Source organism: Procambarus clarkii, chromosome 55, assembly GCF_040958095.1.
Source record: "Procambarus clarkii isolate CNS0578487 chromosome 55, FALCON_Pclarkii_2.0, whole genome shotgun sequence".
NCBI lineage: Eukaryota > Metazoa > Arthropoda > Malacostraca > Decapoda > Cambaridae > Procambarus > Procambarus clarkii.
The window spans coordinates 27,571,163-27,715,341 of NC_091204.1; the positions used below are offsets into that span (position 1 = coordinate 27,571,163).

The 144,179-nt window shown below is 43.5% G+C and overlaps 1 protein-coding gene across 1 annotated transcript; it reads left to right on the forward strand.

The window, feature by feature from the left end:
* The first annotated feature begins 23,690 nt into the window (after positions 1–23,690).
* LOC123765805 (uncharacterized) lies at positions 23,691–100,447 on the forward strand. Its single transcript, XM_069305566.1, has 6 exons — positions 23,691–23,706; positions 54,131–54,201; positions 68,251–68,937; positions 69,808–69,954; positions 92,950–93,129; positions 93,246–100,447. The coding sequence occupies exons 2-6, from the start codon at positions 54,196–54,198 to the stop codon at positions 93,756–93,758; spliced, it is 1,533 nt and encodes a 510-aa protein (XP_069161667.1). The 5' UTR covers positions 23,691–23,706; positions 54,131–54,195; the 3' UTR covers positions 93,759–100,447.
* The last annotated feature ends 43,732 nt before the right edge of the window (positions 100,448–144,179 follow it).

Sequence of the window (144,179 nt, forward strand, 5' to 3'; positions counted from 1 at the left end):
GCCAAATATACTACATAAATATACATACTACACATGCACAATAATTGTCCTGGGACCTCTGATATTCATAATATAATATATATATATATATATATATATATATATATATATATATATATATATATATATATATATATATATATATATATATATATATATATATATATATATATGTATATATAGGGCCATCAACACACCTCCAGCTAGGGCCACCAACACACCTCCAGGGCCATCAACACGCCTCCAGGGCCATCAACACAACACCACCATCAACACACCTCCAGCCAGGGCCATCAACACACCTCCAGCCAGGGCCACCAACACACCTCCAGCCAGGGCCACCAACACACCTCCAGCCAGGGCCATCAACACACCTCCAGCCAGGGCCACCAACACACCTCCAGCCAGGGCCACCAACACACCTCCAGCCAGGGCCATCAACACGCCTCCAGGGCCATCAACACAACACCACCACCAACACACCTCCAGCCAGGGCCACCAACACACCTCCAGCCAGGGCCACCAACACACCTCCAGCCAGGGCCATCAACACACCTCCAGCCAGGGCCACCAACACACCTCCAGCCAGGGCCACCAACACACCTCCAGCCAGGGCCACCAACACACCTCCAGCCAGGGCCACCAACACACCTCCAGCCAGGGCCACCAACACACCTCCAGGGCCATCAACACGCCTCCAGGGCCATCAACACAACACCACCATCAACACACCTCCAGCCAGGGCCATCAACACACCTCCAGCCAGGGCCACCAACACACCTCCAGCCAGGGCCACCAACACACCTCCAGCCAGGGCCATCAACACACCTCCAGCCAGGGCCACCAACACACCTCCAGCCAGGGCCACCAACACACCTCCAGCCAGGGCCATCAACACGCCTCCAGGGCCATCAACACAACACCACCACCAACACACCTCCAGCCAGGGCCACCAACACACCTCCAGCCAGGGCCACCAACACACCTCCAGCCAGGGCCACCAACACACCTCCAGCCAGGGCCACCAACACACCTCCAGCCAGGGCCACCAACACACCTCCAGCCAGGGCCACCAACACACCTCCAGCCAGGGCCACCAACACACCTCCAGCCAGGGCCATCAACACACCTCCAGCCAGGGCCACCAACACACCTCCAGCCAGGGCCACCAACACACCTCCAGCCAGGGCCACCAACACACCTCCAGCCAGGGCCACCAACACACCTCCAGCCAGGGCCACCAACACACCTCCAGCCAGGGCCACCAACACACCTCCAGCCAGGGCCACCAACACACCTCCAGCCAGGGCCACCAACACACCTCCAGCCAGGGCCACCAACACACCTCCAGCCAGGGCCACCAACACACCTCCAGCCAGGGCCACCAACACACCTCCAGCCAGGGCCACCAACACACCTCCAGCCAGGGCCATCAACACACCTCCAGCCAGGGCCACCAACACACCTCCAGCCAGGGCCACCAACACACCTCCAGCCAGGGCCACCAACACACCTCCAGCCAGGGCCACCAACACACCTCCAGCCAGGGCCACCAACACACCTCCAGCCAGGGCCATCAACACACCTCCAGCCAGGGCCACCAACACACCTCCAGCCAGGGCCACCAACACACCTCCAGCCAGGGCCACCAACACACCTCCAGCCAGGGCCACCAACACACCTCCAGCCAGGGCCACCAACACACCTCCAGCCAGGGCCATCAACACACCTCCAGCCAGGGCCACCAACACACCTCCAGCCAGGGCCACCATCACACCTCCAGCCAGGGCCACCAACACACCTTCAGAGCCATCAACACAACACCACCATCAACACACCATCCAGCCTACCACCACAAGCTTATAAATATACTACACATGTCTAAGAGCAAATAAAAGAAAACAGTTACCTTAACTATTGAAGATGCAGCAGGATTTTGTGGATAAGCCAGCAGCCGTCCCTCTCGACACGGTTTTAAAATGGCGGCGACTACCACAACATGCAACGAGCCTAAAGAATGTCCAGCGCTAGCATTATCTAAACGCTATTATATATTATCAAGCAATACGGAAATCTAAAATAAAAAAAATGATACAAATAATTGTATTAAATATTTATTTGCAATTACAATACCTCGGGAATATATTTTTGCGTTAGCAAAACATATTAAGTTCGTATTTAGTTTAACTCATTTAAATTCTTTACAAATAATAACCTGATTTTACCTGATGGCCATTAACATTAATGTTTTATGTTGATACATTTCATACCCTTATTATTTCAATTTCTTTCTTTATTATGCACCCCATACCCATCCCGTGGGCGGTGGTGTAAAGGATTACAGAGGCACATAATGGGTTCAGGAACTGAACTCTCTAGTTTGTTTAGCTAAGCAAATAACAATTTTTGACGCTAGTTACAAAATTATTAATGTTATATATACATGTACACACTCTCATACTTACATGTACATATATATATATATATACGTATACATATATACATACACATGCATATTTATAATCACCCACACAAATACACACATCAATAATCTCTGTGTCACTTATTTTATACATGTTCTTGTAGAACATTCTATTGCGAACACATTGGGCGCTGCCCAATAAACTCGCCCCTCGGGGCAAAATTATTTTTTTTTTTTAATCTTGGTGGAACATAAAATGGCCGCCTGTGTTTATGCTGTCGTCAGATGGCGCTGTGACGTCACAGATGAGGGAAGCACGTACTGCGCATTAATGCCTCGATCCCTCGTTATTTATTAATTTTATTTATTTATATATATACAAGAACGTACATTGGGGGTTAAGAGACAACATAGAGCTTAAGTTAGAATTATAATCTTGTAAAACCACTAGCTTGCATATATAGCGTTTCGGGCAAGTCCTTAAACTAATCTTTGAGCAAATTCTTAAACAGAGTTTTAGAGAAATAATTAAATGTAAAATTGATAAAAAGTGTTTAACAGGTACATTACAGCTTTACTTTACAAGTACAGATGATTTTAAGTAGGATAATTACAGTAAAATTGTCAAAAAATTGTTTACAGGTACGATGCAAGAATTTTCGACACAAAAGCAGATCAGAACAATACACAATAATGAACAAGGAATCCTAAGTACAATTAGGAAAACATCTCAGGGTTATACATTGGATTACTGAAGCACAATATGAGGATCATTACAAATAGTAATGCAGTAGAATATGCACTCATATTCTATTATTAAGTTAATATTAAGTTCCTTCCTCATGTTAAGTATCTTTGTGGTACTAGGGACATCCAAGGATTATCTTCAAGGCTTCGTTCTGCAAGTTTTCAAGCCCTTTAAGCTTTCTTTCAGTCATCAAGGCAAGCAGAGATGCAACATAATCCACTACCTCCTTTATGAACTGGCGTTACTCTTGCGTTTTTAAGGATATCAGGGAAGGTATGACACTCAAGGGATTTGTTGAACAGCAGAGCTATAGGTGGTGCAAGGGCATATGGGAGGCGCTCTTGTATACAATGGATGGGATTTCACTGATGTTCCCAGCTTTGGTTTTTAGTGAATGTATGATGGACACAACATCTGACGGGCTGACTGGTGAGAGGAGAAGAGAGTTTGGATAGCTGCCTGAGAGATATGTGTTGATATGTGTCTGACTCTGTGGGATTTTACTTGCAAGGTTAGCACCAATCGATGAAAAGAAGCTATTAAATTCATTCGCCATTTCTAAGTCAGATGACAGTGTAAGGCCATCCTTAGAGCGTGTTATCTGGTTGTGGGAGTGTTGTTTAGTTCCCAGGATGTTAGAGATGGTATTCCATGTGCTTTTCATGTTGCCTTTTGCTTCTTTGAATCTAGTCTCATAGTATGAAAGTTTTGCTTTTCTTATGATACTGGTAAGCACTGACGAGTACCTTTTAACTACTTCCATTGGAATTAGGCCACTCCTAAATTTCTTTTCGTATTCATGTTTTTTGTTGATTGATTTAATTATGCCACTTGTGAGCCACGGGTTATTTTTTCTTTTATCAGTTACTTGTTTGGTAAGGAGGGGACAGTGAGTGTTGTAGAGGCTTAGAGTTTTGTAGAGAAAGAGGTTAGTTGATGAGTTTATATCCTGTGAATTATTAAATTCAGATTCCCAGTTAATATTGTGAAGTGCATTAGAGAGATTGCCTAAAGCTGATTCACTATGTAGCCTGAATGAAAGTTTTTTGGTTTCTGGTGGTGATGTGTCAATGTTTGCTATGAGGAAAGTAGGATAGTGGTCAGTTGTTCTGTCATAAATTACCCCAGATGTAAGGGGAGCTGTTATATTAGTCCAAAGGTGATCCAGGGTAGTGGCAGATGTTTGAGTGACTCGGGTGGGCTTGGTGATTGTGGGGATTAGCATACAGGAGTGCATGCTGTTACGGAAATAGTCAACTTGAGGGTTGTTTTCAACATTCAATAAAGAAATTCTGGAGGGCTTCTGTGCAAGGGTTAGGATGAGCTAGCCTAAGCATTTTTATACCAATTTGACAGTTATTTTCAGTAACACGATAAACAACGCTCGGAATATTAAGTTCCTTTCTCATATTAAGTATCTTTGTGGTACGAGGGCACCCAAGGATTATCCTCACGGCTTCGTTCTGCAATTTTTCAAGCCCTCCAAGCTTTCTTTCAGGATGCCTTAAAGTTAGTTTAGTTCATTTATTATGCACCCCATACCCATCTTGTGGGCGGTAGTGGAAAGGGTTACAGAGGCACATAATGGGCTCAGGGACTGAACCCCACAATTCATTTAGCTAAGCAAGTTACAATCTTGATGAACTAGTTACAAAATTCAGTATAAGTCGTCACATCAACAATGGGTTCGAGATCGATCACAAGTACAGTTTCTAAATTAAGCAACTGACATATGTGGAGAGCTAGTGTCACAATTGATATGTTTGTCCTGCACACCGCCCCTCATCCAGTGGGCAGCGGTGGATAGGTTACAATCACTTTGTTACTACTTACAGTTAGCAAACTGGGGATATTTGGCTAAAATTTCTGGTACCAGATAATTTTGAATGAAATATTGACACATCGTAGGTACATTGGTTATAAAATTGTCTCTGAATTCACTATCACATAGTGACGGAGGGTGTGCGAATAATTTTGTTGACAGTTAACATTTGGTCAGGTCTACATCGGCAGATAATGAGAATTCCCAGAAATACTTGTAACCGAGTCTAAGCCGAGCAGTAGTAACATCTAGAAGTCTGCTGATTTTATTGGATGAACCATAGATGTGTCGCTCCTCTTGCATAATAGTATTGAACGAAAGTTAATCTCCCCAAACAATTTCGCGTTTTGGGCAAGTTACCCCTCCACTCTCTCCATTTTTTTTGGACATTCCATGGTAGTGTGCGGAAATACTGAAAAGTGTATACTCTTTTCAACTTTGTCACCTTAATTCTCGTCCTATGTCTTTCATTTTGGTATCAATGCGTTCGCAATAGAATTCCCAACAGAACTATGTGAATATAATGTCAAAGACAGCAGCGCGCTCCACCCGCCGACAAGATGAATGTAGGCCAAGGGTACCAGAAAAAGAAAGCTGAGCGTGATAATACTGAAAAGTGTATACCCTTTTCAACTTTGTTACCTCAATTCTCATCCTAGGTTTTTCAATTTAGCATCAATGTGTTCGCAATAGAATTCTCTACAGGACTAAAGGCATATAAACTCCAAAAGCCCGGCTTACCATCCGCAACAAACAGAGAAAGCGAGAGCGTGTTACCAGGGAGCGCACAAGAGCGATAAAATGTATACACTCTTTTCATTCTGGTCACCTCAATTGTCATCTTTGGTCTTTCATTTTGGTATCAATGTGTTCGCAATAGAATTTCCAACCGGAATTTATGCATGAAATGTCAAAAACAGCAGCGTGCTCTACCCGCTGACGTGATGAAAGCACGGCGGACCATCCACACAAAACAGAGAAAGTGAGAGAAAGTAACCTGGGAGCACTCTAGTGCAATGTAATGTGAACACACTTTTCACTTTGGTTACCTCAATTCTCGTCATATGTCTTTCATTTTGGTATCAATGTGTTCGCAATTGTATCTGCTGGCATTTTACCCTTTGCTTGGATCTGAAGTGTTTTAGGCTCACCACGATGCAATCTGATAGTACCACACGTGTATATACCTATCTTCAAGCAGCAATTCACTCATTCAAACCGACTTATAATAGTTATCCATATATAAATGGTAATCTTTGTTCTACCTGTTAACCTGTCATATGAAGAAAGATTGTCAAAGCTTATATTACATTCTCTAGAAAAGCAAAGAATTTGGAGTGACATATGGTAGAGGTGCACAATGGGATGAATGGACATAACAAAGGGGACATTAATGGGGTATTAAAAGTAGCAACACAAGACAGAACTCGAAACAAAGTGTAAAAATTGGAAAAATTTAGATTTAGGAAAGAACTGCATGAGTAAATACACTGGGTTTGTACCTTAAGGTTCATGTATGCAATATTACAGAGTTCCAGTTAACTCCCATGCATGCAATTAATTTATGTTACGTTTATGTTTTTTATGTTAAAATGTTTTTGTTGATTTGTTTGTATATTTTCATAAGTAAAGCATGCTTACCGTCTTATTCCAAGTTTTATGATAACTTTACAATGTTTAAAACATAAAGTTCAATATATATTCTGGTTTTCATACAGGAATTATACGTTAATATAACATCATAATAACGTAATGATGTCGTGTAAATAACGTTATACTGACGTCATATAAATGTTATATTTATGTTATAAGAACGTAAATTGGATAGCTTTACAGAAAGTAAACAAAAAAAACTAAATGTTGACTGAAAATTATTTATTCTTAAATATAAAGCATGAAAACATTATAATACCATAGCATTTACTATTATTTTTAAATTTTTACATAAATCTTAAAAAACTGTGTCATAAGAATATATGTTTTTAGTTATATCCTTTGGTTTTAAGAATGTCAGATATACGTATTTATGTCAAAAGTTACAGTATTACCTTTGTGGAACCATTTAAAAACGTCCACAAACGTTCTGTGTTTGCTGGGTTGCGCCCATAGGGTCGGTAGGGGGTCCACTACCGCCCACTGGGTTGGTAGGGGGTCCATTGCGCCCACAGGGTCGGTAGGGGGTCCACTACCACCCACAGGGTCGGTAGGGGGTCCACTACCGCCCACAGGGTCGGTAGGGGGTCCACTACCGTCCACAGGGTCGGTAAGGGGTCCATTGCGCCCATAGGGTTGGTAGGGGGCCCACTACCGCCCATAGGGTCGGTAGGGGGTCCACTACCGCCCACAGGGTCGGTAGGGGGTCCACTGCTGCCCACAGGGTCGGTAAGGGGTATACTGCCACCCACAGGGTCGGTAAGGGGTCCACTGCCACCCACAGGGTCGGTAGGGAGTCCACTGCCGCCCACAGGGTCGGTAGGGGGTCCACTACCGCCCACAGGGTCGGTAGGGGTCTACTGCCGCCCACAGGGTCGGTAGGGGGTCCACTACCGCCCACAGGGTCGGTAGGGGGTCCATTGCGCCCATAGGGTCGGTAGGGGGTCCACTACCGCCCACAGGGTCAGTAGGGGTCCACTACCGCCCATAAGGTCGGTACGGGGTCCACTACCGCCCACAGGGTCGGTAGGGGGTCCATTGCGCCCATAGGGTCGGTAGGGGGTCCACTACCGCCCATAGGGTCAGTAGGGGGTCCACTACCGCCCATAGGGTCGGTACGGGGTCCACTACCGCCCACAGGGTCGGTAGGGGGTCCACTACCGCCCACAGGGTCGGTAGGGGGTCCACTACCGCCCACAGGGTCGGTAGGGGGTCCACTGCCGCCCACAGGGTCGGTAGGGGGTCCACTGCCGCCCACAGGGTCGGTAGGGGGTCCACTACCGCCCACAGGGTCAGTAGGGGGTCCACTGCGCCTACAGGAACCCAGGGACAAAGTGCTCGTGATACGCCAGCCATTTGCAAATATGAAGATATGGTTGATTATATTATATTCTATGTCATAGATGTTCATTATATGACAAATATTTTAGACCCCAAAATGTACCCCTGAGGTACTCCACTCACCACATTTCATCAGATTCATTCCCATTTAGTATGACCCTTTGTTCTCTATGTTTTAAGTATTGTTTTGTCCATTCTACAATGTATTCCATGAACCTGTAATTTCCTTGTTAGTCTTTCATGTGGTACCTTATTAAAGTCTTTAGCAAAATCCATTTATACTACATCCACCGGAAACCCTTTGTCTGAGTACCATGGTACCATATTTAAGAAGTGAGGAGGTGTATAAGGTAGCATTCACAAGGGGTACCACCTCTGGTGCAAGTGTAGAGACCCATAGCCTCGGAGAAGAAAATAAAGAGTACTCAGAGAAGACCTTGTGGATCCTCACTGAACACTTTGATATTTTCTTCTCCTACCACCCCCTATTCTTTTGGTATGTGTGTATATTTATCTAACTATAAACTCAGGTAGCATCTGTTTTTAAGAAGACCTTGGTGTGTTGATTGAATAACATTGTTCACTGATAGATGGTAACTGATTCCCTCCTTTAGGATTTTCACCATCAGCTTGCAAGCTGATCGGACATTAGTTTTGTGCTGAACTCTTTATGCATTTTTTTAATACTGTAAGGGTGAAATTTTCATATTTAAAATCTTGGGGGATTATCCCTTGGTTCAGATATTTTGTGGAAAGTAGTTTTAGCAGTATGCATAGTTCTTCTGTCAGTATAAGGTATGTTTTCTTTTGTACCATAGAATACACAGGAAGGTGGTATAATGTTGTGTTAGCTTTTCTGTACAATTTGTATTTATTTTTGTTAGTATATAAGGCTATGCAATGAATTCAAATATTTACACTACCAATCAATTTTTCAGATAGATCATCAGATTTTTGACAGTATGGTATACATACCAGATGTTCCAAAAATATCTACAGACAACATTAATGGTACTGTGTTTACCATTTTTATAATTTATATAGGAAGACAGGTTCAAGTCAATGATCATTTTATATATATCATCAAAATTTTCATATATTCCTTTCACTTTGTTACACTTGTAAAAACTTATTCTTAGCTAAATATATATAGCTGTTAATACCACTGTTAAATGAACCTATTGATTTGTGTCCTTATTAGTTATAGCTTATTCATGTTGACCCAGCACCTTACTAAAGGGATTACCTTAACTTGTGTCACTATCTCTCTAGGGGGGCTCCAGGGGCCGGATTCAGGAAGGTACTTACGAAGGTTTTTCCTCTTAGCTAAGAGCGTTTTCCGTCTTAGCGCCTTCGTGGCGGCTACGTCCGTATTCAATTAACTACCCTAAGTGGAAAAACCTTCGTAAGTTCATTCCGGGATTTAAGTGTGGTTTCGACCACTCGTAGCTTTACGTAAACTGGATATAAGTCATTTTTTCTCTACTACATAACACTGGGATCGATTTATGATATTGGAACATGACCAAAATATTATAGCTGGTGAATCTAGTGAAGAGGAATCCTTCGTGTTAGTTATATATGCATTCTCTGCTTGAAACTTGAAGTAAATATGTGTTTGATGATAGTAGAATTAGTTTTATAATAGCAAGATATTATACCAGTAGTTATTAAGTAAATAAACACTGGTGAACATGAAATATGAGAGAAGGTGATGAGCCCTGCCTGATGGGATCATTTACTATCACCAAATGCCCCTGTTCACCTAGTAGTAAGGGTGTACCTTAGCTATACATACCCATTTCTAATTTATTTAGTTTGGTTTTATTTTGAAATTAAATCTGGGTGAGACATAAAATAAAAATATGCTGCACAAATGATGTTAGGTAAGGAAAAGGGTAAAAATGTCAAAAACTTTATTCATTGAATACTTAAAGCTATAATTATGACTATATAGACTATTTAAAAAGAGAGAGGGAAGTAGGGGTCCAAGACCTCTTCCTGTTATACAATTTGGGTGTGGAACAAGTAATTATCAAAAGAAGGCACCATGCCGGGAAGGCTATGTAGCAGTAAGGCAGTGAGGTGAGGCAGCTACTTATTTGAGAAATGCTTATTTTATTTACCTTATAAGCTGAGGCAACTTATTTTATTTGAGGAATACTCAGCTGATTCCTCTACATTTAGCATGGAACAAATTTGTGTCCAAGACCTCTTCCTGTTACTCAATTTGGCTGTGTGTAACCAAACTAGAAGTGCTCTGCAAATCAAGGGACCCAGAATGTGGAATGACCTCCCGAATCATGTCAAAGGCTGTACCTCTCTCAACCAGTTTAAGAGTTAAACCAAGTACTGCCTAATTAACTCCATGTAACCTAACTTACCTCCTAAATGTCAACCCATGTCTTGCTATTTTTTAAACAACGCTGTTCACCAACATGTACGTGCAATTGCTGATTTATGCTATGTTAGCCCCCTATTTGTATTTTTTATTCCTTCTTTCAACACAATTTATACCTAATCCCGATTACTATTAGGTTTTAGTCTGTGTTTTTTCCCCCCACACCTTGCCCGAAATGCTATGAGTATTAGTGGCTTTAGGTATTGTATGTACTAGCTCTGCCTATAAATCCAACATTATGTTTGTAAATCAACTGTATGTACTTTTCCTGAATAAAATGTATTTATTATTTATTTTTTAATCAGTAAGTATTAAAAGAAGGCACCAAGCTGAGAAGGCTATGTAGCACCATTGTGTGTAACAATAAACCAAATTTTTTTTAACAAATAATGCACCTGTATGGGAAAACAAATCCTGTCAGCTGTAAAAATATTGATGCAGTTATTTAAATGAAAAATATAATGAAAGAAATATTACTGGTTTATTTTTATCCTATCTTTTTGTACTGTACAGTATATCCAAGGAAGTGAAAAATTGAGACATAATGCACAATTTAATGAATGATTAGCATGGATTAGCAGTTCAAAAGAAATATGACTTGTATTACATATCAACATGAGATCTTAATGATCCATGGTCAACATGATTTAATAAGGATAATACAGTACTGTATTTGTAATAATACAAACTATAATTTAAAATCTTTATTACTGATTTTTTTTTATTAAGAAGATTAGGTATACACAGCAATGTGCTGCTTCCCTATTCTGTCTAAAGGACCACACATTGTAGATCAACAACCAGCTACAAGCTCACCCAACATCCTCACCTCACAGGATGGCCAGTCATACATGGAATTAGGAGAGAACAAAATACTTAATGCTGATCTATTAGCCTCCACTGGCAAAATCTGGGTGCAGCACAAGAATATCTTCCAATATTCCTGAGTGTATGAAGTAATTACAGAGCTCAAAATACCTCATACCATTTGGTATGAAGTCACTGATAACAGGACAATCACAGATATAGTGTTGGAGAGTATGTTCTCAAGTAGGACTGAAAACAGATGCTATTTTTCCACCAAGAGGGCTATAAACCCATGGAACCACCTACCCGCTGAAGCCGTAAATGCCAAATTCCAGCTAAAAAATATCATTAAGACAATTGGCGGGCCCTTTAACAAGCCGCCGGCTTTCTGTCATCTTCGAGGTCACTAGATAGTTAGTGGCCCTTGGGTAAATTCAGTAAATATATACAATAATTGTCAGCGCATCTTCCGAGCAACAAGGACAGCTACACAGTATCTCTTAGAATTACGTAGATAAACAACAAATGTAACATATTTGTTTACTACAATGTCGGTGCTGGCTGTAGAAGTTGAAAAAACATTGTTTTACTTCGAAATATACTAATTTTATAAGAAAATTCGACGTAAATAGGAGGCAGTAGAGCTCCGATAAGCCAGCGCTAAATCTTCAATATGAAGAATGTTGCTGCTCTCTGATTGGCCAAACGAAACACAGTAGTGACCTCTATCGGCACGCAGGTGAACCAACAATTTTCTTCCTAAGTATACCTTATTGAATCGCACCTAAGCATCTTCTTAGGGCGCACTTAGGAACCTTCGTAGCAAACCCACTTACGAAGAAATACACAGAGCTTCCTGAATCTAAGTCCAGGTAGGCAGTATAGGTAATGCCACTAACATGCATATCATTATGGGGAAAGTCCATAATTTAACACATAATTATAAGTAGGTAATTTGTAGCCAAATTTGAAGATTATTAATAGGTACATTGTAGCATAATTTTGCATAAGCATAATTTTCTGGTTTTGTTCTTGAACTTTTGTTCTTCTAACACTATTATTTTCTCTTCAGAATTTCACCGGAGAATAAATAGCAGTGACGACTAGAGAACCTCTTGAGCGCCAGTACCAGAAAGTCCTTTTTGGCCCATTTTTAAGTGTATGCTAGACAATTATGGAGATTAAATGACTATAACACTGAACAATTTGGTAGCATAAGGTTAGTTATAGTAATATCTGGAGATTTGTCTGTAAATATGTTTAATATACAATTTGCAATTATGTACCCATGCTCAAGTCTTCCAATGTGGCACCCAGACATTCTGCCTGCTATACTTTCACAACCACACATTCACAATTGGTGAGTGTTAGGTGAGTACAATGCGGACTGTTCTACTAGTGGCAGAACTTACACTCAAAGTTATTTGGCAGTTGGTGAAGAAACTTTGGAATCATTTGATGTTGGTTATGTCCCAACATCATTGGTTGGTATTTAAATGAGGGTTTATTTAATGGACACACATCATAAATATTATGTACAGAACTTGTGCTTAATGCCTATAAAATTTTGTTTAACATATTATACTAATCTTTCTAAATAATCAATAATCAAAAAAGAAGAACAAATGCAGAGATTAATTAAGGAGAAAGCAGAGCAATGCTGTTTGATTGGACATTGTCATTTTCCATCCATCAATGTATTTATATGTGAAAGGTATTATAATGCATTTATAGGTTAGTTATGGGTTCAGATTATGTACTACATATATTTTCCATTATAAATTAGCTACCATTTCCTTGAATTAACTGATTGAACTTTTGCAATATAACAATAAGGTTAATTTGTGTAAAGTATATAGTATTTAATTTTATTAACCTAAATGCATGATTCAAAGTAATATCAAATGTGTACACCGAGGCATCACAGTATCGTGATATATCACAGGAACTGTGACGAGAGTTCGAACCCCATGCACTGAGTGTTCTCAGATGCATGCTCTAGTCCACTACGCTACGACATGGTCAAATGAATTGCAGCTTGGAGTACTACAGCACCCACAAGGATCCCAAGGCTTCCACTGAAGCCAAACCAGGTTTCACACAATTCCCCCATGAACTCGGTCTCTGTCATTCAGTAGTTCTGCCTTTCATGCCCCCATTTCAATGTCTTTCTCCATGTATTGATATATCACAATAATATGAATTCTATGTGAATTGAAAGGTCCATCAGAGGTAGAACTACTGGAGGACATAGACCAAGTGCATGGGGAACTGCATGCACAACCGCCCATGGAATGGGTAAGGGGCTGCATAATAAAGAAAAAATGAATTGTGGGTGCAGTAGTAGCCTAGGTTGCAATTCTTTTGACCATGTTGTGGCACATTCGACTAGAGCAAGCATCTGGGAATGCCAAGCCCAGAGGTTCGAACCACTCATCACGGTTAATGTGATTTGTTCATTAAATTTATTATATTTTCAAATAGGCCAGAGAGACGGAAATAACAGTTTCAAATGAGATCGACAAACTTGATGTTCAAAAGTCATTGATTCAAGAATGGTGATCTGACCTACAAATGATTTGTCAGGAGTTAGAGTTAAACACTGGAACAACCTCGAGGAACATCAAATATTCTATCGAGGCAGTTGCACACTCTATTAGGCATCGCAAAAATCTGATTGCCACTCATGTAGGTAGGCCTACTATTTGTCTTTGTTAACTCTGAAGCATTTTCTGTTTAGCTCTTGTCTATAATTTATATGTAGGTAAAGGATAAGGAAAATTTCGTAACAACTTTAAAACTTTCAACCAAAAGACTTTATTTGCAGCATCCAGTAAAATGCGCTGTTCACTCCAGCACAAAAATGGGTGTGACAGGAAAAAGCTTCAAGGCTTCATAAAAACCTACAATAGTGAAAAGATTGCTAGCTGGCCGCACACGGATTTATTCCCGGAAAAACTCACGATTCTGAGCACCCATCAGCTCCATTCGTCGCGGTTTTGTGAGGAAGAATACATCAGTACTCCAAGACCAAGACAATATCTTGTTTTGAAGGAAACAATTCCGATTTCGTCTACAATTGACGGAGAAACAACGTTGTTGATTACCTGCTGCCCAGCTTACTGGTATTCTGCGCAACCCAGTACGCAGGCGACCCAAACTCTCGTACCGCACGTTTTTTTTTTTTTGAGGACCGTATCACTGACCAGGTAACTTAGAGTCCTACCCTGAAGGGCGAGGCGATACCCTGCAGGGAGCAGCGCCACAAGGGGGTACCTTAGAAGGTGTACGTACTGAGCCTGACAGGGAAAGTTAGACCAAACAGCTCATTTAGGTGTTAGGTATCCCTGATTCCACCTGGGGGAATCATTCTACGACCTCCGTTGGAGGGGAATGAATTTCTCCAGGCCTAGGAGTGTCTCAGGCATTAGGTAGGGCAGTGATTCGGTTCTCACTACGTGGAGAGAGTCATGGGGAAGGCTAAGAGAAAGAGGAAATGGAGGCAGCTTTCAGATGAGGAGGGAAGGTGGACCGATGTGCAGCAGGCACCGAAGAAAACTGCTATCGAGGCTTCACCACTTACTTCTACCAGCAAGACAGCAGTCGTAATGGACCTAGAGAAGACAGCATCAGTCTCACACCAGCCAGTGTCAAACACTGTACTTCTCTCCACAGCCCAGCCACAGGACAACAGTACTCACCTAATTGTGCTTGCAGGGGTTGAGCTCTGGCTCTTTGGTCCCGCCTCTCAACTGTCAATCAACAGGTGTACAGATTCCTGAGCCTACTGGGCTCTATCATATCTATATTTGACACTGTGTATGGAGTCAGCCTCCACCACATCACTTCCTAGTGCATTCCATTTACTAACTACTCTGACACTGAAAAAGTTCTTTCTAATGTCTCTGTGGCTCATTTGGGTACTCAGCTTCCACCTGTGTCCCCTTGTTCGCGTCCCTCCAGTGTTGAATAGTTCATCCTTGTTTACCCGGTCGATTCAGTATGAGACAGGAGAGGACAGCACCAGTCACACACCAGCCAGTGTCAGACAGTGTACCTCTCTCCACAGCCCAGCCACAGAACAACAGTATGAGACAGGAGAGGACACCACCAGTCTCACACCAAACATCGCCAGACTCTGCACATCTTCCAAAATTCAAGATAATGCAGACAGACCACTTTCCTACAGCATATGGAGTAGTAACGGCAATGGAAAAAGAACAACCAGAGCTCAAACTTTCCATTACAGTCAACCTGAAGGGAGAAATAATAATAACACCACAAGACCAACAGACTGCAAATTACTTAGAAAAAGTAAGAGTCCCGCAAGGGAAACCTGTGTGCTTGGAAAAGCTAGGCCCTTCAGAAAGACGCACACGAGTCGTGCTTTTGGGATACCCAATCGACTTTCCCCTGGATCCAGTACTAGAACACAAGCAAATCCTGAATGCGGAACGTTGCCGCACAAGAGTAGACAAGGCAGCGACACGTCAGGTTCTGGTGACCGTCATGGGACATGTGCCAGAAACATTCAGTCTTGGAAATTGGGGAACATACCGACAGAGACCGTACGTCCAGGAACCTCTGCGCTGCTTCAGGTGTCAGAAATACGGCCACCATCAATCACGCTGCACCGGACAGGAGAGATGTGGAGTGTGCAGCCTGAGACATCCAACCAAAGACTGTATAGCCAAGCACAAGGCAAACCAGACCACAACAGCCAAATGTCCAAATTGTGGAGGCAAACATCATGCCTGGAGCACAACCTGCTCTGCACGGAAAGAAAAAGTGCAGACAGCTCAGGCCAGGATAAACACACAGACCAGCACTACATACACCAACACCAACGTCTGGAACACTCGTGCACAGCCACAACAGACACACACTCTCACAGAGCAAAATTTCCCGAATCTATTAATTCCAAATCAGAAAATACACAAAAGTGCTGCAGAAATACAGCAAATGCAAAAGAGCAAAACACAATTACTTTCGGAATCAACACAACAGATATACAGTTTTACCGCCGAGGTCCAGCTGAAAAACATGGTGAAGATCATGGCAGAGACCATTATCAATTGTCTACAGATGACGCAGAACGCCTCACAACAACAGACTCAATAAATCACTTGTGTGATAATGGACAAGATCGTGCAGCAGACCACAGTTACACAAGAAATAGACAGTCCGAGACAAGACGGAGCACAAGAGGACAAACAACGCAACATGGACATACAGACTACCAACAACAGTCGGGTAGTCAAGACACCAGAACATCAACATTTACAACAGCAACTGCAAGAAGCAGTGACCACCCAAGATCAACAGAATCTTACAACACAAGAGACAGACAACAACAGCCAATGCAGTCTGATATGCAACAACACCAACAAAGACGTATTGAACAGCAGAGATGCACAGGTTCCAACAACACAAGAAACAGCTAAGAGCATTCACTGCTTCATATCAGCTTCCTGCAATGGTCCGAAGGCAGCAAGAACAATTAAAACAAGAGAGGTTGACAGTCATTCATGAGAGCATAGCTATAAATGACGAATGTGACTGTCCCTTCACCAAACAAGAACTAGTCAGAGCCATAAAAGGTGGTAAGGACACTGCACCAGGTGCTGATAACATTACATACTCAATGATCGCACATGCAGGTCCTGCTGGAGAACAAGGAATATTGGACGTCATCAATGCATCTTGGCAGCAAGGCAAACTACCGACCTCTTGAAAGAAAGCAGACATCATACCGATTCCTAAGCCGAAAGAACCTGGCAATTACAGACCCATTTCATTAACATCATGCAATAGTAAAACTGCAGAACGGATGGTCTTAAATAGGCTACTGTGGAAGACTGGAGACCTTCATAAACACATATTTGGCTTCACTAGAGGAGTAGGTACTGCAAACTGCATAGCAACATTACTAGGAACAGTTAACTCGGGTCCAGCTATAGTAATCTTCCTTGATCTAGAAAAAGCATTCGAACTTGCAAGCCCGCAAGTAATTTTACACACCTTAGTTAAAAAGGTGTAAAGGGAAATATGCTAGCATGGATTCGAGATTACCTAAGTCACAGGTATGCCAGAGTAAAGTTGCAAGGACAAGTGTCGGACTGCCACTTGCATGAGAATGGGACTCCACAAGGAAGAGTCCTCAGTCCTAGTCTTTTTAACATCCTTATGGAAAACCTTGTTACCATGACATTTACAGAAGGGGCTAAATTGCTAAGCTATGCTGATGATATAGCATTAGTCATTACAGGTCCTTCACTTCTAAATAAAGCACAAGAGGCGTTAGATAAAGTAATATCTGAATGAAGCGTTTTAGGGCTAAAAATATCTGCACAGAAGTCTGCACAGAAGGCACAGAAGGCGATGAGACTAGGCGGCAACACTCCAGACAGGCACCTACGCATTCAGGACATTAACCTTCAATGGGTTACACAATATCAATATCTCGGAGTGTGGATAGATTTTAAAATGACATTCAACAAGCAAATTCAATATCTAAAGGAGAAAGGAAAATCGCTACTAAATATAATGAGAGCAATCACAGGGCCCCGTCTAGGAGCGGGACACAAAGTGTTAAGAATGTTTTGCATACACGCCGTTCGTTCCCTAGTTGATTATGCAGCGCCTGCCTTACTCACTCTTTCTCCTGGTCAGTGGGCAAACGTTGAGGTTATTTAAAACAATGCATTGCGAATCATAACAGGAGCTCCCAGATGGACTAAAATACTGAACCTAAGACTAGAAACCAAGCTAACGTCGATTGAAATAAGGGTAAAAGGGATTGCTGCGTGCATGCTGACCAAGATATTGACTAGACCTAGAATCAGTTCCCTTAAAGATATAATCACTGGAGCACTAACTCTGGACAGAAGAGCCTCCAATAGCAACAGGTGGACCCATTGTGCGATAAACACCATCAATACATTCGATATAACAAACACAGTCACTGAGAAGGGTGTCGACGAAATACATGCAGACTTTGTTATACAAGCGCCTTGGGAATCTCTGCCAGCAGACTTTAAGATTATGGCTCTTGAAGGAAAGAAGAACCAGACAAATCCTCATCTGCTACGTAACATTGCACAGATGCATATAGAAGCAAACATGGCATCCGACAGCTTCACTTACTTCACAGATGGATCAGTAGACCAGCAGGGACAAGAAACCGGAGTAGCAGTTAAAGCAGGAAACTCTGTAAATAGTTGGAGACTCTCAAATGGGTGTTCGACTTTACAAACAGAGATGCTAGCCATTCAAAAGGCTTTGGAACATGCTCTTGCTGAACACCGACAACACGTTATCATACATACAGATTCCAGAACCGCCATTGAAACCTTGCAACAAGAACACATATGTGATAACATACATCTGATCACAAATGTCATATCATTAATGCAAACACTCAAACGACAAGGCCGTCGGGTACTTATCAACTGGGTGCCAAGTCATGCGGGAATAATAGGAAATGACATTGCAGACGAAGCTGCAAAACTTGCAACTAAGAGGAGAAATGTAGACATTTACATACCACAGAGTCTATCACAGATTAAGAAAGTAATTAGAAACAGAGATGTACAGTGACCACAACACAGCAGTTGCAACATCAGGATCTGCGGGTTGGTACAAGAATTCAACCAACTACGAACCACTTAGTTTGATGAAAGGGAACAGTAGAACAACAGAAATACACTTACATCGCATCAGGCTTGGATACCCATGTGCTTGGGAAATAGCCTTACAGGTTCCGGAAGATGAGAGGAAATGTCAGCACTGTGGAGAAATGCCCGACAGACCACTGGAACATTATCTAACACAGTGCACAGTTACAACCACAACAGACCGCTGGAACTTTATCTAACACAGTGCACAGTTACAAACCCATTAAGATTTCAACTTAGATTCAACAGAGCAGAAGAAGTTGTTAAACACTTATGGCAAAATCTTACTGAAGCGACCATACGAGTAATAAATACTCATACTCCGCCCAAGTAAAACAGAAACAAGCAACACTTAGTGGGCCAGCCAGAGGCCCATACGTTCACCAAGAGTGAACTACTGCAAGCACTCTCCACTGCCACCAACGTCACACCCGTCGACATTCGCCAGGAGGGAATGGGAGTTGCTCTCTTCTGCTCCCAGGAGGATAACATCGATCACCTGGAATTAAATTCCCCTGTACCATTCTGCACGACCACATATCAGCCTTACATTCTCTCGACGCTTCCTTGCTGAAAGAACGGTCTTCACCAGAGGAGCCAGCACATGGACCATCGACCACAGACCCGAAGACGTTATCGCAAGCTTCAAACCCGAAAACTCCTTAATGAAACCGACCACTTTCACTACCATCCGCCCCGCTGGGAGCAGCCCGACCAGGGAGCAACTGACCTTCATCTCGGTAACTACAGCGGACCTCGCCGCCTTACAAGAGCTCACGTATTTTGGTGTCAAGATCCCACCTGCGTAGATGAAGAAAGAACGGCATTACGACCACAAGCAGTGCTTCAAGTGTTATCAGCACACACCATCACCAATATATGCCAGGAACGCGTCACCAAGTCCAGCATCTGCACAGAGGACCGCCACCACACACTTTGCAAGGTTGATTTCGAACGTTGTCTCGTCTGCGATGGTGACCCACATTGCTATTTCCCATCACAGCCTACTCAACATTGTTGCAAGTGGATAATTAAAACTGGAACTCAACTCAGAATGTATGGGGTTCATGATTTGTACCAAGAGAAACAACAACGGCACTTTCCTGCACCGTGGAAGGTTACACCCTTTCCAGTTTTAATCCCTCCCTTTCCACCCAAGAAGCAAATTAGAGATGAGCCCAAGCTTCGTCTTGAGGCAAAGCTCAACGCCTTAAGCCATATTGATGCTCTGTCCACAGAGCATTCTCTTTCTCTCTCAAATCATATACACCGATGGTTCCCTACACCGCCCCACGGGTGCAGCTGGAAGTGCAGTTGTCCTAACAATGGGCGATAGTTTATATTTTGAGTGGGGAGTCCGTATAAACAACTGGGCCTCTACCCTTCAGACCGAACTATTTGCCTTGCTCCTTGCACTGAAATGTGTACAAGTCTCCAAACTTGATACATTAATTGTAATTAAGTGACTCTTTAACATCCTTAATTGCTCCAAACTCTTTAAGACATAACTGTAACATGCTCGTGTCCGAAGCTAGGCACAAATACAACAAAATTATTAAGGATGGTAACAGAGTCCATTTCATGTGGTCTCCATCTCATGTTGGCCTCCGAATGCATGATAGAGCTGATAAGTTAGCCAAAGAATCTGCCTTTAAAGGAGCCGTTGAGTGTAACCTTGGATTGTCAATGAGCAATCTGAGAGCAGCAGTACACCGAGAACTTCAACAAGATCTTGTAGATCTGAGGGAAAGTGAAATTGACACCAGTAATTCCATCTATCATCATACTAACATGCAAGAGGAGCCACACATCTATGGTTCATCCAATAAAATCAGCAGACTTCTAGATGTTACCACTGCTCGGCTTAGACTCGGTTACAAATATCTCTGGGAATTCTCATTATCTGCTGATGTAGACCTGACCAAATGTAAACTGTGTCAACAAAATTATTCGCACACCCTCCGTCACTATGTGATGGAGTGCGAAAAGATACGTGAATTTAGAGACAATTCTATAACCAATGTTCCAGCGATGTGTAAATATTTAATTCAAAATTATCTGCTTCCAGAAATTTTAGCCAAATATCTCCAGTTTGCTAACTGTAGGTAGTAACTAAGTGATTGTAACCTATCCACCGCTGCCCACTGGATGGGGGGCGGTGTGCAGGACAAACATATCAATTGTGACACTAGCTCTCCACATATGTCAGTTGCTTAATTTAGAAACTGTACTTGTGGTCGATCTCGAACCCATTGATGATGTGACGACTTATACTGAATTTGGTAACTAGCTCATCAAGATTGTAACTTGCTTAGCTAAATGAGTTGTGGGGTTCAGTCCCTGAGCCCATTTTGTGCCTCTGTAACCCTTTCCACTACCGCCCACAAGATGGGTATGGGGTGCATAATAAATGAATTATCTGCTTTTGCGACTAGAGCTGAGGAATGTGGCCTCCTTATCTCTGTACAGAAAACTCGTGCCCTCATTCCATGTGGTATTCCACCAGCCAATTATCATATAGATGGGCGAGCACTCGAGAACTGCGAGTCTTACAGATACCTTGGTGTCCCCATTAACGACCCTGGGTACCTTTCTTCTCTCAAGAGGAGACTTTGGGAGAGATTAAAGCCCTTGCGGGTCCTTGTTGGTGTCAATCATGGACTTAACGTGAGACTTGCTAGAATGTTTTATGTATCATTTATACGCTCTGTGATTGACTACAATGTTCTACATCTCACACTGTATACTGACAAAGAGCTGAAATATCTTGAAACCTTGCAAAATGAAGCTATGCGTCTCATATTTGGGGCTCCAAAGTCCACGAGAATAGTTAATATGAGAGCAGAGTTAAAATTACCTACCATAAGTGAGAGAGTTTTGTCTATTAGCACAGTTTTCGGCGTGAAGGCATTGAGTAGATCTCGGCAACACATGAAATTTCAAAGCTGAACTTTCTAATATGCTGCACTCACCTGAGGTCTATAGAAGAAGAACGAAATCTGATTATGTATATTGGTTCTACAAGGTAACCAACTCCATCAAAATGTGAAATATATACCCAAATCAATTAATGATTACTCAACCAACTAATCCATGAGATAACTGGATCTATCAGTTCATAGATCTATCAGTGTACACCATACATCAGTAAAACAGTTAAAAGTATCACTAAGAATACACAGGTTATGGGTAACAATGTGTATCAGTGCTATAATGTCCCTAACATTCTTAAACCTATATTATTTGCTGACGATATTACCCTCATCTACTCAGACCCCAACCCCCACATACTAAATAATTTTGTAAATAATGAATTAAAAAAGTCCACTTATGGATTAACTTATGGATTATGGATTAATGTTTAACTCCCTAAACAAGCTAAACATAAACTCACTCCACACATTCTTTTGTGTCAACTACATTTACAAAACCCCGTTCCTAAATGCTAACCCTGGTCTGAAACTCTTACTGGACACATGTAATAGGACCCATTATCACCACACCAGAAATAAATATCTCTTTGAAATCCCGTCAAACTTATTCTGTGTAAACACTCTATGTAAATATAGAGACATTGTTAATAGCACTCACTCCTCAATGAATTGAAAAGCTGTCCAACTTTTGCCTTATTCAAAAACAAAACCAAAAAGCACCTAATTTCATCTTCATAGTTTCCTACCTGGTGGTTTAAACTCTCACTGTATCTTGTGCTACTCAGTCCCCCAATATATGTACCTAAGCCATACAACTTTACCATTGTAATCATTGTTATTATCTTATATCATGATTGTCATATTGAACGCATATTTTATTACATTATACCTTGAAATAATCCTCAAATTATGATACAAAGTACCTAGCACTGTTTATAATCCTCAAATGTTACTTTAAATTACCTATTTTGTCAAATTTTCTTACAATGAAGCTGTTAAATTTTATTAAATTTTGCTAGAAATTACCTACTTAAAATTATCCGTTAGATTAAAGACCTGCCCGTAATGCTATGCGTGTTAGTGGCTTTACAAGAACGTAAACACATCAATGCTATGTACTCTCATAACCCCAATATACCTTCTTGTATATATATAAATATATAAACTAATTAATCTAATTACCCAGGAAAGTGGATATATATCCTAACTCATTCAGTCCTAAACTAATTGAACCCCAGGGAGGAATTACTGACCCCGCCCAGGATACAACCCCATAACAAGCCGACTACCTCCTGAATGCCTACTCACTACTAGGTGAACAGGTGCATTAAGTGATAGGAAATGAACCCAACCACTTCTGTCCCGCCTGGGATTCGAACCCGAAATTCTCGATTGTGCATTGAGAACGAACCCGACTGTGCATCCTGGACCCGTATCTTATCTTCTTATCTGAAAACATCCGCTGTCTAGTTGTCTTATACTTACACTTCGTAATAATAATGGCAGGATAAATTAAATAAATTAAATCTAAATAATAATAATAATAATAATAATAATAATAATAATAATAATAATAATAGACTAAATATTAAACTTAACTGAAAAGAAAACGATTAAACTTGAGTCTCATAAGAGTTCCCCAGTGTCATAAATATGACGTCACGCAGACTTTATTTATTATTGTTGCGTTATACTTGGGTAAGGTAGCTTAAAGTGTGTTAGATTAGGTTAGGCTAGGCCACATTAGGATATAATAGGCTTATTTAAAGAGCCATGATAACGTTGTATGGAATATCTCTTTGAGGGTTAGTGAACACACTGGCTGAAGTTATCGTACATGCAGCGGGAGGCGACGCATGCGCAGTTGAGCCTCACACGACTGCTTCCCGTCCCACATGTAGAGGTGAGTACTGACGCTCCTCTCTAATACAATATTTGCCTTATAATAAGTTGTTCTAGGCTCTTAACAGTGCACGTAGGTGTTGCAGAGCAGTAATTATTGTGGCCGAGATAATAATTTGATCTCATAAGTCCGCTACGTCTTGAAATATTTATTAGGGCAGGCAAATTACCGCTGGCCGCCCCTGCCTCAGTGGCTTATCAAAGTGTATGTGTAGGCGTTAATATATATATATATATATATATATATATATATATATATATATATATATATATATATATATATATATATATATATATATATATATATATATATATATATATATATATATATATATTGATATATATATATATATATATATATATATATATATATATATATATATATATATATGTATATATATATATATACTTGGATCAGTGTTTTTGTGATCATTGTTGCATATATATATATATATATATATATATATATGACTGAAAACTCACACCCCAGAAGTGACTCGAACCCATACTCCCAGGAGCAACGCAACTGGTAACTACAGGGTGCCTTAATCCGCTTGACCATCACGGCCGGACAAAAGGAAGTGATAGCCAAGGCTATTTGAACCACTTCCCCGCCGGCAACTCGGATGGTAATCTTGGGCATAGCATTTCACCAAATCACCTCATTCTTTGGGGCACACGTGAGGAACACAAATGCGAACAAGCCTGAATGGTCCCCAGGACTATATGCGACTGAAAACTCACACCCCAGAAGTGACTCGAACCCATACTCCCAGGAGCAACGCAACTGGTAACTACAGGGCGCCTTAATCCGCTTGACCATCACGGCCGGACAAAAGGAAGTGATAGCCAAGGCTATTTGAACCACTTCCCTACCGGCAACTCGGATGGTAATCTTGGGCATAGCATTTCACCAAATCACCTCATTCTTTGGGGCACACGTGAGGAACACAAATGCGAACAAGCCTGAATGGTCCCCAGGACTATATGCGACTGAAAACTCACACCCCAGAAGTGACTCGAACCCATACTCCCAGGAGCAACGCAACTGGTAACTACAGGGCGCCTTAATCCGCTTGACCATCACGGCCGGACAAAAGGAAGTGATAGCCAAGGCTATTTGAACCACTTCCCCGCCGGCAACTCAGATGGTAATCTTGGGCATAGCATTTCACCAAATCACCTCATTCTTTGGGGAACACGTGAGGAACACAAATGCTAACAAGCCTGAATGGTCCCCAGGACTATATGCGACTGAAAACTCACACCCCAGAAGTGACTCGAACCCATACTCCCAGGAGCAACGCAACTGGTAACTACAGGGCGCCTTAATCCGCTTGACCATCACGGCCGGACAAAAGGAAGTGATAGCCAAGGCTATTTGTCCGGCCATGATGGTCAAGCGGATTAAGGCACCCTGTAGTTACCAGTTGCGTTGCTCCTGGGAGTATGGGTTCGGGTCACTTCTGGGGTGTGAGTTTTCAGTCGCATATAGTCCTGGGGACCATTCAGGCTTGTTCGCATTTGTGTTCCTCACGTGTGCCCCAAAGAATGAGGTGATTTGGTGAAATGCTATGCCCAAGATTACCATCCGAGTTGCCGGCGGGGAAGTGGTTCAAATAGCCTTGGCTATCACTTCCTTTTGTCCGGCCATGATGGTCAAGCGGATTAATGCGCCCTATAGTTACCAGTTGCGTTGCTCCTGGGAGTATGGGTTCGAGTCACTTCTGGGGTGTGAGTTTTCAGTCGCATATAGTCCTGGGGACCATTCAGGCTTGTTTGCATATATATATATATATATATATATATATATATATATATATATATATATATATATATATATATATATATATATATATATATATATATGCAACAATGATCACAAAAATACTGATCCAAGTATGCAAAATAACCACATGTGAAAAATAGAAAATGCTTAACGCGTTTTCGGCTAATTCGCCTTCATCAGAGCAAAGTAGAATGAAGATAAGATTGCTGATCAGACCTTTATATCCGCCTGGGCAGATCACCTGACCACCAAAAATAAGTGGAAGAAAGGAATTATAAGAAGGAAGGTAACTGCAGAAGGCCTATTGGCCCATACGAGGCAGCTCCTATTAATATCTCCAAGTGCCATACGTGTTAAATGATTGCTATATTGTTTTGACGTGCTATATTGAGGCTTAAATAGGGATCCAACTTATGCATACCGGGGCTCACATTAAGGCTGTTGTTACAATGTTTGATCAGAGCAGACTCGATCACGTTTCGTTCAACAAAATCCTTACTTTTAACAATACATTTTGCCCCTGTGAAGTCGATAGAATGATTACATAAACTGGAATGTAAATACAATGCACTGGATTGCTGGGCTGTACGAATAGCATATGAATGCTGTTTTAAACGCGAGGAAAGAGATTTACCTGTCTGGCCGATGTAAACACATGCACACTCATTACAAGGGATGGAATACACACAACCTGCTACAGACGAGGGCGAGTTCTTAATTAACATGGACTTAACTGTACTATCATTTTTGAACACTAGATTAATATTAAGGTTCTTCAGGGCTGGGGCAAGATTTACTAGACCCTCAGAATATGGTAATACCAACGAATTTTTCAGTTCTGGTTTAGACTTAGTAGTCTGTTTGAAAAAAGTTCTTTTTGCTTGACCAAACGCAAGATCCAAGATTGATTTTGGGTATTTTAACTTCTTCCCAATTTCAAATATATTTGTTATTTCTTCATCGAAAAATTCCGGACTGCAAACTCTTAGTGCTTTGAGAAACATACCAGAAAAAACTGCCCGCTTGACCTGAACATGATTTGAATAGAAATGTACATACGAGCACACATTGGTAGGTTTCCTATACACATTGAATTTGAAACTCCTACCAATTCTATGAATCATGACGTCTAAAAAAGGCAGAACACCATTCACTTCGTTCTCAATTGTGAATTTAATTGACAGAACCAGCGAATTAATTTGATTGAGAATTCTTTCTTTCTTATAATTCCTTTCCTCCACTTATTGTTGGTCAGGTGATCTGGCCAGGCGGATATAAAGGTCTGATCAGCAATCTTATCTTCATTCTACTTTGCTCTGATGAAGGCGAATTAGCCGAAAACGCGTTAAGCATTTTCTATTTTTCACATGTGGTTATTCTGCATACTTGGATCAGTGTTTTTGTGATCATTGTTGCATATATATATATATATATATATATATATATATATATATATATATATATATATATATATATATATATATATATATATATATATATATATATATATATATATATATTAGTATATTTTGGTAGCAGTCTTTCCTGTAGACATATATTATTAAATATGACCGAAAAAGTAAGATTAATAATTCTAACACGAATTTTCTCAATCTTTCGTACATTATGCTTCACTGTTGGAGGTAAATCAAAAATCACTTCTCCAAAATTCATTTTTATTTCTAGTCTGACGCGACACGGGCGCGTTTCGTAAAACTTATTACATTTTCAAAGACTTCACAAATACACAACTGATTAGAACATGCGTTTCCCTGATTTTATATCTACATTTGAGTGAGGTGGGAAGGGTGATGTGGCATTAACACAAGACAGAACACTAGGGGATATTAATAGGGTATTAAAAGTATCAACACAAGACAGAACAGAAACAATGGGTATTGAATAGAAGCGTTTGTAGAAAGCCTATTGCTCCATATTTCTTGATGCTTCTATATTGGAGCGGAGTCTTGAGGTGGGTAGAATATAGTTGTGCAATAATTGGCTGTTGATTGCTGGTGTTGACTTCTTGATGTGTAGTGCCTCGCAAACGTCAAGCCGCCTGCTATCGCTGTATCTATCGATGATTTCTGTGTTGTTTACTAGGATTTCTCTGGCGATGGTTTGGTTATGGGAAGAGATTATATGTTCCTTAATGGAGCCCTGTTGCTTATGCATCGTTAAACGCCTAGAAAGAGATGTTGTTGTCTTGCCTATATACTGGGTTTTTTGGAGCTTACAGTCCCCAAGTGGGCATTTGAAGGCATAGACGACGTTAGTCTCTTTTAAAGCGTTCTGTTTTGTGTCTGGAGAGTTTCTCATGAGTAGGCTGGCCGTTTTTCTGGTTTTATAGTAAATCGTCAGTTGTATCCTCTGATTTTTGTCTGTAGGGATAACGTTTCTATTAACAATATCTTTCAGGACCCTTTCCTCCGTTTTATGAGCTGTGGAAAAGAAGTTCCTGTAAAATAGTCTAATAGGGGGTATAGGTGTTGTGTTAGTTGTCTCTTCGGAGGTTGCATGGCTTTTCACTTTCCTTCTTATGATGTCTTCGATGAAACCATTGGAGAAGCCGTTATTGACTAGGACCTGCCTTACCCTACCCTGCCTTACCCTGTCTTTGAAAATGTAATAAGTTTTACGAAACGCGCCCGTGTCGCGTCAGACTAGAAATAAAAATGAATTTTGGAGAAGTGATTTTTGATTTACCTCCAACAGTGAAGCGTAATGTACGAAAGATTGAGAAAATTCGTGTTAGAATTATTAATCTTACTTTTTCGGTCATATTTAATAATATATATATATATATATATATATATATATATATATATATATATATATATATATATATATATATATATATATATATATATATATATATATATATATATATATATATATATATCGTTCGCATATACACAACTGTTGTGTATTTGTAAACTAAAGTCTTTGAAAATGTAATAAGTTTTACGAAACGCGCTCGTGTCGAGTCAGACTAGAAATAAAAATGAATTTTGGAGAATTGATTTTTTATTTACCTCCAACAGTGAAAAGAAATGTACGAAAGATTGAGAAAATTCGTGTTAGAATTATTAATCTTACTTTTTCGGTCATATTTAATAATATATGTCTACAGGAAAGACTGCTACCAAAATATACTAATATATATATATATATATATATATATATATATATATATATATATATATATATATATATATATATATATAAATATATATATATATATATATATATATATATATATATATATATATATATATATATATATATATATATATATATATATATATATATATATATATATATATTATTAAATATGACCGAAAAAGTAAGATTAATAATTCTAACACGAATTTTCTCAATCTTTCGTACATTTCTTTTCACTGTTGGAGGTAATTCAAAAATCAATTCTCCAAAATTCATTTTTATTTATAGTCTGACGCGACACTTGAGCGCGTTTCGTAAAACTTATTACATTTTCAAAGACTTTACACATACACAACTGAATAGAACTTACATATCTCCGATTTGTTTATATCTACTTTTGAGTGAGGTGGATGGGGTGAGGTGGTATTTAATAGGGTATTAATTTCATCAACACAAGACAGAACACGAAACACTGGGTATTGAAATGGAAGTGATTGTGGAAAGCCTATTGGTCCATATTTCTTGATGCTTCTATATTGGAGCGGAGTCTTGAGGTGGGTAGAATATAGTTGTGCATTAATTGGCTGTTGATTGCTGGTGTTGACTTCTTAATGTGCAGTGCCTCACAAACGTCTAGCCGTCTGCTATCGCTGTATCTATCGATGATTTCTGTGTTGTTTACTAGGATTTCTCTGGCGATGGTTTGGTTGTGGGAAGAGATTATATGTTCCTTAATGGAGCCCTGTTGCTTATGCATCGTTAAACGCCTAGAAAGAGATGTTGTTGTCTTGCCTATATACTGGGTTTTTTGGAGCTTACAGTCCCCAAGTGGGCATTTGAAGGCATAGACGACGTTGGTCTCTTTTAAAGCGTTCTGCTTTATGTCTGGAGAGTTTCTCATGAGTAGGCTGGCCGTTTTTCTGGTTTTATAGTAAATTGTCAGTTGTATCCTCTGATTTTTGTCTGTAGGGATAACGTTTCTATTAACAATATCTTTCAGGACCCTTTCCTCCGTTTTATGAGCTGTGGAAAAGAAGTTCCTGTAAAATAGTCTAATAGGGGGTATAGGTGTTGTGTTAGTTGTCTTTAACAGGCCAAAACGTTCACCTCTCTTTCCCATTTCTTTGTGGTTTTTCCGCATACAAATGATCAGTGTTTAGTGATCGTCAATTGCATATATATATATATATATATATATATATATATATATATATATATATATATATATATATATATATATATTTATATATATATATATATATATATATATATATATATATATATATATATATATATATATATATACATATATAGGTGGGTACCACCTCTGGTGCAATTATAGGGACCCACAGCCTCAGAGAAGGGAACACAGAGCATTCAGGGAAAAAATTGCCATATAACTCTGAATATGTAAGAGTGTTCGCTTCTCCTACCACCCCCCTATTTTATGGTGTACACTTTATTATGCAAGGTTATACAATTACATATCTGATTTTATACAAAAAATTAACATTAAGAGGATACAAAAAAAAGTTCGCTTCCTAGAGGCTGTAGATTTCCTCGAACTCCTCCGACGCCGGGCAGGAACCGAGGATGCAGCGAGCATTCCCCCTCTGGATTGCGACACTGCGGCGCTCAATATATATATATATATATATATATATATATATATATATATATATATATATATATATATATATATATATATATATATATATATATATAAATATATATATATATATATATATATATATATATATATATATATATATATATATATATATATATATATATATATATATATATATATTTCATTGAATATGACCGCATATTCTGTGTTTATTATTTTCTGGTTTAGGGCTTCTATCCCTCTAACTATTTTCTTAGCATCAGGGCTTAATTGAAATAGGAGTTCTCCAAAACTCATTTTCGTACTTTTGAGGTGAAGAAAAGAAGTGATTTACTATAGAGTGTATTACACTTATTTATATAATTTGCACAACGTTTCGAACCTCCATGGTTCATTCTCAAGTAAACAGATCTTACAATACTAGTTGATTTTATACCCGCACTGGGTAAGGTGATAATACAATAAAGGTGAAAACATGGGGGGATACATAAGGGATAAATGTGAGGTGAAACATAGAGGCTGCAGAAGGCTTATTGGCCCATACGAGGCAGCTCCTATCTAAACACGAAGATTAATCCAGTCACTGGATTATTGGCAAGAGCTAAGTATATTGTGTTTGGCTAGATAAGAGTAAAGCTTCTTATAGATTAGTTTTTCAAAATTTTTTGACAAGTTTGGCAGGATTGATATAGGTCTGTAGTTGTTAACATCTGTGAGATTACCACATTTGTGGACAGGGGTTACTCTTGCTTTTTTTTAGAATGTCTGGAAAGGTTTGGAGTTCAAGTGACTTGTTGAAGAGCAATGCAATAGCAGGGGCTAAAGATCTGGAGGCTTTTTTGTAAATTAAAGTTGGTATCTCCTCAAGGGCACTAGACTTGGTTTTAAGGGAAAGGATTATCTCATTTACGTCAGTGGAATTAATAGGCTTTAGGTACAGAGACTGTGGATAGTTACCTGTAAGATAGTCCTTAACATCAGTACTGGAAGATGGAATATCATTTGCAAGGGATGACCCAATGGAAGAGAAGAACCTATTGAACTCAATGGCAGAATCTGAGGCTAAAAGCTGACCATCGTTATTGGACAGGAGTGTTGGTTTGTTATTTAAAGTCTTCTTTGATCCCAATATTTGTGAAATTGTGCTCCAAGTTTTTTTAATGTTGCTCTTTATTTGGGAAAATTTATCTTCGTAGTATTTAGTTTTGGCTCGTCTAATTACCTTAGATAGCAATAATGAGTAATTATTTGAGAATTCTTTGGAGACAATTCCTAACCTATACTTCTTCTCAAAGTCATGTTTTTTATTAATGGATTTAAGTATTCTCTTTGTAAGACAGGGATTGTTAAGCCTTTTGGTTGTGACTTGTTTTGTAAGCATAGGACAGTGGGTGTTATAAAGTCTGAGAGTTTTTTGAAGAAAAGATTGCACTGCTAGGTTGATGTCCCCTATGTTAGCTAACTCGGACTCCCAGTTGACATTATCAGCAGCAGTTATAAAATTGTTTATAGCAGTTTCATTGTGCAGCCTAAAACTTAACTCTTTTGACTCTAGAGGTGGTTTGCTAATGTTAGTTAAGAGAAATGTGGGGTAATGGTTTGTAGTGCTATCGGTGATTATACCTGAAGTAAGCGGAGAGGTTATGTTGGTCCAGATGTGATCTAGAGTCTAGAGAGAAATGTGGGGTAATGGTTTGTAGTGCTATCGGTGATTATACCTGAAGTAAGCGGAGAGGTTATGTTGCTCCAGATGTGATCTAGAGTCGTGGCACTACTATCAGTGATTCTAGTAGGTCTAGTGATTAAAGGTATGAGGAAGCAGGAATTCATACAGTTGAGGACGCTAACAGCAGTAGGGTGTTCAGGCTCGCAGAGGTCAATATTAAAGTCCCCGTGATAATTAGATGGTTTTTGTTCAGTCTGTTATCGAGTATTAGATTTCTAAGGTTTGAGTTGAATTCGGACACATCAGTGTTAGGAATTCTATAGACTGCACCCACAGACAGGACAGACTCGGCACCCTTGACTCTGAAGCTGGCGAAGATATACTCCCCACAGCAGTCTCTAGTTCTAATTATTTTTAAGCATGTTAGTTCTTGGTGGTAGTAAAGAGCAGTACCACCACCTCTCTGAAGTTGACGACAGTTGTGAATTGCCGAGTAGTTAGGCATGTTAAAGAGTTGAGTAGTATCCTCTTTCAACCATGTTTCAGTAAGTATAATAAAAGAGAATTTGTTGTCAATAGTTTCAATCAAGGCACTAACATCATCGAAGTGTTTACCCAGGGATCTAACGTTCAAGTTGATTACAGAGATATTGTGATTATGAGTTAATACATTGTTTACATCATGTGCTGTATAATACCTGCAATTTTGATCATTAAAGTGATGATTGTCATAGATAGTGGATAAGAGGTTTAGTTCTGGGTCTATACTTGTCTGCATAAGAAAGCTGGTTGCAGGAAAACAAGGCAAGAAAATCAAATTACAAAGTAGAATTAAGCTATAAAAAGGGGAAAAATATATAAACAATACTATACAAAACAAACACAAAATGAACAACAAAAGAAAAAAATGAGGTAGCTTACAAGGGGCTTACAGGAGTACAATGGAGTAAAGGAGTATGGGAGGCTAGGCACCCTAGGTAATAAATGAAATCAAAGAAAAAACATATAAACATGGACTATACAAAACAAAAGATATAGATGTACAAAACAAAGATATAAACAAGACTATACAATACAAAAACAAATTGAGCAAAAAAAGAAAAAATTAGGTAGATTGCTTACAAGTACTCTCAGGTACACTGTCATCTGATATAGAAATGGCAAATGAATTTAATAGCTTCTTTTCATCGGTTGGTGTTAATCTTGCCAGAAAAATCCCACAGACTCAGACACATGTATGGCTGTGAAACTGTGTATGGCTGACTCCATACACAGTTTCATATGTAGATATGATAGACCCCAGTAGGCTCAGGAATCTGTACACCAGTTGATTGACAGTTGAGAGGCGGGACCAAAGAGCCAAAGCTCAACCCCCGCAAGCACAATTAGGTGAATACATATTAACACATATCTCTCAGGCAGCTATCCAAACCTCTCTTCTCCTTTCACCAGTCAGCCCGACAGATGTTATGTCCATCATACACTCACTAAAAACCGAGGCAGGGAACACCAGTGAAATTCCGTCCATTGTATACAAGAGCGCTTCCCATGCTCTTGCGCCACCCATAGCTCTTTTGCTCAACAAATCCATAGAGTGTCATACCTTCCCTGATATCCTTAAAAAAGCAGGAGTAACACCAGTTCATAAAGGAGGTAATTCGGCGGACATAAACAATTATAGACCAACATCAAACCTACCAATTCTATCAAAAATATTTGAAAAAATTATCTACAAACAGCTCTATTCCTACCTCGTAAAATTCGACATACTCAGCCCCTGCCAGTTTGGCTTCCGGTCCCACAAGAGCACCAATGATGCAATCATTAATCTCCTTGACGTAATCTACTCAGCCCTTGACAAAAATGAATTTCTGATTGGACTCTTCATTGACCTAAGAAAAATCTTTGATACCGTTAATCACAATTACCTCTTACGTAAACTCCATCATTATGGAATCAGAGGCCTTGCTCTGGACTATATCCGATCCTATCTTAGTGACAGACACCAATATGTAACCATCAATGATACAACCTCTTCCACTCTACCAATAACCGTTGGAGTGCCACAGGGCAGCATCTTAGGACCTCTTCTATTTCTTATATATATCAATGATCTGCCTAATGTCTCTAATATTCTTAAACCTATACTGTTTGCTGATGATACTACCCTCATCTATTCAGACTCCAACCCACATACACTAAACAGTGTTGTGAATAATAAATTTTAAAAAGTCTACTTATGGATGTCAACTAACAAACTAACACTAAACATAGAAAAGACTTACTACATCTTATTTGGAAGCAAATCATCGAATGCAATTCAGCTACAGATAGACAACATTAACATTAGTAATAAAAATGATGGAAAATTTCTTGGCCTATTCCTAGACAAGAGACTCAACTTCAGCACCCACATTCAACACATAACTAAGAAAGTCTCTAAAACAGTTGGTATACTCTCTAAAATCAGATATTATGTTCCTAACTCTGCTCTCCTCTCATTATATTATGCACTAATCTATCCCTATCTGAATTATGGTATCTGTGCATGGGGGTCAGCCACTGCAAACCACCTTAAGCCCATCATCAACCAGCAAAAATCTGCTATCAGAATTATAACAAACTCTGCTTTCAGACAACACTCAGCTCCCTTGTTTAAATCCCTTAACATGCTAAATATTAACTCCCTCCACACATTCACTTGTGTCAACTACATTTACAAAACCCTGTTCTTAAATGCAAATCCTGCTCTGAAACTCTCCCTGGACAGATGTAATAGGACCCATTATCACCACACCAGAAATAAATATGTCTTTGATATCCCCAGGGTCAAACTTAATCTGTGTAAACACTATGCAAATAAAGGGACCCAGTCTATGGAACTCACTCCCTAATGAATTGAAAATATCCCACTCTGGCCCCAGACATCACTCGGTACCCTTACTCAAATCTCTGAATATGTTAGATATTAAGTCACTGCACATTCTCTCTTGTGTATTATACATATATAAAACGCTGAACTGTAATGCCAATCCTGACCTCAAAAGCTTCATTGAAGGTTGTAACAGAACCCATGAGCACCACACCAGAAATAAATACAGTTTTGATATTCCTAGAGTACGACTTAATCAAACTAGAAATGCTCTACAAATCAAGGGACCCAGAATGTGGAATGACCTTCCCAACCATGTTAAAGACTGTACCTCTCTCAACCAGTTTAAGATAAAAACTAAACACTACCTAATAAATTCCCTGTAACCTACCTCACTCCTCTATTGTCAACCCATGTCTGTTATTTTTATTTTTTTTTTTTTATTCAACACTGTCAACCTATTGTATTTGTGCTGCTTTTTCAGTCATGTTCTCCCCCTTTTTTTTATCTTTATTTGTATTTGTTCTCAACACTTTTTGTTCTTTATGCTCAATTAGTATTAAGTTCTAGATATTAATGTTTTTCTTGCCCGAAACGCATTGCGTAATAGTGGCTTTAGGCATTGTATGTACTAGCTCTATCTATATATCAATCCATTAATGTAACATCACTTGTATGTATGTACCTTACCTGAATAAACATATTTATTATTATTATTATTTAAAAGCTGTCAAACTTTTGCCCCATTTAAAAACAAAAACAAAAAGTACCTAATTTCATCTTCGTAGTTTCATACACTGAGCTTTAAATTTGCTCTGTTTCTAGTGTTACCCAATCTCCCAATCTTTATGTACTTAATCCAAACAACTCTATCATTGTGTTCATTGCTGTCTTCTTTTTATGTGCTTTTGTGCAAGCTATATACTGTATTGTGCCTACTAATTTTTGTTAACTACCATTCAAGCTGTCATTGTAATCAATCTGAGCTACCTATGTGCCTTAATATACCTACAAATTTTTCTCATCTTATTTTTTTTTTCTTGCTATGAATCTGTTATCATTTTTACAAATGTTGCTAGTATTTACCTACTTAAAACTGTCTTAGATTAAGAACCTGCCCGAAACGCTGCGCGTACTAGTGGCTTTACAAGAATGTAATTACTATGCTATGTATCCTCACAATCCCAATGTACCTTTTTGTATATATAAATAAATAAATAAATAAATAAATAAATATATAACACTGCAAACCAGCATGACAGGGCGGAGCTCATCGAAACCTTTCAAATACTAAACAATTTGGACGATGTCGATCTGGACACTTTCTTCAAAAGGTCAGATTCTCGGGTTCGAGCTCAACAAGCCTCAATGTAGGACAGAAAACAGAAGATGCTCTTTCACCTGTATGTTGCAAACCCGTGGAACCGCCTATTCGCCGAAAAGTAGGTAAGGTAAACGCCCAAACTCTATTGGGTTTTAAAATACAGATAGAAAAGATTATCTGGGCAAATGGATGGAACCTTTGACAAGCTGCCAGCTTCCTGTCCTCGTCGAGGTCACTAGTACTAGTGGCTCTCGGGTAATATGATGTAAACTTAACGTCGGCAAAGATCAGTAACCAAAGAAACTGGGAAGAGCGACGTGGCGAGTAAGCGAGCGAGCGAGTGACGTCATCACAACAAAGGTTGCTATATAGACGTGTCCAAGACTCGTGAAGTTCGCCTGTCTTAAAGACCTGTGTCCACAATACCCGCCAAATTGTCCCTCCCACAGTACTCTCAGGACACTTATGGCAGTGTAAGTGTGTGGTGAGGCCACACCACTGAAGACATTGAGGATATACCACGAGGGAGAGACAAAACTGTTGAAGGAAGGAGTCACTGGCTCCACCTGACCACCTTGTTCCTCGCACTCTCATCATCCTCCGTAAGTACTGGAGTACTTTCTGCTCCACCATTGTCTTACACCTCAACATGCAATTGTTGGGGTGTGGAAATAGGCCTATGGAATTGTTTGGGGTGTGGACATTGGCCTATCGAATAATAATAATAATAATCAAATCAAATCAAATGTTTATTTAGGTAAGGTACATACATACAAGAGATTTTACAAAGAGTGATGGATTTATAGATAGGGCTAGTACATACAATGCCTAAAGCCACTATTACGCAAAGCGTTTCGGGCATAAAGATAATAAGAATAATAATGAGAAAATCCATTGGGACTGTGTGGTGTCGCAAACCCACGACCAAGGCATTGCCAGCTACCACTGTACCACCACTGACTTCCTAAAAGTCTTACAATCAGATTTCTACTGATGTCACAGGAAGTCTGTGATATCCTTATATCACAGGAAGACTTGAAGCCAGTCCAAGTTTAATGCAAGACCCCCCAAGCACTCAGGTGAAGGGGTAAAGTGTTGTAGTTGAACACTGTACAACCAACTTCAGATATGACACTGAAAATCGCACTAAGGTGATATACATCAATGAACAATCTACTGGGGCTGTGAGGTGACGCAAACATTGCAGGTTCGCATCTCCTCACAGCCTGAGTAAATTTTCTCATTGATGTATATCACGTTAGTGTGATTTTCTGTGTGTAAATAATAATAATAATAATATTATTATTATTTATTCAAAAGATTGTGTGTACAAAGAACATAAGAGTAATAAATGAATAAATCCACAAGGGCCGTGACGAGGGTTCGAACCTACATCCGAGAAGATCCCAGACGCTCCTTAACCACTTAACTGCGCCAACCGAGAATACTCGGTTTGATTTTTTCATACCCATTCTAAATTTGTGCGAGGTTGGTTGTGTAAGAAATGGACTCTTAGGACCTCCAGTGAGAGGTAGCCATCTTGAAAAAAATTCCCCTTATGCCCTAGGGCTGCTGGCTGGGTTAGTACTGAGTAAACAACTATGAGTGGCGCACATGCCTCTGGCTCCCAAACACCTGTCCGATGCGGAGTTGAAAGATCGCGCTTTGTCGGTGAAATTCAAACCTTAATGTTTGAAGAATATAAGGGTCATAATATTGGTGAAGCTAGGTGCAATAAGAACCTAACACAAAGGTCAGATGCAAGTGATCCAGCACCTATGAGGACAATACAGCGAGCGTATCCAGTTGTAGCTCTGAGCGCCACCCTTGCCCACCTATGCTCTCTCCAATTTATTTAGATGATACATAGATGAATCTTTTTCTGCGTTCAGTGATGATGCATCTGATACAAATAGCATAGATGAGCAGTGTTAGCGGCTTCCATGGTGGTGTTTTCCATAGATATTTTCAAGAATAGCTGAATCTCTTCTTTACTGACGGACATTCATTGAGGCTGGCTGAATTTCTTCCTGTGTGGGACCTTACAAGGCGATCTTTTCACGACTACCTTACAAATTGATCTTTCCCTGTAATCTTCGCAAGACTACCTTATGTTTTACAAGCTTGGCTACAAACCACCTACAGGTACTAATGCCAAGGGTGTACACACAGAACAAAGAAACAGGAAGCGAAATTCTATCTGTACCTGGTGCAATGAAAGCGAAGTCGCACTGTGTACCCTGGTCTACTTCGTTGATTATTACTCACTTCCGAAGTACTGAGTGTGTAATACAGTGTGTTACTGTGTAGTGTGTGAAACTGTACATATTGTAATTTTAGTGAATTTTTAACAAGTAATATTGCGACAATAAACATTTATTGTGGACACATTGCTGACACATGTATCACAGTTTCATGGAACATTATGAACGTTCTACTGTATACATATTGTAAAGGATACAAATATGCTTCATATACGATAAAAAACAAACAAATAAAACCGCATTGGAAATACATTAAACGGATAATTGAAAATATACTTTGTGCCCACATCTGGTGCTTGAATGGCCCGTGCGACCGTGTCTGGTCGTGTCATGCATGGGCGACCAGCCCCTGATGGCATCACAACGCACCTTGTCCACGTCTCCAGAGCCAAAGTAAGTGGAATTTGGTATTTATTTTTACATAGACATGTTCAGGGAAGGAAATTTATCATTTTACGAAGAAAAAAGTTTTTTTAGTGAACACTTTATTTCATGCGCACGGGGAATTTCACAGTAAACTCGGCGCAGCATGGTGGTTAATCGACATGGATAAGAATTGCAACCGAGAAGTCAACTTGACTTACCACGGATCCAGCAGTCTCTCCGAGACACAAACTAGGTTTTTACACAATTCCCCCATGCACCTGAGCTCTGTCAATAAGCTGTTCTACCTCTTCGCCCTTACTTCATTACACACTCTCGGACGTAGATTTGAACCCTCGTCATGGCTCTTGTGGATTTGTTCATTTCAAACTTAAAATGAAACAAACAAACAAATTCATTTCAAATTTGTTCATATCAAACCTACCTGTACTATCAAAAATATTTGAAAAAATTATCTACAAACAGCTGTACTCCTACCTCGTAAAATTCGACATATTCGGCCCCTGCCAGTTTGGCTTCTGCTCCCAAAAGAGTACTAACGACGCAATTATTAGTCTCCTTGATATAATTTACTCAGCCCTTGACAAAAATGAGTTTCCGATTGGACTTTTCATTGACCAGAGAAAGGCCTTTGATACTGTTAATCACAACTACCTCTAATGTAACCTGCATCATTATGGAATCCGAGGTCATGCCCTGCACTAGATCCAATCCTATCTTAGTGATAGACACCAATGTGTAGCCATCAATGATATAACCTCTTTTACTCTACCAATAACCATTGGAGTGCCACTGGGCAGCATCTTGGGATCTCTCCTATCTCTTATATACATTAATGATCTGCCTGATGTCACCAACATTCTGAAACCTACATTGTTTGCTGATTATACTACCCTCATCAACTCTAACCCCAAAACACACACACTAAATAATGCTGTTAATAATGAACTAAAAAAAAAGTCCACTTATGGATTTCAACCAACAAACTAACACTTAACATAGAAAAGACCTACTACATCTTATTTGGAAGCAAATCAACAAATGCAATTCAGCTTCAGATAGACAATGTTATCATTAGTAATAAAAATGATGGAAATTTTCTTGGCCTATTCCTAGATAAGAGACTCGTCTTCAGCACCTACATACAACACATAACTAAGAAAGTCTCTAAAACAGTTGGTATACTCTCCAAAATCAGATACTATGTATCTAACTCTGCTCTCATCTCACTACAGTATATTATTCACTAATCTATCCCTATCTTAATTATGGTATCTATGCATGGGGTTCAACCACTGCAAACCACCTCAAGTCCATCATCACCCAGCAAAAATCTGCTATCAGAATAATAAAAAATTCTGCTTTCAGACAACACTCGGCCCCCTTGTTTAACTCCCTAAACATGCTAAACATAATCTCACTCCACACATTCTCTTGTGTCAACTACATTTACAAAACCCTGTTCTTAAATGCAAATCATGTTCTGAAACTCTCCCTGGACAGATGTAATAGGACCCATTATCACCACAACAGAAATAAATATCTCTTTGATATCCCCAGAGTCAAACTTAATCTGTGCAAACAATCTTTGCAAATTAAGGGACCTAGTCTATCTAACTCACTCCCTAATGAATTGAAAAGCTGTCCAACTTTTGCGTCATTCAAAAAGAAAACTAAAATGTACCCAATTTCATCTTCATAGTTTTCTACCTTGTTGCTTTAAAATTGCACTGCGTCTAGTGCTACCCAATCTCCCAATCTTCATGTACCCAGTCCAAACAACTTTACCATTGTGATCATTGCTGTCTTCTTATATGTGCTTTCAATTTGCTGTATGGTGCCTATTAATCTTCGTTTAAATTACCAATCAAGCTGTCAATGCAATCAATCTGAACTTTAATATACCAATGTGCTTTAATATTTCCTACTAATCTCTCTCATCTCATTTTTTTTCTTTCTTGCAATGTATCTGTTATCATTTTATTAATTCCGCTAGAATTTGCCTACTTAAAATTATCTGTTAGATTAAGGACCTGCCCAAAACGCTGCGCGTACTAGTGGCTTTACAAGATTGTAAATACCATGCTATGTATTCTCACAAACCCAATGTACCTTCTTGTATATAAATAAATAAAAAAACTTACAAATAACCAAGATCATAAAGGACACGAGTAAACACTTTATCAAAGAAATGTATGAAATTAAATGACATTAAATGTAGACAGTAAATGTAGAAATTATATACTCACCTAATTGTGCTTGCGGGGGTTGAGCTTTGGCTCTTTGGTCCGGATGAATAATTGGTCCGGATTATGAGTAATATAGTGTGTCCTCGCTTGAACGAACTATATTGGGGCGTAGCAGATTCATTCCAGTGTGGAATTCATTCCATCAATCCGGCCCCAGCATCCCCCTTCCCCCCCAAAAAAAAAAAAATTAATAATACATATGCCAGTACACATTTGCCTTTTGAAAAATTAAATAACAAAGAATTTGTATTGTAATGAAATAAATTGATATTGCACGATACAGTACTGTACTTACCGTACCAGTTGAGTTTTGTAGTGCAAACTTTGTAAGCCTTAATATCCTGAGAGTGCCACACATATGAATATAAATTGTTTAAAGAACAGTAACTTTTCTAACAAATGTACATTATACACTACAGTCTGTACATAAAGTACAGACCACTAGAATCACACTACTGCAGTACATGCATATCACTTAAACTACACTTTGTACATTTAATGTCATTAGAACTGTACTGTACAGCTCAATTGGTACTCCCAGGTAAGTTATGGCTAGTGCTGGGTGCTGGTCCAGTTGCCTGGGCATCCTCAACAGGTGTGTCCTTGCTACCTGGTTGATACCTGGTTGATGGGGTTCTGGGAGTTCTTCTACTCCCCAAGCCCGGCCCGAGGCCAGGCTTGACTTGTGAGAGTTTGGTCCACCAGGCTGTTGCTTGGAGCGGCCCGCAGGCCCACATACCCACCACAGCCCGGTTGGCCCGGCACTCCTTGGAGGAATAAATCTAGTTTCCTCTTGAAAATGTCCACGGTTGTTCCGGCAATATTTCTTATGCTTGCTGGGAGGACGTTGAACAACCGCGGACCTCTGATATTTATACAGTGTTCTCTGATTGTGCCTATGGCACCTCTGCTCTTCACTGGTTCTATTCTACATTTTCTTCCATATCGTTCACTCCAGTACGTTGTTATTTTACTGTGTAGATTTGGTACTTGGCCCTCCAGTATCTTCCAGGTGTATATTATTTGATATCTCTCTCGTCTTCTTTCTAGTGAGTACATTTGGAGGGCTTTGAGATGATCCCAATAATTTAGGTGCTTTATTGCGTCTATGCGTGCCGTATATGTTCTCTGTATTCCCTCTATTTCAGCAATCTCTCCTGCTCTGAAGGGGGAAGTGAGTACTGAGCAGTACTCAAGACTAGTGCTAGTGCTGGGTGCTAGTCCAGTTGCCTGGGTATCCTCGGAAGGTGAGTCTTTGCTATTGCTGGGTGCTGGTCCTGTAGGCCTACTGTGAAATCGTACCAAAAACTTTGGAATCTTAGTTTGTTTCTTTGTCGTGAGCTTCATTATAATATCTTTCATGTCCTTTAGGTGCAGGTAATAATCTGTCAGCTCTTCATTATCAGTTACAATAACCAAATCAAGCAGATCATTAACCTTTTGCAATGATGCAGCATATGGAATAGATAACACACTATCATCTTCCTCTGTCACATCCTCATCATTATTACCAGTAACACACTGGATAATCTCATTATCAGTTAATTCACCATAACCTGGATCATCAGTATCATTATCTAACCACTCATTCACATCAGAAAGTTGCAAATCTTCCTCACCTGCATCTCTGAATGTCTCAAAAATCGCATTATCAAAGCCCTCAAAATCATAGTAAGCTTTGTCTTCATTCTAACCAGGTACCGGACTCAGAATTTTATTCCATGCATTCTTTAATGTGGTGACCTTCAACTCGCTCCATTCTATGGCCTAGTTGTAAATTGCATCTTTAATTGAATATTTCTTGAAGTTTTCTAATGTTCTACTAGCCTTTGTATGAACAAATCCACAAGGGCTGTGACGAGGATTCGAACTTGCGTCCGAGAGCATACTTTGTATCCTTATTAGTCACTGTGTTGCTCGGGCTCCAAATATGGATACCCCCTGTGTGCAGGAAATAAATTCTTGGCAAAATTTTTTTTCTCTTCTAATGTTAAAATAAAGTCTCTGATCACGGGAAACTAAAAAATAAATATTGTATGTAATTACCTAAGTGTAGTTACAGGATGAGAGCTACGCTCATGGTGTCCCGTCTTCCCAACACTCTTTGTCATATAACGCTTTGAAACTACTGACGGTCTTGGCCTCCACCACCTTCTCCCCTAACTTGTTCCAACCGTCTACCACTCTGTTTGCGAAAGTGAATTTTCTTATATTTCTTCGGCATCTGTGTTTAGCTAGTTTATATCTATGATCTCTTGTTCTTAAAGTTCCAAGTCTCAGGAAATCTTCCCTATCGATTTTATCAATTCCTGTTACTATTTTGTATGTAGTGATCATATCACCTCTTTTTCTTTTGTCTTCTAGTTTTGGCAAATTTAATGCCTCTAACCTCTCCTCGTAGCTCTTGCCCTTCAGTTCTGGGAGCCACTTAGTAGCATGTCTTTGCACCTTTTCCAGTTTGTTGATGTGCTCCTTAAGATATGGGCACCACACAACTGCTGCATATTCTAGCTTTGGCCTAACAAAAGTTGTGAACAATTTCTTTAGTATATCGCCATCCATGTATTTAAAAGCAATTCTGAAGTTAGAAAGCGTGGCATAGGCCCATCGCACAATATTTTTTATGTGATCCTCAGGTGATAGTTTTCTATCTACAACCACCCCTAGATCTCTTTCTTTATCAGAATTCTTTAAAGATTTCTCACATAATATATAGGTTGTGTGGGGTCTATGTTCTCCTATTCCACATTCCATAACATGGCATTTATTAACATTAAATTCCATTTACCAAGTAGCGCTCCATGTACTTATTTTGTCCAGGTCTTCTTGAAGGGCATGACAATCATCTAAGTTTCTTATCCTTCCTATTATCTTAGCATCATCAGCAAACATGTTCATATAATTCTGTATACCAACTGGTAGATCATTTATGTAGACAATAAACATCACTGGTGCAAGAACTGAACCCTGTGGTACTCCACTTGTGACATTTCTCCAGTCCGATACATTGCCTCTGATCATAGCCCTCATTTTTCTATCAGTCAGAAAATTTTTCATCCATGTTAGAAGCGTACCTGTCACTCCTCCAATATTTTCCAGTTTCCAGAACAACCTCTTATGTGGAACTCTGTCGAAAGCCTTTTTTAGGTCTAGATAGATGCAGTCAACCCAACCATCTCTTTCCTGTAATATCTCTGTTGCTCGATCATAGAAACTGAGTAAATTCGATACACAGGATCTTCCAGATCGAAAACCATACTGTCTATCTGTTATTATATCATTTCTCTCCAGGTGTTCTACCCATTTAGATTTAATTATTTTTTCCAATATTTTGACTATTACACTTGTCAATGATACCGGTCTATAATTAAGAGGGTCTTCCCTGCTTCCACATTTGTAGATTGGAACTATGTTAACCTTTTTCCACACATCAGCTACAACTCCTGTAAACAGGGATGCCTGAAAAATCAGTTGAAGAGGAATGCTGAGCTCAGGTGCACATTCTCTTAGAACCCATGGTGAAACTCCATCTGGACCAACTGCTTTGTACTTATTTAGCTCCTTGAGCATTTTTTCCACTTCGTCTCTAGACACCTCTATGTGCTCTATGTTGTTCTCTGGAATTCTTATTGTATCTGGTTCCCTGAAGATTTCATTTTGTACAAACACACTTTGGAACTTTTTGTTTAATGTTTCACACATTTCCTTTTCATTTTTCGTGAATCTATTTCCCATTTTCAACCTCTGAATATTATCCTTTACCTGCAATTTGTTGTTTATGAATTTATAGAATAGACCTGGTTCTGTTTTACATTTGTCTGCAATCCCTTTTTCAAAATTTCTTTCTGCCTCTCTCCTCACTGCCGTGTAGTTGTTTCTCGCATCTTTGTATCGCTGGTATGTTTGGGGGTTCGGCCTCTTCCTGTATTGATTCCATTTTTGTGTCTTTTGGTCTCTGGCCCTCTCGCACTTTCTGTTGAACCAATCCTGTTTCCTAGTTCTGCTTCTCTGTTTTGGTATAAATTTTTTTGTGCCTTTTTCATATATTTCACAAAACCTGACATACATCTCATTCACTTCCTTGTCTAGCATAAAGTCTGTCCAATTATACTCACTAAAAATTTTTCTAATGTTGCCATAATGTCCTCTCCTAAAGTCAGGTTTTTCATTTGCATCGATCGTCATATTTTCTTCCAGATTATAACGCATTGCATACTTTATTCCCAAAAAGACATGGTCACTTTTACCCAAGGGAGGAAGGTACTGAATGTCAAATATTTCTTCCTCCTTCCTGGTAAATATCAAATCTAGCATGGAGGGAATGTCCCCTTCCCTCATCCTCGTAGCTTGTTTAACTGACATACTTTAGCCGTGATGGAGCTGGGAAGTTGAGCAAATTTTGGGCACTGGGCGATGGAGCGCTCAGGGTTCATTGCTATGCTCAAAATTATGGGGCTTATATATGTGACATATATATATATATATATATATATATATATATATATATATGTCGTACCTAATAGCCAGAACGCACTTCTCAGCCTACTATTCAAGGCCCGATTTGCCTAATAAGCCAAGTTTTCATGAATTAATGTTTTTTCGTCTACCTAACCTACCTAACCTAACCTAACCTAGCTTTTTTTGGCTACCTAACCTAACCTTACCTATAAATATAGGTTAGGTTAGGTTAGGTAGGGTTGGTTAGGTTCGGTCATATATCTACGTTAATTTTAACTCCAATAAAAAAAAATTGACCTCATACATAGAGAAAAGGGTTGCTTTATCATTTCATAAGAAAAAAATTATAGTAAATATATTAATTCAGGAAAACTTGGCTTATTAGGCAAATCGGGCCTTGAATAGTAGGCTGAGAAGTGAGTTATGGCTACTAGGTATGTCATATATATATATATATATATATATTTATTTATTTATTTATTTATATACAAGAAGGTACATTGGGTTTGTGAGAATACATAGCATGGTATTTACAATCTTGTAAAGCCGCTAATACGCACAGCGTTTCGGGCAGATCCTTAATCTAACAGATAATTTTAAGTAGGTAAATTCTAGCAAAATTAATAAAATGATAACAGATACATTGCAAGAAAAAAATGAGATGAGAGAAATTAGTAGGTATATTAAAGCACATTGGTATATTAAAGCTCTGATTGATTGCATTGACAGCTTGATTGGTAATTTAAACAAAGATTAATAGGCACGATACAGCAAATTGATAGCGCATATAAGAAGACAGCAATGATCACAATGGTAAAGTTGTTTGGATTGGGTACATCAAGATTGGGAGATTGGGTAGCACTAGATACAGTGCAATTTTAAAGCAAAAAGCTAGAAAACTATGAAGATGAAATTAGGTACTTTTTAGTTTTGTTTTTGAATGACGCCAAAGTTGGACAGCTTTTCAATTCATTAGGGAGTGAGTTCCATAGACTAGGTCCCTTTATTTGTATAGAGTGTTAACTCTGATTAAGTTTGACTGGGGATATCACAGAGATATTTATTTCTGGTGTGGTGATAATGGGTCCTATTACATCTGTCCAGGGAGAGTTTCAGTGCAGGATTTGCATTTAAGAACAGGGTTTTGTAAATGTAGTTGACACAAGAGAATGTGTGGAGTGAGATTATATTTAGCATGTTTAGGGAGTTAAACAAGGGGGCTGTGTGTTGTCTGAAAGCAGAATTGGTTATTATTCTGATAGCAGATTTTTGCTGGGTGGTGATGGACTTGAGGTGGTTTGCAGTGGTAGAACCCCCATGCACAGATACCATAATTAAGATAGGGATAGATAAGTGCATAATATAGTGAGATGAGAGCAGAGTTAGGTACATAATATCTGATTTTGGAGAGTATACCAACTGTTTTAGAGATTTTCTTAGTTATGTGTTGTATGTGGGTGCTGAAGTTGAGTCTCTTGTCTAGGAATAGGCCATGAAACTTTCCATCATTTTTATTACTAATGTTAACATTGTCTATCTGAAGCTGAATTGCATTTGTTGATTTGCTACCAAATAAGATGTAGTAGGTCTTTTCTATGTTAAGTGATAGTTTGTTGATTGACGTCCATAAGTGAACTTTTTTAGTTCATTATTAACAACATTATTTAGTGTATGTAGGTTGGGGGTTAGAATAGATGAGGGTAGTATCATCAGCAAACAATATAGGTTTCAGAATGTTAGAGACATTAGGCAGATCATTGATTTATATAAGAAATAGGAGAGGTCCTAAGATGCTGCCCTGTGGCACTCCAACGGTTATTGGTAGAGTGGGAGAGGTTATATCATTGACTGCTACACATTGGTGTCTATCACTATGATAGGATTGGATATAGTCCAGGGCATGGCCTCGGATTCCATTGTAACACCGTAAAGGTGTTTTGTTTTGTTGTATTTAATATATATATATATATATATATATATATATATATATATATATATATATATATATATATATATATATATATATATATATATATATATATATATATATAGTTAGTTCATGAGTCACAGACAAGGATTTGAAAGGCGCCATTCAGTCGGCCTGAAACTCACACCTCTAAGCGTTAATGACCTCAAGTTGACCTGAGGTCAGCTCAAGCAAATTTCACCTTGCTTCTGCTAATCTGATAATTGTAGCCTGATAGCCTTCAAACAAGCCGCCAGTTCTAGGTGTGGCTTGTTAGAGTGCCTGGGGCTATCTACTTGTGGGCGGAGTTAGCTACTAGGTTTCCCAATATGTAGATTCGGAGAGCTGTAGATTCGGGATGATAAGCAATAGGAGAACAGCCAGCAGAGCAGAACAGTGGACAGCATAGCCAGGGAGGCTGTCAGCCGGACAGGGCTGGACTGTTCCTGTCAACTACAGTCCCCCTCTTACTCTCAATCCAGCTATTGGCAGACACTTGGTGAGTTGAACATGGAAGGTGACTTAGTCGTGTTTACTAGTGTTGTGTGACTAGCAGGGACAGACAGTGGTAATGGTCTCAAATTCTTGGGTAGTGGCTCACTTTGTAATTTAATAGTGAACCTTCAGTTTGTTTGCTTGAATTATGATATCTATCCTTTTAAATATACTTGATGAATTTATTGAGAAAGTCACTTACTTTTAATCTGATTTTAATTGTTCCTAGATTTGGGATTTTTGGATGCAATATGCAAACTAAAGTGTAGAGTACTCTTGAGACTATGGGATTAAAGAATCTTGCCTGGAACATGATTCCCGTTGACATATGCTAATAACATCTTTTGATACAGACAAGTTCCATTCCTTGTCATGTATGTACTGTCTAGAATGGATGGTGGCAGCACTACTACTTCTACTGTCTACTTTTGTACTTCTACCCACCTACCCTTCTAGCTCTACCTCCACTCATCTCCGTACTCTCTCTCTTCTCCCTCCGCCCCTCTCCAAACTCTCCCTTTCAACTGACAACCCTCCTCGCTCCTCCCACCTCCCTACCTCTCTCACCCCAAACCCTCACTCATTACTTCATTATCCATTTCTTCCCTTTTGGTTCTCGTATACGTTTGTGGCAGTGAAATGGCTCTGGAGTTTCTCTAGAGTTTGCGGGTAGCTGATCAAGTTACGGTGCCTTGTAGTTGTAGCACCTAGGTAATCAAATACCTGGGTTACAAGGTGTTGAACAAGAGAGGTTGCAGTAGGAACTCTGGGGGGAACTCTAGAATAGTTGACTAACTGGGGGGCGAACTAATGGACTAAAGAGAGCTATTTCCCCCAACCCCCGTTACACCATAATGATGGAGTTTACGTAAGAGGTAGTTGTGATTAACAGTATCAAAGGCCTTTCTCAGGTCAATGAAGAGTCCAATCGGAAACTCATTTTTGTCAAGGGCTGAGTAAATTATATCAAGGAGACTAATAATTGTATCGTTGGTACTCTTTTGGGAGCAGAAGCCAAACTGACAGGGGCTGAGTATGTCAAATTTTACGAGGTAGGAATAGAGCTGTTTGTAGACAATTTTTTCAAATATTTTTGATAGTATGGGTAGGTTTGATATTGGTTTATAATTGTTTATGTCTGCCGGATTGCTTCCTTTATGAACTGCTGTTACTCTTGCTTTTTTAAGGTTATCAGGGAAGGTATGACACTCTAGGGATTTGTTGAACAGCAGAGCTATAGGTGGCGCAAGGGCATGGGAGGCGCTCTTGTATACAGTGGATGGGATTTCACTGATGTTCCCAGCATTAGTTTTTAGTGAGTGTATGATGGACACAACATCTGTCGGGCTGATTGGTGAAAGGAGAAGAGAGTTTGGATAGCTGCCTGAGAGATATGTGTTGATATGTGTCTGAGTCTGTGGGATTTTTCTGGCAAGGTTAGCACCAACCGATGAAAGGAAGCTATTAAATTAATTTGCCATTTTTAAATCAGTTGACACTGTGTAGCTATCCTTAGAGAGTATTATCTGGTTGTGGGAGTGTCGTTTTGTTCCTAGGATATTAGAGATGGTTTTCCATGTGTTTTTTATGTTGCCTTTTGCTTCTTTGAATCTATTCTCATAATATGAAAGTTTAGCTTTTCTTATGATACTGGTATGATCTTAAGCACTGATGAGTACCTTTTAACTACTTCCTTTGTAACTAGGCCAATGAAAAGAAATCTATCTTTTCATATTCAAGTTTTTTGTTGATTGATTTGTGTATGCCACTTGTGAGCCACGGATTGTTTATTCTTTTGTCAGTTACTTGTTTGATAAGGAGGGGACAGTGAGTATTGAAGTAATTATCACCACAATCCTGCTATTATCGTCCTATCATGGCTAAATAATACCAGTTACATATATATTTTGACATTATTTGGCAATGCTGTGGTCACAAGCTGAACAGCAGTGCTGTGAGCTCATGCTGCATGCGCCAGCCTTGGTTGCTCACTTAGTACTGAGGCTCTTACACCCGGGTATATTGCCCAAGATTTTTTTTAAATGACATCTGTTTATAAGAGCCCTGAGGAGGCTGATGTGAACCCCATGTAGCTGCAGGAGTTTTGAATCATACGCTATACCTATAAGATCCCTGAGGTGTGTTACGCACCACCCGAGGAGCGCCTACAAGCTCGTTGCGCAGTGCAGTGGTTAAGTATCTCGTCTTCCTCAGAGAGCAGAACTTCCATAATGTCTAAATTCATAGCTCAGGCATTAGCCTCAGACATTAGCCAGACAAAGCCCTTTGAGAGTATAGATAACCCTTAATCCATGAGTTGTATTACAGATGTAGTGTTTGGTGGTAAAGCCATACATGTTATTTTGCCATCAGGCGATGTTAATTTAGCAATGGGGTGAGCTGGGGCATTGTCTGTCAACAGCATTGCCTTTACCTCAGCAGGATGAATTCTACACTCATTGATCTGCTGCTTTTTTACTAATTTATAAAAGTGATTCTGGAACCAATCCTCAAAAATAATCTGTGTGAACCAGGCATTTTTTGTGTTGTAGTAGATGACAGGTAGTCTGTTCATGCAGTTTTTCAATGCTTTTGGGTTGGCAGATTTCCCAACAATTGCGTACTTTGTTCGGTGACTGCCATCTGCGTTACAGTACAATAATGCTGAAATTCTTTCCTTCTTTACCTTGCAACCAGGAATACTCTTCTCAAGCCGGAAGGCCAAAGTGTTTCTTTGAAGGCATTTCCAGTTAAAGCCTGTTACATCTGCATTGTACACTTAAACCAGCTTAGATTATTAGATATAATGTGCTGAAAAAGTTTATGCTTATGTGCATTAGCACTTCCAACACCTGCACTTAATGCCTCACCACAAATTTTCTTGTTAATGATGCCATACCTCTCTTTAAATCGACATACCCATTCAGTGCTAGCCTTGAAGTTGTCTATGTTTAACTTTACAGCAAGTCTTTCAGCTGCATTTCTAATAGAATCAACTGAAACAGCAATTCCTTTCGCAACATGCTGTGTAAACCATTTAAATACAGACGAGTCCAAATCCGTATACTTAGCAGGCCTCAATTTTTCCTGTTGCCTATTGCATCAGTTTGAGCAAAGAATTTCTTAATATTATCCTTCCGCTTTTTTATATCACAAACTGTAGCTTTACCGATGTTGAATTCTTGGGCGAGTCGAGTGACAGAGTATCCATGCTCTGCTTTCTCTATCAAGTCAACTTTCTAATCAATTGACAAATATTTTTTTTTTTTGTTTCATACCTTCAATACCATGAATGCTGCTCTGAGGCATCTTGATAGATTAAATGAGTTCAAACAGTAAAAATTTTTCAAATTTATCACGAAAATCCTTCGCGTGCGAGCCCGACATTTTTACCCCAGGAAGAGAAGCACATGGTGCCAGCCATCTCATCCAGGCCCAATGCATTGACATGACCTGTGCTTATTTTATAGGCATACTCAAAATTTAATGTACAAGTTACAAGTTGTCAAATGATTGTTACAAGTTGTTTTATTTAAAATATTATTATTGTTATAATTAGAGAAATATTGTTAGTTTGAAGTTTTATGCATTTTATACAGTATAGTTCTGTATTAACCCTTAAGCTGTGCATGGCATACATATACGACAGGACCTGATGGCAAAGTTCAATTTCTCAAATTTGCTCTAATGCTTTCCAGTTTTTTCTGCATACTAGCAAATCCTGCAACTTTGTCTAAATGATCACAAACGTAACTTGAAAAATAAGAAAACAAAAAATAATTATAAAATTGAATATTGAATACTTCAGATTTTGAGATTAGCTGCAAAAATATAAACTACTGTATCACCAATTGTTCATTTGGTGTTGTTATGCTCTCAGAATAGTATATGATCTTCATTTTCATAGATTTAGAATATGTTTTCAGTTTAGTTTACTGTAAAAAAAATTGTCAGCGTGGCATCTGAATTATGCGCAAAATTTAGAAAAAAAAATTGATATCTCCAAACGTTTAGGGTTTGTGAAAAATCCATTCTAATAGGATTGTATAACAGACAGCTGTGCACATTATTTGTAAAAATGATGAGAATAGGTGAGAAACTGGATTTTTTGAAGCAGACTCAAAGTTGAAACTCTAGTTTAAAGATAATTGAAGTTGAAGTTATCGACAATGAATAAGGTAGTTCTAATTCATTAATTTACTTATATGTTTTAATAAACGTTGTTTGATATTTGTACTTGAATATGTGAAAGTTGTAGGTCAATATGTGTTGTAATGATGTCAACAAAAAATAACCCCCCAAAAAACAAAATATAGGGGTAACTATAATGATTTATGGGATAAAAAATGTATACTTTATAGAAGTGATAAAGCTCTAATCTGGTCCCTAATCATCAAAACAGCCTAAAGAGACAAAGAAAATAGAATTTGAAATCTGTGAAAAACTCTGTAAAAAAAAAATTCAAAGTCCTAAGTTCTGCCAGTTGTGACTGATTTATTTGGTGACCAATTTCATTCTATCTTGACATAGTTAGGGATGGGTATGCACTCTCCAGGATGTAGAGGTTACAACAAAATCTGATAATAAACAAAGGAGACAAAAAAAAAATGGACATTGGTGAAAGTAACAGATATTAACATTAGGCAATGCATTTTTATATTTAACAATATAGAGCACGATAACATACTCATTATTATTGGTATTATTATGTATTACTCAGCAATGCTATACAGACACCAGCTGCATATCCACTTTGTGGACACTTCTTGCTACTATTCTTCTTTGTACATTGGACAAGTGCTTGCATCTCTTTATTACTGCATTTTCCCTCAGTTCCAGTTAATAGGAGCTGTTCTCCTTATCAACAAAATGTTCTCCTTTAAAAAAAAATTGTCTTAAATACATTTCTGAAAATATTGGAATGAAACTTTCATGATGCTTATGCCAATAAGTTGTAGATTTGTTTAACATTTAATATTAATTTTCACATAATTCAAATATTTTTTGCCCAGCCCCAGCTTTTACAGCCCAGGCTGTAGCAGCTTTAGGGTTAATGCATGTGGTTTGTATTATGTAGGCTTTTTTTTTATTATTATTATTTTCTACCACAGATGTGGCCACATTTACAATGCTAAGCAGCATATATACATTTTCTTCTGTCCTCCATGGGCAGGGTTAGAGAAGTGTTAAACATATAGTTCAAGGGTTTATTGAACAATCAACCACAGAAGGTGATTTGGTGCTTTTAAAATGCTAAGCTAACCTACATACGTAAATACATAGATATATAGATTTACGTATGCCCTACATAAAGTGTTTGATGTGTCTTTTACATAGTGTCATTAATGTGCATTTACAAAGGTGAAATGTAATTCTGATCAGCTTGCATATATACTTTATACACATACATATACATACACACACACACACATATATGTACATATACATATATATATACACACACACATGCATTCACATACATTTGTCTCTTTTACTCTGACAGGGTGAGATAGCTGATAGAGAAACTAGTGTGCAATTAAGCACTTCATCACTGAAGGTGATAAAGGTGCTTTTACAAGCTCAGGTTATATAGTTACATCACATACATACATACATTGTATAATTGATACATTACATGGTTAATCTTGGGTACAGTAGGATGTTAGAGAGGGAGGGGAGGCAGCCGAGAACCCGCCCATACCGCCTTCCCCTTTCCTGCCCACCCGTCCTTACTCCTGCCCACCCGTCCTTACTCCTGCCCACCCCTCCTTACTCCTGCCCACCCCTCCTTACTCCTGCCCACCCGTCCTTACTCCTGCCCACCCCTCCTTACTCCTGTCCACCCCTCCTTACTCCTGCCCACCCCTCCTTACTCCTGCCCACCCCTCCTTACTCCTGCCCACCCCTTCTTACTCCTGCCCACCCTCCTTACTCCTGCCCACCCTCCTTACTCCTGCCCACCCTCCTTACTCCTACCCACCCTCCTTACTCCTGCCCACCCTCCTTACTCCTGCCCACCCTCCTTACTCCTGCCTACCCTCCTTACTTTTGCTCAAAGCACAATACCTAACAAAATTATTTAATTTTTCTAAACATTTACTATGTTTTGGTGGGAAAAATTTAGTCATAGAAACCTTAAATTTGCTTTATTTTGCCTTAATAGGTAATACTGCTTCCAGTCTCTGCTCGGCTACCCAGGACGATAGCAAACACAACTTCTGCCCATTAATGATGGTAAGGACAATTTTATTCTTACTGTACTACCAGTGTGTGTGTTTATCTTGTTGATGTCAATAACCAGTGATTGTGAGTGTATTAATCAAGATATTTTCATTAACTAGTTTATTAATGTTGGTGTTGTCATTTACCAGTGATGGCGAGTGTATTTATTATATTGTCATTACCCAGTGATGGTGAGTGTATTAACCCCTTAACTGCGTTGCCTCCAAATATGACACCCCCGCAGTGTGCAGGAAATAAACTCTCTGGATTTTTTTTTTAAAGTGTCAAAAACCCTTCCCTGAATATGGGTATGTAAAAAAAAAATCGAAATTGTACTTACTTTGGCTGCTATGGTGTCCATAAGTTGGGGCGTGACGTCATCATTTTCCATTCGCCCGTGACGTACGCTCCCGAGGCCAGTAAGGCGCCCGGCGCGCGATTTGCCGCAAATATATATTTTTTCATTTTTTGCACACAGTTCCAAATACATTTTATTTGTTTTTACGTGCTAATTCTATGTATAATGAACACGTACACTATATTATGGCAGTAAAACATCCATACTGTCCGAAGACACTGTGTTACGTGCAAGACACATGTGTACACGTATGTTGCACATATTTACCATGTATCATGCTAATTTATGTATATATACAATCTATTTACACACTATACACTGTCACACAGTATATACATTCACCATCAACATACACAGAACTCCTCGAGTGTGAGCAGCCACACCCAGCCAGCCATTCCTCCAACATCGTACCCACCATCACCCCTCCTCCCACCATACTGTTATTCACACCAATGTTTTGGGTTCATTTATGTATATTTACAACACATTTACACACTCTACACTGTCACACACCATAAACTTACTCAGAACTCCGCGAGTGTGAGCTGCCACACCCAGCCAGCCAGTCCTCCCTCTATCCTCCAACATCGTACTCGCCATCACCCCTCCTCCCACCATACTCTTACTGTTTATATTACACTATTTACATGTTATGTATATCTATCTACATGTTTTATTCACCAGAACTATGCAAGTAAGCCGGTATTGTGTCCTAACAGTACAGTTGCTACCATACACTGCATGAGAAATCACACAGCAGACGACGCTACGATTACGACGTCACCTCCCTCACAAAAATAGCTCCTCCCAACATACACTTGTTGCTGTTATTATACTATATACACACACTGTATATACCCATGTACATATGTGTTCCCCATAGTGAACCACTAAGCTAGTATGGTGAGCAAAACAAGATTGGCTGCCACACACAGTGGAGGCTACCTCAATTCTCTCCCTCCCTCCCTCACCAAAATTCCTCCTTCCACAATACTACGCACACTGCTAATTATAACCACAATCCTGGTCACTAATTCCTGTAAATGAATAATTGACCACACGTTTATTTTGAAAAGGAACCTAAGAAGATGAAATAATTCCTAGATGGACGAAATAATGCTGTGGTGCTGTGAACATCGTGAACAGCATTGAATCACTGATATTTGAACATTGTTCCCAGTCATTATCACACTCAGGCTCTTCTATAATATTATCATGGCTAAATAATACAGATTATATATATATTTTGACATTATTAGGCGATGCTGTGGTCACACGCTGAACAGCAGAGCTGTGCGCTCATACTGCGTGCGCCGGACTTGGTTGCTCACTCACTACTGAGGCTCCAACACCCGGGAATGTGGACCACGATTTGTTTTAAAGATGGCGTCTGTTTACAAGAGCCCTGAGGAAGCTGATGTGAACCCCACGTAGCCGCGGGAGTTTTGAATGGAACATGAAAAATAAAAATACCCGGAGGCGAGTTACGCAATCCAGATGTTGGCCTGCAGGCGTGTTGCGCAGTTTAAGGGTTAACCCTTGTGTTGCTAAGAGCTATTTGCATCTTGTCACCCACAGGTGCATAACAAAAAAGAAAAAAAATTGTTTCCTAACCTGTTAATTTGTGTTCCCTGACCACAAGAGAGAAAAAAATTAATCGTACATACAAATGGCATAAATGAGCCGACAATATGAGCGATGACGTCACACCCTGCATGCTTGTTCATGCAAGGTGCGTCCCAGAAGCATCGGGCGCAGTCTTCAAGCAGCCAGAATTGCAACGAATTTATTTTCGCGGCATTATTTATAGTGTCTAGGTGTATTTTATCACAAATATTATTCACTTATTGTGTTGTATATAATGTTACTTCATGTTCAATGGTAATAAATGTTGCATACATTGAGTATACACATGTGCATAAAAATGTTTTCCCATTATGCCAATATAATATGTATTCACATTGTTCATTATTATATTTACACACACATGCACACACTATTTACAGGTTTGTGTAATATTATTGCACATTTAAGAAGTTTTGGAGAGAGTGGTAGGCATTGAAGCAGTTGACAGCACACAATGGGACTGCACACGCTTCACACCATATTTGCACATGTTTACGTTTCTGATGTCTTTTTTTTTGTTCTACAAACTAAGCAATCACGCTTGCCTATTGCACGCTTTCCAGCTGGTGGCAAATGTTTTAGTCTGTGTGCTTGAATGCCCTCCGTGTGAGTGAGCCTGGGTGTAGCAGCATGCTGCAACACTGGGTTCATGATGGGTCTTTGTATGCCAGGAACATCTTTGCCAAACTTTACTAATAACTGTGTCCCAAGTGTAAAAGCAAACAAACGGAAACATGGTTTATGTCCAGTTTTCACCAGATACATATTATAGCTGTTCAGCATGCTTATGTCAACAAGATCGAAAAACACTTTTTCGTCCACTTCAATGTTTTCCGCACTCACTCGACAGTGCCCTCCATCATGTCAGATTTATCAACCAAATGCATGTTGACATTATAGTCAAGAACACAATCTGGCTTATTGGTTCTTGTGTTACTCGGGTTCACCTTGCCAATGTTCACCATTGTACTATCATGAACGGTTGTCAGCAAGTTCACTTCTCTCGTGTCTTTCCACCTAACTGAGCGTATTTGATCACTTTTTCTTAGTTGGCAGTCACCAACTACAAGTTTATTGTCAAACACTGGCATTTCCCTTCTTCTTGGCTTTACTGTGCCAAACAATCCAGTTCTATTTTAAATCAAGAACCTAGCTTGCAAGGGACTTGTATAGCAGTTATCCGTGTATAAAATGTGGTCCTTGTTCATCCATGGTGTCATCAGTGACTTTACCACACTACCTGAGAAACCATGTTGGTCGTTACCGAGAATGTCTACATCGCTAGCAGAATACAGAATCGTGTGTAACACGTATCCTGTTTCACAGTCACAAAAAACAAAGAATTTCAATCCAAATCTGTGGCGTTTGGAGGGAATATACTGCTTGAATGAAACACGTCCTCTGAAAAGCACAAGGGAATCGTCAATCACCAGCTTCTGTGCTGGTATGTAGAAATCTCTGAACTTACCAATTGCTTCATTCATATAGTGCCTGACTCTCCAAAGTCTATCATCCTCTGTCCAGTCCTCATTACTTGCAAAATGAAGACACCTGAGGAGTATCTGAAACCTGTCTCGGGACAAATATTTCCCGAAGAAAGGTGTTGGAATAGTCTGGTCTTTGCTCCAATAATTTGTGATACAGTAGCGTGTTTGACACAATGTTTCATCAACATACATATTGCCAAAAATACATACATTTCACCTACAGTAGTGTTTTTCTAACGCTGCAATCGTGAATATTCTGTTATCTCTTTTCTAATGAGATGAGTCACATGAAGGTTCATTTGGTGTACATTATATTCCATGAGTGGCTCATCATACACTCCTGTAAAGTAATCCATTTCACACATGTCCTCACCATTATCAGGGAAAAGGTCTGTAATCCCAACTTCTTTATTGTCAAAGGCCGGAATTAGAGGAATAAAATCGTCACCATCACTCCACACAAGGACACATGCTGTCCTGCGAGACGCAACAGCGGCTCGACAGCGAGGAAGCGTTGCACACCGTGGACCATGAGCTAAAGTCCGTCTACGCAAAGTACAGCCGCTATGTGAATGTGAGGTGAAATCTCGTGAACATGAGGGTCTTGGTTCCTCATGTGGTGCCATGCAGCGGCGCTTGGCTGGGCGAGACGCTGCTGACGCGACAAATTCTCACCCGGTATCACCACTGGTACTAGCAACAGGCATGATAACACTATGCTCTGAATCCACTTCACTAAAACTAGAAAATGAGTCACCTTTCTCTGACTAGTCGCCCAAAATATCCTCGTACTCTAAATAAGCACAAGAACTGTGTGGTCGTTGGTGAATTGGAGTAGACACTGAGCGAGGAGGCACGGGTGAGCATGTAGGCCTCGCCATGGGAGGAGACTGTACTGTATCTCATATTCACTGTCTGTGCTGCTATCATCGGTCAATTGTCTGTAGTCCTTATCAATGTCAGGGTCATCAAAAATCACTGTCCTCACCATCAGAAAATAATTCACTAGTTATTTGCTCTTGAGTAAGTGATTGCATGGTGCGTGCTCAGGAGGCGTTTAGCCATGCGTTCGCCATGGTGACCGCCGGGTAATTGGTGCCTCCCACGCATTGGTAGCATGAGCTGGATATTTTTTACAAAATTGCAGCTGGTTTACTATAGCCCCTGGGCAGCGTATAGGGGGCCTCCCTACCCCGCTGGCCATTCAAATCTTGTGTGGTATTCCATCATGTCATATGACATCATGCACAATTTATAGCAAGTTACTCAACACATCATATGACGTGTTGCGCAGTTTAAGGGTTAATCATGGTGTTATTACCCAGTTATGTTGAGTGTATTAACCCTCTGAAATGCAAATAGCGTATAATTTTGCTCAATCAGGGGTGCGCATAACACCTTAACCACTGCACTGTGCCAAATGACAAATGCCATTCGCCAATTACTGCACCAACTGACAAAAGTATGTTTTATTTCTTCGTACACAGTCGAAGTGCGCTCGCGGTAGGTTGGGTACAAAATGGACTCTTAGGACCTCCAGTGAGAGGCAGCCATCTTGGAAAAAATTCCCAGAATGTCCTAGGGCTGCTGGCTGGGTTAGTACTGAGTGAGCAACAATGAGTTGCTCTGGCTCTGCCTCTGGCTCCCAAACACCTGTCCAACGCGGTGTTGACTTGGGTACAAGATGGATTCCTGACGTGTTTGCCAGATTGAAAAAAATTCCCAGCATTCCCCACGGTCATGGCCAGGCTCATATTCAAGGTAGCAACCATGTCGTATTCATCCATATCGAGCTCCCAGCCCTAGTCGGCCATGTTTTTAAGAAAACATCATCTGATGTTGGAATACAAGGCATATTGCTTGAAGATGAACATGCCAATGATTTTGATAACCCAAATCTGGAAAAAGACCTAACACAGGTGTCTGCTACTTGTGATATGGATAGTGAAGTGAACGATGTGGAGAGTGTGTACAGTACACAGCTCTCACAGCCCTGCCATGCCGGACTAGGTCATCACCATCAGTGGAACAACACAAATGAAATTTTGTATGTTCCACTGAACATTTAGTGCCAAATGCAATTCACTTGGACCATCCGGGAATTCGTTAGAGCGGGGTCTGTTAGAGTGATGATGCACTGTATTTGAAAAGAAAAAATACAAGAATAGAGAAGTGATTGCAAATATTATTCAGCAGATATGTAAGTAATAAAATTTAGCAGATACTGTATATAAGTAATAAAATTTACCAGATATAAAAGTAAAAATAATAAAGAACAGAAGAGTGGGAAATTAGATAATTAATCAATTAAGATTTCTAGAGTAAACGAACTGAGATTCAAATAATTAATCAAATGGAATACAAATAATTAGCTAAGTTAAGAATTACAGTACATTATTATTGTAATACAGTGATACCTCGGTTTAAGAGTTTAATCCGTTCCTGGAGACAGCTCGTAACCCGAAAACTCGTAACCCAAAGCTTATTTCCCCATAAAAAATAATGGGAAATGAATTAATCCGTTCCAGACTACCCAAAAACATCACTTCAAACTAAATTTTATACTTAATTCAACTAAATCTACACTACAAAACTATATTCAAGTTATTACTTACCATTGGTGATGAATGCTGTAGGGGTATGGACGATGGTGAGGAGGGGAGAGGAGGAGAGGAATTGTTATAATGGAAGGGGACTCCCCTTCCAAACAATATCAGACAGTGAGGACCTCTCAGGGGTGCATTCTCTGGCACGTTTTGCCTGCATACTACTAGGTCCTGGTTGTGGGTCACTGCTCGATGTTCTCACAACATATCTGTCCATGGAAGCTTGTTTTTCCCATCTGCGCAAGATGTCTCTGTAGTGAGGCATCACATTGTCATTGAAAAGATTAAGGCAACGGCCTACTACAGCTTTCTCCCAGTGAGTCTTTTCAATAAAAGTTTGAATCTCTTCCCACATCTGACACACCTTAATTTCTGCAGAAGGGACATTCGCTACTGCCTCATCCTCCTCCACTGGAGAATCATCAGCTCGGTTGTCTTGCTGTTCCTTTTGAAGGGCTTGGAGTTCTTCGGTGGTCAGTTCTTCGTTGTGTTCTTCCACCAACTCCTCCACATCACCATCCAATTCCAAGCCCATTTGCCGGCCCAGAGTAACAATTTCCTCAACAATAGGTACATCATTTACAGGCTCAAACCCCACAAAATCTTGTTCTGTCACACATTCAGGCCACAATTTTTTCCAGCCAGAGATCAGGGTTCTTTGAGTCACTTCTTGCCAGGCTTTGTCAATGAGTTTTAAAGCACTACATATGTTAAAATGGTGTTTCCAGAACTCTTTGAGGGTGAGGTTTGTGGCTTTAGTCACTTCAAAACATTTCTGGAAAGAAAAGTACCTTTTCATAAAATTTCTTAAAATTCGCTATGATTTTCTGGTTCATAGGCTGAATTAGAGGAGTGGTGTTAGGCGGAAGGAACTTTACTGTGAGAAATTTATTGTATCTGGGCAACAAATCATCTTCCAAGCCTGGAGGATGAGCAGGAGCATTGTCGAGGAGAAGCAGGGCCTTGAGTGGCAAATGTTTCTCCTGCAGATATTTTTCTATGGCAGGGCACACCATTTCATTCACCCACTCCGTAAAAAAATCCTAGTCACCCATGCCTTATTATTAGCCCTCCACATCACACACATTTAGGTTTTCTGCACTTTATATTGTTTGAAAATCCTTGGATTTTCAGAATGATACACTAGCAAGGGTTTAATTTTCAAATTGCCACTCGCATTTGAACACAGCACAAGCGTAAACCTATCTTTCATAGGCTTGTGTCCGGGCAAGGATTTTTCCTCCTTGGTAATGTATGTCCTCTTTTGCAATCTTTTCCAGAACAGTCCTGTTTCATCACAATTAAACACCTGTTGTGGTAGGTATCCCTCAGCCTCTGCAAACTCTTTAATTCTTCAATAAATTTCTCGGCGGCTGGTTTGTCTGAGTTTGCAGTCGTCGCGCGCGGTCTTCAAGCAGCCACAGTTGCCACGAATTTATTTTCGCGTCATTATTTACAGTGTTTACACATGTAATCTTTGCAATATTAGTCACTAATTATGTTGCACATAATGTCACTTGATAGTTATTGTCAATATATGTTGCACACATCGAGTATACACATGCGCACACAAACGTTTTCCATTATGGCATTATATTATGTACAGTAATCACAATGTTCATTATTTTATATGTACACACATGCACGCACTATGTACAGGTTTTTGCACTATTATTGCACATTTAGAAATCTTGGAGAGAGTGGTAGTCGATGAAGCAGTCGACAGCACACAATGCAACTCCACACCATGTTTGCACCATTTTACGTTTTTGCTCTCTTCGTTTTGTTGTTTTACATACTAGGCATGCACGTTGGCCTATTGCACGCTTTCCACCTGCTGGCAAATTCTTTAGTCTGTGTTGCTGAAAGGCATCCATGTGAGCGAGCCTGGGTGTTGCATCATGCTGCAACACTGGGTTCATGATTGATCTTCGTATGCCAGGGACTTCTTTACCAAACTTTGCTAATAACTGTGTTGCAAGTGTAAAAGCAAATGTACGGAACACAGGTTTACGTCCAGTTTTCACCAGGTACAAATTATAGCAGTTCAACATGCTCATGTCAACAAGATGGAAAAACACTTTTTTCGTCCACTTCAATGTTTTCCGCACACACTCGATAGTGCCAATCATCATGTCAGCCTTATCAATCAAACGCATGTTGATATTGTAGTCAAGAACACAATCTGGCTTATATACTGGTTCTCTCGTTACACGGTGCACCTTGCCACTTTTCAACATTGTACCATCATGAACGGTTGACATCAGGTTCACTTCTCTCTTGTCTTTCCACCGTACTGAGAGAATGTCATCACATTTCCGTACCTGGCACTCACCAACTGCAAGTCCACCGACAAACACTGGCATTTCCCTTCTTTGTGGCTTTACTGTGCCAACCAACCCGGTTCTATTTTCAATCAAGAACTTAGCTAGCAATGGACTTGTATAGTAATTATCTGTGTATAGGATGTGGCCCTTGTTCATCCATGGTGCCATCAGTGACTTCACCACACTACCCGAGAATCCATGTTCGTCGTTACCGGGAATGTCTACATCGCTAGCTGAATACAGAATCATGTGTAACACGTATCCTGTTTCACAGCCACACAGTACAAAGAATTTCAAGCCAAATCAGTTTCGTTTTGAGGGAATATACTGTTTGAATGAAACACGTCCTTTGAATAGTATAAGGGATTCGTCAATCACCAGCTTCTGTGCTGGTACGTAAAAATCTCTGAATTTCCCAATCACCTCATTCATATAGTGCCTCAATCGCCAAAGTCTATCCTCCTCAGTCCGGTCCTCATTAGTTGCAAAATGCACACACCTGAGGAGTATCTGAAATTTGTCTCTGGACATATATTTCCCGAAGAAAGGTGTTGGAATAGTCAGATCTTTGCTCCAGTAATCTGTGATAGCGTGTTTGACACAGTGTTTCATCAACATACATATTGCAAGAAACACATACATTTCCCCTATATTGGTGTCTTTCCAATGTTGCAAGCGTGAAAATTCTGATATATCTTTTCTAATGAGATGAGCCGCATGAAGGTTTGTTTGGTGTACAATATATTCCATGAGCGGCTTATCATAGAATGCTGTAAAATAATCACATTCACTCATATCCTCTCCATTATCAGGGAAAAGATCTGTAATCCCAACGTCTTTATCGTCAAAGGCAGGAATTCGGGGAATAAAACCAGCACCATCACTCCACACTAGTACACCTGGTGTCCTGCGAGACGCAGGGGACGCAACAGGGGATGCAGCAGAGGCACTACGGCGAGGAAGCGATGCACCCCGTGGACCAGGAGCTGAAGCCCGTCTACGCAAAGTACGGCCGTTACCTGCACGTGAGGTAGAGGCACGTGCACGTGAGGTAGAGGCACGTGAACATGAGGCTCTTGGTGCCACATGTTGTTCCATGCGGTGGCGCTTGGCTGGGCGAGACACTGCTGACGCGACAAAATCTCGCCCAGTAACACCACTGGTACTGGCACCAGGCTCGGTAACACTATGTTCTGATTCCACTTCACTAAAACCAGAAAAAGAGTCACCTTCCTCTGACTCGTCACCGAAAGTATCCTCAGACTCTAAATAATCTCAGGAACTGTGTGGCCGAGGGAATATTGGGGTCGACGCTGGCCGAGGCGGCATGGGTGAGGGTAGAGGCCTCGCCATAGGAGGCGGCTGTATCTCATATTCACTGTCCGTGCTATCAACATCGGTCAATTGGGTGTAGTCTTTATCAATATCAGAGTCATCAAAGTCACTTTCCTCACCATCGGAAAATAATTTACTGGTTATTTGCTCTTGGGTGAGTGATTGCGTGGGGCGTGCCCGAAAAGCGTTCGGCCGTGCGCTCGACATGGTGGCTGCCGGGTAACTGAGGCCTCCCAAGCGATAGTAGCGTGAGCTGGATTTTTTTTCAAAATGGCGGCTGTTTACTATAGCCACTGGGCAGCGTATGGGGACCCCCTCTACCCCGCGGGCCTTTCAAATCGTGCTCGGTACGCCCGCGCATCATATGATGCGATGCGCAATTTACTGCAAGTCGGGCAAAGCATCATATGATGCAATGCGCAATTGAAAGGTTAACAATACTGGAATATTAGACAACAAACAAGACTAGTAGCTAATATTAATGGGCAGATATATAAGTGAGAAATTAAATTATTAATTTTTAATTCACAAAGTAATGAATTAAAGATTCAGATAATTTGACAAATTAAGAGTTCAAGGTTTATAACATTTTGGGAAATTGAAGTGTTAGTATCAACAGATAAATGGGTAAGTTGCAAATATTTTAAGCTAAGAATATGATAACTAGACAAATTAAGCATTCAAAAAATTATTACATTTTATAAAATTGAAGTCTTTGTAGTAATAGTTATAAGAGGGTAAATTATATGTATTTAAAGCCATTTATATAAAAAAGAAGCATTTAGTAATTAATATACAAATATAAAAAAGCCAAAATTTAAATATGGTTAGGCTAGGTAAGGCCTGATCACTCATGTGTTACTCTCAGCAATGACATTGGAAGTTCGCTGACTTCCAGTTATGTCACAATCAACAAAGAAAGCCAGTAATTGTTGGATACTTTTGATTTCATGTCTTTTGCTGTTCTTTCTTAGCAATGATCGTTCCATTCCTGGTGTAGCACTGCTTGATAAGATTTGGGTTTTGTTTGTGAATATGATGCTGTCTGTAGAGGAGGATCAACACTGCTTGGTAAGGCACTCATTAATATAATATGATGCTGTCTGTAGAGGAGGATCAACGCTGCTTGGTAAGGCACTCATTAATATAAAGATTGGTTTTATATTTGTAGCTGATTGAATGAGGTCTTACTTATCATTGGGATAAGCTAGTTTAGTGAGCATCTGCCTGGTGCTGTGGTGATTGTTTTTATCTATTCTGATAGATTTAATAGTATCATTAAAGTTTATCTCTGATGTAATCAGTTGATGGGCTACACTTGAACAGTTTTGACCTTCTTGTTCTTCAGGCAGTTCAGTAGAGCTGATGATGAGCAAATCATGAAGTTTTTGTTAATACTGTTGTCTGGAGAGCCTGAAACACTTATAAATTCAGTACTACCTACCTAACTACACATGCTGTATTGCATATTAATGGGTTATAAGCCAGTCCAAACATGGTATAAGTATGGAATACTATAACTCTCATACTGGGTGGGGTGGGTATTATGAGGGACTGGTGGCTCATAACAGTTGTCACTAACCTGTGTTGGTGAGTGTATTAATAATTATCACTTTCGCACTCCGATGTCGCTTTCCAGTGACATCAGTTTTTCTCCTGGGCCGTCTCGGATGATGTGTCTAAAATCATCCATTAAAATATTTGTTAAAAATTACAATTTTAACTGATCAATCTGGGTGTGGTTTCAAAATGAGCGCCTTTAGATTGCACACAATTTGATGCCAAAATGAAAGACGTCACATGAAAATTGTTGTCAGAACACTGGAAAGATATAAATAATTTTGTGGTGATAAGCGTCAAAAAGTGTCCAAAAGTTAAAATATTTGTTAAAGTTTATTTATTGTTTTATTATTATGGGACTAGTTTTAAAATATGCGTCTTTAGATTGCGCACAATTTGATACCAAAATGGAAGACGTAACACGAAAATTGTATGTCAGAACACTGGAAAAAATATTTAGTATTCTAGTATTTCTTTTGTTTTTGGCTATGATGAATTGTTCTAAAATTAATGGTAATTACTGTACCGTAGTGTATAGGCCACACCACATTCCCCTTATCCCCCCAGGTGGTCCCTCCCAACGCTCCCCTCTCTCCTGATACCAACCACCCACCCCACCCCGCCTACACCATGCGCCTCGAGCCACAGCCGTATGGGATTAATACGGTACGGCCCGCGGCCTGGTTTTCATTTCCTGACAGTTCACTCTTTGTCCGGCTGACTGTCCGGATATTGCAACATCGACAGCAAGTTAACCGGCCCAGATTTTTATCCGGACAAACACCTGATTTTCCGGCTCCTATGGACATTTTGGCCGGATATTGAGATAACTTTATTCGGTCACGATTTTGACCGTATAAGGGCGTTTTCCGGATATTCGAATCCCGGATGATCGAGTGTCTACAGTAATTATTTTGTGTGACATGGCATTGGAATTGAGCTGTGTTTTTATCATACCGTAAATTTTGTGAGTATAGATTGTTTTTTTTTTTTTTTTTTTTTTCATTTTTTTTAACTGTTATTCTTATATATCAGTGATGGGAACATCAGATCATTTGGAAATGCATCGGACGAGGGAGTGGAGAATGGTGGGGAGGACGAGGGGACGGGAGTGGGGGGGGGGATGGTGAAGGGGGACAAGGGAGGGGGTAATGATGGGAAGGATGAGGGGATGGGGGAGTTGGGGATGGTAACGAGGGGACCGGGGAATGGAGAATGGTGGGGAGGACAAGGGGACAGGGGAAGTGGGTGATGGTGAAGAGGATGAGGGAACGGGGAATTGTCGGGCGGATGAGTTGATAGGGGAGTGAGAGATAATTAGGAGGACGAGGGGACAGGGGAGTGAGGAATGGTTGGGAGGTTGAGGGGACTGGGGAATGGTGGGGAGGACTGGGAGACAGGGGAAGGTTGCTGTGGCTCAACAACGCACATGCGTTGCTGAGCCACAGCAACGTGTGGCCAAGTACAGCTAGTAAGGAATAATGTATATTGGATTAATCAGTTTCAAACCACAAAAATAAATACTGTATAGTTATACAATAATTAAATGGAATAAATGCTAACACACTACACTTTACCTGTACTTCGGAGAGTTGATGGCATATGTGGAAACTAGTGAGGCAGAGGAAGAGAGATGTTCTTTGGCAGGGGAGTTCCCTAACATTAAAACTTCTGGAAGTTGTGCTTCTGATGTTCTTTCTCTTTTCTGCTTCCCTCATTACACTCACTGAATGCTTTCCTTACAAGAAACTTGTCCAAGGATGATTGTTTTTGCCTGTTCATTAAATTGTTTTTAAAGTGAGACATAGCATTGTCATTCAACAGATTTGTAACACAGTTTGTCAAGGTGATAATTTCAAGAAAAGGTTTGCACTTTCCCTCATTTTGCACACATTTCTTTTAATAGAGAACTAGAGTTAGGCATAACAAACTCTGTAACAAGAGCTGACACTCAGGTACCACTCTCATATTTAGCTGTGAGTTCTTTCTTCATCTGTATCGTGATTCTAATCATTTTTCTCTTTGATTAGCTCATATCACAAACTTTCATAGATGACATGGTGACTTATTTACAATAAGAATATAAAAAATATCCAAGAGAAAAGTGTAGTGGGTTGTGCACTGAACAACAGCTATGGTGAAACCAACCCGTTCTCGCAAATTCGTAAAGTCAATATTGACTTATTAACTACGTGCATAGGTGATATACTAAACATAATAGATACCCTTAAAAAGATTCATAGAAAACACCGACCTTACCTAACCTTGTTAGTATCTTAAGATAAGCATCTTATTGCTTCGTAATTACAATTATTACTTAACCTATACCTATTATAGGTTAGGTAATAATTGTAATTACGAAACAATAATATGCTTATCTTAACATACTAAGTAGGTTAGGTAAGGTCGGTGTTTTCTATGAATCTTTTTAAGGGTATCTATTATGTTAAGTATGTCACCTATGCACATATTTAATAAGTCAATATTGACTTATTATATTTGCGAGAACGGGTTGGGTGAAACTGATGCATCAGGGACCCGTGTTTACATCTGAATGCCGAGCAAACAGACGAATACCGAACATGAACACAGCGTCTGAGTACCGAAAAGTGTGAATTATGAGCAGTGCAAATACCGAGGCTCCTCTGTACAAAGAAATTATGTAAATATTATGTAATTTGTATCGGTAAATACAGTACAATACTGTAATATTGCTTTTTGTTCTAAATTCTTCTAGCTTAACCAAATATTTTTTTCCACAGGATAACAACCCAGAGGAATGTTCACTGTGTTTTAACAATTATGAAGACAATCTGCTACGGCCTCGCACACTGCCTTGCGGACACACATTCTGCTCCCAGTGTATTGACAATGCTATCAAGAATGGGCAGCTGACCTGCCCCAGGTGCCATGCCCAGCATGCTGCCACAGCTGCTACTCAGTTCTCAATTAATTATGGTATGGAGGCCCTTATCAGAAAACTAAAAGGTATCGAGGTTTTACCAGGAAAACCCATTAAAGCTCCTGCAAGAGGCATCAGTAAGAAGTTACGTTCCCTGGTGCAGGAGCAGAAGAGCATCATCAGCAGCCTCATTACTAGCTGTGAAGAGGTACTGTCTCAGCTGGGGGAGTACCGGGGGCAGCTGGGGGACTGGAAGACTCACCACCTCCAGCTCCAGGACAGACTCTATGCTCTGGTAGAGCAGAACAAGTCAGCAATGAAGCTCTTGGAACTGGAGGATACGAGTGTGATGGATATGACAACACAAGGAGAGGAAGGGAAGACTCAGCTGCAGGTCATGGTGGGGAGCCTCAACACAGTCAACACCCCGCAGGAGGTTGACACAACCATAGACACAGCTGATGGGTACAAGATGAAGGTAGAAGATTGGCTCCAGAAGTGCCAGGAACTCTTCCCAGATGTCAAGACTGTCCACACCTCAGTGAAGGTACGCTGCTGAAGGTCACATTGTTCTCACCCAACTGAGTGTAGTATTGCCCCTATATAAACACTTTTGACATGGAGACACATCATGATGAGAGTAGACTTTATATATAGGAAACTTTTTGCTCTAACACCTGAAACATTTTTATTAATAAAGTCAATTGTAATCTTGGTGTTTCTCTACACTATGGTCAGTGTAGAGAAACATTACTTATATTGTCAAATTACTTTACTCAGTCTGATGCTTCATTATAGTCCAGTTACTTTACTCAGTGCCTGATACTTCATTATAGTCCAGTTACTTTACTCAGAGCCGGATGCTTCATTATAGTCCAGTTACTTTACTCAGAGCCTGATGCTTCATTATAGTCCAGTTACTTTACTCAGAGCCTGATGCTTCATTATAGTCCAGTTACTTTACTCAGAGCCTGATGCTTCATTATAGTCCAGTTACTTTACTCAGAGCCTGATGCTTCATTATAGTCCAGTTACTTTACTCAGAGCCTGATGCTTCATTATAGTCCAGTTACTTTACTCAGAGCCAGATGCTTCATTATAGTCCAGTTACTTTACTCAGAGCCTGATGCTTCATTATAGTCCAGGTTCCACCATGAATGTTTGTGTTGGTAATGACAGGTGCAGGAGACCATCAGGGAGGCCCTGGAGATGATGACCACAGAGACAGGTGCCACAGCTGACCCCGTACACCTGGAAGACTCAGCCTCCACCATTAATGTTTGTGTTGGTAATGACAGGTGCAGGAGACCATCAGGGAGGCCCTGGAGATGACGACCACAGAGACAGGTGCCACAACTGACCCCGTACACCTGGGAGACTCAGCCTCCACCATTAATGTTTGTGTTGGTAATGACAGGTGCAGGAGACCATCAGGGAGGCCCTGGAGATGATGACCACAGAGACAGGTGCCACAGCTGACACCGTACACCTGGGAGACTCAGCCTCCAGCATCATGAATAAAGTTCAGGAAATCACTGGACAGATCCCCCAGAAGCAATTAACAGTAAGTTTCTGATTTCCCCTCATAGGTCATATCACATGATATTGAGTTGCGTTTTTGAGGAGAGGAAGCCTGTTCTTAGGTTTATCGAGGTTCCCGAAGGTCAACTACTGACTTTCCTTAACATACAATCCACAATAGTTGCCTAACTCCTGGATAAATATTTACTAGTTGGTGAACAGAGGCAACAGGTGAAAGGAAACATGTGAATCATTTCTGTCCTGCATGGTGATTAAACCTGTGATCCTCTGTTGAACCCGGGATCCTGACTCCCTCACAAAGGCGCAGAGAGTCAGCCAGTAGAGGGGGGCCTGGAGCTACAGGTCCAGCACCAATCCCCTGCCAGTAGAGGGGGGCTGGAGCTACAGGTCCAGCACCAACCCCCTGCCAGTAGAGGGGGGCTGGAGCTACTGGTCCAGCACCAACCCCTTGCCAGTAGAGGGGGTCTGGAACTACAGGTCCAGCACCAACCCCCTGTCAGTAGAGGGGGCAGGAGCTACTGGTCCAGCACCAACCCCCTGCCAGTAGAGGGGGGCTAGAGCTACAGGTCCAGCACCAACCCCCTGCCAGTAGAGGGGGGCTAGAGCTACAGGTCCAGCACCAACCCCCTGTCAGTAGAGGGGGCAGGAGCTACTGGTCCAGCACCAACCCCCTGCCAGTAGAGGGGGGCTAGAACTACAGGTCCAGCACCAACCCCCTACCAGTAGAGGGGCGCTGGAGCTACTGGCCCAGCACCAACCCCCTGCCAGTAGAGGGGGGCTGGAACTACAGGTCCAGCACCAACCCCCTGTCAGTAGAGGGGGCAGGAGCTTCTGGTCCAGCACCAACCCCCTGCCAGTAGAGGGGGGCTGGAGCTACAGGTCCAGCACCAACCCTTGCCAGTAGAGGGAAGGTGGAGCTACAGGTCCAGCACCAACCCCCTGCCAACAGAGGGGGGCATGAGCTACAGGTCTAGCACCACCCCTCTGCCAGTAGAGGGTGGCTGGAGATACAGGTCCAGCACCAACCCCCTACCAGTAGAGGGGAGGTGGAGCTACAGGTACAGCACAACCCCCTGCCAGTAGAGGGGGGCAGGAGCTACAGGTCCAGCACCAACCCCCTGCCAGTAGAGGGGGGCAGGAGCTACAGGTCCAGCACCAACCCCCTGCCAGTAGAGGGGAGGTGGAGCTACAGGTCCAGCATCAACCCCCTGCCAGTAGAGGGGGGCAGGAGCTACAGGTCCAGCACCAACCCCCTGCCAGAAGAGGGGAGGTGGAGCTACAGGTCCAGCATCAACCCCCTGCCAGTAGAGGGGGGCAGGAGCTACAGGTCCAGCACCAACCCCCTGCCAGTAGAGGGGAGGTGGAGCTACAGGTCCAGCATCAACCCCCTGCCAGTAGAGGGGGGCAGGAGCTACAGGTCCAGCACCAACCCCCTGCCAGTAGAGGGGGGCAGGAGGTACAGGTCTAGCACCAACCCCCTGCCAGTAGAGGATGGCTGGAGCTACAGGTCTAGCACCAACCCCCTGCCAGTACAGGGGGGGGCACCTACCACCACCCAAGTGGGTCCTTGTCCCCGTATTTGTTAAAGAACATGAATGAGTAAAGCAAATTGGAGATACGTACAAACGAACCAAAGCACAAGGTGACTTGCATGCATTTCTAGTTGCAAGTAGAGAGGTGAGAGACATGAGCAACGTTTTACGTAATAAACATTGGGAAGAGTTCCTACAAAGTATAAATGAGCAAATAACACTTGTTGAAGTTTGGGAAAAGATACGATAAATCTCTAGAAGCAGCCCAACCAAACCGCTGCACCACAGCCCACTAGAACAAGCAAACATCCTCCTTGATCAATGGGCAATAACTTTGAGCTACGACTCACTCCCAATTAACATACAGCACAAACTTAATGACACACGCCCCAACAGACAACGAACCATCAATTTTGCCTGTACAGCTATCGACGTGTCGGACCTTAATGATGAAACTGAATGGGAATTAAATCATGCACTAAAGATGGGAAAATCAACTGCTCCGGGAGAGGATGGTATTACTTACAGTGTACTGAGATTAGTCTCACACGTACCAGGTAATCCACTATTAGTGTTGTACAGAATGAGTTTACGTGAAGGAGTATTACCTGATGCTTGGACAAAGAGTGTCATTGTTCCCATCCCCAAACCACACTCAGATAATTATAGACCCATATCTCTAACATCGTGTGTTTGTAAAGTGCTTGAACGTATTGTTCTTAACCGACTCATGTATCGTATACAGGGGCACCTGTCACCTCAACTGTTTGGATTTATGCCTGGGCTCAGTACACCACACTGTTTTGCTGAGTACTTCGCACATATTGAAGCTTCCCCTCAAACAGTCTTCATCGACCTAGCAGCAGCTTTTGATACAGCAAACAGAGAAATCATACTGGAACAGCTTGCCGAGCTGGGAATACAAGGAAAATTACTGAAATGGATAAAGGGTATTTGTCTAATCGAACAGCATATGTTTGGTTTAATGGTGTTAAAAGCACAGAGAGCAAACACTTTGAACTGGGAACTCCACAAGGAGGGGTCCTCAGTCCCTTGTTGTTCAACGTTCTGATGCATAAACTTATTAAAGATCTTCCAACTAATAATGAAGACATTGTCATTTGTTATGCTGATGATATATGTTTACAGGCTGCCACCGAGCCTAGCATGCAAGTTCTGCTCGACGCTTTTGCTACTAGAGCTGAGGAATGTGGCCTCCTTATCTCTGTACAGAAAACTCGTGCCCTCATTCCATGTGGTATTCCACCAGCTAATTATCATATAGATGGGCGAGCACTTGAGAACTGCGAGTCTTACTTGGTGTCCCCAGAACTGCGAGTCTTACCTTGGTGTCCCCATTAACGACCCTGGGTACCTTTCTTCTCTCAAGAGGAGACTTTGGGAGAGATTAAAGCCCTTGCGGGTCCTTGTTGGTGTCAATCATGGACTTAACGTGAGACTTGCTAGAATGTTTTATGTATCATTTATACGCTCTGTGATTGACTACAATGCTCTACATCTCACACTGTATACTGACAAAGAGCTGAAATCTCTTGAAACCTTGCAAAATGAAGCTATGCGTCTCATCCTTGGGGCTCCAAAGTCCACGAGAATAGTTAACATGAGAGCAGAGTTAAAATTACCTACCATAAGTGAGAGAATTTTGTCTATTAGCACAGTTTTCGGCATGAAGGCATTGAGTAGATCTAGACAACACATGAAGTTTCAAGCTAAACTTTCTAATATGCTGCACTCACCTGAGGTCTATAGAAGAAGAACGAAATCTGATTATGTATATTGGTTCTACAAGGTAGCCAACTCCATCAAAATATTAAATATGTACCCAACTCGACTAATGATTAATCAGCCAATTACTCCATGGGATAACTGGGATCTATCAGTTGATTTTGTAAATGCGCCCAAGAAAGAAAGTGTGCACACTACATTATTAAAACAGTTAACACTGAAAAGCATCACTGAAAGTACTCAGAGTATGGGTAACGATGTTTATCAGTGCTATACCGACGGCTCTGTAGAAGAAGGTGGACGATGTACCGGATGTGCATGTAACATATTTGAACAATCTTCTCTCGTACATACAGCAATGAAGCGCGTCAATGACTGGGCAAGTACAACTCAAACCGAACTTGCAGGCATATACCTTGCCACTGAATTTTTAAAAGACAAAGGCAGTGGACTTATATACTGTGACTCGCAGAGTGCACTCCTGGCATTGAACGCACATAGTAGTGACACCCAGAAAATAGTCAGTGATATTCGAATGAATGTTTTAGCTGCCAAAGAAAACAGATTTGAGATTAAATTCCTATGGATACCATCACATGTTGGCATCTCAAGGCATGACACTGTTGATATGCTTGCTAAGTCAGCCTGCAGAAAACCAGTGGTAGAAATTGATATGGGTGTTTCATTAGCAGTGACAAAGAGAATACTTAAACAAATATCTAATGAAAATCTCACCGACCTAACAAATTCTCAAAGACCTGAAAGTTGTAGCATTAAATATTATGATAGATATCGTGAGGAGACATTCACATATGGGACTAATAGAACAAGAACCCGGCAATGTGATGTTATAGTGGCCAGAATACGCCTGGGATATAGACGTATCTGGCAGCTTTCTCAAAACCCAAATGTCGAGTACACAATGTGTCAACTTTGTGAAAGAGAAAACATGCACTCTCTTGAACATTTTATTGTAGAATGTCCCATACTGACTGACTTTCGCCCTCCTGGGCTAAGGTATGCTGAACTCTGTAGTTACTATACGAGTACTGGAACACTTGATGATATATTGGACTTGTATCCAAGATTGACCATGTAATATATCAATCATACAATGTATATATATGATGTAACTATATAACCTGAGCTTGTAAAAGCACCTTCATCACTTTCAGTGATTAAGTGCTTAATTGCACACTAGTTTCTTTATCAGCTACCTCACCCTGTCAGAATAAATGAGACAAATGTATGTGAATGCATGTGTGTGTGTATATATGTATGTATATGTGTGTGTGTGTATATGTATATGTATGGGTATAAAGTATATATGGAAGCTGATCAGAATTACATTTCACCTTTGTGAATGCACATTAATGACACTATGTAAAAGACACATCTAACACTTTATGTAGGACATACGTAAATCTGTGTATTTACGTATGTAGGTTAGCTTAGCATTTTAAAAGCACCGAATCACCTTCTGTGGTTGAGTGTTCAATAAACCCTTTAACTGTATGTTTAACACTTCTCTAACCCTGTCCATGGAGGACAGAAGAAAATGTATACATGCTGGTTAGCATTGTAAATGTGTGGCCACGTCTGTGGTAGAAAATAATAATAATAAAAAAAAGTACAGGGGGGGTGGGAGCTACAGGTCCAGCACCAACTCCCCCTGCCAGTAGAGGGGGCTGGAGCTACAGGTCCAGCACAACCCTCTGCCAGTAGAGGGAGGCTGTAGCTACAGGTCCAGCACCAACCCCCTGCCAGTAGAGAGGGGCTGGAGCTACAGGTCCAACACCAACCCCCTGCCAGTAGAGGGGGACTGGAGCTACAGGTCCAGCACCAACCCCTTGCCAGTAGAGGGGGGCTGGAGCTACAGGTCCAGCACCATCCCCCCTGCCAGTAGAGGGGGGCTGGAGCTACAGGTCCAGCACCAACCCCTTGCCAGTAGAGGGGGGCTGCAGCTACAGGTCCAGCACCAACCCCCTGCCAGTAAAGTGGGGCTGGAGCTACAGGTCCAGCACCAGCCCCCTGCCAATAGAGTGGGGCTGGAGCTACAGGTCCAGCACCAACCCCCTGCCAGTAGAGTGGGGGGAGGGCTGGAGCTACAGGTCCAGCACCAACCCCCCTGCCGGTAGAGGGGGGGGGCTTGAGCTACAGGTCCAGCACCAACCCCCCCTGCTAGTAGAGGGGGACTGGAGCTACAGGTCCAGCATCAAACCCCCTGCCAGTAGAGGTGGGCTAGAGCTACAGGTCCAGCACCAACCCCCTGCCGGTAGAGGGGGGGGGCTTGAGCTACAGGTCCAGCACCAACCCCCCCTGCCAGTAGAGGAGGACTGGAGCTACAGGTCCAGCATCAAACCCCTTTCCAGTAGAGGGGGGCTGGAGCTACTGGTCCAGAACCAACCCCCTGCCAGTAGAGGGGGACTGGAGCTACAGGTCCATAGCTACGACTATGGGAAGTCTGCAGTTGCTGGTCTCACTCCACAACCGCCTAACCGGAGAGTCATGTGCATCCTTCACATACATACAGTAAGCAAATATTTTGGTTACTTTGCTAAGATTCCTGGCAGCGCATCATCATGAATGAAGTACATGCGTATTTCTTGGACTCCATTGATGGTGTTATCTCTGAATTCTGCAAATTTCTTTTTCGTATTCCATTATATAATGACGCAAAGTATGCGAATAGTTAAACTTGCTCAGTGAATTTGTGTTAGCTTGCTAATGTAATTGTATGGGGTTTGCATAAGTTTGTTGAGAATACAATTGAATGCTAGTTTAGTTCATTTATTATGAATCCCATCTTGTGGGGCGGGTAGTGGGAAGGGTTACCACGGTGGGAAATGGACTCTGGTAATGAACCCAACAATTCATTTTTTTGGCTCAAGCAAGAAAAAGAAACAAATAACGGGTAAATGAAATTGCCAAAATTAATTTGTGCAAGTTTGCAAATGTGATTGTAAAGTTTTTTTTTTTTGCATAAGTTTGAGAATATATAATTGAATGTTAGTTTTAATTCATTTTATTAATGCAGCCCCCCTATTCTCATCTTGCCATGGGGGGGGGGGGGAGACATCTCCCGTCACGCAAGGTGCAGTCGCACCTCCACAGATCTCCAGTATCAGCTATTGATACTGGTAATGGCTCAAAAGGGCCACCACGTACGGGCTATTCATGCCCGTGCCACCTTTTGGGTGGCTTAATCTTCATCAATCAATCAATCCCATCTTGCAGGCAGTAGCAGAAAGGGCTGCAACAATGCATAATGGGCCTCAGAGTCAGAACCTACACAATTCATTTAGCTAAAGCAAGTTTTTGCAATCTTAATGAGCTAGTTTTTTTTTTTAAATCCAATGGTCATTGTCACACATCAACAATGGGGCACGAGAAAGACCGCAAGTGCAGTTTTCTAAATTAAAACCAAGACTGGGATATGTGGCGAGCTAGTGTCATAATTTATCTGTTTTTCCTGCGCACTGCCGCCCATCCAGTGGGGGGCTAAGCTGAGCAGTAGTAACATCTAGAAGTCTGCTGCTTTTATTGGTTGATCCATAGATGTGTACTGGCTCCTCTTGCATCATCATTGCATTAGTAGCAGCTAATAAATTAAACAACTAGCATATGTAAAGAGCTAGTCTAACAATTTATATGTTTTTTTATTTTTTATTTTTATCAGGCTCACTGCCCTTCTATCCATCAGACTGCGGCAGGATGGGTTACAATTGAGCCAAAAACAGTTGGTCAGGGCGAGATACAGCCTCATTTTAGAGACATTTACTATAGCAAAAGCTTGAACATCGGGAACTGAACGCAGGCCTGCATGAGAGTTGTTCTTGGCACTCAAATGTTTAGAGATTAAAATCTCTATAATTAGAGGGGACAACTAAAATACCACATCATTTTGTGAAATTTTTGCAATGTCCAATAGTATGGACGTTGGGGAACTAAGTCAGGACTTGCACGAACTAAGTCAGGACTTGCACGAAGGTTACTCTACATCCAGTCCAAATGAGGAAACATGTGAGAGAAAGAGAGGAAGCAAGATTTACTTCCATGGAAAACCTTTAAAAAAAAATTTGTGGCCAGAGTTTTTTGAAAATATTGACAACTTTTTTATACAGAATGAAACTCTTTAACAATAACATATATCCTGAAGAATAAATCTTCCACTTAGATATATATTTTCAGTTAGTTTAAAAGTTTGTATTTATTATTATAACTATGCCTTCCAAACATGGCTCATTAAAATAATTTTTTGTTTATGAAATTGCGTAAGTATTTATGCAATATTTATTATAAAACAATCATAATACGCAGTGGCATATCATTTTTATAGAGAGGCTTTATAAGGTAAATATAATAGCAATGCGAAACTATTTCTATCTGACGTATTATTTTAAATAAATACAGTTGGGCGAAAAACATGTCTATTGCCCGCGTGAGCGACTGGGGTGGGCTCTTGCTGATTCTATGTATGACTAACGACCCAGTGCAGGTTTGGAAGGCTTTGGCAATTAAAGCATTGTAAGATTGTGAGTGTTCAAGTCTAGGGGGGACTAAGCATTTTTTTTGTGTGAATGTGCAATGCCCGTGTTTATTTGTGTAAGTTAAAAATTGAGTTTTTGTTTGTGTATAAGAGTTTAGCAATGTGTTTAAGTGAGATTGTGCAACTGTTTTAAGTTTAGAGGGGACTAAGTATTTTGCGTGAATGTGAAATCCCTGGGTTTATTTGTGTAAGTTGAACCAAAAAAAAAAATGAGTGTTTTTGCGAGCGAGTTTGTTTAAACATGTGCTATCATTAAAAACTTCCAAAGTAATGACAGTAATGCCAAAATGAATTCATCTTTTCACTTTTTGAAAGGTGGAGGTGTAACATTTTCTGAAAACCTTTGTGCTTGATATACCACCACTGACATAAAAGGCAACTGATGGAGTCGACTTTTAAATTTTTACACATGATATCAAAAAGCATTTCATAGCAACAGATAGTGCCAGTCGAAGCGTTACATGAAGTTATTGGGGACCCCACCATGATAGCTAAGAACTACTATGATGTTAAAAAATGCAATTTAATACGGAATATGAACAGATTCCTAATATATATTAAATTGCTTAAACCACTCAACTACTTTCCTTCATAGTATATTTACAAGGGTCAAATTGATGTTTGGAGTGTCAAACCCAACACAATATGGCTGAGGCCCCACTATTTAGCCTTCTTTTCGCATTCTATGAAATATCACAGGTATTGTTAATACTTGTAACGTTTATTACAAAAGATAGACATACATTTGATGCTATTTTTCATATTAAAATCTAATTTCAGGCCCGACAAATATATCTATAAACAGGTTAGAACCATACAAATGCAAGCATGCCTTTTTCACCAGTAATCAACTGAATGACACAGAAAATGGAATCTTTACTTTGGCTACAGAAAACAGAGCAAAGCCAAGGGGGGATGACTGGAATAAACAGTTTCCAACCTGACTCTTCTCGCACATAAACATGTCTTTCTTGACCTCATTTCAAGTTATATAGAGTACTGAAAGCTCATTTTCCATAGCAAATATACTAAGGAACTCATTTTACGACTAGAACGCAAAATAGGACCCCTCATTCAGATTCAAAACACGAGAATTATTGACTGAACATTTACCCACTATCAAGCACACAGGACTCTTTAAAGCTATCTTAACTTCTTTAAAACCCTAATATGACCCATCTCACATGCAGATCCTGTTCTATGACTCGCCCTTCATGTCAATGTACCCCACAGTATCATGCAAATTCAAGATAAGGCTTACTACACCTATATATCCAACTTGGTCTTTGTAAGGAATCTTGACCTCCCTTCTATGCTTGACCCCACTAGGGTAATCATAGGTAGGGGGTCCCTATTGCAGACGTCATGTCACGTGACACCCCCGCGACAAATAAGGAAAATTTCACCTGATTGGCCCATGACCCCAGGACAGAAAGAGAATTTTTCTACTCGGCTCCTGATTGGTCAAAAAATCGCGCCCCGTTCTCACCGCTCACCTCTGACCATTACAGAAAATGGAGCGGTGCCAAGGGCTCCCTGTACTATTCAGTCATAGCCTCATTAAAGTACTCCAAAAACTTCTATATTCGCTTTCAACTGTGTTTCTTGGTTTGAATCTATTGAACATTCACCCTCTGATCTATTCATAAGTAGGAACCCCAAATTGATACTGTAACGGGGGGTGGGGGAATTAGCTCTATCTTGTCCATTATTCCACCCCCCAGTTAACTAACGAGGCCGGGGGAAACAGCTCTCTCTAGTCCGTTATCCCGTCCCCAGTTAGCTAACTATTCTAGAGCACCTCCAGAGTTCCTAAGACAACCTCTCTCGTTCAACACCTTGTAACCTAGGTATTTGACTACCTAGGTGCTACGACTACAAGGCGCCGTCACTTGATCAGTTACCCGAAACTCTAGAGAGAACTCTAGAATACATAATCACTGCCACAAACGTATAAGAGAAAATGAGAGGAAAGAAATGAATAGTGAAGTAATTAGTGAGGGTTTGGGGTGAGAGGTAGGGAGGTGGGAGGAGCGAGGAGGGTCATTAGTTGAAAGTGAGAGTTTAGAGAGGGGTGGAGGGAGAGGTGTAGATAGGTAGAAGTTGAAGAGTAGATAGGTAGAAGTAGAAGAGTAGATAGTAGAAGACGAAATGCTGCCACCATCCATTCATGATCATTACATACAAGACAAGGAATGGAACTTGTCTGTATCACAAAATTCTCAAAAGATGTTATCAAGAGATCATTATTAGTATGGTCCCATCTTTATCATGTACTCATTCTAAACCATGAAACCAGTAACTACAGAGGCTTTCTCACCTCAACTCAAAATCTCTAGGGAACAAAGTTAAACACAATTTAAATAATAAATTCATAATTATATTTCACATGAAGTATCATAATTTAGCAATTAAATTAAAATGTTCCAGTTTAATATGCAAAGTGAGTCATCATCCAAGAATTCGAGAACCCTACAACTTGACTGCCCCTGATCATCACACAACATATGTAAACACGACCAAGTCACCTTAATGTTCACTCACCGAGGACTGAGTCTAAGTTGAATAGAGAGGGGGGGGGGGGTCTGTAGCTGGACAGAGACTGTCTCGCCCCCTGCCGGCCGACAGCCTCCCTGCTAGGGACGTCTTCTCTGCTCTCGTCTGCTCTTCTCTTGATGCTGTTCTGTCTGTCAATTCTTTATGCTGGATAGCACTCCGAGTTTATATTGGGGAACCTAGTAGCTAACTCCGCCCACAAGTAGATAGCCTCCGGCACTACCAAGCCACTCCTTAAACGTCGGCTTGTTTGAAGGCTACCAGACTACAATTAAGAGCTTAGCGGAAGCAAGGTGAAATTCTCATGATCTGACCTCAGGTCACTTGAGGTCATTAACGCTTTGAGGTGTGAGATCTCAGGCAGACAACTGGCGCCTCTCAGATCCTTGTCTGTGACTCATGTACTCTATATATATTTTAAATAAACTAACTCAAACACTTTTACAGTGTTACATCTCCCCTTCTCCCCGAAATAAAGTTTTTGCAACACTGCTAAAGCAAGCTAGCTGTGTGCAACAACTTTATTAACGAAAAAAAAAATACATCCTAGCTAAACAAATATACATCATCCTACTCTAAAAAATGAAATATGTAGACAGACGTCCATTGTCTCTGGCTGGGCGACGTCACTGCTTGGTCTTGTAGATAATCCTGTACCACATTTCTTCAACACAACTGCCTCCGTCGCTTCTCCGTCGTTAACGCACAACAACCCTTGGTCAACCCGAAAGCCGTTACTACTTGAACTGTGCACAGGACCGTGGAATTCGGTTGTCCCAGCTGATCTGTAATTGGCCCTACGTCAGTCACCATGAGAGACGTATATTGGGGTTCTTCACAGCTATAGGGACTACAAGTTTCGAGACCTTCATATAGTTGCCAACAGTAGAAATCCCATCCTACTCTTCTTCCTCCCAGTTGCTCCAGCACGCCTCCTTCAGAGAGCTACTTCTGACAGCCACATCAAGTCCGCACGACACAGGATGAATCACTCAACAGAGCAACATGCTTGCAGGAGGGGCGGCCAGTTAAGGCAAACGATCCTGTCTTGCAATTACGCTCCATGCAATGATGCTGACACCAGCAAGGGACACGAGGCATCGTGTCTCACTCAGCTTGTCTTATGTTCTTCTTCTTCTTTCTTCTTTCTTCTTTCTTCTCTCTTCCTTCTTCTCTCTTCTTTCTTCTCTTCCTCCTCCCATGGGTCTTTGACAAGCGACCTGGGGTACATTGGGGTCCGTCCTGGGTAGACCGATGTTGGTGGGACAGACTGGAGTCGTTGTTGCTCCTCTTCCATCTTTACTGGGTCGTCTGGGGTCGTCTGCAGAACGACCTGGGGTCCACTGGGGGTCCGTTAGTCTTGGGGTCCACTGGGGTCCGTCCGTCCTGGGGTCCACTGGGTAGACCAATGTTGACCGACCGAGAGGGCTGCATCTTGGGGTCCCCTGGGGTGGTGATGGTGGTGGAGCCATGACCTCCAGGTAGTGGGCTAGTCGTGGTGGTGGTGATAAACGCCCCTGAGTGTGGTACACAGCAGCCGTCTCCCTCTTCTGTATATGCGTCGCGCCTCTCCTCTGGCTCCCACCTGTGAATTGAACATAAAGGCGACAATACCCGTGTTCCATGCTGTTGTGTGACCCTGTAGTTTGTATAGGGTTACACAGTTATATCATAACGCTCTCCTCCTGGCAACAACTACACTTCAATTTTTTTTTAATAATCCAATTAACTCTGAATGATATTGACTTGGTGGAACATAAAACAGTAACAGAGTAAAGTTAGAGAAGAGAGAATAAGGGCATCACTACTTTTAACTTGTCACAAAAAAAAATCAAAACTAATAGACAAAACACTAGCCTAAACTTAACTATACCTTTCCTAATCTTAAGTACATAATTAACCGTTACTCCCACCCTTAACCTACAGCCACCTACGTGACCCAGAGTGTTTCCCTAGCTTCTCCGCCGGTAAACAACTCAAAACTGTTGCCACCCCTGTGACCAGACTATCTAACATCGAGCGTCCCCAACGTGAAGTCTACTGACATACTAAGGCTCCCCCTAGCATGCTGTACAAGACCAGTACACCTCGGGTTATTGCGTTCAAATGGAGTAAAACAGTCGATCGCAATAATCTGAGCAGAACCACTAAAAACTACTTAAAATCTATTTAAGAACTACACCTGCCACTCCCCACTGACCTGGAGACCAGCGGTGGCTGGGTGTCCCCCTGGGACATGCGAGGTCACCTGTCACACTCAGCTGACCTGCACTACCCACCAACCGCTAGGTTCCCAAATCGCCAAATCTTATCACTAACATTAATCACTACACACGCAAGTTCTGGTGAACATTCCCTGAACACCACAAAACTCACAAAATCACTAAAACACATCGTCAGAAAATCACTATCTGCTAACCTGAAAACAGCTCGCTAAATCGCGAATATTAAATACCTGTCAAGATCTCCCTGATAGCGCCTGAGCGGCAAAAAGACACGTGGGACTGAACAATGTTAAAAGAACACCAACTACCTACAACATTGTTCAACACCGCTGCCAACATTGTAACGGGGGGTGGGGGAAATGGCTCTATCTTGTCCATTATTCCACCCCCCAGTTAACTAACGAGGCCGGGGGAAACAGCTCTCTCTAGTCCGTTATCCCGTCCCCAGTTAGCTAACTATTCTAGAGCACCTCCAGAGTTCCTAAGACAACCTCTCTCGTTCAACACCTTGTAACCTAGGTATTTGACTACCTAGGTGCTACGACTACAAGGCGCCGTCACTTGATCAGTTACCCGAAACTCTAGAGAGAACTCTAGAATACATAATCACTGCCACAAACGTATAAGAGAAAATGAGAGGAAAGAAATGAATAGTGAAGTAATTAGTGAGGGTTTGGGGTGAGAGGTAGGGAGGTGGGAGGAGCGAGGAGGGTCATTAGTTGAAAGTGAGAGTTTAGAGAGGGGTGGAGGGAGAGGTGTAGATAGGTAGAAGTTGAAGAGTAGATAGGTAGAAGTAGAAGAGTAGATAGTAGAAGACGAAATGCTGCCACCATCCATTCATGATCATTACATACAAGACAAGGAATGGAACTTGTCTGTATCACAAAATTCTCAAAAGATGTTATCAAGAGATCATTATTAGTATGGTCCCATCTTTATCATGTACTCATTCTAAACCATGAAACCAGTAACTACAGAGGCTTTCTCACCTCAACTCAAAATCTCTAGGGAACAAAGTTAAACACAATTTAAATAATAAATTCATAATTATATTTCACATGAAGTATCATAATTTAGCAATTAAATTAAAATGTTCCAGTTTAATATGCAAAGTGAGTCATCATCCAAGAATTCGAGAACCCTACAACTTGACTGCCCCTGATCATCACACAACATATGTAAACACGACCAAGTCACCTTAATGTTCACTCACCGAGGACTGAGTCTAAGTTGAATAGAGAGGGGGGGGGGGGTCTGTAGCTGGACAGAGACTGTCTCGCCCCCTGCCGGCCGACAGCCTCCCTGCTAGGGACGTCTTCTCTGCTCTCGTCTGCTCTTCTCTTGATGCTGTTCTGTCTGTCAATTCTTTATGCTGGATAGCACTCCGAGTTTATATTGGGGAACCTAGTAGCTAACTCCGCCCACAAGTAGATAGCCTCCGGCACTACCAAGCCACTCCTTAAACGTCGGCTTGTTTGAAGGCTACCAGACTACAATTAAGAGCTTAGCGGAAGCAAGGTGAAATTCTCATGATCTGACCTCAGGTCACTTGAGGTCATTAACGCTTTGAGGTGTGAGATCTCAGGCAGACAACTGGCGCCTCTCAGATCCTTGTCTGTGACTCATGTACTCTATATATATTTTAAATAAACTAACTCAAACACTTTTACAGTGTTACAATACCGTAGTACTCTGGTTACACCCCCGGCCCAAATCGCTTTGGGCCGGGTGGGCAGTTTTGCTCATGCTAATAAATTCTCCAAAAACGTTTATATGCCTTTCACCAGTGTATTTTTTGGTTTTCATCTATTGAACATTCATCCTCGGTACCTTTAAAAAGTAGGGAGCCCCTTCTTGATGCCTTAGACTCATCTTAAAAGCACGAGACAAAAAGTGAAAAAACAGGTTAGGATAGGGCACCAGTTCCTCAGGTACACCCTGGGTGGTGGGCCCTGGGGACCCCTGGGGGGAACGGACCACCCCACCCCGCCAGCCAGCCAGGTGCGCGCTGACTGTGCCCTAACATAACCAACTAAAATAAGTTTTTGGTCGAATCCGCCCGACGGGGTTGAGTCAGCATGGAAGTGCCGAACCGTTTCTGAAATTTTTTTCCCCATGTGTCTCCTTTTACACTACTCAGCTCCAACCCCCTGCCAGTAGAGAGAGGGGGGGCTGGAGCTACAGGTCCAGTACCAACCCCCTGCCAGTAGAGTGGGCTTGAGCTACAGGTCGAACTCCAACCAACTGCCACTAGAGAGAGGGGGGGGGGGCTGGACGTACAGGTCCAGCACCAACAGCCTGCCATTAGAGAGGGGGGTGGAGCTACAGGTCCAGCACCAACCCCCTCCCAGTAGAGAGGGGGCTGGAGCTACAGGTCCAGCACCAACTCCCTCCCAGTAGAAAGGGGGCTGGAGCTACAGGTCCAGCACCAACCCCCTGCCAGTAGAGGGGGGCTGGAGCTACAGGTCCAGCACCAACCCCCTTCCAGTAGAGGGTGGCTGAAGCTACAGGTCCAGAACGAACCCGTTGCCAGTAGAGGGTGGCTGGAGCTACAGGTCCAACACCAACCTCCTGCCAGTAGAGATGGGGGTGGGGGGGGGGCTGGAGCTACAGGTCCAGCCCCAACCCTCTGCCAGTAGAGGGCGCTCTGGAGCTACAGGTCCAGCACCACCCTCTGCCAGTAGAGGGGGGCTGGAGCTATAGGTCTAGCATCAACCCCCTTCCAGTAGAGGTGAGCTGGAGCTACAGGTCCAGCACCAACCCCCTGCCAGTAGAGGGGGGGTCTGCAGAAACAGATCCAGGACCAACCCCCTGCCAGTAGAGGAGGTCTGGAACTGCAGGTCCAGCCCCAACCCCCTGCCAGTAGAGAGGGGCTGGAGCTACAGGCCCAGCATCAACCCCCTTCCAGTAGTGGTGGGCTAGAGCTACAGGTTCAGCACCAACCCCCTGCCAGTATAGAGGGGGACTGGAGCTACAGGTCCAGCGCCAACCCCCTGCAAGTAGAGAGGGGGTGGAGCTACAGGTCCAGCACCAACCCCCTGCCATTAGAGGGGGGCTGGAGCTACAGGTCCAGCACCAACCCCCTCCCAGTAGGGGGGGGGGTCCTGGAGCTAGAGGTCCAGCGCCAACCCCCTGCAAGTAGAGAGGGGGTGAAGCAACAGGTCCAGCACCAACCCCCCCTGCCATTAGAGGGGGGGCTGGAGCTACAGGTCCAGCACCAACCCCCTTCCAGTAGAGTGTGGCTCGGGCTACAGGTCCAGAACGAACCCCTTGCCAGTAGAGGGGGGCTGGAGCAACAGGTCCAACACCAACCCCCTGTCAGTAGTCGGGGGCTGAAGCTACAGGTCCAGCACCAACCCCCTGTCAGTAGAGAGGGGCTGGAGCTACAGGTCCAGCACCAACCCTTTGCCAGAAGAGGGGGGCTGGAGCTACAGGTCCAGCTCCAACCCCCTGCCAGTAGAGGGTACTGGAGCTACAGGTCCAACACCAAACCCCCTGCCAGTATAGGGGGGCTGAAGCTACAGGTCCAGCACCAACCGCCCTGACATTAGAGGGAGGCTGGAGCTACAAGTCCAGCACCAACCCCCTGCCAGTAGATGGGGGCTAGAGCTACAGGTCCAGCACCAACCCCCTGAAAGTAGTCGGGGGCTGGAGCTACAAGTCCAGCACCAACCCCCAGTAGAAAGGGGGCTGGAGCTACAGGTCCAGCTCCAACCCCCTGCCAGTAGAGAGGGGCAGGAGCTACAGGCCAAGCACCATACCCCCTGCCAGTAGAGGGAGGCTCGAGCTACAGGTCCTGCACCAACCCTACTGCCAGTAGAGGGGGGCTGGAGCTACAAGTCCAGCACCAACCCCCCCCCCCCCTTCCAGTAGAGAGGGGCTGGAGCTACAGGTGTAGCAACAACCCCCTGTCAGTAGATGGGGGCTGGAGATACAGGTCCAGCAGCAACCCCCTGCCTGTTGGGGGGGGGGGGGCTAGAGCTACAGGTCCAGCACCAAACCCGTGCCAGTAGAGGGGGGCTGGAGCTACAGGTCCAGCACTAACCCCCTGCCAGTAGAGGGAGGGGGGCTGGAGCTACAGGTCCAGGACCAACCCCCTGCTAGTAGAGGGGGGCAGGAGCTACGGGTCCAGAAGCAACCCCCTGCCAGTAGAGAGGGGGTGTAGCTACAGATTCAGCACCAGCCCCCTGCCAGTAGAGTGCGGCTGGAGCTACAGGTCCAGCACCAACCCCCTGCCAGTAGAGGTGGGCTGGAGCTACAGGTCCAGCACCAACCCCCTGCCAATAGAGGGGGGCTGGAGCTACAGGTCCAGAACCAACCCTCTGCCAGCAGAGGTGGGCTGGAGCTACAGGTCCAGTACCAACACCCCTGCCGGTAGAGGGGGGCTGGAGCTACAGGTCCAGCACCAGTCCCCCTGCCAGTAGAGAGGAGGGGCTGGAGCTACAGGTCCAAAACCAACCCCCTGCCAGTAGAGGGGGGGCTGGAGCTACAGGTCCAGCACCAGCCCCCTGCCAGTATAGGCAGGCTGGAGCTACAGGTCCAACAACAAACCCCCTGCCAGTATAGGGGGGCTGGAGCTACAGGTCCAGCACCAACCGCCCTGACATTAGAGGGAGGCTGGAGCTACAAGTCCAGCACCAACCCCCTGCCAGTAGATGGGGACTAGAGCTACAGGTCCAGCACCAACCCCCTGCCAGTAGTCGGGGGCTGGAGCTACAAGTCCAGCACCAACCCCCAGTAGAAAGGGGGCTGGAGCTACAGGTCCAGCTCCAACCCCCTGCCAGTAGAGAGGGGCAGGAGCTACAGGTCAAGCACCATACCCCCTGCCAGTAGAGGGAGGCTCGAGCTACAGGTCCTGCACCAACCCTACTGCCAGTAGAGGGGGGCTGGAGCTACAGGTCCAGCACCAACCCCTCCCCCCTTCCAGTAGAGGGGGGCTGGAGCTACAGGTCCAGCACCAGTCCCCCCCCCCCTTCCTGTAGAGAGGGGCTGGAGCTACAGGTGTAGCAACAACCCCCTGCCAGTAGAGGTGGGCTGCAGCTACAGGTCCAGCACCAACCCCCTGCCAGTAGATGGGGGCTGGAGATACAGGTCCAGCACCAACCCCCTGCCTGTTGGGGGGGGGGGGGGAGGCTAGAGCTACAGGTCCAGCACCAAACCCGTGCCAGTAGAGGGGGCTAGAGCTACAGGTCCAGCACCATCCCCTTGCCAGTACAGGTGGGCTGGAGCTACAGGTTCAGCACCAACCCCCTGCCAGTATATTGGGGAGGAGCTACAGGTCCAGTACCAACCCCATCCCCCGTCCAGTAGAGGGGTGCTGGAGCTACATGTCCAGCACCAACCCCCTGCCAGTAGAGGGGGGCCTGAGCTACAGGGCCAGAATCAACACCCTGCCAGTAGAGGGGGCTAGAGCTACAGGTCCAGCACTAACCCCCTGACAGTAATGGTAGGCTGGAGATACAGGTCCAGCACCAACCCCCTGCCAGTAGAGGGGGGGGGGGGCTGGAGCTACAAGTCTAGCACCAACCCCCTGCCAGTAGAGGGGGGTTGGGGCTACAGGTCCAGCACCAACCCACTGCCAGTAGAGGGGGGCTGTAGATACAGGCCCAGCACCAACCCCCTGCCAGTTGAGGGGGAGCAGGAGCTACAGGTCCAGCACCAACCCACTGCCAGTAGAGGGGGGCTGTAGGTACAGGTCCAGCACCAACCCCCTGCCAGTAGAGGGGGGGTTGGGGCTACAGGTCCAGCACCAACCCACTGCCAGTAGAGGGGGGCTGGAGTTACAGGTCCAGCACCAACCCCCTGCCAGTACAGGGGGCTTGAACTACATGTAAAGCATCAACCCCTTGCCAGTAGAAAGGGGGCTGGAGCTACAGGTCCAGCTCCAACACCCTGCCAGTAGAAAGGGGCAGGAGCTACAGGTCAAGCACCATCCCCCTGCCTGTATAGGGGGGGGGGGGCTGGAGCTACATGTTCAGCACCAACCCCCTGGCAGTAGAGGTGGGCTGGAGCTACAGGTCCAGAACCAACCCCTTGCCAGTAGAGGGGGGGCTGCAGCTACAGGTCCAGAACCAACCCCCTGCCAGTAGAGGGGGGCTGGAGTTACAGGTCGAGAACCAACCCCTTGCCAGTAGAGGGGGGGCTGCAGCTACAGGTCCAGAACCAAACCCCCTGCCAGTAGAGGGGGGGGCTGGAGCTACAGGTCCCGAACCTTCTCCCTGCCAGTAGAGGGGGCTGGAGCTACAGCTTCAGCACCAACCCCCTGCCAGTAGTAGGGGGTTGGAGCTACCGGTCCAGAACCAAATCCCCTGCCAGTAGAGGGGGGCTGGAGCTACAGGTCCAGAACCAAATCCCCTGCCAGTAGAAGGGGGCTGGAGCTACAGGTCCAGAACGAACCCCCTGCCAGTAGAGGGGGGCTGGAGCTACGGGTCCAGCACCAACCCCCTGCCAGTAGAGGGGGGCTGGAGCTACAGGTCCAGCACCAACCCGCTGCCAGTAGAGGTGGGGTGGAGCTACAGGTCCAGCACCAACCCGAAGCCAGTAGAGTGGGGCTGGATCTACAGGTCCAGCACCAACCCCCTGCCAGTAGGTACGGGTGGATGGAGCTACAGGTCCAGCACCAACCCCCTGCCAGTAGAGGTGGGGTGGAGCTACAGGCCCAGTACCAACCCCCTGCCAGTAGAGATGGGCAGGAGCTACAGGTCCAGTACCAACCCCCTGCCAGTAGAGGGGGGATGGAGCTACATGTCCAGCACCAACCCCTTGCCAGTAGAGGGGGGGGGGCTGGAGCTACAGGTCCAGCACCAACCCCTTGCCAGTAGAGGGGGGGGGGGCTGGAGCTACATGTCCAGCACAAACCCCTTGCCAGTAGAGGGGGGGGGGGGCTGGAGCTACAGGTTCAGCACCAACTCTCTGCCAGTAGAGGGGGGATGGAGCTACAGGTCCAGCACAAACCCCTTGCCAGTAGATGGGGGGGGGGCTGGAGCTACAGGTCCCAATCCAACCCCCTGCCAGTAGAGGGGGGCTGGAGCTACAGGTCCAGCACCAACCCTCCCTGCCAGTAGAGGTGGGGCTGGAGCTACAGGTCCAGCACCAACCCCTTGCCAGTAGAGGGGGGGGGGGGCTGGAGCTATATGTCCAGCACCAACCCCTTGCCAGTAGAGGGGGGGAGGCTGGAGCTACAGGCTCAGCACCAACTCTCTGCCAGTAGAGGGGGGATGGAGCTACAGGTCCAGCACAAACCCCTTGCCAGTAGAGGGGGGGGCTGGAGCTACAGGTCCCAATCCAACCCCCTGCCAGTAGAGGGGGGCAGGAGCTACAGGTCCAGCACCAACCCTCCCTGCCAGTAGAGGGGGGGGGGCTGGAGCTACAGGTCCAGCACCAACCCCCCTGCCAGTTTAGAGGGGGGTGGAGCTACAGGTCCAGCACCAACCCCCTGCAAGTAGAGGTGGGCTGGAGCTACAGGTCCAGTACCAACCCCAGGCCAGTAGAGGTGGGCTGGAGCTACAGGTCCAGTACCAACCCCCTGCCAGTAGAGATGGGCTGGAGCTACAGGTTCAGCACCAACCCCATGCCAGTATATGGGGTGGAGCTACAGGTCCAGTACCAACCCACCCTGCCAGTAGAGGGGGCTGGAGCTATAGGTCCAGCACCACACTCTGCCAGTAGAGGTGGGGGTGGAGCTACAAGTCCAGAACAAACCCCTTGCCAGTAGAGGGGGGCTGGAGCTACAGGTCCAGAACCAACCCCCCTGCCAGTAGAGGGGGCTTGAACTACAGGTCCAGCACCAACCCTTTGCCAGTAGAATGGGGGCTAGATCTACAGGTCCAGCTCCAACCCCCTGCCAGTAGAAAGGGGCAGGAACTACAGGTCAAGCACCATCCCCTCTGACAGTAGAGGGGGGCTGGAGCTACAGGTCCAGCATCAACCTCCTGCCATTAGAGGTGGGCTGGCCCTACAGGTCCAGAACAAACCCCTTGCCAGTAGAGGGGGTTCTGAGCTACAGGTCCAGCGCCAATCCCCTGCCAGTAGAGGTGGGCTGCAGCTATAGGTCCAGCACAAACCCCCCTGCCAGTAGAGGGGGGCTGGAGCTACATGTCCAGCACCAACCCCTTGCCAGTAGAGGGGGGGGGCTGGAGCTACAGGTCCAGCACCAACCCACTGCCAGTAGAGGTGGGGCTGGAGCTACAGGTCCAGCACCAACCCCCTTCCAGTAGAAGTGGGCTGGAGCTACAGGTCCAGCACTAACCCCCTGCTAGTAGAGGTGGGCTGGAGCTACAGGTGTTGCACCAACCCCTGTGCCAGTGGAGGGGGGGGGGGGCTGGAGCTACAGGTTCAACACCAACGCCCTGCCAGTAGAGGTGGGCTGGAGCTACAGGTCCAGTACCAACCCCTGCCAGTGGAGAGGGGGGTGGAGTTACAGGTCCAACACCAACCCCCCTGCCATTAGAGGGGGGCTGGAGCTACAGGTCCAGTACCAACCCCCTGCCAGTAGAGAGGGGGATGGAGCTACAAGTCCAGCACCTGCCCCCTGCCAGTAGAGGGGGGGGGGGCTGGAGCTACAGGTCCAGAACCAGCCCTCTGCAAATAGAAAGGGGGCTGGATCTACAGGTCCAGCTCCAACCCCCCTTCCAGTAAAGGGGGGGGGGCTGGAGCTACAGGTCCAGCATCAACCTCCTGCCAGTAGAGGTGGGCTGGAGCTACAGGTCAAGCACCAACCCCCTGCCAGTAGAGGGGGGCTGTAGCTACAGGTCCAGTGCCAATCCCCTGCCAGTAGAGGTGGGCTGGAGCTACAGGTCCAGCACTAACCCCCTGCTAGTAGAGGGGGGGCTGTAGCTACAGGTCCAGCGCCAATCCCCTGCCAGTAGAGGTGGGCTGGAGCTACAGGTCCAGCACCAACCCCCTGCCAGTAGAGGGGGGCTGTAGCTACAGGTCCAGCGCCAATCCGCTGTCAGTAGAGGTGGGCTGGAGCTACATGTCCAGCACCAACCCCCTGCCAGTAGAGGGGGGGGCTGGAGCTACATTTCCAGCACCAACCCCCTGCCAGTAGAGGGGGGCTGGAGCAACAGGTCCAGAACCAACCCACTGCTAGTAGAGGGGGGCTGGAGCTACAGTTCCAGAATCAAGCCCCTGCCAGTAGAGGGGGGCTGGAGATATAGGTCCAGCATCAACCTCCCTGTCAGTATAGAGGGGGGGGGGGGGTAGCTGGAGCTACAGGTCCAGAACCATCTCTCTGCCAGTAGAAGTGGGCTGGAGCTACAGGTATAGCACTAATCCCCCGCTATTAGAGGTGGGCTGGAGCTACAGGTCTAGCACCAACCCCTGTGCCAGTAGAGGGTGGGGGGGGCTGGAGCTACAGGTCCAGCCCCAACGCCCTGCCAGTAGAGGTGGGCTGGAGCAACAGGTCCAGCACCAACCCCTGCCAGTAGAGAGGGGGGTGGAGCTACAGGTCCAGCACCAACCCCCTGCCAGTAGAGAGGGGGATGGAGCTACAGGTCCAGCACCTGCCCCCTGCCAGTAGAGGGGGGGGGGCTGGAGCTACAGGTCCAGAACCAGCCCTCTGCCAGTAGAGGGGAGCTGGAGCTACAGGTCCAGTTCCAACCCTCTGCCAGTAGAATTGGGCTGGAGCTACAGGTCCAGTACCAACCCCCTGCCAGTAGAGAGGGGGGTGGAGCTGCAGGTCCATCACCAACCCCCTGCCAGTAGAGGGGGACTGGAGCTTCAGGTCCAGAACGAACCCCTTGCCAGTAGAGGGTGGCTGGAGCTACAGGTCCAACACCAACCCTCTGCCAGTAGAGGGGGTTGGAGCTACAGGTCCAGGACCAACCCCTGCCAGTAGAGGGGGGCTGGAGCTACAGGTCCAGCACCAACCCCCTGCCAGTAGATTGCGGCTGGAGCTACAGGTCCAGCACCAACCCCCTGCCAGTAGAGGGTACTGGAGCTACAGGTCCAGCACCAACCCCCTGCCAGTAGAGGAGGACTGGAGCTACAGGTCCAGCAATAACCCCCTGCCAGTAGAGGGGGGCTGGCGCTACAGGTCCAGCACCAACCCCCTGCCAGTAGAGGGGGACTGGAGCTACAGGTCCAGCACCATCCCCCTGCCAGTAGAGGGGGGCTGGAGCTACAGGTCCAGCATAATGGTGTTGACACTGACCACAGGTGATAATGGAGTTGTCACTGTCCACAGGTGATAAGGGGCTGACACTGTCCACAGGTGATAATGGGGCTGACACTGTCCACAGGTCATAATGGGTCTGACACTGACCACAGGTGATAATGGGGCTGACACTGACCACAGGTGATAATGGGGCTGACACTGCCCACAGGTGATAATGGTGCTGACATTGACCACAGGTGATAATGGGGCTGACACTGACCACAGGTGATAATGGGACTGACACTGTCCACAGGTTGAGGACCTCTGCAGGATGAGGGAGCCCGTCAAGAGGCTGGTGGAGGCTGGCCGGGTGGTGGCCGTCCAGGAAGACCAAGATGGCCGCCGCTCCGCCAGGATAACGCTAGAAGACGGACAGCTGTACCTCCACCCACTCCTGCGTCAGCCCACTCCCGCCGATGCCCACACCCTCCAGGTTACTTTATTATACCCACTTCACTTATTGACATTACTGACTTATTGAGTTTTTATAATTTATATGATGACATTTTGTTATACAGTTATCAGCATGATTTATTTTATTTTCTGCAGGAGAGTGAGGTTGTGGGCATGCTGGAGCCCTCCTGCACCCTGGCGTTCCTTGACCTCGGGTGGGCGGGGTTAACAAGAGGGCGGGTCACCATCCGGCTGACCCCTGACACTCCTCTGGCCAGACAGTTTGTGTTGTTGTGTACGGGCCAGCGGGGCCACACCTACCACAACACTAAACTTTTGCGGGTGGTTTACAAGGGTAGTCAGTGGGAGTGTGTGGGGGGCGGAGACTACGAGAGTAATGATGGTAAGGGAGGAGCCCCACTGCTGCCTGACCTCCAGGGGCAGTACCGGATGTCAGACCGGGCAGGAACTGTGTGGGCCACGTTTGGGCCGGAGGATCCCAAGAGTGCCCAGTTCGTCATCACCACCAGGGACAGCCAGGATGGTGTCCAGTGGCAAGATGTCTTCGGTGATGTGGTGAGTGGCCTGGATGTGGTGAGGGCAGCAGTCAACCACAGTGACATTACGGAGGTGACTGTGGTGGACTGTGGTGTTGTGCTGCCACTCTAGTTCACTGTACCACCACCATCACTACTGTGGTGTTGTGCTGCCACTCTAGTTCACTGTACCACCATCATCACTACTGTGGTGTTGTGCTGCCACTCTAGTTCACTGTACCATCACTACTGTGGTGTTGTGCTGCCACTCTAGTTCACTGTACCACCACCATCACTACTGTGGTGTTGTGCTGCCACTCTAGTTCACTGTACCATCACTACTGTGGTGTTGTGCTGCCACTCTAGTTCATTGTATCATCACCATCACTACTGTGGTGTTGTGCTGCCACTCTAGTTCACTGTACCATCACCATCACTACTGTGGTGTTATGCTGCCACTCTAGTTCACTGTACCACCACCATCACTACTGTGGTGTTGTGCTGCCACTCTAGTTCACTGTACCACCACCATCACTACTGTGGTGTTGTACTGCCACTCTAGTTCACTGTACCATCACCATCACTACTGTGGTGTTATGCTGCCACGCTAGTTCACTGTACCATCACCATCACTACTGTGGTGTTGTGCTGCCACTCTAGTTCACTGTACCATCACCATCACTACTGTGGTGTTATGCTGCCACTCTAGTTCACTGTACCACCACCATCACTACTGTGGTATTGTACTGCCACTCTAGTTCACTGTACCATCACCATCAGTACTGTGGTGTTATGCTGCCACTCTAGTTCACTGTACCACCACCATCACTACTGTGGTGTTGTGTTGCCACTCTAGTTCACTGTACCGTCACTACTGTGGTGTTGTGCTGCCACTCTAGTTCACTGTACCACCACCATCACTACTGTGATGTTGTGCTGCCACTCTAGTTCACTGTACCACCACCATCACTACTGTGGTGTTGTGCTGCCACTCTAGTTCACTGTACCATCACCATCACTACTGTGGTGTTGTGCTGCCACTCTAGTTCACTGTACCACCACCATCACTACTGTGGTGTTGTGCTGCCACTCTAGTTCACTGTACCACCACCATCACTACTCTGGTGCTGTGCTACCACTCTAGTTCACTGTACCACCACCATCACCATCATTCCTGCATCACCATGGACAGCGTGTTTTGATGCCAATGTAATTTAAGGACACACCTTTATCACTATATCATCATAACTTCACTGTCTTTGGTATTTAACACTTTGATATTTATACTTTGGTATCATTCACGGCTGTATCACCATCAATGCTATATCTTCTCAGTACTGTAACCTATCATTGCTGTAACACTATAGCTTCACTATCACCTCTATATATCACCATCACTTCAGGCCCCACACTTGGGGTCATATACTGACCATGTTGAGTAACAAATTGTTGGTGTCACCATATGACAGCTGTTGTCACTGTTATATCACCAACAGCTCACTATCACATAACACTGTCACTGCTACACCAACATCATTTCACTTTCACCGCATTATCACCTCACACTGATAGATTTCCTCCTTGCATTCACTGTTATATCACTATCATTGCTACAGTACCACCACCGCACCATCACTACTATATCACCATCACTGTCATATCACCATCACCTCACTACCACTACTATACTACCATCACTTCACTATCACTCGGGTGTGTTGTGATATTACCATACTGGTCCATGGTGTGTTGTGATATTACCATACTGGACCATGGTGTGTTGTGATATTACCATACTGGACCATGGTGTGTTGTGATATTACCATACTGGTCCATGGTGTGTTGTGATATTACCATACTGGTCCATGGTGTGTTGTGATATTACCATACTGGTCCATGGTGTGTTGTGATATTACCATACTGGACCATGGTGTGTTGTGATATTACCATACTGGTCCATGGTGTGTTGTGATATTACCATACTGGTCCATGGTGTGTTGTGATATTACCATACTGGACCATGGTGTGTTGTGATATTACCATATTGAACCATGTTGTGTTGTGATATTACCATACTGGACCATAGTGTGTTGTGATATTACCATACTGGTCCATGGTATGTTGTGATATTACCATATTGAACCATGTTGTGTTGTGATATTACCATACTGGTCCATGGTGTGTTGTGATATTACCATACTGGTCCATGGTGTGTTGTGATATTACCATACTGGTCCATGGTGTGTTGTGATATTACCATACTGGTCCATGGTGTGTTGTGATATTACAATTCTGGTCCATGGTGTGTTGTGGTATCACCATACTGGTCCATGGTGTGTTGTGATATTACCATACTGGTCCATGGTGTGTTGTGATATTACCATACTGGACCATGGTGTGTTGTGATATTACCATACTGGTCCATGGTGTGTTGTGGTATTACCATATGGGTGTGAGGTGGTGTTATGACCACACATACACCAGTATGATCATACTGTAGCTGGTGTATGATGTGCTCAAACTGTATAGTGATGTCTTGGCTGATTAGCCTAGTATCATGAATATTAATTTATGTAGTTATTCTCTTTTCGTCAACACACTAGAATTAAATGTGTATTGCCAATGTATGCCACATATATCTATGTATATTATATATCTGTACCATAAGTCCTTGCCATGTATTTGTGGATATATATTAGAAGTCTAGTGAATAGCAGTAGCCTAATGTCATATAGCTTGAAAAACATCCGTATATGCTTATATTATGGAATGCTACATAATGCTGTATAGGAAATATTATGTGAATTATGATGGAGAATGTATAAATTTAGGTCTCGGATGTATTACTGTCGTGTATACTGTGTAATTTCCCTTTCATTATTGTTCATTACATTGTCCTCTAACATTAAATTAGATTATGGCACTGTGAGATATATACCATATGAACATAGTTTTGATACACACATGTATATATATATACTTTATATTGTATTCGTGTATACTAATGTATAATGGCTGGCTGACAGACGTCTTGAAATCCTCCCTTAACCCCTCCTCCCCTCTCCCGCCAGTGTTACCATGTCTTGCCAATATGAATTCTTTGTTCACATATTTTTATATGGGCAGCTGCCAGGGTGTGATGCTCTATGGGACAGTCCTCTGCTATCTTCGCTAATTATGCTGGATGCTATTTCCTCTTTCTTATTTTTCGTTTTGCTTTCCCCCTCTTCTATTTTCTGGTTTTCATTTCCCGCCGACTTTTTGCCAGTCTTGATCATTCTTTCGAACATCTTTTGTTTTGATGCCCGGATGTTTGGGGAGGCACACTCTCACATGAAGAACTGTGGTACCCGACCTTGCGAGGGAGGGGACGCTTTTATTGTCAATCCTCGCCTTCATTGCTGAACCCGATCTCAACGGACTGATGATTCTTAGGTGACGACTGCAGAGCATGTACTCATGATGCACCCCTGGGGGGGAGTCCCATCTTGTCGGGGTGCTCTATCCTCTAATTGTGGCTCCGTGTTGGGCATAGGGCTTATTCGTGAAGGAAATTATTATCTGCTCTTTTTTATGCCACTGAATGCTCCTCTTATAACTTCTCAGGCTCGTAAGGTATATATTACGGGGGTCCAAGCCCCCCGAGACAAGACGGACTGTGTTGGAAGACTGGACTCTGTAGCCCCCGCTACATTGGGCCCAGACCGAGCTACTCCTTTGACCCTCCTGACTACCCCCCTCCAGTCCCCTGCCACCCAAGGGTTGAGCCCCAAGACCCCAGAGATGACCACCTCATCACCTGGAGTGGCTCCTTTTCTCATTGTGACAACTGGGCCTCTTACTATCCCCACTTCTTACTAGGGGCAGTTGGTTCCAACCCCCCCCCCCCCTACCTACAGCTGCACTCACATGATTCCTTCCAGTGCTAATATGTTTCACACCTTGTTTGGCCCTGCTACATGGACTAAATACTTTGATCTCAACCATCTGGAACCTTCAAGGCCTGATGATTTCTTCCACCATAAACACCTCGTTGATTCAGTGGATGTTACTTTTAACCCCAACTGTACTGGTACACGAGTTGTTGTTGTTCCTTCTCAGGAAGCAGCTGCCCGCTTAGCCGCATTGTCCAGCACTGGGGAGGCCCCTGTTAGGCTCTCCAAAAATACCCAGTTAAATGTCAGTATTGGCACCTAACATCAGCCCGACTGTCGACCTGAGAATGGTCCAGGACGGACCGAAACGTCGCCGTCCCTTCACTTTCTAGTGTGTGGTTTGATCAACATTTTTCAGCCACGTTATTGTGACTCTTCGCTTGCAGCCCGTGCCATGTTGCAACTGGTGTTTGGGACTTGAAAGACTGCCACGAGGATATTAAACATATACTTGAAGCCCAAGGCCATCCTGTCCTCCAGGTTAATACGTTCACTTGACCCTCTCATGGTCGTCGTCATCAGCCTCTTCGAGTTGTGAATATCACTTTTAATAGTAGGACCCTTCTGCCTTCTATAATTCCTGCTGTTGCCAGATGCTCGATTCTGAAGTACATTCCCTCTCCTGGACTTTACAACAGGGGCTGGAACTTTGGGCAAGGTGCCCTCAAATGCACAAGTGCAGTGTCACAAGGCTCAGATGACATTCATTATGAGATGCTGCATCATCTCCCTCCATGCACGTTCCAGTATTTACTGAATCTGAATAACCGTATCTGGGAGTCGTCGTCTGTTCCTGAGGACTGGTTCGAGGCAGTAGTTCTTCCTATTCGGAAACAGGGGTCTCAAATGACATCCCCCCTAAAGATTTCCGCCCCATTGCCCCTCACAAGTTGCATTTGCAAATTCCTTGAACGTATGGTCAATGTCCGTCTAATGTGGTTCTAAGAAAACCATCACCACCTCTCCTGTTCTCAATTTGGCTTTTACAAGTGCCGCAGCGCGACTGATATCTCGGTAAACTCTGAGGTCTATATTCGTACTGCTTTTGCTGCAAAGGCCTCCATTGTTGCTGTCTTTTTTTACCTGGAGAAGGCATATGACACCACCTGGAGATACCATATTCTGTCCCAACTCCGTTCCTTTGGCCTTCGTGGTAATCTCCCTCTCTTCCTCTGAAGCTCTACAATTTAGCTGGTTTACTGGTTTAGCCCAACTCTACAATTTAGCTGGTTATAAAGCCATTCATAACTGCAGGCCTAACAAAAAAGGTGGCGGTACAACAATATATTACAAAGATACCTTCATTTGCAATAGTGTCATTAGTGATAGAGACGACTATTGTGAATATACCTTTGCCAAGTTCTCCAGTAAATCCCTTAAATCCTCCCTGATAATCGGTGCCATCTAAAGATTTCCTAATACCAACATAGCTTTATTCTCTGACAATGTAAGGAATCTTATCATAAATAACAATCTCAACAAAAATCACATTATTCTGGGAGGTGATTTCAATATTGACCTGGGTCTTCAAAACAACCCTCAAGTTGACTATTTCCGTTACAGCATGCACTCCTGTATGCTAATCCCCACAATCACCAAGCCCACCCGAGTCACTCAAACATCTGCCACTACCCTGGATCACCTATGGACTAATATAACAGCTCCCCTTACATCTGGGGTAATTTATGACAGAACAACTGACCACTATCCTACTTTCCTCATAGCAAACATTGACACATCACCACCAGAAACCAAAAAACTTTCATTCAGGCTACATAGTGAATCAGCTTTAGGCAATCTCTCCAATGCACTTCACAATATTAACTGGGAATCTGAATTTAATAATTCACAGGATATAAACTCATCAACTAACCTCTTTCTCTCCAAAACTCTAAGCCTCTACAACACTCACTGTCCTCTCCTTACCAAACAAGTAACTGATAAAAGAAAAAATAACCCGTGGCTCACAAGTGGCATAATTAAATCAATCAACAAAAAACATGAATACGAAAAGAAATTTAGGAGTGGCCTAATTTCAATGGAAGTAGTTAAAAGGTACTCATCAGTGCTTACCAGTATCATAAGAACAACAACATAACAACATATCATAAGAACTCACCTGTTGAACAACAAGGTGAGGATTGCTGTAACATAGCCAACACCCTAATTAATTCAAAGATCAGTGTCAATGTTCAAATCAAATCGGCTATTAGGATAGATAAAAACAATCCCTGTAACAGGAGAATGCTCATCAAACTTGCAAATCCCTCTGCGAAGTTTGACCTCATACAAACAGCTGCTCAGCAAAAAACCAACCTCTATATAAATGAGTGTCTTACAAAGCAGCGTGGATCCCTCCTCTACAGGCTGCGCCAAATTCGCAAACAAAACCCTGGTCTTATCAAGCAGTGCTACACTAGGAATGGTACGATTTTTGCGAAGAAAGAAGCTACAGGAAAAAGATATGAAATAAAATGTGACCAACAACTCCTGGCCTTCTTAAGTGATTGTGGTATATCTGAAAACCTGAACCCGACCAATGCCAGTACTTAAAATAACTCTTTCAGTGCCTGAGCCTAACCTAACTTAATCTAACTTTGTCTAAGATGCTGTCTCTGCCTTACCATTTACCTGATGTTCTCCTATTCATATAATTTCCTAAATAATCCATCAAGTCTCCATGCACTTATGCAAGCATCTACCTCAGTTTCATTGTAAAATTTTACTCTTAAATCTAATCTTACCCTATTCCATTTATATTTTAAATTTATTTGTATTGATCTATGTCATTTATTGAAATCTATTATTGATCTCATTTTTGTTCTTTTAATTAAGTTCATACTAATTATAAGTTAAAACTAAGCTTAATAAAATTTATTATCTTTAAGATTATTTTACTTTACAATTATCATTTGTCAAATTTTTTTATATATTCATCTTGACAGTCTCTACTGATTTTTTGTTCTCTCCGCCAAACTTGTGTATCCTCCATGGCTATCTAGTGACCTTAATTCTACCTCTAATTGTTTCAATTCCTTCTTTGCTTGCATTTATTGTTGTGTCTTGCCATAATTATTCTCTAATTTAGCAGACTCAATACTTTGTAAGCTCTTATTGTATTGTTATATTATTATATTGTTGTGTTTTGCTATAATTACTTCCTATTTTACAGCAGATTTGTTTTTCATCTGTTCATGTAATTGCTTATCTTATTGTATTGTGACATTCTTTTCTATATTGATATATTTTTTCTGTCTATTGTTACTTACACTGTACCTGAGAGTACCTGTAAGCAATCTACCTCATTTTTCATTTTTGCTCAATTTTTTTGTATTGCCTAGTCTTGTTTATATTTTTGTTTTGTATATCTATATCTTGTGTTTTGTATAGTCCATGTTTATATGTTTTTTTCTTTAATCTCATTCATTACCTAGGTTTCCTAGCCTAGCCATACTCCCTTACTCCATTGTACCCCTGTAAGCCCCCTTTTGTGTTTGTTTGGTACAGTATTGTGTACTTTATTTCTTTTTGTTTTTCTTGTTTTTCCTGCAATCAGCTTTTTTTATGCAGTCAAGTATAGACCCAGAACTTAACCTCTTATCCACTATCTATGACAATAATCACTTTAATGATCTAAATTGCAGATATTTTGCAGCACATGATGTAAACAATATATTAACTCATTGTCACAATATCTCTGTAATCAATTTGAACGTTAGATCCCTAGGTAAACACTTCGATGATGTTAGTGCCTTGATTGAAGCTATTGACAACAAATTCTCTTTTATTATACTTACTGAAACATGGTTGAAAGATGATACTACTCAACTCTTTAACATGCCTAACTACTCATCAATCCACAACTGTCGTCAACTTCAGAGAGGTGGTGGCACTGCTCTTTACTACCACCAAGAACTAACATGCTTAAAAGAAATTAGAACTAGAGACTGCTATGGGGAGTATATCTTCGCCAGCTTCAGAGTCAAGGGTGCCGAGTCTATCCTGTCTGTGGGTGCAGTTTATAGAATTCCTAACACTGATGTGTCCGAATTCAACTCAAACCTTAGAAATCTAATACTTGATAACAGACTGAACAAAAACCACCTAATTATCGCAGGGGACTTTAATATTGACCTCTGCGAGCCAGAACACCCTACTGCTGTATAGCTTCCTCAACTGTATGAATTCCTGCTTCCTCATACCCTTAATCACTAGACCTACTAGAATCACTGATAGCACTGCCACGACTCTAGATCACATCTGGACAAATATAACCTCTCCGCTTACTTCAGGTATAATCACCGATAGCACTACAGACCATTACCCCACATTTCTCTTAACTAACATTAGCAAACCACCTCTTGAGTCAAGAGAGATACGTTTTAGACTACACAATGAAACTGCTATAGACAATTTTATAACTGCTACTGATAATGTCAACTGGGAGTCCGAGTTAGGTAACATAGAGGACATCAACCTAGCAGTTCAATCTTTTCTTCAAAAAACTCTTAGCCTTTATAACACCCACTGTCCTATGCTTACAAAACAAGTCACAACCAAAAGGCTAAACAATCCCTGGCTTACAAAGGGAATACTTAAATCTATTAATAAAAAACATGACCTGGAGAAAAAGTATAGGTTAGGAATTGTCTCCAAAGAATTCTCAAAGAATTACTCATTATTGCTATCTAAGATAATTAGACGAGCCAAAACTAAATACTACGAAGATAAATTTACCCAAATAAAGAGCAACATTAAACAAACATGGAGAACAATTTCACAAATATTGGGATCAAAGAAGTCTTTAAATAACAAACCGACTCTCCTGTCTAATAACGATGGTCAGCTTTCAGCCTCTGATTCTGCTATTGAGTTCAATAGGTTCTTCTCTTCCATTGGTTCATCCCTTGCTAATGATATTCCATCTTCCAGTACTGACATTAAGGACTATCTTACAGGGAACTATCCCCAGTCTCTGTACCTAAAGCCTATTAATTCCATTGACGTCAATGAGATAATCCTTTCCCTTAAAACCAAGTCTGGTGCCCTTGAGGAGATACCAACTTTAATCTACAAAAAAGCCTCCAGATCTTTAGCCCCTGCTATTGCTTTGCTCTTCAACAAGTCACTTGAACTCCAAACCTTTCCAGATATTCTAAAAAAAGCGAGAGTAACGCCTGTCCACAAATGTGGTGATCTCACAGATGTTAACAACTACAGACCTATATCAATCCTGCCAAACTTGTCAAAAATTTTTGAAAAACTAATCTATAAGCAGCTTTACTCATATCTAGCCAAACTCAATATACTTAGCCCTTGCCAATATGGCTTCAGGCCCAAAAAAGCACTAACGATGCACTTATTAGTATGCTTAACTCGATTCATACAGCTCTTGATAAAAATGAGTTCCCTGTTGGGTTATTTGTGGACCTGCGTAAAGCTTTCGATACTGTCAACCACCAAAACCTTCTTCTTAAATTACATCATTATGGTGTCAGAGGACACTCCCTACAATACCTCAAATCCTACCTTACTGACAGGCTCCAATGTGTTTCTGTGAATAATACAATTTCTCCCACCCTACCCATCAACATTGGTGTTCCCCAGGGCAGCATACTTGGCCCTCTCCTCTTTCTCATCTACATTAATGACCTTCCAAATGCCTCCCAACACCTCAAACCAATCCTATTTGCTGACGACACAACCTTCATTTACTCCAGTCCTGATCCCCTTGCTCTAAATGCCACAGTAAATACTGAGCTAAATAAAGTCCATCTGTGGCTAACTGCCAACAAACTCACCCTTAACATTGACAAAACTTTCTATATTCTGTTTGACAATAAATCCTCTAATCAAATAAATCTCAAAATAAACAATACCCAAATTTGTAACAAATTAGATGGCAAATTCCTTGGCATTCTCATTGACCACAAGCTGAATTTCCAGGGACACATTCTAAACATATCAAAAAAAGTTTCAAAAACTGTGGGCATTCTTTCTAAGATCAGATATTATGTACCACGCCCTGCCCAGGTGACTCTCTATTACTCCCTTATCTATCCATATCTCAACTATGGTATTTGTGCTTGGGGCTCTACTACCCAAAATCACTTACGACCTCTAATTACTCAACACAAAGCTGCTATTAGGACAATATCCAATTCTGGCCCCAGACATCACTCGGTACCCCTACTCAAATCCCTGAATATGTTAGACATTAAGTCACTGCACATTCTCTCATGTGTACTATACATATATAAAACGCTAAACTGTAATGCCAATCCTGATCTCAAAAGCTTCATAGAAGGTTGTAACAGAACCCATGAGCACCACACCAGAAATAAATACAGTTTTGATATTCCTAGAGTACGACTTAATCAAACCAGAAATGCTCTACAAATCAAGGGGCCCAGAATGTGGAATGACCTTCCCAACCATGTTAAAGACAGTACCTCTCTCAACCAGTTTAAGTTAAAAACGAAGCTATACCTAATAAATTCCCTGTAACCTACCTTACCCCTCTATTGTCAACCCATGTATGTTTTTTGTTTTTTTTTTGTTTTTCAAATCAACGCTGTTTTAATGTAATTTTCTGTAATAATTTGTAATTGTATTTGTGCTGTTTTTTCAACAATGTTCCCCCCTCTTTTACCTCTATTTTTATTTGTACTCAACGCATTTTTTTCTTTTTACCCATTAGTTTTAAGCTTTAGTCAGTAGTGTTTTTTCCTGCCCGAAACGCTTTGCGTAATAGCGGCTTTAGGCATTGTATGTACTAGCTCTTATCTATAAAGCCAACAAACTTTGTAAAATCTCTTTATGTATGTACCTTTGCCTAAATAAAAATTATTATTATTATTATTATAGAAAAGCAAAACTTTCATATTATGAGACTAGATTCAAAGAAGCAAAAGGCAACATGAAAAGCACATGGAATACCATCTCTAACATCCTGGGAACTAAACAACACTCCCACAACCAGATAACACTCTCTAAGGATGGCCTTACACTGTCATCTGACTTAGAAATGGCGAATGAATTTAATAGCTTCTTTTCATCGATTGGTGCTAACCTTGCCAGTAAAATCCCACAGACTCAGACACATATCAACACATATCTCTCAGGCAGCTATCCAAACTCTCTTCTCCTCTCACCAGTCAGCCCGTCAGATGTTGTGTCCATCATACACTCGCTAAAAACCAAAGCTGGGAACATCAGTGAAATCCCATCCATTGTATACAAGAGCGCCTCCCATGCCCTTGCACCACCTATAGCTCTGCTGTTCAACAAATCCCTTGAGTGTCATACCTTCCCTGATATCCTTAAAAACGCAGGAGTAACGCCAGTTCATAAAGGAGGTAATCCGTCAGACATAAACAACTACAGACCAATATCAAACCTACCCATACTATCAAAAATATTTGAAAAAATTATTTACAAACAGCTCTACTCCTATCTCGTAAAATTCGACATTCTTAGCCCCTGTCAGTTTGGCTTCCGCTCTCAAAAGAGTACCAACGATGCAATTATTAGTCTCCTTGATATAATTTACTCTGCCCTTGACAAAAATGAGTTTCCAATTGGACTCTTCATTGACCTGAGAAAGGCCTTTGATACTGTTAATCACGATTACCTCTTATGTAAACTCCATCATTATGGAATCCGAGGCCATGCACTGGACTATATCCAATCCTATCTTAGTGATAGACACCAATGTGTAGCCATCAATAATATAATCTCTCCCATTCTACCAATAACCGTTGGAGTGCCTCAGGGCAGCATCTTGGGACCCCTACTATTTCTTATATACATTAATGATCTGCCTAATGTCTCTAACATTCTGAAACCTATTTTGTTTGCTGATGATACTACCCTCATTTACTCCAACCCCAACCCACATACACTAAATGATGTTGTTAATAATGAACTAAAAAATGTCCACGTATGGATGTCAACCAACAAACTAACACTTAACATAGAAAAGACCTACTACATCCTATTCGGAAGCAAATCTACAAATGCAATTCAGCTTCAGATTGACAATGTAAACATTAGCAATAAAAATGATGGAAAGTTTCTTGGCATATTCCTAGACAAGAGACTCAACTTCAGTACCCACATACAACACATAACTAAGAAAGTCTCTAAAACAGTTGGTATACTCTCCAAAATCAGATATTATGTTCCTAACTCTGCTCTCATCTCTCTATATTATGCACTAATCTATCCCTATCTCAACTATGGTATCTGTGCATGGGGTTCAACCACTGCAAACCACCTCAAGTCCATCATCACCCAGCAAAAATCTGCTATCAGAATAATATCAAATTCTGCTTTCAGACAACACACAGCCCCCTTGTTTAACTCCCTAAACATGCTAAACATAATCTCACTCCACAAATTCTCTTGTGTCAACTACATTTACAAAACCCTATTCTTAAATGCAAATCCTTGTCTGAAACTCTTCCTGGACAGATGTAATAGGACCCATTATCACCACACCAGAAATAAATATCTCTTCGATATCCCCAGAGTCAAACTTAATTTGTGTAAACACTCTATGCAAATAAAGGGACCCAGTTTATGGAATTCACTCCCTACTGAATTGAAAAACTGTCCAACTTTTACATCATTCAAAATCAATACTAAAAAGTACCTAATTTCATCTTCATAGTTTTTCTCTTTTTGCCTTAAAATTGCACTGTATCTATTGCTACCCAATCTCCCAACCTTTTTGTTCCCAATTTGAACATCTTTACCATTGAGATCATTGCTGTTTTCTAAAATGTGCTGCCATTCTATTGTATGGTGTTTATAAATCTTGTTTATCTGTATCTTTTGCTACCCAGTCTCCCAGTTACATTATTCACAGTTACATTAAGACCAAGTGGGGTCAGAACTGAGGAAAATGAAAGTTGTGTCATCAGCAAATAAGATTGGTTTGAGGTGTTGAGAGGCATTTGGAAGGTCATTAAATTAATGTAGATGAGAAAGGAGAGGGCCAAGTATGCTACCCTGTGGAACACCAATGTTTATGGGTAAGGTGGGAGAAATGGAATTATTCACAGACACATACTGGAGCCTGTCAGTAAGGTAAGACTGAAGGTACTGCAGGGAGTGAACTCTGACTCCATAATGATGTAATTTAAGAAGAAGGTTTAGGTGGTTGACAGTGTCAAAAGCCTTATGCAGGTCCACAAATAACCCAACAGGCAGCTCATTTTTATCAAGATCTGTATGTATCAAGTTAATCATACTAATAAGTGCATCGTTAGTGCTTTTATTGGGTCTGAAACCATGTTGACAAGAGCTAAGTATATTGAGTTTGGCTAGATATGAGTAAAGCTGCTTGTAGATTAGCTTTTCAAATATTTCTGACAAAGTTAGCACAATTGAGATAGGTCTGTAATTGTTGACATCAGTGAGATCACCACATTTATGGACTGGGGTTACTCTCGCTTTTTTTTTAGAATATCCGGAAAGGTTTGGAGTTCAAGTGATTTGTTGAAGAGCAATGCCATGGCAGGAGCTAGAAATCTGGAGGCTTTTTTGTAAATCAGAGATGGTATCTCATCAAGGGCACTTGACTTAGTTTTAAGGGAAAGGATTACCTCATTAACATCAGAGAAATTAACGGGAGCTAGGTACAGAAACTCTGGATAGTTACCTGCAAGGTAGTCTTTAATATTAGTGAGTGAGCTTGGAATATTATGAGCATGGGATGTCCCAATGGATGAAAAGAACCTATTGAATTCTTTTGAAGCATTGTCAGAGGCCAAAAGCACACCATCGTCATTGGATTGGAAAATTGGCTTTTTTTGTTCAAAATGTTTTTTGAACCTGATATTTGGGAGATAGTGTTGTTTTCTTAATGTTGCCCTTAAGTTGAGTAAATTTATGTTCGTAGTATTTTATTTTGGCTATTCTAATTATTTTTGACAGCATGGATGAGTAAATCTTTGAAAATTCTTTGGAGACGACTTCTAACCTATACTTCTTTTCAAGGTCATGTTTTTTTATTAATAGATTTAAGCCATGGAGTGTTTAGGGGTAACGTAAGTAACATGGAGTTTATTAGGTAGTACTAAGTTTTTATCTTAAACTGGTTGAGAGAGGTACAGCCTTTGACATGATTAGGAAGGTCATTCCACATTTTGGGACCCTTGATATATAGAGCATTTCTAGTTTGGTTAAGGCGCACTCTTGGAATATCAAATAGGTATTTGTTGTTGGTGTGATGCCCATGGGTTCTGTTACAACCTTCAAGAAGCTTTTAAGGTCAGGATTGACATTACAGTTCAGAGTTTTAACTACATAGAGAACACATGAGAGGATGTGCAGTGACTTAATATCCAAGATATCAATGATTTAAGTAAGGGTACTGAGTGCTGTCTGGGGCCAGAGTTAGATATTGTTCTAATAGCAGCTTTGTGTTGAGTAATTATAGGACATAAATGATTTTGGGTAGTAGAACCCCAAGCACAAATACCATAGTTGAGGTAAGGATAGATGAAAGTAATAGAGCGTCACCAAGGCAGGGCGAGGTTCAATATATCTGATTTTAGAAAGAATGCCAACAGTTTTGGAAACTTTTTTTTTGTAATATTTAATAAATATCCCTGGAAATTCAGGCTGTTATCAATGAAAACACCAAGGAATATACCATCTACTTTGTTACTAATTTGGATATTGTTTATTCTAAGATTAATTTGATCTGATGATTTATTACCAAACAAAATATAGAAGGTTTTTCAATATTAAGGGTGAGTTTTTTAGCAGTTAGCCAAAGATGGACTTTATTTAGTTCAGTATTCACTGTACCATTCAGAGCAAGAAGGTCAGGACTGGAGTAAATGAAGGTTGTGTCATCAGCAAACAAAATTGGTTTGAGGTGTTGAGAGGTATTTGGAAGGTCATTAAGGTAGATGAGAAAGAGGAGAGGGCCAAGTATGCTGCCCTGAGGAACACCAATGTTGATGGGTAGGGTGGGAGAAATGGAATTATTCATAGAAACATACTGGAGCCTGTCAGTAAGGTAAGACTGAAGGTATTGGAGGGAGTGACCTCAGACTCCATAATGATGTAAGTTAAGAAGAAGGTTTTGGTGGTTGACAGTGTCAAAAACCTTACGTAGGTCAACAAATAACCCAACAGGGAACTCATTTCTATCACGAGCTGCATGTATCAAGTTAATCATACTAATAAGTGTATCGTTAGTGCTTTTCTTGGATCTGAAGCCATATTGGCAAGAGCTAAGTATATTGTGTTTGGCTAGATGAGAGTAAAACTGCTTGTAGATTAGCTTCTCAAATATTTTTGGCAAGGTTGGCAGAATTGATATAGGTCTGAAATTGTTGAAATCAGTGAGATCCCCACATTTATGGACTGGGGATAACTCTTGCTTCTTGTAGAATATCCAGAAAGGTTTGGAGTTCAAGTGATTTGTTGTAAAGCAATGCAATGGCAGGAGCTAGAAATCTGGAGGCTTTTTTGTAAATTAAAGTTGGTATATAAGTAAGGGCACTTGACTTTGTTTTAAGAGAAAGGATTATCTCATTAACATAAGTGTAATTAGCAGGAGTTAGGTACAGAGATTCTGGATAGTTACCTGTAAGATAGTCCTTAACATTAGTTTGGGAGGATGGAATATCATTAACAAGGGATGTGCCAATGGTTGAGAAGAGTCTATAGAATTCAATAGCAGTGTCAGTGGCTGAAAGATGATGCAGCATCTCAAAATGAATTGTCATCTGAGCCTTGTAACACTGCACTTGTGCATTTGTGGGCACCTTGCCCAAAGTTCCAACACCTATTGCAAAGTCTAGGAGAATGAATGTACTCCTGAACGGAGCATCTGGCACCAGTAAGAATTATAAAAGGTGGAAGGGTCCTTCTATCAACAGTGATCTTCATGGCGCGAAGATGCTGATGACGACTACGAGGGGGTCGAGTGAACATATCAACCTAGAGGGCAGAAAGGCCTTGGGCTTCAAAGATATGATTAATATCCTCATGGCAGTATCCGCCCTAACACCAGTCACAACATGGTGCAGGCGGATAGCAATGCCAATACTAGACTGTCTCCCCAATGCTGGACAATGCGGCTAAGCGGGCAGCTGCTTCCTGAGAAGGAGCAGCAATGGCACGTGTACCAGTACATGTGTCGCTGATGGTGAGCTGGTGTACCAGTACACCAGTATCCACTGAATCAACGAGGTGTTTATGGTGGAAGAAATCATCAGGCCGTGAAGGTTCCAGATGGTTGAGATAAAAGTATTTAGTCCATGTAGCAGGGCCAAACAAGGTGTGAAACATATTAACACAGGAAGGAATCATGCGAGTGCGGCTGTGCGTTTAGCACCAAGCGCCCCCAGTAAGGGTGGGGGGCCAAGGCCCAGTTGTCACAAAGAGAAGGAACCACTCCAGATGAAAAGGCGGTCATCACTGGGGTCTTGGGGCTCAACTCTACTACAGAGGTGGGAGAGGACCAGAAGGGGGTAGTCGGGAAGGTGAAAGGAGTGTCTTGGTCTGGGCCAAATGTAACTCGGGCTACAGAGCCCAATCTTCCAACACAGTCTGACTCCGGGGCATGGTCGCCCACCCCACGAGCCTGGGAAATTATTAGAGGATCATTCAGCGGCATTGCAATGAACAGGTAATAATTTCCTTCATGAATAAGTCCCCATTTGCACCATGAAGCCACAATTAGAGGATAGGACACCTGACAAGATGGGGCCCCCAGAGGTGCATCATGAGTATACGCCCCACAATCATCACCTTAAAAACTGTCAGTACAATGAGATCGGGTTCAGCAACGAAGGCGAGGATTGACAATAAAAGCGTCCCCTCCCTCGCAAGGTCGGGTACCACAGTTCTTCATGTGAGAGTGTGCCTCCCCAAACATCTGGGCATCAAAACAGATGTTGGAAAGAATAATCAAGAATTGCAAAAAGTCGGCAGGAAAAGACAATTAGAAAGGAGAAGAAGGGAAAGGCAAACGAAACATAAGGAAGAGGAAATAGCATCCAGCACAATTAGTGAAGACGGCAGAGGACTGTCCCATGGAGCATCACACCCCGGCAGCTGCCCAACAAGCTCCCCTCATGACGACAACGAGCTGAAAAGTGTTGGGGGGGGGGGGCATAAGGCTTCAAAAGAACAGAGGAAATGCTGTCCCATGGAGCATCACACTCTGAGAACAGCCCACGAAGCCTCCTCACGTCAACAACAGGCTAGAAAGTAAGGGAGGGGGGGGTGGACGGTAGGAGACCAATTCCATCGTCACCCGGCGTTAAACCCTAAACTACTGCAGCAGACAACGACTGTCAAGTGGAAGGCAGTACAGGGGCTATGCTGACCCAAACCAACACTGCTACAACCCTACCAACAGCCATGTTAACTCTGCCTCAGGGGAAAAGGTAACTACTAGTCAGCGGCTGTTTTATGAGGGTTCCCAGAAAACCTTTGTCACACAAAGGGCGGCAGAACAAATGGAATTCAAACCAGTGATGCAGGTCACCCTGTATATTCTTGGGTTTTTATCCAACAGTGGACCTAAACCCTATTGGGTACATGTAGGTCAGTAATGCTGACCTACAAATTGCTGACCTGGAGAGCGTGTAGAGACCCTTTACTGCTAGAATCCACTCAGTAAAACATCTAAATTACTGGGAGCGACTAAAGAGCCTAAATCTGTACTCCCTTGAGCGCAGGCGGGAGAGATACATAATAATTTACACGTGGAAAATAATTGAGGGGCTGGTCCCAAACCTGCACACAGAAATAACATCACATGAGACCAGAAGACATGGCAGGATGTGCAGAATACCCCCGTTGAAAAGCAGAGGTGCAACAGGTACTCTCAGAGAGAACTCTATCAACATCAGAGGCCCGAGACTGTTCAACACGCTTCCACTACACATAAGGGGCATAACTGGCCGACTCCTCACAGTTTTCAAGAGAGAACTGGATAAGCACCTCCAAAGGATACCTGATCTACCAGGCTGTGACTCATACGTCAGGCTGCGAGCAGCCGCGTCTAACAGCCTGGTTGATCAGTCCAGCAACCAGGAGGCCTGGTCGACGACCGGGCCGCGGGGACACTAAGCCCCGGAAGCACCTCAAGGTAACCTCAAGGTAAGGGTAGACAAACCCTACATTCCCTTGGGTGGTTACCTCAGACCTGTATTCTCTATAGTCGTGGACACAATCCCATCTGACCTACATGTACCAGGTCTAGGGATCACAATTAAACATTTAAAACAGCAGCGAGTCAAATTAGCTGTGCCATAAAACAAATCTGACCGTATCAAAGATATAGGAGTGTTAATTGGGTCAGATTATTATAAATTCATCTCTGGCAAACACCAATTGCACGGGACGACCATACTGAACTCTGCAGGTGGAGAGTCCCATTGTGTGAAGAGAACTAGAATGGTGGAGGCGTGATTATAAACTGGTAAAGATATTGACACATACGTTTAACCTTATTTAAGGTGGGTCTTTCCCTCTACCCTCCCCCCCCCCCCCCCCCCCACTCCCACAGAATATAGACTGGGACCTGATTGATGGATATTTACACCCGTAAAGGCTCCGGAACAGTGGAGGAAAAGGTTAATGACTCAGTACAAAGGTTCACAGGAACCCCCCCCCCTCCCCAGCATACTCAGTGGGGTACCAGTGCCTGCAGGGGAAGGGTTGAGGCTGTTAACGTGCTCAGTACACAGGTGCACACAGTTACACAGCAGTACACAGGTGCACATAGTTACACCGCAGTACACAGGTGCACACAGTTACAAAAGCAGTGTGTAAACAAGAGGCTGGGTTGATATATTTGGAGGAGAGTGTGAAGCCCAGACTGTTACTGGGTCTCAGCCAGCAAGGGAGGCGCCACGCTGCCAGATGCATCAGTGTAAACATTGCCCCAACATCCCAGTGGAGTGTTTAAGGCACTCAACAACGGGTCGTTAGCAGTGTCTCCTATGACCAACTGCTCATACCTTTCCCTGCATGTAATATTCTTTTGTCTTGGTGTCGAGAATGGCTGATCTTAATTACCTCATGGAATGTTATTGATGAACAATCGTCAAGGGACTTACCAATATTAGACATATATGTGCAAGTTAGTGTACCCATTTATTGTTGTCCATTATGTGGAGTGTTTGACCATATGTTGATTTATTGGTAACTATTTTTGGCCAGGAAGCGAAGGTTATGTGGTGAAGATATTGAGCCCATGGGGACATTAAATATATGTACAGTTACAGAGGAGACAGTCACGTGTGATATAAGACAATTAACAACATGTTTGTAACATGGTGTAACGGGAGTGTTGAGGAGAGTTCAAGAAGAGTACACTGAGGGGTTGTGGGTCCAGCTTCAGTTAATATCATTATTTGCCATCGTCATTCATTTGTATTAAATGTTCTATTTTTTGACTTAGGCGTTTATTTCCTACCTCTGCAGGTGTGAAAGTGAACCGAGAGTAATTAAAGCCCACCACTAATTCTCGAATGCATATAGATACTAATCAGGATGGGAATAATCAAATTAGTGAGAAAATCCTTAGGAGCCATGATGAGGATTCGAACCTATGTGGTGGGTATTCCCACGCACACCCCCCAGACAATCAGGCCACAACATGGAAAAGGACTGCAATCTGGAGTTCTGCTGAAGACACGAGGGTTTTCCAAGGCTTTTACTGAAGCCGGACCAGGATTTTCACACAATCCCCCTTCCCCCCCATGCACTCTGACAGAGTAAGTAATTATCAAAAGAAGGCACTAAACCGGGAAGGCTATGTAGCCAACCCGTCCTCTTGAAAATAACGTCACTTTTGGCTGGTATGCGCACTATGGCCAAATTTGGACGTAATTTTAAATGAAATCGACTCACAAAAGTGACGTACTGTTCCGTTTTCTGTTTGAGTCGTCCGGCCCTCCTCGGACAGCTTAGAAGAGGAACTTTCCATTAACGTTTTTCATAACGTTTTGAAAATTTATGAGAATTTCCTGCCCACCTAACCTATCAGAGGACCCTTAACTTACTGTTGTTGAAAAAAAAAATCGCAAATTTATTTTCAATATTTTTTCATTTTCAAATTACGTCCATATTCGGCCATACGGGCAAACGGCCAAAAGCGACGTTCTTTTTAAGAGGACAGGTTGATGTAGCACCATCAAATGCGCAGAATAATCAGAGGGCGCTAAATATAACCAAGGATGCCAATATGAGAACAAAAACGCATAAGGCGAACGATATCAAAAGTATCTGAGTCACCAAAAATTCTATTGAGGGACAGGTGACCGCAAGGGGCGGTCGGAAAGCAAGACACACGCTCGTCCTGGAAGTCAGGACATTCAAGAAGGACATGCACGACCGTAAGAGGGACAATGCAACTAGGACAATAAGGAGCAGGGCAGTGCTCCATCAAGTGACCATGGGTTAAGCGAGTATGGCCAATACGCAACCTCGCCAGAGCTGTTTCCCACCGCCGGTTACGGTGGTAGGAGGACGGCCACGAGGAAACACAACATTTAAGAGTACGTAGCTTGTTACCAGTAACAGACAACCAAGAAGCCTGCCAACGGGTAAGGACGGAGGAATGGATAACCGGGTAAAAGTCGGAATATGGAATACCTTTACGAGAGATGGGACAAGAGCGGACAGCTTCCTTGGCGGCAGCATCCGCACGCTCATTTAAAGACACACCAATATGGCTGGGAACCCAACAAAACTCAACCGACTTAAATTTACTGTGAACAAGAAACAGCCAATGCTGGATCTCGACAACTACTGGATGAACCGGTTTAAAGGACCCGAGAGCCATGAGGGCACTACGAGTCAACAACAACTACAAAGGAGGACTGACAACGAGAAAGCAGGAGACGAAGAGCATAGAGAACAGCATAAAGTTCCGCCGTAAAGATACTAGTCTCCGGAGGTAAGCGACACATATAAGTGCGATCAGGAAAAACAACAGAGTAGCCAACACCGTCCGCCGACTTTGACCCATCGGTGAAGACAGAAACGGAGCGGGAGTGAGAAGAAAAGTGCTCAAGAAAAAGGCGTTTTAGAACCGTAGGAGGAGTAAAAGCTTTAGTGATACGGGTCAAGGAAGTACAAAACCGCGGAAGAGGGACTCTCCATGGGGGCAAAGAAGGAACAACACGAGGAGAAACATTAGAAATACGAACGGAAAGAGAATCCTGCAGGCGAGATAACCGGACAGAAAGAGGGAGGTGGTGAAGAGGAACAGGAACTGCAGGAGGGGTAAAAGTTATAGCACGACAGAGGCGAGAGGAAGGATGTTGGAAGGACTGCGCAAGACAGCGAAGACAGTAGCGATCACGGCGGTCCTGGAGAGACAGGAAGCCAGTGTCAACATACAAGCTAAGGACGGGAGTCGAACGAAAGGCGCCAGAACTGAGGCGCAACCCAGTATGGTGCAAAGCATCAAGACGGCGAAGAGTAGAAGGAGAAGCAGACGAGTAAGCAGGGCAACCATAATCGAGCTTAGACAGGACGAGAGAGGAATGTAAAGCAAGGAGAGTGCGCCTATCTGCCCCCAAGAAGTATGGGACAAGACCCGAAGGAGGGTAAGGGCCTGAGAGCACTCAACACGGAGGTAAGAGATATGGGGAGACCAAGACAAACGAGAGTCAAGGAATAATCCCAAAAGCTTCGCGGAATCTTTGTATTCAAGGGGATGACCATAAAGTGACAAAGAGGGACAAAGAACAACCCGTTTCCGCGTAAAAGTCATGGCACAAGTCTTAGAAGTAGAGAACTTGAAGCCATGATCGGTGGCCCAAGACGACACGGCATCAATTGCAAGTTGAAGCCGGCGCTGAAGGAGAGGCGAATCATCATCATTTGACAGCAAAGGGTAAGATCATCGACATAGAGAGCGGAGAAGACACCAGAAGGAAGAGAGGAAAGAAGACCATTGAGGGCAACCAGAAAAAGAGTAGTGCTCAGAAGACTACCCTGGGGCACACCTTCGTATTGCTGAAAAGAGGCAGAGAGAGCGGTACCAAGGCGCACCCGAAAGGAACAACGGGAGAGGAAGCTGTGGAGAAAAAGAGGGAGATGACCACGAAGGCCAAAAGAATGAAGTTGAGATAGGATATGATAACGCCAAGTGGTGTCGTAAGCCTTTTCCAGGTCAAAAAGGACGGCAACAACGGAGGTCTTCGCAGCAAAAGCAGTACGAATATGGACCTCCAAGTTCACCAGGACATCTGTCGTGCTGCGGCACTTGCGGAAACCAAATTGAGAAGGGGAGAGGAGGTGATGGTGTTCCAGGAACCACATCAGACGAACGTTAACCATACGTTCAAAGAGTTTGCAGACACAACTTGTGAGAGCAATAGGGCGAAAGTCCTTAGGGGAAGTACCCAGAGACCCCGGTTTGCGAACAGGGAGGACAACGGCATCGAGCCAGTCCTCAGGGACTGACGACGACTCCCAGATCCGATTATACAGACTCAGTAAATACTGAGACGTGCACGGAGGGAGATGGCGAAGCATCTCATAATGAATACCATCGGAGCCCGCCGCCGTAGAACCGCAGAGGGCCAGGGCAGAACGAAGTTCAGAGAGAGAGAAGGGATCATTATAGGGAAGCTGAAGACGAGTGCAGAAATCTAAAGGACGAGACTCAAGTTTACGAGACAGGTTTACGAAGAAGAAAAGATTGGGGAAGATGAAGACCAGAGCAAACAGAAGAAAAGTGGGAACCCAGTTTGGAAGCGACCTGCAACGGGTCCGCCACAAGAGTGTCATGGAGGTGAAGGACCGGTGAAACATCGGGAACGAACTTACCCGCTATCTTGCGGATACGCTTCCAGATCTGGGGCAGAGGAGTTTCGGACGTAATTGTTGAGACATAAGATGCCCAACATTCACGTTTAGCCGTACGGATGGCCCTACGGGCCACCGCACTCGCTTTCCGAAAGAAAAGAAAAGAATCGGCCGTCTGCCGACGGCAGTGCCTCTTCCAGGCAGCACGCTTACAGTGGACAGCCCGGGCACAATCCGCATTCCACCAGGGATCACACTTCCGCGGACCCCGAGAGGAAGAGCAAGGAATAGAGCGGAGGGCAGCGGTGAAGACAGTGTCATGAAAAAGGAGGAGAGCGCGAGGGAGAGGTCAGAGAGAGCAGCACTGAGGGTAAATAGGTTCCAGTCCGCCTTAGCAAACTGCCACCTAGGAAAAGAGAGGGAAGGGCGAAACGAGAAAAAGGAAATAAGGATAGGGAAATGATCACAGCCATGGAGGTCATCAAGAACCTGCCACGTGAAATCTAAGTAAAGAGAAGAAGAGCAGAGAGAAAGATCAAGACAGGAAAGGGTGCGAGTCCGAGAGTCCAAATGAGTAGGCTCACCAGAATTCAGAAGAGACAGGGAAGAAGAGAGGAGAAACGGCTCAAGAAGGCGACCCCGGGTATTCGTCAGAACATCACCCCAAAGAGAATGACGACAATTGAAGTCACCCAGCAGGAGCACAGGCTCCGGGAAGGAGTCCAAGAGGTGTTTCAAATCAGGAAGAGAAAGCGGGACACTCGGGGGGAGATAAATGGAACAAACTGTGTAACATTTCCCCACAAAGATACGAGCAGCAGAACAATGGAGAGGCAAAGGAAAAAGTAAAGGAACAAAGGGAACATCAGCGCGGATCAAGAGAGCAGAAGAATTAGGAGCCCCAGCAATGGCTGGGGGGGGTGGGAGAGAAAGGAATAGCCACGAAAACGACCAGGACGAGCACCAAGCATTGGCTCCTGGAGACAGACACAAAGGGGCGAAAACCGCGAAATCAGAAGTTGAAGTTCGAGGAAATTGGCGTAATAACCTCGAACGTTCCATTGAAGAATAGACTTCAACGAGAAGAGGAAGGACAACAACAGAGAACAAGGAAGAAACAAAGGCGAAAGAGCAACACAGCACGTTAAAGAATATCAGGGTCAGCAAAGTCAGGGTTAGGGGGCATGGGTAAACTGAGCAAAGACGGAGGGAAGGAAGCGGGAGAACAGACCAGAGGTGGGCGGGCGGGGTCCGGAGGAGGAGGAGACAACGGAGAGGAGCAGTCAAGGACAGCAGCAGGAAGAGGGGGAGTAGAAAGAGGGGAGCGCACCTCAGCAAGAGCAGCAACCGAAAGGGAAGCAGGGGCCAAAGAAACCTCCATAGCAGGAACAGAGGGCGCAAGCACAGAAATGGGAGGGGAAGGAGCAACAGAGCCAGAAGTAGGGGCCATGGAAGAAAGCGAAGCCTTTTTACCTGCTGGGGAGGAGGAAGGAGAGGAGCCAGGCTTACGCTTCTGACTTAAAGAGACTGGTGTCCCAGCAACTACGTACCGGGCAGCGGATTCCAGTGTCTCAACAGGAGAAGCTGAAACAGAGCACACACGACGGCCGTTAGGAGAGCGATGGACATCCGCCCGCACCGACAGGCGGAGGGGAGAGCCAATAGATGGAGGAAGAGGATGGGAAGGAGGATCGGAGGGAGACGAGGAAGAAGACACAGGAGACACGACAGACTGGGTAGAAAGAAGGGGAACCCCAGACAGTGGACCAGGAGAGGAACCCTTCGGGAGAGAACCCAAAGGAACAAAGGAGGGGGCAGTGGGCGTATCAGGGTCCAAGGCCCGGAAACGGTTGTGAGTCTGAGGAAGGAGGGAAGGACGAGGAGAGGAAGAGCGCAACACGCAAGCATAAGAGACGTTAGCATAAGGCAGGAGCCGGCGAACCTGGCGCCTCGCCTCAGGAAAAGATAAACGCTCCCGGTACTTCAGGTTGAGGACGGCTGCCTCAAGCTTGTAATGGACACACGCACGGGAGAAGGTGGAATGGGCCTCACCGCAGTTGAGGCAGCGAGCTTGGGGAGAAGTGCACTCCGACTTAGAGTGACCTTCGCCCCCACACAAAGGACAGAGAGAGACAGTCCCAGAGCAGCGGAGGGTACCATGCCCAAACCTCCAGCACTTGTTACACAGCTGAGGAGAAGGAATATACTCCTGGACAGAGCACCTAGCACCAGCAAGAATGACAGAGGGTGGAAGGGTCTGACCATCAAAGGTAATCTTCACAACACGAAGGGGTTGACGGCGACGACCACGAGGGGGACGAGTAAACGAGTCAACCTTGAGGACAGAATGGCCTTGGGCATCAAGGATATGCCGAATATCATCATGGCAATCCTGCAGATTCCGAACACCGGTTGCAACATGGGGCGGGAGGAGAATAGTGCCAACACTCGCATTCATCTTAACATTCTTGGAGACCCGAACAGGGATCTCGCTAAGGCAAGATAAGGCAGCCAAGCGGGAAGCCGCATCCTGAGAAGGAGCAGCAACGACACGTGTACCGAGACGAGTGGGGTTGAAAGTAACAGAGGCATCCACGGAATCAACAAGATGCCGATGGAGAGAGAAATCGTCAGGAGGCGCAGAATCAAGAGGGAAGAGATCAAAGCATTTGGCCCATGAAGCGGGACCAAACAAGGCCTGATACGCGGCAGTACGGAAAGGAATCGAGCGAGTGCGGCCAGGGCGCGAACAGCGGTGAGAACCCCCAGAGAGAGAGGGGTTAAAAGGCGTAGTAGTCACAACGAGAGACTTAGCCGCACAAGGGGACGAAGTGGTCACCACCGGGGGCTGGAGGCTCGACCCAACCACAGAGGAGGAAGGGATGCTGGGGGAAGAAGTCAGGACGGTCAAAGGAGGAGCAAGGTCGGGGCCCAACGCAGCAGGAGCTACAGAGCCCGGTCTTCCAATACAGGCCGACTCGGGGGCTTGGTCGCCCACCCCACGAGCCTGAGAGGGTACAACGGAAACATTTATCGACATAGAGACGAAGAGAAAGAAATTCGTCCACGAATGTGCCCCCATACCCACCATGGAGCCACAATTAGAGGCAGGACACCCAACAGGAAGCTATCGCCGATCATGCCGGGGCCTCCTAGGGGTGCGTCGTGAGTATACGCCCCACAAACGCTACCTTAAGAACCGTCAGTCCGTCGAGATCGGGTTCAGCGACGAAAGGGGGATTGACAATAAAAGGTTCCCCTCGCTCGAGACGTCGGGTACTACAGTTCTACGGGTGCAAGAGTATGCCTCCTCAAGCACCCGGGCGTCAAAATAGAAGAAGTCCAAAGAAAGATCCAAAACAAGCAAAAGGTCGGCAGGAAACGACAAGCAGATAGGAGAAGAGGGGGGGAGAAAAACGAAACAGAAGGAAAAGGAAAAGGTGCTCAGCACATTTAGAGAAGACAGCAGCAGGAGCACAAGGCTAGAAAAGGACAGAGGACTGTCCCAAGGAGCATCACACTCCGGCAGCCACTCACTAAGCCCCCCTCACGGCATCAACGAGCTGAACGGGGAGGGGGGCACTCTGACAAAGTGCATTTCGATAGAAAAATCAAAAGTGTTGATTTGTCTATTTGTTTAATAACATCATCCCTCCTAAGTGTTAAACTAGTCAACCCTTCCTCGTTCCCTCTCACTTAGACTTATTCGGCCGAAGGCGTAGAGTTACATTCCTTTTTTACGTTTTTTTCAGAGTTACGTTTGGTAGCAGTCTTTTTTGTAAGCATATGTTGTTAAATATGACCGAAAAAGTAAGATTAATAATTCTAACACGAATTTTCTCAATATTTCTTATGTTTCTTTTTACTGTTGATGGTAATTGAAAAATCATTTCTCCAAAATTCATTTTTATTTCTAGTCTGACGTGACGCTTGAACGTTTCATAATAACTTGTATTACATTTTCAAAGACTTTAGTTTACACACACACAACTGTAACCTGAAAACACTAAACAGAGTTTTACTTATGCCTAAACTAAACAGATTATTTATTATTATCATATTTATTATTTATAGCTTGTCTTATATACTCGCATTTGGGTGAGGTGATATGTTGCAACAATTTTGGATGAGATGAACAAGCTTTTGACCAACACAAGACAGAACACGGAACAATGGGTATAAATTGGATAAATGAGAGGGAAGAATGGAAGTAACTGCAAAGGGCCTATTGGCCCATACTTCCTCTTGATGCTTCTATGTTGGTACGGAGTCTTGAAGTGGGTAGAATATAGTTGTGCATTAATTGGCTGTTCATTGCTGGTGTTGACTTCTTGATGTGTAGAATTTTGGAGAATTGATTTTTCAATTACCATCAACAGTAAAAAGAAACATAAGAAATATTGAGAAAATTTGGGTTAGAATTATTAATCTTACTTTTTCGGTCATATTTAACAACATACATATTATATATATATATATATATATATATATATATATATATATATATATATATATATATATATATATATATATATATATATATATATATATATATATTTATATTTTTTTTTCATTGAATATGACCGCATATTCTGTATTTATTATTTTCTGGTTTAGGGCTTCTATCCCTCTAACTATTTTCTTAGCATCAGGGCTTAGTTGAAATAGGAGTTCTCCAAAACTCATTTTCGTACTTTTAAGGTGAAGAAAAGAAGTGATTTACTATAGAGTGTATTACACTTATTTATACAATTTGCACAATGTTTCGAACCTCCATGGTTCATTCTCAAGTGAACAGATCTTACAATGCTGGTTGATTTTATACCCGCACTGGGTCAGGTGATAATACAACAAAGGTGAAAACATGGGGAGATACATAAGGGATAAATGTGAGGTGAAACATAGAGGTAACTGCAGAAAACTTATTGGCCCATACGAGGCAGCTCCTATCTAAACACAAAGATTAATCCAGTGTAATTGGCCTGTTATGTTGGACATTGTCTTCTGTGTTGGCATCGTTATGTTCTGGTCTTGTCCTTACTCTCATGGTGGGTAGAGTAAATAGTTCCGTGATTTGGGTGTTCATGGTAGGTTGTTCTATTCTTATGTGAATTGCTTCGAGAATTTGTAATCTTCTTGCATCTTGGGTTTTGTCTATTATGCAGGTATTCTTGTTCAACATTTCTCTTGTTAGAGTGATGTCATGGGTTTGTCTCATGTGATTCCTAGGGGCACCGGATTGAAGATGGCATGTCAAATGCCTCGTCAGCTTGGTTGACGTCATACCTATGTACTTAGATTGAAGGTTACATCCTTCGTGGGGGCAAGTGTACATGTATACAACGCTTGACTGCTGTAGAGGGTTCTCCGTCGGCTTCGGGCTGTTTTTGATAAGGAGTTCGGAAGTCTTCTTGGTTTTGTAGAATATTATCAGGTTTATGTTTTGGTTAGGAGTAGTGCTTTTTACTCTACGGATTATTTTTCATTATTCTTTCCTCTTTTATATGTTCATTGTGCATGGTTGATTTGTAATATAATTTTATTGGAGGTGTTGTGGTTTCTGTTCTAGGTTCTGGATTATGCCAACGGTCCAAGTGTCTTCTTATAGCAGCGTTTATTTCCGCGTTGCTATATCCGTTGTTCACCAATACCTGAGTTACTCTTTCAAACTCTCTACTCACGTTGCTCCATTCAGAGCAGTGGGTAAGCGCTCGACGAATATAAGCATTGAGAACACTGGCTTTGTATCTTTGGGGGCACTCACTTCTACCGTTCAGGCATAATCCTATGTTGGTGGGCTTGGTATATACGTTGGTGGGCTTGGTATATACGTTGGTGCTTAAAGAGGTTCCTGTTTTTGTTATTAGTACATCCAGGAATGGCAGACTGTTATTTTCACTATTTTCATGTGTAAATCGGAGTACTGACTCTCTCTCTAGATGTCTTTTTAGGTCAATTAGTTCATCTGAGTCTTTTACTCAGATGAACTGAGTAAATTTTACTTAATAATATATATATATATATATATATATATATATATATATATATATATATATATATATATATATATATATATATATATATATATATATATTATTAAATATGACCGAAAAAGTAAGATTAATAATTCTAACACGAATTTTCTCAATGTTTCTTACATTATTCTTCACTGTTGATGGTAACTGAAAAATCAATTCTCCAAAATTCATTTTTATTTCTAGTCTGACGCGATACTTGTGCGCGTTTCGTAAAACTTATTACATTTTCAAAGACTTTAGTTTACACACACACAACTATAACTGAATAGAGCTTAAACATCTTCGATTTTTTATACCTGCATTTGGGTGAGGTGATATGTTACAGCAGTTTTGGATGAGGTGAAAACAAACTTTCAACACAAGACAGAACACGAAACAATGGGTATAATATTTTGTAAGTTAAAGGGAAGAATGGAAGTAACTGCAAAGGGCCTATTGGCCCATATTTCTTGATGCTTCTATATTGGTGCGGAGTCTTGAAGTGGGTAGAATATAGTTGTGCATTAATTGGCTGTTGATTGCTGGTGTCGACTTCTTAATGTGTAGTGCCTCGCAGATATCTAGCCGCCTGCTATCACTGTATCTATCGATGATTTCAGTGTTTTTTGTTAAGACTTCCCTGGTGATGGTCTGGTTATGGGAAGAGATTATATGTTCCTTAATGGAGCCCTGTTGCTTATGCATCGTCAATCGCCTGGAAAGAGATGTTGTTGTCTTGCCTATATACTGAATTCTTTGAGGCTTACAGTCCCCAAGTGGGCATGTGAAGGCATAGACGACATTGGTCTCTTTTAAAGCGTTCTGCTTTGTGTCTGGAGAGTTTCTCATGAGTAGGTTGGCCGTTTTCTTGGTTTTATAGTAGATCGTCAATTGTATCTTCTGATTTTTGTCTGTAGGGATAACGTTTCTATTAACAATATCTTTCAGGACTCTTTCTTCCGTTTTATGAGCTGTGGAAAAGAAGTTCCTGTAAAATAGCCTGAAGTCGCCAAAGGAATTTGTTGACTTACTGCGGGGCACACGGGCCACAGGAATAAGAGCCTCGTTGGACGTAGAATCGCTGTTCACCAACGTACCTGTGGACGAAACAATCGGGATGATAGCCGACAGAGTGTATCGTGATCCAGCCTGTACTCCTCTTGACATACCAGAAAATATCCTAAGGAAACTACTCCAAGCTTGTACTAAAGAGGCACCCTCTTGAGCCCGGATGGGCACATGTATAAGCAAGTAGATGGGGTCGCCATGGGTTCTTCCCTAGGTGTCCTGTTTGCAAACTTCTACATGGGTACCATCGAGCAAAAAGTCTTAGTCGACATGAACTTGAAACCGGCCATATACTGCAGGTATGTTGACGACATTTTTACACAGGTACCTGATGTCAGACATCTGCAGGAGCTGAAGGAGGCATTTGAGCGGAGTTCCGTGCTGCGTTTCACTTACGAGATGGAAAAGGATGGGAAGCTGCCCTTTCTAGATGTAACAGTCATGGAAAAGAGCGGAGGTTTCCACACTGCAGTCTACACTAAGGAAACGAACATAGGAATGTGCCTAAATGCCAAAAGCGACTGCCCAGATAGGTACAAGAGGAGTGTTGTTAACGCATATGTCGACCGTGCTCTCAGCCACAGCTCAGAATGGAAGCAAGTCGACGAAGAACTCTGTAGGGTAAGGCAGGTCCTAGTCAACAATGGCTTCTCCAATGGTTTCGTCGAAGACATCATAAGAAGGAAAGTGAAACGCCATGCAACCTCTGAAGAGACAACCAACACAACATCTATACCCCCTATTAGACTATTTTACAGGAACTTCTTTTCCACAGCTCATAAAACAGAGGAAAGCGTCCTGAAAGATATTGTTAATAGAAACGTTATCCCTACAGACAAAAATCAGAGGATACAACTGACGATTTACTATAAAACCAGAAAAACGGCCAGCCTACTCATGAGAAACTCTCCAGACACAAAACAGAACGCTTTAAAAGAGACCAACGTCGTCTATGCCTTCAAATGCCCTCTTGGGGACTGTAAGCTCCAAAAAACCCAGTATATAGGCAAGACAACAACATCTCTTTCTAGGCGTTTAACGATGCATAAGCAACAGGGCTCCATTAAGGAACATATAATCTCTTCCCACAAATAAACCATCGCCAGAGAAATCCTAGTAAACAACACAGAAATCATCGATAGATACAGCGATAGCAGGCGGCTTGACGTTTGCGAGGCACTACACATCAAGAAGTCAACACCAGCAATCAACAGCCAATTAATGCACAACTATATTCTACCCACCTCAAGACTCCGCTCCAATATAGAAGCATCAAGCAATATGGACCAATAGGCTTTCTACAATCACTTCTATTCAATACCCATTGTTTCGTGTTCTGTCTTGTGTTGATGAAATTAATACCTTATTAAATACCACCTCACCCCATCCACCTCACTCAAATGTAGATATAAACAAATCGGAGATGTGTAAGTTCTATTCAGTTGTGTATGAGTAAACTAAAGTCTTTGAAAATGTAATAAGTTTTACGAAACGCGCTCAAGTGTCGCGTTAGACTAGAAATAAAAATGAATTTTGGAGAATTGATTTTTGAATTACCACCAACAGTGAAAAGAAATGTACGAAAGATTGAGAAAATTCGTGTTAGAATTATTAATCTTACTTTTTTGGTCATATTTAATTATATATATATATATACATATATATATATATATATATATATATATATATATATATATATATATATATATATATATATATGTGTGTGTGTGTGTGTGTGTGTGTGTTTGGGAGAGTAACCTACAGCATGTTTTCTAATGGAAAACACAGCCTGGCCAAATATCAATAAGTGTCTAGGGGAGTGAAAGGCTAACAAAAAATATTCCAGTTTACTGGCCATTAACATAACAAAAAAAAAATACAATCTATAAACTCACACTCAATGATTTATCCAGCTTCTCAAAGCTGGGCATGATCATCAACAGGTCTCAAAACTGCATACAATCAGCACTAGCTGACGCCAGGCTCTATCATGGCGCAGTGGGACACTAGCGCCTATTATGCTGCTAATACCAATACAGGGTGGTGGTGGTGGTGTCACAACCATTAACAAATGAGGTATGAGGAATCAATATCATATACAGCACAATGGCATCACTTAAGATCCTCAGGTACCCATCTCACTAAGATATATAACAGCACCTATCACCTGGTATAAAGGATGCACAATGGTAGAACTGATCCATGGTATACATTACTGCAACATGACAAATATCCTAGCAGTCAAATGACACAAATAAGGTCACAAAACCCGGACCGTAGCGGCAACACATGCGCTCGACTGAGAAAATCAAAGAGTGACCGCCCAGAGCCATGCTGGCCGGGAGCGACACTGTATCCACCTCTATGAGTCAGCTGACTCCTCTCTTTCAAATATCTCAAGCTCATATACAGACATATCTCGATCAAGAACTTCTAATTCATATATCAACAAAATAAAGACTCTAATACACAACCTTATATAATAATACATATCAATAATTCAGTACATTAAAGATTATATCATGATATAAAAATATGTGAACAAAGAATTCATATTGGCAAGACATGGTAACACTGGCGGGAGAGGGGAGGAGGGGTTAAGGGAGGATTTCAAGACGTCTGCCCACCAGCCATTATACATAAGTATTCATGAATACAATATAAAGTATATATATACATGTGTATCAAAACCATGTCTATGTGGTATACATCTCACAGTGCCAAAATCTTATTAATGTTAGAGGACAATGTAATGAACAATAATGAAAGGGAAATTACACAGTATACATGACAGTAATACATCCGAGACCTAAATTTATACATTCTCCATCATAGTTCACATAATATTTCCTATACAGCATTATGTAGCATTCCATAATATAAGCATATACGGATGTTTTTCAAGCTACATGACATTAGGCTACTGCTATTCACTAGACTTCTAATATATATCCACAAATACATGGCAAGGACTTATAGTACAGATATATAATATACATAGATATATGTGGCATACATTGGCAATACACATTTAATACTAGTGTGTTGTCGAAAAAAGAATAACTACATGAATTAATATTCGAGATATTAGGCTAATCAGCCAAGACATCACTATACAGTTTGAGCACATCATACACCAGCTACAGTATGATCATACTGGTGTATGTGTGGTCATAACACCACCTCACACCCATATGGTAATATCACAACACACCCTGGACCAGTATGGTAATATCACAACACACCATGGTCCAGTATGGTAATATTACAGCACACCATGGTCCAGTATGGTAAGTAAGTAAGTAAGTAATTATCAAAAGAAGGCACCAAACCGGGAAGGCTATGTAGCACCATCAAATACGCAAAATAATCAGAGGGCGCTAAATATCACCAAGGATGCCAATACGAGAACAAAAACGCATAAGGCGAACGATATCAAAAGTATCCGAGTCACCAAGAATTCTATCGAGGGACAGGTGACCGCGAGGGGCGGTCGGAAAGCAAGACACACGCTCGTCCTGGAAGTCAGGACATTCAAGAAGGACATGCACGACCGTAAGAGGGACAATGCAACTAGGACAATAAGGAGCAGGGCGGTGCTCCATCAAGTGACCATGGGTTAAGCGAGTATGGCCAATACGCAACCTCGCCAGAGCTGTTTCCCACCGCCGGTTACGGTGGAAGGAGGACTGCCACGAGGAAACACAACATTTAAGAGTACGTAGCTTGTTACCAGTAACAGACAACCAAGAAGCCTGCCAACGGGTAAGGACTGAGGAATGGATAACCGGGTAAAAGTCGGAATACGGAATGCCCTTACGAGAGATGGGACAAGAGCGGACAGCTTCCTTGGCGGCAGCATCCGCACGCTCATTTAAAGACACACCAATATGGCTGGGAACCCAACAAAACTCAACCGACTTAAATTTACTGTGAACGAGAAACAGCCAATGCTGGATCTCGACAACCACTGGATGAACCGGATTAAAGGACCCGAGAGCCATGAGGGCACTATGACAACTACAACTACAACAACTACAAAGGAAGACTGACAACGAGAAAGCAGGAGACGAAGAGCATAGAGAATAGCATAAAGTTCCGCTGTAAAGATGCTAGTCTCCGGAGGCAAGCGACACATATAAGTGCGATCAGGAAAAACAACAGAGTAGCCAACACCGTCCGCTGACTTAGACCCATCGGTGAAGACAGAAACGGAACGGGAGTGAGAAGAAAAGTGCTCGAGGAAAAGGCGTTTTAGAACCGTAGGAGGGGTAAAAGCTTTAGTGATACGGGTCAAGGATGTACAAAACCGCGGAAGAGGGACCCTCCACGGGGGCAAAGAAGGAACAACACGAGGAGAAACATCAGAAATACGAACGGAAAGAGAATCCTGCAGGCGAGATAACCGGACAGAAAGAGGGAGGTGGTGAAGAGGAACAGGAACTGCAGGAGGGGTAAAAGTTAAAGCACGACAGAGGCGAGAGGAAGGATGTTGCAAGGACCGCGCAAGATAGCGAAGACAGTAGCGATCACGGCGGTCCTGGAGAGACAGGAAGCCAGTGTCAACATACAAGCTAAGGACGGGAGTGGAACGAAAGGCACCAGAACTGAGGCGCAACCCAGTATGGTGCAAAGCGTCAAGACGGCGAAGAGTAGAAGGAGAAGGAGAAGCAGACGAGTAAGCAGGGCAACCATAATCGAGCTTAGACAGGACGAGAGAGGAATGTAAAGCAAGGAGAGTGCGCCTATCTGCCCCCCAAGAAGTATGGGACAAGACCCGAAGGAGAGTAAGGGCCTTAGAGCACTCAACACGGAGGTAAGAGATATGGGGAGACCAAGACAAACGAGTGTCAAGGAATAACCCCAAAAGCTTCGCGGAATCTTTGTATTCTAGGGGATGACCATAAAGTGACAAAGAGGGACGAAGAACAACCCGTTTCCACGAAAAAGTCATGGCACAAGTCTTAGAAGTAGAGAACTTGAAGCCATGATCGGTGGCCCAAGACGACACGGCATGAATTGCAAGTTGAAGCCGGCGCTGAAGGAGAAGCGAATCATCACCCTGACAGCAAAGGGTAAGATCATCGACATAGAGAGCAAAGAAGACACCAGAAGGAAGAGAGGAAAGAAGACCATTGAGGGCAACCAGAAAAAGAGTAGTGCTCAGAACACTACCCTGGGGCACACCTTCGTATTGCTGAAAAGAGGCAGAGAGAGCGGTACCAAGGCGCACCCGAAAGGAACGACGAGAGAGGAAGCCGCGGAGAAAGAGAGGGAGATGACCACGAAGGCCAAAAGAATGAAGTTGAGATAGGATATGATAACGCTAAGTGGTGTCGTAAGCCTTTTCCAGGTCAAAAAGGACGGCAACAACGGAGGTCTTCGCAGCAAAAGCAGTACGAATATAGACCTCCAAGTTCACCAGGACATCTGTCGTGCTGCGGCACTTGCGGAAACCAAATTGAGAAGGGGAGAGGAGGTGATGGTGTTCCAGGAACCACATCAGACGAACGTTAACCATACGTTCAAAGAGTTTGCAGACACAACTTGTGAGAGCAATAGGGCGAAAGTCCTTAGGGGAAGTACCCAGAGACCCCGGTTTGCGAACAGGGAGGACAACGGCATCGAGCCAGTCCTCAGGGACTGACGACGACTCCCAGATCCGATTATACAGACTCAGTAAATACTGAGACGTGCTCGGAGGGAGATGGCGAAGCATCTCATAATGAATACCATCGGAGCCCGCCGCCGTAGAACCGCAGAGGGCCAGGGCAGAACGAAGTTCAGAGAGAGAGAAGGGATCATTATAGGGAAGCTGAAGATGAGTGCAGAAATCTAAAGGACGAGACTCAAGGACAGGTTTACGAAGAAGGAAAGATTGGGGAAGATGAAGACCAGAGCTAACAGAAGAAAAGTGGGAACCCAGTTCGGAAGCGACCTGCAACGGGTCCGCCACAAGAGTATCATGGAGGTGAAGGACCGGTGAAACATCGGGAACGAACTTACCCGCTATCTTGCGGATACGCTTCCAGATCTGAGCCAGAGGGGTTTCGGACGTAATTGTTGAGACATAAGATGCCCAACATTCACGTTTAGCCGTACGGATGGCCCTACGGGCCACCGCACTCGCTTTCCGAAAGAAAAGAAAAGAATCGGTCGTCTACCTACGGCGGTGCCTCTTCCAGGCTGCACGCTTACAGCGGACAGCCCGAGCACAGTCCGCAGTCCACCAGGGAACGCACTTCCGTGGACCCCGAGAGGAAGAGCGAGGAATAGAGCGGAGGGCAGCGTTGAAGACAGTGTCATGAAAAAGGAGGAGAGTGCGAGAGAGAGGCATAAGGGAGAGGTCAGAGAGAGCAGCACTGAGGGTAAATAGGGTCCAGTCTGCCTTAGCAAACTGCCACCTAGGGAAAGAGAGGGAAGGGCGAAAAGAGAAAAAGGAAACAAGGATGGGGAAATGATCACTTCCATGGAGGTCATCAAGAACCTGCCACATGAAATCCAAGTAAAGAGAAGAAGAGCAGAGAGAAAGATCAAGACAAGAAAGGGTGCGAGTCCGAGAGTCCAAATGAGTGGGCTCACCAGAATTCAGAAGAGACAGGGAAGAAGAGAGGAGAAACGGCTCAAGGAGGCGACCCCGGGTATTCGTCAGAACGTCACCCCAAAGAGAATGACGACAATTGAAGTCACCCAGCAGGAGCACAGGCTCCGGCAAGGAGTCTAGGAGGTGTTTCAAATCAGGAAGAGAGAGCGGGACACTCGGGGGGGGGGGAGATAAATGGAACAAATTGTGTACCATTTCCCCACAAAGATACGAGCAGCAGAACAATGGAGAGGCGTAGGAAAAAGCAAAGGAACAAAGGGAACATAGGTACGAATCAAGAGAGCAGAAGAATTAGAAGCCCCAGCAATGGCTGCTGGGGGGGGGGGGAGAGAAAGGGGCGAAAACCGCGAAATCAGAAGTTGGAGTTCGAGGAAATTGGCGTAATAACCTCGAACGTTCCATTGAAGAATGGACAACAACGAGAAGAGAAAGGACAAAAACAGAGAACAAGGAAGAAACAAAGGCGAAAGAGCAACAGAGCACGTTAAAGAATATCAGGGTCGGGATCAGGGTCAGCAAAGTCAGGGTTAGGGGGCATGGGTAAACTGAGCAAAGACGGAGGGAAGGAAACGGGAGAACAGATAAGAGGTGGGCAGGCGGGGTCCGGAGGAGGAGGAGGAGGAGGAGGAAGAGGAGGAGACAACGGAGAGGAGCAGTCAAGGACAGCAGCAGGAAGAGGGGGAGTAGAAAGAGGGGAGCGCACCTCAGCAGGAGCAGCAACCGAAAGGGAAGCAGGGGCCAAAGAAACCCCCAAAGCAGGAACAGGGGGCGCAATCACTGAAACGGGAGGGGAAGGAGCAACAGATCCGGAAGTAGGAGCTGAGGAAGAAAGCGAAGCCTTCTTACCCGCCGGGGAAGAGGAAGGAGAGGAGCCAGGCTTTCGCTTCTGACTTAAAGAGACCGGTGTCCCAGCAACTACGTACCGGGCAACGGATTCCAGTGTCTCAACAGGAGAAGCCGAACGAGAGCACACACGACGGCCGTTAGGAGAGCGATGGACATCCGCCCGCACCGACAGGCGGTGGGGAGAGCCGATAGATGGAGGAAGAGGATGGGAAGGAGGATCGGAGGGGGACGAGGAAGAAGACACAGGAGACACGACAGACCGGGTAGAAGGAAGGGGAACCCCAGACAGAGGACCAGGAGGAGGATCCTTCGGGAGAGAACCCAAAGGAACAAAGGAGGGGGCAGTGGGCGCATCAGGGTCCAAGGCCCGGAAACGGTTGTGAGTCTGAGGAAGGCGGGAAGGACGAGGAGAGGAAGAGTGCAACACGCGAGCATAAGAGATATTAGCAAAAGGCGGGAGCCGGCGAACCTGGCGCCTCGCCTCAGGAAAAGATAAACGCTCCCGGTGCTTCAAGTCGAGGACGGCTGCCTCAAGCTTGTAATGGACACACGCACGGGAGAAGGTAGGATGGGCCTCACCGCAGTTGAGGCAACGAGCCTGGGGAGAAGTGCACTCCGACTTAGAGTGACCTTCACTCCCACACAAAGGACAGAGAGAGACAGTCCCAGAGCAGCGGAGGGCACCATGCCCAAACCTCCAGCACTTGTTACAAAGTCGAGGAGAAGGAATATACTCCTCGACAGAGCACCTAGCACCAGCAAGAATGACAGAGGATGAAAGGGTCCTACCATCAAAGGTGATCTTCACAACGCGAAGGGGTTGACGGCGACGACCACGAGGGGGATGAGTAAACGAGTCAACCTGGAGGACAGAATGGCCTTGGGCATCAAGGATATGCCGAATATCATCGTGGCAATCCTGCAGATTCCGAAAACCGGTTGCAACATGGGGTGGGAGGAGAATAGTGCCAACACTGGCATTCATCTGAACGTTCTTGGAGACCCGAACAGGGATCTCGCCAAGGCAAGATATGGCAGCCAAGCGGGAAGCCGCATCCTGAGAAGGAGCAGCAACGACACGTGTACCGAGACGAGTGGGGTTGAAAGTAACAGACGCATCCACGGAATCTACAAGATGCCGATGGAGGGAGAAATCGTCAGGAGGCGCAGAATCAAGAGGGAGGAGATCAAAGTATTTGGCCCATGAAGCAGGACCAAACAAGGCCTGATACGCATCGGCACGAGAAGGAATCGAGCGAGTGCGGTTGGGGCGCGAACGGCGTTGAGAACCCCTAGAGAGAGAGGGGTCAAAAGGCGCAGTAGTCACAACGAAAGACTTAGCCACACCAGGGGACGAAGTGGTCACCACCGGGGGCTGGAGGCTCGACCCAACCACAGAGGAGGGAGGGGAGCTGGGGGAAGAAGTCAGGACGGTCAAAGGAGGAGCAAGGTCGGGGCCCAACGCAGCGGGAGCTACAGAGCCTGGTCTTCCAATACAGGCCGACTCGGGGGCTTGGTCGCCCACCGCACGAGCCTGAGAGGGTACAACGGAAACATTCAACGACATAGAGACGAAAAGTGACAAATTCATCCACGAATGTGCCCCCATACCCACCATGGAGCCACAATTAGAGGCAGGACACCCAACAGGAAGCTATCGCCGATCATGCCGGGGCCCCCTAGGGGTGCGTCGTGAGTATACGCCCCACAAACGCCACCTTAAGAACCATCAGTCCGTCGAGATCGGGTTCAGCGACGAAAGGGGGATTGACAATAAAAGGTTCCCCTCGCTCGAGACGTTGGGTACTACAGTTCTACGGGTGCAAGAGTATGCCTCCTCAAGCACCCGGGCGTCAAAATAGAAGTCCAAAGAAAGAATCCAAAACAAGCAAAAGGTCGGCAGGAAACGACAAGCAGATAGGAGAAGAGGGGGGAGAAAAACGAAACATAAGGAAAAGGAAAAGCGATCCGGCACAATTGGAGAAGACAGCAGCAGGAGTGCAAGGCCAGAAAAGGACAGAGGACTGCCCAACGGAGCATCACACTCCGGCAGCCGTCCACCAAGCCCCCTCACGACGCCAACGGGCCGGATGGGGAGGGGGTCCAGTATGGTAATATCACAACACACCATGGTCCAGTATGGTAATATCACAGCACACCATGGTCCAGTATGGTAATATCACAACACACCATGGTCCAGTATGGTAATATCACAACACACCATGGTCCAGTATGGTAATATCACAACACACCATGGTCCAGTATGGTAATATCACAACACACCATGGACCAGTATGGTAATATCACAACACACCATGGACACCTGGTTGATGGGGTTCTGGGAGTTCTTCTACTCCCCAAGCCCGGCCCGAGGCCAGGCTCGACTTGTGAGAGTTTGGTCCACCAGGCTGTTGCTTGGAGCGGCCCGCAGGGCCACGTACCCACCACAGCCCGGCTGATCTGGAACTTCTCTTAGAAAACCGTCCAGTTTTCTCTTGAAGATGTCCACGGTTGTTCCGGCAATATTTCTTATGCTCGCTGGGAGGACGTTGAACAACCGCGGACCCCTGATGTTTATACAGTGCTCTCTGATTGTGCCTATGGCACCTCTGCTCTTCACAGGTTCAATCTTGCATTTTCTTCCATATCGTTCACTCCAGTACGTTGTTATTTTACTGTGTAGATTTGGGACCTGACCCTCCAGTATTTTCCATGTGTATATTATTTGGTATCTCTCTCGTCTCCTTTCTAGAGAGTACATTTGGAGAGCTTTGAGACGATCCCAATAATTTAGGTGTTTTATCGCGTCTATGCGTGCCGTATATGTTCTCTGTATTCCCTCTATTTCAGCAATCTCTCCTGCTCTGAAGGGGGAAGTGAGTACTGAGCAGTACTCGAGACGGGACAACACAAGTGACTTGAAGAGTACAACCATTGTGATGGGATCCCTGGATTTGAAAGTTCTCGTAATCCATCCGATCATTTTTCTGGCTGACGCGATATTTGCTTGGTTATGCTCCCTAAACGTTAGATCGTCGGACATCATTATTCCCAAATCCTTGACATGCTGTTTTTCTACTATGGGAAGATTCGATTGTGTTTTGTACCCTGTATTATGTTTCAGATCCTCATTTTTGTCGTACCTGAGTACCTGAAATTTATCACTGTTAAACATCATGTTATTTTCTGCTGCCCAATCAAAAACTTTGTTGACATCTGCTTGTAGTTTTTCAATGTCTTCAGCAGAGGTAATTTTCATGCTGATTTTTGTGTCATCTGCAAAGGACGACACGAAGCTGTGGCGTGTATTTTTGTCTATATCAGATATGAGAATAAGGAACAGTAGCGGTGCAAGGACTGTACCTTGAGGTACAGAGCTTTTAACATCGCATGGACTCGATTTTATCTGATTGACTGTTACTCTTTGTGTTCTGTTCGACAGGAAATTGAGTATCCAGCGTCCTACTTTTCCAGTTATTCCCATTGACCTCATTTTGTGAGCTATCACCCCATGGTCACATTTGTCGAACGCCTTTGCAAAGTCTGTGTATACAACATCTGCATTTTGCTTTTCTTCTAGGGCTTCTGTGATTTTGTCATAGTGGTTGAGTAACTGTGACAGACAGGATCTTCCCGCTCTAAATCCATGTTGTCCTGGATTGTGCAATTCATTGTTTTCCATAAAACTAGAAATTTGATTCCTAATCACTCTTTCAAACACTTTTATTATGTGTGATGTTAGTGCAACTGGCCTATAATTTTTTGCCAAGGCTTTACTCCCCCCCTTGTGCAACGGAGCTATATCTGCAGATTTAAGTGCTGCTGGTATCTCCCCTGTATCCAGGCTCTTTCTCCATATTACGCTGAGTGCTCTCGCTACTGGTACTTTACATTTCTTTATGAATATTGAATTCCATGAGTCAGGCCCAGGAGCTGAGTGCATAGGCATATTATCAATTTCTCTTTCAAAGTCTTCCGAGTTTGTGGTAATATCCGTTATATTATCTGCAGCTTGAATGTCATTCATAAAGAAGCTGTCTGGGTCATCAACTTTCATGTTGTTTATTGGTGTGCTAAACATAGCCTCATACTGGCTTCTTAGAATTTCACTAATCTCTTTGTTGTCCTCTGTGTACGTACCTTCATTTGTAATTAACGGTCCAATACTGGTCGAGGTTTTGGATTTTGATTTTGCGTATGTGAAAAAATATTTCGGATTTTTCCTTATCTCTTGTATAGCTTTCTGTTCCAATTCCATTTCCTCAGACTCATATGATCGCTTCAACGTTTGTTCTATTTCCTCAATCTCCCTGCTTAGGCTTGTTTTCCTTGCTTGTGATAGTTGTGTCTGCCGAAGCATTTCCGTTATTTTTTTCCTTCTCCTGTACAGTCGTCTCCGTTCTCTTTCTAGAGTGGTCCTCTTTCTGCCCCTCCTCACAGGTACGTGCTTCAAGCAGACCTTGTAAGCTTCAGCTGTCAGTTGAGCTATTCCCTGTGTGGGAGTTTTGTCGCTTAAGTAGTAATTATCAAAAGAAGGCACCAAACCGGGAAGGCTATGTAGCACCATCAAAGACGCAAAATAATCAGAGGGCGCTAAATATCACCAAGGATGCCAATACGAGAACAAAAACGCATAAGGCGAACGATATCAAAAGTATCCGAGTCACCAAGAATTCTATCGAGGGACAGGTGACCGCGAGGGGCGGTCGGAAAGCAAGACACACGCTCGTCCTGGAAGTCAGGACATTCAAGAAGGACATGCACGACCGTAAGAGGGACAATGCAACTAGGACAATAAGGAGCAGGGCGGCGCTCCATCAAGTGACCATGGGTTAAGCGAGTATGGCCAATACGCAACCTCGCTAGAGCTGTTTCCCACCGCCGGTTACGGTGGAAGGAGGACGGCCACGAGGAAACACAACATTTAAGAGTACGTAGCTTGTTACCAGTAACAGACAACCAAGAAGCCTGCCAACGGGTAAGGACTGAGGAATGGATAACCGGGTAAAAGTCAGAATACGGAATGCCTTTACGAGAGATGGGACAAGAGCGGACAGCTTCCTTAGCGGCAGCATCCGCACGCTCATTTAAAGACACGCCAATATGGCTGGGAACCCAACAAAACTCAACCGACTTAAATTTACTGTGAACGAGAAACAGCCAATGCTGGATCTCGACAACTACCGGATGAACTGGATTAAAGCACCCGAGAGCCATGAGGGCACTACGAGAGTCAACAACAACCACAAAGGAAGACTGACAACGAGAAAGCAGGAGACGAAGAGCATAGAGAATAGCATAAAGTTCCGCTGTAAAGATGCTAGTCTCCGGAGGCAAGCGACACATATAAGTGCGATCAGGAAAAACAACAGAGTAGCCAACACCGTCCGCTGACTTAGACCCATCGGTGAAGACAGAAACGGAGCGGGAGTGAGAAGAAAAGTGCTCGAGGAAAAGGCGTTTTAGAACTGTAGGAGGGGTAAAAGCTTTAGTGATACGAGTCAAGGATGTACAAAACCGCGGAAGAGGGACCCTCCACGGGGGCAAAGAAGGAACAACACGAGGAGAAACATCAGAAATACGAACGGAAAGAGAATCCTGCAGGCGAGATAACCGGACAGAAAGAGGGAGGTGGTGAAGAGGAACAGGAACCGCAGGAGGGGTAAAAGTTAAAGCACGACAGAGACGAGAGGAAGGATGTTGCAAGGACCGCGCAAGATAGCGAAGACAGTAGCGATCACGGCGGTCCTGGAGAGACAGGAAGCCAGTGTCAACATACAAGCTAAGGACGGGAGTCGAACGAAAGGCACCAGAACTGAGGCGCAACCCAGTATGGTGCAAAGCATCAAGACGGCGAAGAGTAGAAGGAGAAGCAGACGAGTAAGCAGGGCAACCATAATCGAGCTTAGACAGGACGAGAGAGGAATGTAAAGCAAGGAGAGTGCGCCTATCTGCCCCCCAAGAAGTATGGGACAAGACCCGAAGGAGGGTAAGGGACTTAGAGCACTCAACACGGAGGTAAGAGATATGGGGAGACCAAGACAAACGAGTGTCAAGGAATAACCCCAAAAGCTTCGCGGAATCTTTGTATTCAAGGGGATGACCATAAAGTGACAAAGAGGGACGAAGAACAACCCGTTTCCGCGTAAAAGTCATGGCACAAGTCTTAGAAGCAGAGAACTTGAAGCCATGACCTGTGGCCCAAGACGACACGGCATCAATCGCAAGTTGAAGCCGGCGTTGAAGGAGAGGCGAATCATCACCCTGACAACAAAGGGTAAGATCATCGACATAGAGAGCGGAGAAGACACCAGAAGGAAGAGAGGAAAGAAGACCATTGAGGGCAACCAGAAAAAGAGTAGTGCTCAGAACACTACCCTGGGGCACACCTTCGTATTGCTGAAAAGGGGGAGAGAGAGCGGTACCAAGGCGCACCCGAAAGGAACGACGAGAGAGGAAGCTGCGGAGAAAGAGAGGGAGATGACCACGAAGGCCAAAAGAATGAAGTTGAGATAGGATATGATAACGCCAAGTGGTGTCGTAAGCCTTTTCTAGGTCAAAAAGGACGGCAACAACGGAGGTCTTCGCAGCAAAAGCAGTACGTATATAGACCTCCAAGTTCACCAGGACATCTGTCGTGCTGCGGCACTTGCGGAAACCAAATTGAGAAGGGGAGAGGAGGTGATGGTGTTCCAGGAACCACATCAGACGAACGTTAACCATACGTTCAAAGAGTTTGCAGACACAACTTGTGAGAGCAATAGGGCGAAAGTCCTTAGGGGAAGTACCCAGAGACCCTGGTTTGCGAACAGGGAGGACAACGGCATCGAGCCAGTCCTCAGGGACTGACGACGACTCCCAGATCCGATTATACAGACTCAGTAAATACTGAGACGTGCTCGGAGGGAGATGGCGAAGCATCTCATAATGAATACCATCGGAGCCCGCCGCCGTAGAACCGCAGAGGGCCAGGGCAGAACGAAGTTCAGAGAGAGAGAAGGGATCATTATAGGGAAGCTGAAGATGAGTGCAGAAATCTAAAGGACGAGACTCAAGGACAGGTTTACGAAGAAGGAAAGATTGGGGAAGATGAAGACCAGAGCTAACAGAAGAAAAGTGGGAACCCAGTTCGGAAGCGACCTGCAACGGGTCCGCCACAAGAGTATCATGGAGGTGAAGGACCGGTGAAACATCGGGAACGAACTTACCCGCTATCTTGCGGATACGCTTCCAGATCTGGGCCAGAGGGGTTTCGGACGTAATTGTCGAGACATAAGATGCCCAACATTCACGCTTAGCCGTACGGATGGCCCTACGGGCCACCGCACTCGCTTTCCGAAAGAAAAGAAAAGAATCGGTCGTCTGCCTACGGCGGTGCTTCTTCCAGGCTGCACGCTTACAGCGGACAGCCCGATCACAGTCCGCATTCCACCAGGGAACGCACTTCCGTGGACCCCGAGAGGAAGAGCGAGGAATAGAGCGGAGGGCAGCGTCGAAGACAGTGTCATGAAAAAGGAGGAGAGCGCGAGAGAGGGGCAGAAGGGAGAGGTCAGAGAGAGTAGCACTGAGGGAAAACAGGGTCCAGTCCGCCTTAGCAAACTGCCACCTAGGGAAAGAGAGGGAAGGGCGAAAAGAGAAAAAGGAAACAAGGATGGGGAAATGATCACTTCCATGGAGGTCATCAAGAACCTGCCATGTGAAATCTAAGTAAAGAGAAGAAGAGCAGAGAGAAAGATCAAGACAAGAAAGGGTGCGAGTTCGAGAGTCCAAATGAGTGGGCTCACCAGAATTCAGAAGAGACAGGGAAGAAGAGAGGAGAAACGGCTCAAGGAGGCGACCCCGGGTATTCGTCAGAACGTCACCCCAAAGAGAATGACGACAATTGAAGTCACCCAGCAGGAGCACAGGCTCCGGCAAGGAGTCTAGGAGGTGTTTCAAATCAGGAAGAGAGAGCGGGACACTCGGGGGGAGATAAATGGAACAAACTGTGTACCATTTCCCCACAAAGATACGAGCAGCAGAACAATGGAAAGGCGAAGGAAAAAGTAAAGGAACAAAGGGAACATCAGCCCGAATCAAGAGAGCAGAAGAATTAGAAGCCCCAGCAATGGCTGGGGGGGGGGAGAGAAAGGAATAGCCACGAAAACGACCAGGACGAGCACCAAGCATCGGCTCCTGGAGACAGACACAAAGGGGCGAAAACCGCGAAACCAGAAGTTGGAGTTCGAGGAAATTGGCGTAATAACCTCGAACGTTCCATTGAAGAATGGACAACGACGAGAAGAGAAAGGACAAAAACAGAGAACAAGGAAGAAACAAAGGCGAAAGACCAACAGAGCACGTTAAAGAATATCAGGGTCGGGATCAGGGTCAGCAAAGTCAGGGTTAGGGGGCATGGGTAAACTGAGCAAAGACGGAGGGAAGGAAACGGGAGAACAGATCAGAGGTGGGCGGGCAGGGTCCGGAGGAGGAGGAGGAGGAGGAGGAGGAGACAACGGAGAGGAGCAGTCAAGGACAGCAGCAGGAAGAGGGGGAGTAGAAAGAGAGGAGCGCACCCCAGCAAGAGCAGCAACCGAAAGGGAAGCAGGGGCCAAAGAAACCTCCATAGCAGGAACAGGGGGCGCAAGCACTGAAACGGGAGTGGAAGGAGCAACAGAGCCAGAAGGAGGAGCTGAGGAAGAAAGCGAAGCCTTCTTACCCGCCGGGGAAGAGGAAGGAGAGGAGCCAGGCTTACGCTTCTGACTTAAAGAGACCGGTGTCCCAGCAACTACGTACCGGGCAACGGATTCCAGTGTCTCAACAGGAGAAGCCGAACGAGAGCACACACGACGGCCGTTAGGAGAGCGATGGACATCCGCCCGCACCGACAGGCGGCGGGGAGAGCCGATAGATGGAGGAAGAGGATGGGAAGGAGGATCGGAGGGGGACGAGGAAGGAGACACAGAAGACACGACAGACCGGGTAGAAGGAAGGGGAACCCCAGACAGAGGACCAGGAGGAGGATCCTTCGGGAGAGAACCCAAAGGGACAGAGGAGGGGGCAGTGGGCGCATCAGGGTCCAAGGCCTGGAAACGGTTGTGAGTCTGAGGAAGGCGGGAAGGACGAGGAGAGGAAGAGCGCAACACGCGAGCATAAGAGATGTTAGCATAAGGCGGGAGCCGGCGAACCTGGCGCCTCGCCTCAGGAAAAGATAAACGCTCCCGGTGCTTCAAGTTGAGGACGGCTGCCTCAAGCTTGTAATGGACACACGCACGGGAGAAGGTAGGATGGGCCTCACCGCAGTTGAGGCAACGAGCCTGGGGAGAAGCGCACTCCAACTTAGAGTGACCTTCGCCACCACACAAAGGACAGAGAGAGACAGTCCCGGAGCAGCGGAGGGCACCATGCCCAAACCTCCAGCACTTGTTGCAGAGCCGAGGAGAAGGAATGTACTCCTGGACAGAGCACCTGGCACCAGCAAGAATGACAGAGGGTGGAAGGGTCCTACCATCAAAGGTAATCTTCACAACCCGGAGGGGTTGACGGCGACTACCACGAGGGGGACGAGTAAACGTGTCCACCTGGAGAATAGAATGGCCCTGGGCAGCGAGGATATGGCGAATATCGTCGTGGCAGTCGCGTAGGTCCCGAACACCGGTCGCAACATGGGGCGGGAGCAAAATAGTGCCAACACTGGCATTCAACTGGACGTTCTTCGAGACCCGAACGGGGGTCTCGCCAAGGCAGGATAAGGCAGCCAAGCGGGAAGCAGCATCCTGAGAAGGAGCAGCAACGACACGCGTACCGAGACGAGTGGGGTTAAAAGTAATGGAGGCATCCACGGAATCAATGAGACGTCGATGAAGGGAGAAATCGTCAGGAGGCGCAGAATCAAGAGGGAGGAGATCAAAATATTTGGCCCACGAAGCGGGACCAAACAAGGCTTGATAGGTAGCAGAACTGGAAGGAATCGAGCGAGGGCGGCCGTGACGAGAACGGCGGTGAGAACCCCCAGAGAGAGAGGGGTTAAAAGGCGCAGTAGTAACAACTAGAGAAGGAGCCGCGCCAGGGGACGAGGTAGTCACCACTGGGGGCTTGGGGCTCGACCCAACCACAGAGGAGGGAGGGGAGCCAGGGGAAGGAGTCAGAGAGGCCAAAGGAGGAGCAAGGTCGGGGCCCAATGCAGCGGAGGCTACAGAGCCCGGTCTTCCAATACGGACCGACTCGGGGGCTTGGTCGCCCACCCCACGAGCCTGAAAAGGTAAGCCAGAAGCAGCCGAAACAGGGGTTATCATCTTGACGAAATTACGAATTCACTCACGAATGTGCCCCCACACCCACCATGGAGCCACAATTAGAGGCAGGACACCCAACAAGAAGCTATCGCCGATCTTGTCGGGGCCTCCTAGGGGTGCGTCGTGAGTATACGCCCCACAAACGCCACCTTAAGAAACCGACAGTCCGTCGAGATCGGGTTCAGTGACGAAGTGGGGATTGACAATAAAAGGTTCCCCTCGCTCTCGACGTCGGGTACTGCAGTTCTACGGGTGCAAGAGTATGCCTCCTCAAGCACCCGGGCGTCAAAGTAGAAGTAGTCCAAGGGAAGAACCAGAACGAGCAAAAGGTCGGCAGGAAACGGCAAGCAGATAGGAGAAGAGGGGGGAGAAAAACGAAACAGAAGGAAAAGGAAAAGATGCCCAGCAGAATTGGAGAGGACGGCAGCAGGAGCACAAGGCTAGAAAAGGACAGAGGACTGTCCCAAGGAGCATCACACTCCGGCAGCCGCCCACTAAGCCCCCAGACGGCGACAACGAGCTGAGCGGGGAGGGGGTTTGTCGCTTAAGACCGTCTCCCATTGAATGGTTGCAAGGTCTACATTTATTTTTTCCCAGTCAATCCTCTTATTGTTGAAATTGAATTGATTGAATATTCCTTCTCGCTTGTTGGGTCTCTTAGACCTACTACCGTTATTTATGCTAGTTCGCACTTCAATGAGCTTATGGTCTGAGTATGAAGTATCTGAGATTGTGATATCCCTGATTAGTTCATCATTGTTTGTGAATAACAAGTCTAGTGTGTTTTCGTTCCTAGTTGGTTCTGTAATCTGTTGATTGAGCGAGAATTTGTCACAGAATCTCAAAAGTTCTCTGACCTGTGGTTGGTTATTTCCCGGGTCATTCCCTGCTATGATATTTGTGTTTGCCGTTCTCCATCTTAGACTCGGTAAATTGAAATCTCCAAGAAAGATAATATCTGGAGCTGGGTTTGCTAGGTTGTCAAGTATGTTCTCTATTTTGTGCATCTGCTCTGTGAATTCCTCAATCGTTGTATCTGGCGGTTTATATATTAGAATAATAATTAGGTTTAGTTTCTCTACCTTCATTCCAAGTACCTCTACCACCTCATTAGTTGGGTTTAGTAGTTCTGTGCATACCAGGTCTTCTTTAATATACAGACCTACTCCTCCATTTGACCTAGTTTTTCTATCACATCTATATAGATTATAATTTGGAATCCAGATTTCACCATCCATGTAATCTTTTGTATGAGTTTCCGTGAATGCCCCAAATATTGAGTTTGACTCTAATAGGAGGCCATTTATGAACGTAACTTTATTTCTTGACTTTGGCTTTAAACCTTGAATGTTTGCAAATATGAATGATTGTCCATATTGTGTGTCACTTCTGGAAGGTTTTGGTAGTTCTCCCTCCTCTCTACCCTGACCCAGGGTGTGTTGTTGTGGCAATGGTTTGTCCAGTTTTGGAAGTGATACTGGGGAGTGTGGTAGTCTCTGTGTAGTTGGGGGGTGTAGTATGTGTGGGCTTGATGACGAACTGTAGTCCAGTCTTGGGCATTTCCCCTTCTCCATCCGTATTCCTGCCACGTTTCTGCCTGTCTGTTTCTCCCTCTGTTTGTACCTGCCTCTAAAAAATTTTCAGGGCTATTATATTGGACTTCTTCTCTTATATAGCGCTGTGTACCTCTGACGTGGAAATCGGGGCAGTGAAGATCGTAGCATTTCCTCTCATTGACTGAGAGTGTGCACAGCTTAGGGTGAAAATATCTACACTCTGTATCAAAACGACATCTGCCTTTCCCTAACCAGTTTCGGCATTTCGGCAGTATGGTAATATCACAACACACCATGGACCAGTATGGTAATATCACAACACACCATGGACCAGTATGGTAACATCACAACACACCATGGTCCAGTATGGTAATATCACAACACACCATGGACCAGTATGGTAATATCACAACACACCATGGACCAGTATGGTAATATCACAACACACCATGGTCCAGTATGGTAATATCACAACACACCATGGTCCAGTATGGTAATATCACAACACACCATGGTCCAGTATGGTAATATCACAACACACCATGGACCAGTATGGTAATATCACAACACACCATGGTCCAGTATGGTAATATCACAACACACCACGGTCCAGTATGGTAATATCACAACACATCATGGTCCAGTATGGTAATATCACAACACACCATGGTCCAGTATGGTAATATCACAACACACCATAGACCAGTATGGTAATATCACAACACACAATAGACCAGTATGGTAATATCACAACACACCATGGTCCAGTATGGTAATATCACAACACACCTGAGTGATTGTGAGGTGATGGTGATATAGCAGTGATAGTAATATAATAAAGATAGTGTGATAGTGATACTGAGGAGATGATATGACAGTGATAGTGTGGTGATCGTAATATAGCTGTGATAGTGAGGTGATATAACTGTGATAGTGAGGCGATATAGCAGTGATAGTATAGTGGTGATATAGCAGTGACACTGAGGTGATAGTGATATGGAAGTGACACTGAGGTGATAGTGATATGGCAGTGATGGTGAGGTGATGGTGATATGACAGTGATGGTACTGTAGCAATGATAGTGATATATCAGTAAATGTAAGAAGGAAATATAAAAGTATGAGGTGATAATGCAGGGAAAGTGAAATGATGTTGGTGTAGCAGTGATAGTGTTATGTGATAGTGAGCTGTTGGTGATATAACAGTGACAACAGCTGTCATATAGTGACACCAAAAATTTGTTACTCAACATGGTCAGTATATGACCCCAAGTGTGGGGCCTGAGGTGATGGTGACATATAGAGGTGATAGTGAAGCTATGGTGATACAGCCGAGATTGTCAAGTATATGATACCAAAGTATAAATACCAAAGTGTTAATTACCAAAGATAGTGAAGTAATGATGATATAGTGATAAAGATGTGTCCTTAAATTACATTGGCATCAAAAC

Excerpts from the sequence above, each read along its gene's own strand:
- LOC123765805 (XM_069305566.1), top strand. Across the intron at positions 69,955-92,949 it reads TCCCCCAGAAGCAATTAACA|GTTGAGGACCTCTGCAGGAT; the intron begins GTAAGTTTCTGA and ends CACTGTCCACAG. Across the intron at positions 93,130-93,245 it reads CCGATGCCCACACCCTCCAG|GAGAGTGAGGTTGTGGGCAT; the intron begins GTTACTTTATTA and ends TATTTTCTGCAG.